Source organism: Ictalurus furcatus, chromosome 6 (genome assembly GCF_023375685.1).
Source record: "Ictalurus furcatus strain D&B chromosome 6, Billie_1.0, whole genome shotgun sequence".
In the NCBI taxonomy this organism is placed as follows: domain Eukaryota; kingdom Metazoa; phylum Chordata; class Actinopteri; order Siluriformes; family Ictaluridae; genus Ictalurus; species Ictalurus furcatus.
The window spans coordinates 33,285,934-33,399,991 of NC_071260.1; the positions used below are offsets into that span (position 1 = coordinate 33,285,934).

At 40.3% G+C, this 114,058-nt stretch overlaps 7 protein-coding genes, 1 long non-coding RNA gene, 3 other non-coding genes and 1 pseudogene across 15 annotated transcripts in view; 8 read left to right on the top strand and 4 right to left on the bottom strand.

Annotated features, from left to right (window-relative positions):
- The window catches only part of me3 (malic enzyme 3, NADP(+)-dependent, mitochondrial), an 8,723-nt gene extending 1,224 nt beyond the window's left edge, over nucleotides 1–7,499 (top strand). Inside the window, exons 3-15 of the mRNA XM_053627757.1 lie at nucleotides 990–1,123; nucleotides 1,764–1,913; nucleotides 1,998–2,073; nucleotides 2,158–2,319; nucleotides 2,509–2,612; nucleotides 2,691–2,800; nucleotides 2,892–2,989; nucleotides 3,144–3,257; nucleotides 3,495–3,600; nucleotides 3,807–3,949; nucleotides 4,126–4,299; nucleotides 4,382–4,480; nucleotides 6,515–7,499. Of these exons, the coding sequence (XP_053483732.1) occupies nucleotides 990–1,123; nucleotides 1,764–1,913; nucleotides 1,998–2,073; nucleotides 2,158–2,319; nucleotides 2,509–2,612; nucleotides 2,691–2,800; nucleotides 2,892–2,989; nucleotides 3,144–3,257; nucleotides 3,495–3,600; nucleotides 3,807–3,949; nucleotides 4,126–4,299; nucleotides 4,382–4,480; nucleotides 6,515–6,676 (1,632 nt within the window). The 3' untranslated portion in view covers nucleotides 6,677–7,499. The remainder of the gene's footprint in view (nucleotides 1–989; nucleotides 1,124–1,763; nucleotides 1,914–1,997; nucleotides 2,074–2,157; nucleotides 2,320–2,508; nucleotides 2,613–2,690; nucleotides 2,801–2,891; nucleotides 2,990–3,143; nucleotides 3,258–3,494; nucleotides 3,601–3,806; nucleotides 3,950–4,125; nucleotides 4,300–4,381; nucleotides 4,481–6,514) is intronic.
- A 7,181-nt stretch (nucleotides 7,500–14,680) lies between these two features.
- LOC128609258 (zinc-binding protein A33) lies at nucleotides 14,681–19,029 on the top strand. The gene is made up of 6 exons (XM_053627764.1): nucleotides 14,681–15,532; nucleotides 15,923–16,018; nucleotides 16,111–16,341; nucleotides 16,470–16,492; nucleotides 16,579–16,697; nucleotides 17,134–19,029. The coding sequence occupies exons 1-6, from the start codon at nucleotides 15,134–15,136 to the stop codon at nucleotides 17,676–17,678; spliced, it is 1,413 nt and encodes a 470-aa protein (XP_053483739.1). The 5' UTR covers nucleotides 14,681–15,133; the 3' UTR covers nucleotides 17,679–19,029.
- A 514-nt stretch (nucleotides 19,030–19,543) lies between these two features.
- On the bottom strand, nucleotides 19,544–19,657 carry trnal-caa (transfer RNA leucine (anticodon CAA)). Its single transcript has 2 exons — nucleotides 19,620–19,657; nucleotides 19,544–19,589 (listed from the first exon to the last, which is right to left on the bottom strand). It is a non-coding gene; the product is annotated as a tRNA-Leu (tRNA).
- A 12,085-nt stretch (nucleotides 19,658–31,742) lies between these two features.
- LOC128609256 (E3 ubiquitin-protein ligase TRIM35-like) lies at nucleotides 31,743–36,649 on the top strand. Its single transcript, XM_053627762.1, has 6 exons — nucleotides 31,743–33,348; nucleotides 33,739–33,834; nucleotides 33,927–34,157; nucleotides 34,286–34,308; nucleotides 34,395–34,513; nucleotides 34,971–36,649. The coding sequence occupies exons 1-6, from the start codon at nucleotides 32,950–32,952 to the stop codon at nucleotides 35,513–35,515; spliced, it is 1,413 nt and encodes a 470-aa protein (XP_053483737.1). The 5' UTR covers nucleotides 31,743–32,949; the 3' UTR covers nucleotides 35,516–36,649.
- Nucleotides 36,650–38,093: 1,444 nt separating this feature from the next.
- trnal-caa (transfer RNA leucine (anticodon CAA)) lies at nucleotides 38,094–38,207 on the bottom strand. The gene is made up of 2 exons: nucleotides 38,170–38,207; nucleotides 38,094–38,139 (listed from the first exon to the last, which is right to left on the bottom strand). It is a non-coding gene; the product is annotated as a tRNA-Leu (tRNA).
- A 2,718-nt stretch (nucleotides 38,208–40,925) lies between these two features.
- LOC128609266 (uncharacterized) lies at nucleotides 40,926–71,580 on the bottom strand. 3 transcript variants are annotated; one of them, XR_008386199.1, is made up of 3 exons: nucleotides 71,506–71,580; nucleotides 70,848–71,419; nucleotides 40,926–43,052 (listed from the first exon to the last, which is right to left on the bottom strand). It is a non-coding gene; the product is annotated as an uncharacterized LOC128609266 (long non-coding RNA). The 3 variants fall into 3 exon arrangements; XR_008386201.1 differs by lacking the exon at nucleotides 40,926–43,052 and adding an exon at nucleotides 68,785–68,802; XR_008386200.1 differs by lacking the exon at nucleotides 40,926–43,052 and adding an exon at nucleotides 70,369–70,645.
- Nucleotides 46,855–50,449, top strand: LOC128609259 (E3 ubiquitin-protein ligase TRIM35-like). Its single transcript, XM_053627766.1, has 6 exons — nucleotides 46,855–47,681; nucleotides 48,071–48,166; nucleotides 48,259–48,489; nucleotides 48,618–48,640; nucleotides 48,727–48,845; nucleotides 49,316–50,449. Exons 1-6 carry the CDS (start codon nucleotides 47,283–47,285, stop codon nucleotides 49,858–49,860), a joined length of 1,413 nt encoding a protein of 470 aa, XP_053483741.1. The 5' UTR covers nucleotides 46,855–47,282; the 3' UTR covers nucleotides 49,861–50,449.
- On the top strand, nucleotides 59,476–66,910 carry LOC128609261 (zinc-binding protein A33). Of its 2 annotated transcripts, none has more exons than XM_053627768.1 (6): nucleotides 59,476–60,282; nucleotides 60,673–60,768; nucleotides 60,861–61,091; nucleotides 61,220–61,242; nucleotides 61,329–61,447; nucleotides 65,434–66,910. In XM_053627768.1, the coding sequence occupies exons 1-6, from the start codon at nucleotides 59,887–59,889 to the stop codon at nucleotides 65,973–65,975; spliced, it is 1,407 nt and encodes a 468-aa protein (XP_053483743.1). In that variant the 5' UTR covers nucleotides 59,476–59,886; the 3' UTR covers nucleotides 65,976–66,910. The 2 variants fall into 2 exon arrangements, with proteins under 2 accessions (XP_053483743.1, XP_053483744.1); XM_053627769.1 differs by having other exon boundaries at nucleotides 59,476–60,201.
- On the bottom strand, nucleotides 68,656–68,769 carry trnal-caa (transfer RNA leucine (anticodon CAA)). The gene is made up of 2 exons: nucleotides 68,732–68,769; nucleotides 68,656–68,701 (listed from the first exon to the last, which is right to left on the bottom strand). It is a non-coding gene; the product is annotated as a tRNA-Leu (tRNA).
- A 178-nt stretch (nucleotides 71,581–71,758) lies between the features above and the next one.
- LOC128609265 (structural maintenance of chromosomes protein 2-like) lies at nucleotides 71,759–75,510 on the top strand. Its single transcript, XM_053627776.1, has 6 exons — nucleotides 71,759–71,927; nucleotides 72,047–72,150; nucleotides 72,639–72,785; nucleotides 74,072–74,164; nucleotides 74,347–74,526; nucleotides 74,687–75,510. Exons 1-6 carry the CDS (start codon nucleotides 71,759–71,761, stop codon nucleotides 74,876–74,878), a joined length of 885 nt encoding a protein of 294 aa, XP_053483751.1. The 3' UTR covers nucleotides 74,879–75,510.
- An 8,983-nt stretch (nucleotides 75,511–84,493) lies between these two features.
- On the top strand, nucleotides 84,494–88,709 carry LOC128609263 (zinc-binding protein A33-like; annotated as a pseudogene). Its single transcript, XR_008386196.1, has 6 exons — nucleotides 84,494–85,285; nucleotides 85,676–85,771; nucleotides 85,864–86,042; nucleotides 86,171–86,193; nucleotides 86,280–86,398; nucleotides 86,839–88,709. The product of XR_008386196.1 is annotated as a zinc-binding protein A33-like (transcript).
- Nucleotides 88,710–104,692: 15,983 nt separating this feature from the next.
- LOC128609260 (E3 ubiquitin-protein ligase TRIM35-like) lies at nucleotides 104,693–108,742 on the top strand. The gene is made up of 6 exons (XM_053627767.1): nucleotides 104,693–105,882; nucleotides 106,273–106,368; nucleotides 106,461–106,691; nucleotides 106,820–106,842; nucleotides 106,929–107,047; nucleotides 107,523–108,742. Exons 1-6 carry the CDS (start codon nucleotides 105,484–105,486, stop codon nucleotides 108,065–108,067), a joined length of 1,413 nt encoding a protein of 470 aa, XP_053483742.1. The 5' UTR covers nucleotides 104,693–105,483; the 3' UTR covers nucleotides 108,068–108,742.
- The last annotated feature ends 5,316 nt before the right edge of the window (nucleotides 108,743–114,058 follow it).

Below are 114,058 nucleotides of genomic sequence, written 5' to 3' on the forward strand. Positions count from 1 at the left end.
GCATACATCATCCGGATTCCCATATTCTGATATACAGTGTTGTGTGGCGTACATATTACGATAATGTTTAGTCATTTGGCAGATGCTCCCCCCCCCCCCCCAACAGAACAACTCACTAAAGGTGCAACTGTGTAAATTCAAATGTACTTGGAGAACCTGTAAGGAATCTTGCTCTGAAATAACACCAACTATCGCGGGTGTTTGTTAGTGTTAGAGTAGTCTAGATAATAACCACCAAGTACAAACTCAAAGCCATAGTTACGTGCTCAAAGAATAAATGGAGAAAAATAAAAAGACACGTTGTCCTAGAGTTTGTCTGAAGTAGGTTTTTAGACCTTATAAGACCATGATTAGATCTCAAAAATGCACATGCCAAAGCACCCTGAAGCACTGATCTAATTCATGAGTTCTGGAGAATTTCCTCCAGTATGGAGAAGTGGGAGTTATGCTGCAGGATATGACTCAGTGTTTTTCACAAGCAGGTCTTGAACTAATCTCTTATAATGCTTTCATTTGTACTATTTTGTTTATGAAGGAGGAAGCAGGATTTTTTATAGAGGCAAAAAGAGTTAAAAACAAGGACAGTCCGATCCACATTAGAGATAGTGAGTGAGAGAGAGAGTGTGAGTGAGAGTGTGAGAGAGGGAGAGAGAGAGTGTGAGTGAGAGTGTGTGTGTGTGAGAGAGAGAGAGAGAGAGAGAGAGAGCAAGAGAGAGAGAGAGAGTGTGTGTGTGTGAGTGAGAGTGTGAGTGAGTAGGCAGCGTAACAGGGTGGGACCATGAGACAGAATTTCCATTGGGCAGAAATAAATAGACTCAACATGTGGTGTGTGTTTCCTTTGCTTATGGAAGCTTGCCTAGACTTCGAGACTGACCCAAAAGCAGTTGGAGTACTTTATATGATGCAGATTATGAGATGATTGGGTTTTTGTCCTGTAGCAGCAACATGCTTTGGTTGTGATTCATGGTGCTGTGGTTTTTGGCTCACAGGGCATGGCGTTTACTCTGGAGGAAAGGCTCCAGCTGGGCATCCATGGCCTTCTGCCTCCATGCTTTCTCTCCCAAGATGTCCAGGTGCTCCGTGTCATGAAGAGCTATGAGACACGTTCCAACCCCCTTGACAAGTAATGTTTGCATAATCCTATAGTTCTGAATGAGCCTTTATCACCATGAAGGCATCTAAACATCTCATAAACAGTATAATGAATAACAGGTTTGTTTCTACTGAAGTTCCCGAATCTTTTGAACTGAATGAGGACCGTGAAGTTTCTGGAGATGTTCCTGGTTTGTGTTTCCTTCACGCTGCAGGAACCATAAATATAACTGTAAAATAACTGAAATGAATCAAATTGTGCACCATTTCAGCAACAAGGTAAAACACTGTGGTTGAGTTGTTCATCATGGTTTTGCTTTTCTGTGTGAAAATGATTAATGATTAAATTAATGTAGCTGTTTGAACCAGCTCACAGCACACGGCATGCAGGTTCACATTTTCATGCTATTTTCCCCATTCAACAAAATACACGTGAATACGAAATACATTCCCTTGTTGTATTTGATTCACTTGTATAAAAATAAAGGAAATGCTGCAAGTAATTACTTTTTAGATTTTTTTAAATGGTGTGTTAAGAGAGTTATTCATTATGCAGATGCCTGTGTTCCACCTGGACACACCTATTTAGTTCTGTTTACTGTACACAAAGGAAATGTTTTTTTCCCTTTGTCTTTTTTATTTAGTTATTTATTTTTAAACTTTTTTCCCAGATACATTTTGCTGATGACCCTGCAGGACAGGAATGAAAAGCTCTTTTATCGTTTGTTGACCTCAGACATTGAGGAGTTCATGCCTATAGTTTACACTCCCACTGTGGGACTGGCCTGCCAGCAGTATGGCCTGGCATTCAGGAGACCACGGTACATAATTCTGTCTGAACTGACACATATAGTACATTTAAACCGAGATTATTCACTAATAATGGTTCTTTCTGTGTCTTCCAGAGGACTTTTTATTACCATTCATGACAAGGGCCACATAGCCACCATGTTGAACTCATGGCCAGAAGAGAACATCAAGGTGTTAGCACAGAAACATCACATGTAGAGGTATGATTCGGCATTTTCAATTATTTTACGTGTGTGTGTGTGTGTGCTTTATTAGGCCATTGTGGTAACTGATGGTGAAAGGATCCTGGGGCTTGGAGATCTGGGTAGCTATGGAATGGGTATTCCAGTGGGAAAGCTGGCTCTCTACACAGCCTGTGGAGGAGTGCACCCTCAGCAGTGCCTGCCTGTGCTGCTGGATGTGGGTACTGACAATGAGGTACACAGTGCTTTTGTGTTCATATCATTCATTCAGCTTTAGCTTCAATGTCATTGCACCGCCTCAGCTGATGAATTTCAAACAAATTCTGAAATTGAATCAAAGAGAAATCGCAGAATAATCTCTGTCACGTCTCAGAACATGCTAGAATGTGTCTGGTTAATGGAATAACTTCTATGATCTGGTCAGACCCTTTTGAATGATCCCTTGTACATTGGACTGAAGCACAAGCGGGTAAGAGGAAAAGAATATGATGACCTTATCGATGAGTTCATGCAGGCTGTTACAGACAAGTAAGTATCAAGCCTATCAGAGTGTCAGTCGTGAAAGCTGATAGCGTAGAAAATGATTAACGCTGGTCTGTGGTGCAGGTATGGGATGAACTGTCTGATTCAGTTTGAGGATTTCGCCAACAGCAATGCTTTCCGCATTCTTAACAAGTACCGCAACCGATACTGCACCTTCAATGATGACATCCAAGGTAGGTTCAAATCTCAGATTTGAACAGCAAAACATTTCAGATATCAGTGTGTAAACAAAAAAAATCACTAAATAAAGTATTACCCTTTCAGGAACAGCATCGGTGGCTGTTGCTGGCATTTTAGCTGCTCTGAAGATCACCAAAAACAAACTGTCTGATCATACTTTTGTGTTTCAAGGAGCAGGAGAGGTACTGTTGTGTTTTCAGAGCTATAGAACACATGTAACTTTGCCCTCTGAATTGAACCACCTCAAAATTGTTATTCACCTATGTTAGAAATAGCTGAATCTAATTACGTTAGATATGTTATATTTTGATTGGTTATTGTTAATCATGTGGTCAGGCTGCCTTGGGCATTGCTCATCTGCTCACTATGGCCATGGCTAAGGAAGGAGTGTCCCATGCTGATGCTGTCAAGAAGATCTGGATGGTGGACTCTAAAGGGCTAATTGTTAAGGTAACTGATAGTGTGGTAACCCTCTGAGTAGTCTGCACACGTGCTTATATTATCATTACGCTAAGATGTGGCTGCCTCCTACACCATGGCTGGAAATGGGTCTTTATGGTGACTAAATTAAGGTGTAGAATTTAATTACATGATTCAAATTATATGTCACTTCTAGGGAAATCAGTCAGTCCTATGTGCACTGTACAGCGCATGTCAAGCACTTCTTTTATGGCTTGTGCCTTTCAGGGCAGAAGTCACCTGAACCATGAGAAGGAAGAGTTTGCCCATGAACATCCTCAAATAAGGACTCTGGAGGAGGTGGTGACGACCATTAAGCCTACAGCTATTATTGGTAATTATGCACTCTGCTGTACAGTAGTGCATTCAGACAAATGAGCATGACTGGTTAATGTTTAGTGAACAGAATACGTAAGGCCTATCACATCTTTTTACATAAAGATAACATTTACAATGCCGTATTTGCAATGCACTCATGGGTTTATGGAGAAGAAAGGGTTTCGGTAACTGAATGAACGTATTTTCATTTCCTTTGTGAAGGTGTTGCGGCCATTAGTGGAGCTTTCACCGAGAAGATTATAAAGGACATGGCATCCTTCAATGAGAGGCCCATCATATTCGCTCTCAGCAATCCCACCAGTAAAGCAGAGTGCACTGCGGAGCAGTGTTACACACTCACAGAGGTAGTGCAGACCCCCCAGGTCTCACACTACCTTAGAGTCAATGTACATGCCTGATTGATTTTCGAGATAAAGAGGTCATTGATCATGTGATATATGCTTTATGGCGGGATTATGATAGCTTGCTCCTTGTAACATTGCACTTCCTGATATAACTTGTGTGAACTGTCTGTTGTCAGGGTCGTGGCATTTTTGCCAGCGGTAGCCCTTTCAAGAAGGTGACTCTCTCAGATGGACGCACTTTCTACCCAGGCCAGGGTAACAATGCGTATGTGTTCCCTGGTGTTGCACTGGGTGTCATTGCCTGCAGGGTGCGTCATATATCTGATGATATTTTCCTCACCACAGCAGAGGTAAATATGCATTTTAAATACAACGATCAGACAGATCACTCTGTAAAGAAAGTAGACTGAATACATTCGATGTGTGTATCAGGCAATAGCTGACATGGTTACAGAGGAACATCTGGCTGAAGGCAGATTGTACCCCCCTCTCAGCACCATCAGAGAAGTGTCCTTCAAGATCGCCATGAAGGTTAGTGACAGGAAGTCATCTTGGAACTTTCATGACAGTTAAACACCACCATTTTTCCTTTTGCTGTTTGTTCATCTGAGTACTTATAAATGATAGTATGCCGTTGGAGAGATTTGAATGCACTCATGTAGTTACAGTGGATATAAAAAGTCTACACGCCCCTGTTTTAAAACTGCATGTTTTATGTGAGGGGATCTCCTGTGTACAGCCCCCTTCAAGTCATTCCACAGGTTGTTGATAGAATTTAGGTCTGGGGTCTGACTGGGCCATTTTAAACATTGATCATCTTCTTCTGAAGCTATATTATTGTTGACTTGGATCATCATGCTGGAAGATGACATTTTTCTTCATCTTCAGCTGTTTAACAGAGGCCTGAAGGTTTCGTGCCAAAATAGTTGGAATGGTATCTTGATTAGAGCCCCAGTGCCAGCTCAAGAGAAGCAGCCCCATAGCACGATACTTCCACCTTGTTTATTGGGCAGTTAAACTATTTGCACCAAACATGTCTTTTAGAATTATGCCCAAAAAGTTCTACCTTGGTCTCATCAGACCAGAACACATTTTGGCAAAATTTAGACAAGCTTCGTTTTTTTTTTCTTCATGAAAGGGTGGCGAGACAGAAGCCCTTTCTCATATCCCAGATATGTGAGGAATATGAGAGATTGTTGTTACATGCAGGGAGTGACCATTACTTTCCAGATATTCCTGCAGCAACTTTAATGGTCTCTTGGAAGCCTCCCTGATAAGTTTTCTTCTTGTCCTTTTATCTATTTTGGAGGGACGTCCTGTCCTGTAATGTCATCTTTTGATGATGGCCTTCAGTGTTACATGGTACAATGAATGTTTTGGAAATTCTTCTGTCCCCCTCTCCTGATCGTTACCGTTCGACAATGAGATCAAGTGCATGCTTTGTAAGCGCTTTGCTTCAGCAATCAGATGAAACCATGAAGAGGCGAAGAAAATCCACAGAAACAGCTGATATTTATTTGGGGGGGGGGTTAATCAGAATCACTTCACTGATGTTCATTATTCAGCGCACTTCATTACATGATGCACATTCATTATTACACGTGTGTAATAGTTACTTTTATATATGAATCTGAATGTTACTGGTAAATTCCAAACACAATCACGTCTCATTATAAAAGGGTGCTAATACTTGTGAAACCAGGTTATGGCTCTTCTTTTACTCTGCCCCCCCACCCCCACAAAAAATGTTGCTATTTGTTTTCACTTGAATTTTGTTGGTTGCTAGATCACATTGAAGGTTGAAATAGATCTGACATGATTTATCTTGGTTTCATATTTCTATAGGTATGTGTACCTTTTATATCCACTGTATCTTATGTGGTTATAACCTGTTGCCCAAGTTTGTTTGTTTTTTTTTTTTGTTTGTTTGTTTTTTTTTTTTTACTGAACCATGAGCGTGCTGGACTGGCACAGTGGTCTAAAGTTTGCTCTTTTACCCGTTGTGACTTATAACTGAGAGAGGAAACAACAGAGCAGTTGAGGGTTAAAGGCCTTGCTCAAGGGCCCAACAGTGGCAGTTTGATGATGCAGGGATTTGAACTCACGATGTTCTAATCAGTGGCGTAACGCCCTGACCAATTCCTGACAAAACCATGGCCAGTAGTGAATGGGAATCCAAAAGAACATAATCGACCCTGCTGTTTGGGTAGGAAAAATGGCCTCCCCCTTTCCCTGCTCCATCTGATTGGAGAAGTCTGCCAGCTCATGTATACAGCATAGAGGATTTAGCCATCTCCTTTAATTTCCCCTTGGGATCAATAAAGTCTTATCTTATCTTATCTTAAGCATGTTCAGTTGCTTATGCAGCATTTTTTAAAAGATGCACTGACTTCACACCTTGGAACGTTAGTCTTTACTCCCCTACATAGGAATTGGCACAACTACACGTAGGCACAACTAATCGGTCAAGTAAGAAAAAAAGTTATTTGAGTAGCAAAGTATATGTCTTGTGATATCAGTGCATTTATTTCCCCTTAATGTCCCACTCTTGTACTTCTCTTTCAGATTGTAGATTATGCTTATAAACACGATATTGCTAACTGGTATCCTGAGCCCAAGGATAAAGAAGCCTTTGTGTTGTCACATGTCTACAACTCTGACTACGACTCCTTTACGCTGGACTCCTACACGTGGCCAAAGGAGGCCATGGCGGTTCAGGATGTGTAGCTTCTCTGGCTGCTAGCTTCTCTCTCCTGCCTCTCAGAGGGAGCCACATGCAGCACCATGCCTCAGCTCATCATCTAGCGTGCTTTTTTTTATTCATAATATATATTTTTCTTCCTTCTCTATATCTAGACTTGGCTAGATGAAATGAAGACCTCCCATTCTTGAAACATTGCCCCTGGTTGCAGGTGCCAAAGGGTCTGCCTGTGTAATTCATTAAATGCTCAGACTCCAAAACACGAGCACATTAAAATAATTTTAAATAGATAAATATTCATTTTACGCCACTCCATGATTAGCGCCGCACTGTTGTGACTGTGCACTCCAGTCTATTTGTATATAAAATCCCTCTTTTTAAAAACACTCCTTTCTTTGTGATATGATTTTCCTCCAGCATCACCTACGGTTACGCTGCTGTTATCTATTTAGGGACGTCATATTCGTTTACAGTAACTGCCTGTAATGAGTTGAAGACTTCCATCAAGAAAACTGTTCCACTTATTTGCTTTTATTGTAAACTCCACTGCCTGCATTGTCATATGGATTACGCCAAAGGATGGCTTGTATCAGATATTTTTAATTACAGTAGCAGTGAATTATGTGTCGACCTCAACAGATTACTATTTATATTATGATGTAGCCCATAAGTCCTGAGTGGAAACTAAGAAATGTGTAGTACTGTGCTGAGTGTGATTCGAAGGATTGTTGCTATCTATTCTCGGTTTATGAACATTTTATGCTTATTAGTAGTACACTACAAAAGAATTCTATTTTCAGATATTCAAGGAAGGGCAAACAACGGTTTTGAATAAATAATTAAATCACACTTGTTTGTGTTGTAGTGATGAAAGGGTATCTGGAGAAAGGTCAAGGATTTTGGACATAAGTATGGTTGCAACTGATGTTTTGGATAATCATAATGAATTATTATAAATATATTATTTAAAAACACTTCCATCTTTTTCAGTCCTTTCCGTGATTAGAAAGGATTAGCAAATTTAATCCAGATTGCTATCTAGCTAGCTACGTAACTAGCTACTAGTTTTTAACATGTCTTTAGAGTGTAATCAGAAACCATCAGAATTGCACCATCTGCTCATAAAAAATGTTTTCAATGCTGTGATCAACAAAAGAGGAGAGTGTGAGATTCTCTCGTGGCCTCATTTGTAAAGTAAGTGGGGTATGTAGTATTGTGACCCCTATGGGGTCTGAAATAACACCCTGTACACCTGTAGCTCCTCTGGAAGCTTCCTCATGGTGCAATAAGAGAACTGATGTCCTTCAAGATGACAGACTTCGATTGATTTCCAGGTCACAGGCTTGAGGGCGGAGGAGCGAGGAAGCATCGATTTGTGTATTGAGAAGCACCAATACTGAAGAATGCAAGTACCGGGACGCATGAGATACATGGATGTGTTCTTGATATTGAGGATGCATCGGATGCACACTCGGGGTGCTTCTCAATACTCCAATGGATGCTTCCTCGCTCTTCGTCCTCCAGCCCGTGACCCAGAACTCGATTGAAGTCAGCCATCTTGAAGGACATAAATTCTCTGATTGTGCCACGAGGAGGCGAGGAAGCTTCCAGAGGAGCTAAAAGTGAGGATACACAGGTGTATCCTATACAGAAGTGTTTCTCGTCCAAAATCCTGACCCACACACATTCCCCTCCTCCTTCACATCTGCCACAATCTCAAACAATAGCAGGAACTCTAACCACTCATACATGTAAGTATGCTGCATGATATTGTAAATGGAGACTGTAGTGATGTAATAACATTTGTTTGACATAACCATGTACATTTTAGAGCATTTAAACATGTTTTGAACTCTTAAGCGCTATTAACTCTTACATCTAAAGTTAAACACATTTGAGTTATGCATTACATAATGTAATGCATCTTTATGTTCAAAATTAAATGCTCCTCGTATTTGACAATAGAGAATGACCTTTATATAGGCCTATAGTTATTTCATTTTAAATTAACGCATTGGTCACGCACAGTTTTTTTTAAAACTGTGTTTCTTTATACGCTTATTATTCTTCTGAGACCCAAAAAATTTAATCGCTCCTCCTCCCAGAGCATTCAAACTACATGTACCAAACTTGGCAGAGACCTTCAGCCAGTTCTGACTCGAGTTGCAATGACTTCAAGTGATCGGAATGACAGAACTCCAGGTACAGAAGTGAAAAATGGCCCAAATTCCCATAGACTTGCATTAAAAATATGACCGTTGTAACTCCTTGAGCTTTCAAGCTACTTCCCCCAAACTCAGCACAGTCCTTAAAGCTGATCACACTGGTCATGATGTATTTTTCCAAACTGGTCGGATTCCCGGTATTCCTGTTGTGGACGATGAATATACCAAAAACTCCCCTTCACTTATGTGGCATTCCCAGGTGGAAGGAAACGTTTGCATGCCACAGTGTTGTTTCAAGTTGTCTTAGTGTCTTTGTTTCTTAGTACGTTTGCGTCAATAAAAGTCATTATCTGCACCTGCTTCTGGCTTGACCACGACTCGTGACAGAACGAAAGACCTACTATCAGAAGCAGCAGATCACCTCCACGATGGAAGCAGCAGGAGAACGGAGGAGACGCAGAACCTGGAAGTCGACGCCAACTGTCCCCGCTATAGACTCCGTCCACTTCCCACAATGGACATCTATGGAGCTTCCGGACCCATTTGACGGATTTTTCGGTGCCCCAGAGTATTTCCTGGTAGACTGTCAATACTATTTCGCCAGCCTGTTAGACCCTAAGCCAGAGGAGAAGCAATGGCTCCGATTTATGTGGTCCCGGTTCTTTGGACCAGCCCGTCAATGGGTGCAGCTAAAACTGGAGAAGCACTGTAGGAACCTGGATGGTGTAGAACAGTTTGTGGGGGATTTCATGTTGCGATTCGGGAGTCCGGAGGCGAAGGAGGAGCTAGAACAACTTCTCAGGGGGGTAAGTCTGGAAGGCGAACCTGCCCTGCCGTTTACCCACTACTACAGGCAACGTTATACAGAGCTCAACCCTGAGATCCAAGCCAAGCCTCCAGTCCCTGAGATCCAAGCCAAGCTTCCAGTCAGGAAAGTCCAAGTCCCAGTCAAGTCTCAGGTCCCTGATATCCAAGTCCCAGTCAAGTCTCAAGTCCCTAAGGTCCAAGTCAAGTCTCACGTCCCTGAGATCCAAGTCAAGCCTCCAGTGCCTGAGATCCAAGTCAAGCCTCCAGTGCCTGAGATCCAGGTCAAGCCTCCAGTCCCTGAGCTCCAGGTCCAGCCTCCAGTCCCTGAGCTCCAGGTCCAGCCTCCAGTCCCTGAGCTCCAGGTCCAGCCTCCAGTCCATGAGCTCCAGGTCCAGCCTCCAGTCAGGAAGGTCCAAGCCAAGCCTCACGTCCCTGAGTTCACGTTCAGGCCTACTGACCCAAATGACCAAATGCCGCTCACGCCCAGCCAAGCTCCGCTCACGCCACAGTCCGCGGACATGCACAGCCAAGCTCCGCTCACGCCACAGTCCACTGACACGCATCGCCAAGCTCCGCTCACGCCACAGTCCGCCTTGCAACACAGCCAGCAGAGTAACCTGAGCATCTGGGGCTTTCCACTGCAGGGGAGGCACACCTTGCTGCGCAGTCCAGAGGTGAAGGCTGGCCCAGAAATTTTTTTGGGGGGGGCAATGAGGACAGCAGGGCTCCAGCCTGAGGCCTACGGGGAGGTCTCAGCTGTGGAGCTCTCACCTGAGGTCAACATGGCGACCTCAGATTGACAGGCTGAGGAGGCTGTCCCGCTGTCATGCACAGCCGAGGAGGCTGTCCCGCTGCCCTGCACAGCCGAGGAGGCTGTCCCGCTGCCCTGTTCAGCTGTGGACGTCGCTCAGCCTCCCCGTTCAGCTGTGGACGTCGCTCAGCCTCCCCGTTCAGCTGTGGACGTCGCTCAGCCTCCCCGTTCAGCTGTGGACGTCGCTCAGCCTCCCCGTTCAGCTGTGGACGTCGCTCAGCCTCCCCGTTCAGCTGTGGACGTCGCTCAGCCTCCCCGTTCAGCTGTGGACGTCGCTCAGCCTCCCCGTTCAGCTGAGGTCGTCGCTCAGCCCGCCTGTTCAGCTGAGGTCGTCGCTCAGCCCGCCTGTTCAGCTGAGGTCGTCGCTCAGCCCGCCTGTTCAGCTGAGGTCGTCGCTCAGTCCCCCTGCTCCTTGGCAACTAGTGTTCCCCCCTTTTGCTTCGAGGAGACCCACGCTCCTCTCCCTGGCCGCACGGGGGACTTCGCCCTGCCTTCCTGCTCGGCTGGGGACGTCGCTCTGCCTTCCTGCTCTGCCGAGGACGTCGCTCTGCCTTCATGCTTCGCCGAGGACGTCGCTCTGCCTTCCTGCTCGGCCGAGGTCGTCGCCCTGCCTTCCTGCTTGGCCGGGGACGTCGCTCTGCCTTCCTGCTCGGCTGAGGTCGTCGCTCTGCCTTCCTGCTCTGCCGAGGACGTCGCTCTGCCTTCATGCTCCGCCGAGGTCGTCGCTCTGCCTTCCTGCTCCGTTGAGGTCGTCGCTCTGCCTCCATGTTCCTCTGAGATCGTTGCTCTGCCATCCTGCTCTGCTGTGGTCGTCGCTCTGCCTTCATGCTCTGCCGAGGAAATATCTCAGCCTCCCTGTGCCATTGTAGAAGCCGCCCGGCCTCCTGATTTTGCGGGGGACATGTTTTCCAGGGGGCCAGGACCACCAGATGGAGGACATATAATTTTGGGCGCTCCGGGAGTAGCGCCCTTGGGGGAGGGTTCTGTCACGTATCAAGAAACTCTGGACTTATTTCATTTTAAATTAACGCATTGGACACGCACAGTTTTTTTTAAAACTGTGTTTCTTTATACGCTTATTATTCTTCTGAGACCCAAAAAATTTAATCGCTACTCCTCCCAGAGCATTCAAACTACATGTACCAAACTTAGCAAAGACCTTCAGCCGGTTCTGACTCGAGTTGCAATGACTTCAAGTGATCGGAATGACAGAACTCCAGGTACAGAAGTGAAAAATGGCCCAAATTCCCATAGACTTGCATTAAAAATATGACCGTTGTAACTCCTTGAGCTTTCAAGCTACTTCCCCCAAACTCAGCACAGTCCTTAAAGCTGATCACACTGGTCATGATGTATTTTTCCAAACTGGTCGGATTCCCGGTATTCCTGTTGTGGACGATGAATATACCAAAAACTCCCCTTCACTTATGTGGCATTCCCAGGTGGAAGGAAACGTTTATCTAAGTTTAGTAAATCCAACTATGCCACCCTGGGGGAGAACCAGGGAAATACTCCCAAATAAAAGGCACACAAGTTTTACCAATCTGGGCAAATGTCACGTATCAAGAAACTCTGGACTCCACTTCCCATCAGCCACTGCACTGCTCTAGTTGTCACATGACCACCTGCACCTGATTCACGTTTTGGTTAATGAGCACTCATGTGTATATATAGTCCTGGTCTGCACTATGTGTTTGTCTTTCGTTGTCTTAGACCGCTGTGTTCCATGTTTCTTGATCTTGTTAGTTTATGTTTAGTTTTGCCACAGTATTATGCCAAGTTGTCTTAGACTCATGTTGTTTATGTCTCAGTGTTTTGTTTCATGCCACAGTGTTGTTTCAAGTTATCTTAGTGTCTTTGTTTCTTAGTACGTTTGCGTCAATAAAAGTCATTATCTGCACCTGCTTCTGGCTCGACCACGACTCGTGACAGCAAAGAACATGAGTGAGACACGAGTATGAATATAAAAATTATGTTTTATTATAACACTTAAGCATCATTAAAACTTAACAAATAAATATAAAATCACTCTCCCATGAAGCGCAATAAGAATTTTAAAACTAAGCACGTCTCCAGGCCCAGGCTTGGCAGGGACAAGGCAGGCCAGCTACAGCTCGGGAGGTCATCCAAACCCACCTCAAATCACACCAAAACCATCAAACACTACCTTCAGCATGAGGAAGGTGTTGTGTCGGTACACTGAGCATGCTGTGAAACACACCACCGAATGAAGGCAGCTGGTCTCCCCTGTCCCACACCAAGACTCACCGGCTCCTGGAGAGAAAGAAAACACCCGTTAACCCAGAATTACACAAACACTAAACAAACAGAAAAAGAATGATAGATTTTATATATATTGCACATACATACAGAAATATTACAGACGGTGTGGTGTGGTGTGTGTAACACTCAGGCCCACTGACACCACATGCAATAGAGGCAGTTAAACAGCACCGAAGCAGAACCAGAATTATGTTTAAAAGTAAATAAAATGAAAAATATAGCCACTATAACATGGAGACAATAAGACATAGCATTCACCCCAGCAATAGTAAAGTGATTGTGTGGGAAAACAAACCTGAAAGAACAGGGTTGAAGCTGGAAAAAATATAATTTAACAATTAGCCTCTCACACTACCTGTGGTTAGAACATAGGCCAAAAATACATCAAAAACTAAAGTCAATAAAAATAACAACAACAATGAACAGACACTAAAACAACGAGAAATAACAGGTAAAGAAAAGACAGCACAACGAGAGAAAAACAAAATAATTACACCAGAAACAAAAGTAAAGCTGATGTGTAACACAGAGGAGGCGAGTCACGTGACCAGACAGCCCAAGTGTGCTGCTAAGCAACACGATCAAAGCAAAGACCGACCGAACCAACCCAGAAAAATGCTCATAAACAAAGCGTTCAAGTAAAACTATACAGCGAAGCAATAAATAAATAAAGCAATAGGATGTCCAACAAGCACATATGGGTGTCACGGTCAGGTGGCCACATACTTTTGGCCATATAGTGTACAGAACTACTGCTATGTGAGTGTCAATGAGAGGCTGAAAATGATCCAATCCACAAACCCAAAGAAGAGCTGCTCAGTGGTATTCCTATGGTGGTGTCTCTGGTGGCAGTGATTAAAGGGATAGAAGAAAGCTGATTTGCACCTGCACTAAAATAGAATATCTCTGTGTTACAAATGTCTATAAAGTGACAGAAATTCAGTAACTCACTCTGAATTGTCCAGTTTACAGTTTCGGTCCCGCAGTAGATCGTTCAGCAGGTTCACTCCTGGGTCTCCTTGTTTATTGCCATACAGATCCAGCTCTTTCAGCTGTGATGAGGTGTGTGTGTGTGTGTGTGTGGCTAAGTGTGTGTAAGACAGACACAGACAGCGAGAGAGCGAGAGAGAGAGAGACAGACAGACAGAGAGAGAGAGAGAGAGAGAGAGAGAGAGAGACAGACAGACAGACAGACAGAGAGAGAGAGAGAGACAGAGAGAGAGAGACAGACAGACAGAGAGAGAGAGAGAGAGAGAGAGAGAGAGAGACAGACAGACAGACAGACAGAGAGAGAGAGAGAGACTCACCGCAGTATCTCCAGGGTACAGTGTGGATTCTGCAGTCCCTCAGAGAGCAGCTTCACTCCTGACTCTGGCAGGTTATTGCCCCTCAGATACAGTTCCCTCAGACTGGAGGATTTAGAACCGAGAACTTTGGACAGAATTGCAGGCCTTTCCTTTTCAAGATTACATGAACGCAGCCTAAGAGAGATGTAATGATAAATCAGAACACTGGCACCTCATCACACACACAGTGCCTTCTGAAACTACCTCACTTCTTCTGGTTTTGCTGCAAAAACCCTAACAAGCAGAAGCTACAAGTACTTAAATACAGTCATTTAGTTGGCTGTCTTAATCAGAAAAGCTCCAGCTGCAGTCTCCTCTCCACCTCCAGCTGGAGAATCATCTTTTGACGTGACCTTTTATGAGAAGTGTAGGTAACTTGGATAAACTAACTCTGAAATACATTTATGTTTAAATAAAAGCAGCAATTTCCATTCAGTCTTTTAATCAGTCTGTGTTTTAGTGAACATTGTAAAGCTCTTGTACTTCACTTAAGTTTAAGATTAGAATTTTTTCACATTCAAACAGAGATAGGTTTCATATACTTAAAAATAACTCATATTGTGTTACACTACATTAAAGTTATTTAAATTAGTATTTTTTTATCACACAAAGGAATAAAAGATGTCTGGGGAGGCAACAATTCACGTCCTGTTATCAAGAATGGGGCCCGATAAACTTTTTATTCTCAGTCCAGAAGACAAGTGCTGTTAATGAACTCGTAGTCAGTATTTAAACAGAAGTGATCTTTATCTGCTGTTTCTGCTGTCAGTGATGAGTGGAACAGGTCATACCTGTCTCTCTAAAACTCCTCCCATTAAGGAAGTACAGAGTCCGAGACGACTGCAGTCCTTTTGCAGTGTTCTGCTCTGGTGAGTTTAGTTTTATTCTCGGTTTATGGAGAATTCTGAGTCTCATTTTCAGCTCTGTGAAAGGAAGTGATTACTAACTGGACCTGCAAAGTCGTATATTAATTTTAAACAAACCTGAAATCAGGGTGTGATTACTTTTGATCAAAGTGAAAGTGAATCTGAACATTCGGACTGGAGAGAACAACAACAGCAGCAAAATAAAATGGCTTCTAAGTTTTCAGAGGAGGATTTCTCTTGTCCTGTGTGCTGTGAAATCTTCACGGATCCTGTTCTCCTGCGCTGCAGTCACAGTGTGTGTAAAGTGTGTTTGCAGAAGTTCTGGGAGACCAAAGGATCCAGAGAATGTCCTGTTTGTAGGAGGAAGTCGTCTATGGAGAATCCTCCCAGAAATCTGGCCTTAAAGAACCTGTGTGAGACTTTCTTACAGGAGAGAAGTCAGAGATCTTCATCAGCGTCTGAAACAGTCTGCAGTCTGCACAGTGAGAAACTCAAACTCTTCTGTCTGGATGATCAACAGCCGGTGTGTGTGGTGTGTCGAGATTCAAAAATACACACCAACCATAAATTCTCTCCCATTGATGAGGCATTAACAGACTGTAAGGTAAATAAAATGTTCCTGTAAAAGGTACATGTAAAAAAGAGTTTATTCTACATATCAATATCTACAGGTTCAATATACACACAGTGTAATAATTAAATAATAAATTGTAATTATCTTGTGATAAATTTAGTAACATAATAACCAATGTGAGTCTGCTATTCCATCATCTTCAGATTTTCAGCATCTGAAGTGTCTCCTGTATAAACAGGAGCAGATCTTCCATGTTAGACTAAAGCACTGTACACCAATAAACCCACATCCTATAAGTCTACACTTTTCATTGTTTCTTCTGTACTTGGTGCATTTGAAAAGCTCTAATGAGTGCTTGTAAGAGAGAATACAGCTATTACTAAACACAGAGTCTCCATGCAGTGTGTTGATTTGTTTCAGGAGGAGCTGAAAACTGCTCTGAAGCCCCTACAGGAGAAACTGAAGATCTTTAAAGACTGTAAACTGAACTGGAGTCAGACTGCAGAACATATAAAGGTTAGAATCAATAAGATGGTTTTGATATTAGAATGATATTTTGCATCACTGCATAATCAGTTCTATTTCATTTGATTTCCTCTTCACTGCAGATTCAGGCCCAACACACAGAGCGGCAGATTAAGGAGGAGTTTGAGAAGCTTCACCAGGTTCTACGAGATGAAGAGGCAGCCAGGATAGCTGCACTGAGAGAGGAAGAGGAGCAGAAGGGTCAGATGATGAAGGAGAAGATTGAGAAGCTGAGCAGAGACATATCATCTCTTTCAGACACAATCAGAGGCGTAGAAGAGGAGATGAGAGCCGAAGACGTCTCGTTCTTACAAGTGAGGATCATTTAGTCAGTATTTATACTGTGAGAAAGTAAAACTTCTTTCCATCATCAGAAACGTCACATTTCAGTGGTGTAAAAATGTCAATCAGATCCACTGATTTTTGCTTTGTTGTTTTACAGAACTACAAGGCCACAGTGAGAAGGTGAGTGATGTGCTTCCTGTCTCTCTCGTTCTCTGTGTTTCTGACTCCAAACCCACAGCAGCACTGACTCCTGAATGTTTTTGCAGAGCTCAGTGCACACTGCAGCATCCAGAGGAGCTTTCAGGACCACTGATCCATGTGGCAAAACATCTGGACAACCTGAAGTTCAGAGTCTGGGAGAAGATGCAGGACGCTGTCCAATACAGTAAGAATCTTTCTTTCTTTCTGTTTCTGTGCCTTTGTTAATAACACTAAAGTGTTTTTTTATAGTGATGTTGTATTTGTTTTGTTTTGTAATTATTATTATTATTATTATTATTATTATTATTATTAGACACCTTTTGAACTGATGTAATGTCAGGGAACTTTTATTTTGAAAGGCTTCTGATGCGTCAGACTGTTCAGTGGTTGAAGCACGAGTGTAAAAATGGATCGTTGCAGCGGCTTACAAAAGTTTTAGATTTACAATTCTTATAAAGATTGTTTACATTTCTAATTTAAATACACCCGGTTATATATGTTTATTCATTAATATTGTAATTACAGTTATCATTTCCTTGGTTTAGGCTAATTTTAGCCACTTCCATGCTAACGCAATGTTTAAGTTCGCTTAACTCCATCGTGTGTGTGTGTGTTTTCAGCACCTGTAACTCTGGACCCCAACACTGCTCATCCTAAACTCATTGTATCTGATGATCTGACCAGTGTGAGATTCAGTGATGAGGAACAGAAGCTTCCTGATAATCCAGAGAGATTTGATGATTGTTGCTGTATCCTGGGCTCTGAGGTCTTTAACTCAGGGACACACTGCTGGGACGTTGAAGTAGGAGACTGTACAGTGTGGTTAGTGGGTGTGATGACAGAATCTGCTCAGAGGAAGGGATATATATACTCCAGAAGTGGTATCTGGTGTGTGTGGTATTCTGATGGTGATTATAGAACATGGTCTACACCACAGCCAGACACTCTCCTCTCAGTAACACAGAAGCTCCAGAGGATCAGAGTGCAGTTGGACTGGAACAGAGGAAAGCTGTCGTTCTCTGACCCTCTCACTAACACACACATACACACTTTCACACACACATTTACTGATAAATTACTGCCACTTATAGCTGTTGCTTGTAATAAATCTCCTGTAAAGATCCTCCCACTTCAGTGCTCTGTAAGAGTGAATCAGATCAGTTAGAGCTGATATTGTTTTATTCCAATTCATTAATGAAATATTGCTGATGAAAAGATTCATGTTCTTTGTGAAAGTCTGTTTTTACTGAAGCACTGAACACTTCATTGTGGAATTTATTTTGAAGTGTGTAACGACACAAGACGGTTAACAGGAAGTAAGCGCAGGAGCAATGTCTTTATTAATAAACCAAGCAAACAAAACACAGGGAACGCGGTCTATACTGAACTAGACTAGCTAGATTAAACATGGGACTAGAGTCTAGGCATTACACGAAAACAGGACATGGAAATAAGACCGCTAGCATACTACACGCATTCGCTGCTACACTCAAACATATAGATCTAATACTGCGCGAAATGCACAGCAACACAAGGGGTTTAAATAACCAACATAATTAAACTAAATCACCGACACCTGGAGTAAATCAACCAACGCTTGCACACAGGGAGAATCAAAACAAACGAACCGCGCGTGACCATATACAAGAGTCTCGTGCACGCGCGCTCAGCAGCAGTCTTTGCGCTTCGACGCCGCAGCGCCCTCTGCCGGCGGTAGCGTAACAAAGTGTTATGTTATTATTTCGACTCACCTTATCAGTTACATCAAAATAATGTGAAAACTCAAAATAATAAGATAATATCTCGGATATTAATATATCTTGAAATTCCAAGATATTCATTTAAATATTTTAAGTGAAAATAACAACCTACTGTGTTGAAATAATGAATTATTAAATAAAAATAATGGGATAAAGTTCAAATAACTCCATAGTACATTTCCCCACAACTTTCAGTTCAGGGCTTCCAGAAACAAATAAACCACAGAATGAATTTAAAAATCATAAAAATATGTTTAAACATAGATCTCTATTCATTTTATTCCTGAATTTAAATCATTGTAAATAAACTGAGGCTTTGAAGACTGGTGTCTTTACTGTATTTGTATTGTTAGCGCTATGCTGTTAATCCTGGGTGAAATGTTTAGCTGGATGTGTGTGTTATGTGTGAAACTGTGCAGTGGAGGAGAATTCAAATTGAGCTCTAAGTTTCCCTCCACCAGCAGTTTGTGGTTGTGTAAAGATCAGATGGATCTGTATGTTAATCCTGCATTAGGTGCTGATTCACAATTTAAAATGCAATTCAGAATGAAATGAAATCACTTTGTTCACAGTGAGAATGTGGGGCGGATGTGGAAGAGAGAGTGATGGGGAGAGAGTCAGACATTAAAGGTGCTAAAAACAACAATTTTATAATAATACTGTTCTCTAGAGTCATTTAACCACAAGTTCTGTTCAAGTATCATGTTATTCATCCATATTTCCACAGAGATCATCCAAGAATTAAATCATCTACGTCCCTCAAAAACACAAACTCCAATTCCCATGATTCTCAGTGAAGTAAAAACACATCACATGACCAGTCACATGACCGATCTTCACATTCACAATCACCAGACTTCCTATTAGACTAAACTGTTTGTGAATTTCAGAAACATAGGATGGCAGGGGAATGCTCATTAATATTAATAAGGAAAGTGTTACCTGATTGGCTGGTGAAACGTTCCGGCTCTGACGTTTCATGCTGCTGCACGCGACCGTTCTATGACTGCTGTCAAATGACATCCTGAGGAGATCCACAACTCCTCTTAAATGTGTGTATTTATCAGCATTTATCTGAACGCTACATTCTGAACTACTACTACACTCAGCACAGAACCTTACATATAAATAAGTTCTCCTCTCATTTAAACTTTTCCAGTGTTGAGTGTCTTCATCTTTAATTTACTGCATACGTACAAAATACATTTTAAAAACCTAAATTCATTTATTTAATATTCACACATGGGGTTTTTTATAGGGAATAAAATCCTGTCAGAAGTGGGACTCGAACCCACGTCTCCATTTAAAGACCAGAATCCTCCTTTAACCAGGGAGAAGGTCTGACCCTTGAGTCTGGCGCCTTAGACCGCTCGGCCATCCTCACAGTACAGCTGTCTTTTTCCTCCCTTTTTTCCACCTGTTTACAAATACAATCATTAGGTTCGCTGACCTGGAACAGAATAAATACAGTCAAACCTTGGATTGCGAGCATAATTCGTTCCGGAAACGTGCTCGTAATCCAAAGCACTCGTATATCAAAGCGAATTTCCCCATAAGAAATAATGCAAACTCAGATGATTCGTTCCAAAAACCCAAAAATATTCATGTACATAATAATAATTAACACAAAATACAATTTTATATTTTTATTATTTAAATTTAATATAAGGTAATCGAATGTATTAATTATTGTGTAGGACGACTTTCACTGTTACTGATGGAATCACTGCTGTCTGTTGGCTCGCCGGAACCTTTTTCTTTTTGTACGACGTTAACAAGGAACCCATCCAGTGACACGTGCTTTTGCCTCCTTTTAAGGATTTCGCGGAAATGTGACATTGCATTGTCGTTAAACAGATTCATCGCTCGCACTGCTACAGTCTTACTCGTGTGGTGCTTTTCTACAACATTTTGCACTGTTTCCCACATTTTACACACCTCCCTAATCTCATTTGAAGTGAGGGATTTCTCCGTCTTTTTCTCCTCCTCCTCCTCCTCAGACGAGACCTCCTTCATAACCTCTTGCTGTTGCTCGTGATGCAGATCCATGAGTTCGTCGGTGGTCAGCTCCTGGCCATGTTCCTCCACCAGCTCTTGATTCTCGGAATGATACACGAGCAGGGGCTTGACTTTGAAATCACTGCTTGCATTAGCACAAAACTAGAGGGCGAGACGGTCTTTCATGGGCTTGTGACCGGGCATTGCATTCTCTTCTGCTGTAATGTAGGTCCTCTTTGGCATCTTTTCCAAAAAAAAGCCCCGTCTCATCACAGTTAAAAACTTGTTGCGGCAGGTAACACTCGAAAACCATGAGCTTCTGGAACTCGGCAACGAACGCCTCAGCTGCCTTAGCGTCCGAACTCGCAGCCTCTCCGTGCCTCACAACACTATGGATGCCACTTCTCCTCTTAAAGTTATCAAACCATCCCCTGCTCGCCTTGAAGTCTTCTTTGTTTTGTGTCGACGTACCTGGCAGTTTACTTACGATGTCGGCGTACAAGGCCTTTGCCTTCTCGCAGATCAAGTTCTCGGTCACAGTATCACCTGCTAGTTGCTTCTCATTTATCCACACCAAAAGCAACTTTTCTATATCTTCCAGAATACGTGGTCTTTGCTTTGATACTCTCGTGACTCCTTTTGCTACCTGTAGCCCCCTTATTTCTTCCTTCTTCTTTAATATTGTGCAAATCGTCGACGTAGACTTCTTATAAAATCTTGCGATGTCGGCTACTCGCATACCTCGTTTGTGCTTCTCGATGATTTCCTTCTTAACTTCCACCGTAATCATCTCCTTTTTCTTATCGCCTTCCTTTTCAGTTTTTTTCTGCATAGGGGCCATTGTCGCAGTACAGTTACTACACAGTCACAACAGTTACAACACTATAGTAAACAGTATACGCTCACACGGATGTTGACTATACAAGTGAGGCACGCTGACTGAGACCGAGCATGTGAGAGAAGAACCATCGGCTCAGTAGTGATCACGTGACGCTCGGCAGACAAAGCAGCGTATATGTACTACTCGTATTGCAAGACCTCGCTCGTATATCAAGTTAAATTTTATTACAAATTTTTGCTCGTCTTGCAAAACACTCGCAAACCAAGTTACTTGCAATCCAAGGTTTGACTGTACATCACAGTGCACAATACTCTGACCTTTGGAGAAAAGGATTCTGTCCCAGTTTACTCGGCCAGATCTTTTTTTAGTGCGTTGTTTAGAGAACAGAGTTATCACTGCATGTTTGTTTTCACACAGATGTCATTAAAGCTACATTAACCCTTGTGCATCAATTAAAAAAGTTACACATACGTCCATAGAGGACAAAAACGTCCATGTCCAGAAACGGTCATGAAAATATTATATAATACAGTTCTAATCATAATTACCCAACATTCATTCATTTTCAGAATTTTAACCCTTTAAACACCGGTTTCTTCAAAGCTCAGTGACCTTCTTTCACTCATATACATGGGGTGGGATTTGTGATTTCCAGTACAATATCATCTCTTTCTCTCAAACTGCTCGCACACACAACATTTTCAGTACACACACACACTACAACTCTGATATCCACACACACACACACACACACACACACATAGAGAGAGAGAGAGATAGAGAGAGAGAGAGAGAGAGAGAGAGAATACTGTTCTGTAGAACTCCTAAGCATTAGATCACTGCAATTACTCTTGCATACTCTTTCAATGCCATCGTGCTCTTTGCCTGACGAAGACATTCACAAAACATATTTGACAGTTGAAGCCTAATTCTAAAATCACCAGATAACAAATGTACAACCGTGTTGTCCTGCTGCCATCACAAATAAAAATGTTTCAACCTTAAGTAATGTAGTCACGGAGGGTGTGTACATTTGTCACTCTACATTAATGATGGGGATCCTCATAGACTGTAAATGTACTCAGTGTGTCTCCTCCGATTTATTTCACATTGGAGTACAACCATTTTTCTTTTTTACCAATATGTACAACACACTGGTTTCTTTTAAAACATCATCTTTAAATGTTGAACACACGGATCTATGTGAAGGACCACCGATATTAATCTTTGACCAACACCTGTTAAGATAATGACGGTTGATGATGACCTTGTGTGTGTGTCTGTGTGCGTCTGTGTGTGTGTGTGTGTGTGTGTGTGAGTGTGTGTGAAAGAACACAGAGAACACAAAGTCTCAGGAAACTCATAGTCAGAAATAATCACAAAGCTTTTCATTTGTGTTACAGGAAAGAAAAGCATGATTACATTTCTGCTTATTCGCATGAAAGTCAACAACATTGTGTAATCTGATTTCATGTATTTATACATTTTTTAAATTTATCTTTTGTCATTCACACATATAGCCTTCTAGCTCCATTGTAGTCAGTTTGCTCTTTGAGCAGAATTAGCAGCCTTTGGACTGTGGATAGTTCTATGAGAGATAAAAGTATAGACGCAGAGTGTTTCTTTTTTGTCTATATTGCTCATTTCATTCAGTGCTTTTATGTCTATAAACCTGCAGAGATGTTAGGTATGAGATTAGTAGTGTAAATTATGCTTGATTTTAGTTACTATTGTTATACAACTTGAAGTTAGTAATTTCTCCTGGTTTAAAAGACTGCATTCTACTGGAGAAAATCTAAATGGAGCAACGGAATTTTAAAAAAGCTTGTCAACTTAACAACTTGTGTTCATAATTATGGTAATAAAGTACATAACACTTAAATTCCTTTTAAATAATGTGAAAAAACTAGTTGGAACTTGATTTTTATGAGTAATCAATTTAAAAACTTGTGTTTATTATACAAATTATTAAATAAGTTTTAATTGAAAATAAATTTGATTGTAGAGGAAAAGGTCATTTCTCTAACTCGGTGTAGTTCATTGGTTGAAATTAAAAAAGTTGTCATAACTCAAAATGACTGATGTTTTGCAAATTGGTGCGTTAATGTTTTGTTGAGCCTAAACATTTGTTTTTAGAGAGTACTGACAACCTGTCTTTTCCTGTCCATATTCTGACTACCACAGATTCATGTTCTTTCCCTTTATTGACTAGGTTATATTTCACATAATTTCTTACAAAAGTTGCTACCCCTCCACCTTTACCCGTTTCCCTATCGTTTCTGATTGTAGTATATCCATAAATCACAAAGTCTAACTGTGGTTTTAACCACGTCTCTTGCACACATATTACATGAGGTTTATCTGAGAGATAAGTAAACAAACTTTTTGAATTCTTGCCCATCAGCTATAAGACTCCTGGCATTCCACTGCAATATAACTAGGATCATGAAGAGCCACCAGCCCATGACTGAGAGTTAGAGATTCCTGCAGTTAACATTTCTTCCACTCCTTCACTGCTGAGTCCTTTAATACCAAGGTATTTTTCAGCTGATTTAATTATTATTTTGATCTTTTCAGTCTTTCTCTCGGCCTGTGCTGAGCAATTTATAACCTCAACCATAAACAACACAAATTCTTTCTTGCTCATAATTAGCATATCTTTCCTTACTGCAATCTTTTCACAGCCCCCGCAAGGTCTATCTTTATTTTCTGGTTTATAGCCCTTCCTTTCACCAGACACTTTCTTTACTGCTTCCGCATACGTTATTCCTTGCGATGTCTTCACTCGTTGCACCTCCACTGCCTTCTTGCTGGCTTCACAGCCACGGTACGCTGAGCTGTGCTCTCCTCCACAGTTGCAGCATTCGAGCTTTACTCCTTCTCCACACTTCCCGTACTCATGTTCACCTGCACACCTGCCACATCTCTGTTTGCCCTTACATATTGCTGCTACATGGCCATATTTTTGCCATTTAAAGCATCTCATTGGTGGACGAATATATGGCCTGACCTCATAGTTCATATATCCTATGTACACCTTACTTGGCAGTCTAGAGTCGTCAATCTTAATCATCACAGCCAAGCTGTCGCATTTCTCCCCATTTCTAGTTGTTTTAAGACGTTTTGCTTCTAGTACTTTTGCCCCTGAGATATTGTCTTTTATTTGTTCCTCTGTAACACCTGTAGGTATCCCTGAGATGACGCCTCGAACCCATTTTTATATCCAATCAACGAACAGTGAACTCTCTTACCATCTATTTTATTCAGTTGCATGGCTTTCCCTTGCTGGGCTTTATTTCTACAAATAATCAGTAGAGATCCAATTCTCAATATTTTAGCACTTTTGACCTCACCCAGTAGTTTGTCTATCGATTTTGTTAGCTGAACCGCACTCCACTCACCAAACGTTGTCCCTTCTTGAGATAATGTTATGATTACTTTGTGTTCCTCTTCCTGTTTTTTTCCTAAGCTAACACTTTGCTCGCTATCTGTTTCCTCTGTGTTAGACATTCTCTTTTCCTTTTTTTTCCCGTTTTCTCGATCTTACTACATTCCATACACTCCTATCTCTCCCGCCATCTTCTTCAAACCCCATCTCACTTCCTGATTCCTCACTTCCTGATTCCTCACGTCCTGATTCCTCACGTCCTGATTCCTCACGTCCTGATTCCTCACTTCCTTCTGCCATCTCCTGCCCAGTCACAGTCCTCCCGCACTCGCCCTCTGGGGACAAGACAGAGAAGCAGTGCAAACAATGGCTATATATAAGTGTGCTCATTACCAGAAACGTGATTCAGGTGCAGGTGGTCATGTGACATGTTGTAGTACAGTGCAGTGGCTGATGGGAACTGAACTCCAGAGTTACCTCCTTGATATATGACAGGGAGCAGTAATTAATTCTAGAAAATGTGACGATGACGGTTTATGTTTCTTTGAACAATGCGGGAACACAGAAACATTACAGTATTTAATTCGGACAGTGGAGGATCTGAATAGATCTGAGTCTACCACTGATACGTTGTTGGAATTATTAAACATGGCGAGATCAATGGCAGACGATCAAGCAGAATCAATTCCAACTTCGTCATTAGACCATGCTTCAAATTCACAACAAGAGGGGATGGGTTCAGACAGAGAATCGTATCCGTATCATACGTTTAATCCTTCGGAGCCAAATTTTGGGTTATCCGCATCCGCTATTGATTCTATTGTAAGAGAGGGTGGGTCTGTTGGTGGTTATATGGTGGTACAGAGACTCAGATTTAATAGTTTGGAGATATGGCGTCGTATAGATATGCGTGTGATAACGCTCCAGACCTGGCTGCGTACACTATATTTCTGCATGATATTATGGATGAAATAGTGTCGTTTTCCAGACTGCTGGCCGGTGATTTAATCAACATAACACTGAGAGGCCCTAGTCTACCCTCTGATGTTAATGCTGTCTTGTCACCTGACAACAATTACAATGTGCGTGTTCACAAATCATATGGAGAACATTATGCAAAGCAACTCTAATGTGCGGGTTGATGACGGTTTGGATGTAAATGTGTCTATAGCTCGTGGTAAACATGGTGGGGCTTATCAAAAGATACGTCCCATAAGATCTAGCCCATAACGAAGTGATTGCCAGAAACAGAATGAATCTGTTTTGTCCCAACAATATATCTAATAATCTGTGTTTTGCGATCTTTCTGGCCCATTTTCTTTATCCACAAACGTTGTGTACTGATCTAGAACTGATAGCCGAGTCTCTGCAGAACACTGCGGGGTATTCAGTACAGCAAAATATAGGGTTTAATGACATCACACAGTTTGAACGTTTGTTATACATTAAAATAGCGGTGTTCCATAGAACGTGTACTGGTATGTTGGAACGGTATACGTCCAATTACGTGCCTCATAACAAGACCGTGTTCTTGTATCTGCACAACGACCATTATTTCATGATTAAGAATCTGAAAGCGTTCATAGGTACACCATACGTGTGCGACTACTGTCACAGTTTTACTAGCCGTAGAGACCATAGGTTTGGTAATGCACCTGATTGTCATAAATACATTGTCAAAATTAGGCAATGTCACGATAGTTTGCAGTACTGCAGATCTGCCTATTGTTATAAAGTACATAAACAAACGCAATTAGGACAATAGTACGCCCAGAGTGATGTCACTAAATACTTTCAGAAATGTAATAGGCGATATCATGTCAACGGAGCCACCCCAAAACAACACGTGTGCAGCAGAACACTGTATCTATTGTGGCATGGAATTGGTTAATGACGGCGTACACCAGTGTTTTATACAGCCAATAAAACTCGAGGCATCTAGCGACAAATACATATACTATGATTTTGAGACACAACACGTAGACAGTAAACACATTGCAAACTTCATATGCGCGATTACATTTAAAGGGGAAGAGTTCACAGCCCCTGGTACAGACTGTATAGATCAACTTGTTCAAAAGTTTAGACAGCCTCATTATCAGAATTTCACATGGGTTGCACACAATGTTTCTGGGTTTGACAACTTTATACTTTTGGAATATTTCACAAAAGCAGGGCTCACACTTCAAATTGCTATGCAAGGCTGTTGGATCATTTTAATGTATGACAAGACATTCAAGCAACGTTTCAGTGATAGCTACTCATTCATCCCTATGCGTCTGGCCATGATGTCCGCTGCATTAAATCTAACCTGTGCTGAGAAAGGTTATTTTCCACACCTGTTCAATACAATAGAAAATGAAGACTACATAGGACCATACCCGAACAAGCATTTCTACGGCTATGAGACAATGTCTGACAAAGAGAGGGCTCCGTTTGATGAGTGGTATGTTACGGTGTCGTGCGAAGTGTTTGATTTTAAAAAAAGAACTTGCTAAGTATGGCAAGAACGACGTTGTTTTGGTCCATGAGGTATACATGAAGTACCGTCACGAATTCATACAGTGTACCAAACTCGACCCATTCAGATACACCACTTTAGCAACATGTTGCATGGCCGTGTATAAAACCCACTTCCTACCAAAAGACACCCTAGCTCTGACCCATAACGACGCATACACAAATCAGAACAAGACATACTGAAACATTTCCATTGAATGGCTTGAATATGTTAAAACAACACACGGCATAAACATTCAACACGCGTTAAACCACGGCGCGATGGTGATTGGAAAATACCATCTCAATGGTTATTATGAAAAGGATGGTGTCAAAAAAGCTTTCGAATTCAATGGTTGTATATTTCACAGGCATGATTGTCGTTATAATCCCAACCATTTACATCCGTTTTCAAAAGTGCCCTACGGCTTGCTCAGAAGACAATTTGATGACAAAGTCGAAATATTAGAAAAAGCGTATGGTCTGGATGTTGAGGTAATGTGGGAGTGTGATTGGAATAACGCTAAACAGACCGATGTCGCTGTAATGGCCTTTATGTCCATTTACACTTATCCTGAAAGACTGAAACCGCGCAACGCTCTATTTGGTGGTCATAGTAACGCATAGAAATTGTATCACAAAACCGACATTAGTGAAAAAATACGATATGTCGACTTTACAAGATTGTAGTCCCTTTGCCAGGCCAAAAAATGTTACCCCATAGCACATCCCCAAATAATTTCAAGGATTTTGGACGTCTTGAAAATTATTATGGATTTGTCAAAGCTACAGTGCTGCCACCACGAAAACTGCTTCACCCCATCCTTCCCTATAGGACTGGTGGTAAGCTTATGTTTCCACTCTGTCGTACATGCGCAGAACAGCAGAATCAGACAGACCCGTGTGGACATACTGATGAGGAAAGAGTAATTTCAGGCTGTCGGGTCAGCATCGAAGTGTTGAAAGGTGTCATTTAGTTGGCTGTCGTAATCAGAAAAGAAAGATCCAAGAGATCTTGGAAGTCAAAGGAATCAAGTCTAGCTTTACCTCCCGAGCCTACATAACAGCTCTAATTAATCACACATGGAGCTGGCTAAGACAGGGGCTTGGGTGCCAGTATTTATGATAGTAGTAATTAACTGGCGTATACAGGGCACCTCACAACGGTGCAGTGGTTGCAGACCTCTCTCCCCCTCCAGCTGCAGACCCCACTCCCCCCTCCAGCTGCAGACCCCACTCTCCCTCCAGCTGCAGACCCCACTCCCCCCTCTAGTTGTTAGACCGCTCTCCCCCTCCAGCTGCAGACTCCTCTCCACCTCCAGCAGGGGAATCATCTTTTGACGTGACCTTTTATGAGAAGTGTACGTAACTTGGATAAACTAACTCTGAAATACATTTATGTTTAAATAAAAGTAGCCGTTTCCATTCAGGATTTTAATCAGTCTGTGTTTTACAGGGACAGGGAAAGCTAACGGCTGGGCCTCAAACTCTGATTGTGGGTGACTTTTCTGTAAATGATGTAAGAAACATGTCGGATAAGAAAACCAAAATACTCTGCTTCTCAAAGGATATGGTCTCTGACCTGGCAAAAAGAATCTTGCATACCATGACTGCACACCCAACTGTAAAAAGCATCATTCTGCACACAGGGACAAATGACATTGTGAAGCAACAGTCTGAAGTATTAAAAAAGGACTTTTGTGATCTGTTGAACACAGTGAGCTCTCTGAAGGTTAAGGTGTTTCTTAGTGGCCCAGTACCACCCGTTCGGAGAGGAAGTAATGGATTCAGCAGATTGGTGGCACTGAACACTGAACACATGGCTCTCAGATGCATGTAGCGTCCATTCAGTGCATTTTATTAACAATTTTTACCTTTTCTGGGAACGCAGACATCTTTTTAAAGGTCAGGCGTAAAACTGTTTAGCTCCAACCTATCCTACTTCTTGTGCCACTCGTCTGTTCCCTCTATCAAGGACAAGAGACAAGAGGAATACACAACACAATGCACCAGGAATGTTGAAGGAGAGCCACCTCACCCCGCGCCTGAAGAAAGTTCTGACCATGGGACAGATCAGGGCCAAGAGGAAGAGTCTCCACACCCCTCATTAACAACCACCATTGAGGATTTACCTTCTTCACCTCCCCGAACCCCATTTAAGTCACCCCTATCTTCAGACACCCTCTCTCTCCCTCCTACCCCCTCCTGGAGTTCACTGACTACATGAAAGAGCTGGGTACTGCTGGGACTAAACTTACCCCCCGCCCTACTCCCATTTTCTTTCCCCTAAACGGCCCTCACTGTCCACCTCCACCATTGACATTTAGTCTTCAGCCAGTTTTGACATTTGTCACACTCCAATACAGCAGGCTCCAACTGATATATGCTGGGCCCTGGCTACAAGTACAAGCCAGGGCCCAGTGTGCCAGTAGCTTTTTCAATTCCTGTGTTGATAGGTAAGAGAAATGGAACAGTGAATCTGCTGAGAAAGAGAAAACGCTTCGTAGATTCTGCAAATTTAGCATTAATTCCTCGTCAGCCACAGCCTGATGCAAAAAATGGGACAGATGGGACAGTTTTTAACACACTAAATTTAACCTTATTAAATATTAGATCTCTGGCAGGAAAAACATTTTTAATGAATGATTTTATAATCAAGCACAATCTTAATTTCATGTTTTTAACTGAAACCAAGATACCAGTGCAGCTGTTCTTATTGAGTCTTCCCCACCAAACTTCAGTTTTTTAAGTGAAAATAGGATACACAAGAAAGGAGGTGGAGTTGCAATTTTGTTTAATGACTCTCTACAATGTAACATGTCTTATGGAAATTTTGATTCTTTTGAATATGTGGATCTTCAGTTGAATTCCTCTTCTCAATCTATATTTCTAAATGTTTACAGGCCACCTAAATACTGTGCAGCCTTTTTTGATGACTTTGCTGAGCTAAAGGCTATAATTTGTATTGACTTTGACTGTGTAGTTATTGTTGGTGATTTTAACATCCATGTTGATAACCCCCAGGACAGAGAGACTAAAGAACTGTGTGGTGTTCTTGATAACTATGGACTGACTCAGCATGTGACTGAGCCCACGCACAATAAGGGGAACACTCTGGATTTAATCATCTCCAATGGTCTGAACATCTCAAAGGTTGTGGTAACTGATGTTGCTCTCTCTGATCACTCCTGTGTTTTCTTTGAGAGCGCCATCTCTGTGCATACTAAAGGTCAAACAGAGGTAATCAAAAAACGACAAATCACTGAGAACACCAGTGAAATATTTGTTCAGGTTTTCCCTTCCACACCCGCCCTCTCATGGGTCTCAGTAAATGAGCTTGTAGATAATTTCAATTCTAAAATTACAAATGTTATCGACACCATTGCACCCATTAAGGTGAAGGTGGTCTCTGGTAAGAAAAGATCTCCATGGAGAAATGCCACTCTGGTAAGAACCGGAAAGAGAGAGTGTCGGAAAGCTGAACGCAGGTGGCAAAAAACAAATCTCCAGATTCACTATGACCTCTATAAAGAGACACTTTGCATGTATAATTTAGAACTGAGAAATGCAAGGCGGTTCTTCTTCTCTAACATCATCTCCAAAAACAATGATTATGCACGCACCTTGTTTGCTACTATTGACAGGCGAACCAACCCTCCTGTGTCAGTAGCCTCTGACTTTTTATCCACCAGGGCCTGTAATGACTTTGCCTCTTTCTTTACTGACAAAATAAAAAAAAATAGACAAGCAATCAGTGTTTCCATGTCAGGTACAGGATTTTCACTGCCTCTGTGTCCATCTACAAACAACTCAATTAGCATGACACAATTTCATCCTATCACTCATGAAAACTTGGGGGACATTATGCAATACCTGAAATCCTCCTCCTGCTGCATTGATATTCTGCCAACAGCCTTTTTCAAAAAGGTTTCTAATTGCATGGCCTCAGAACTATTAGAAATTGTCAACAAATCTCTTCTCTCAGGTTTCTTCCCACAGGCCCTGAAAACTGCTGTCATCAAGCCACTCTTAAAAAAGAATAATCTAGACACGTCACTAATGAGTAATTATAGACCCATATCATACCTCCCGTTCTTAAGTAAAATGATTTTTTTTCAAAAGCTGAACAATTACTTGGCACTAAACAACTGTTTTGATGTCTTCCAGTCAGGCTTCTGACCTAATCACAGCACTGAGACTGCTCTTGTTAAAGTCTTCAATAACATCCATTTAAACATAGACAACGGCAGAATTTTAGTCTTAGTATTATTGGATCTCAGTGCTGCATTCGACACGGTCGACCACAATATATTACTAGACCGACTAAAAAATTGGGTGGGACTTTCTGGCACTGTACTAAACTGGTTTGAATCTTACTTAAGACACAGGGACTACTTCGTGTCTATAGGCAAGTACACATCTGACATTACAAAAATGACCTGCGGAGTTCCCCAAGGCTCCATTTTGGGGCCTCTCTTGTTTAATGTCTACATGCTTCCACTGGCTCAGATTATGAGATACAACAAAATCTGTTAGCACAGTTATGCAGATGACACACAGATTTACATAACCATTTCGCCAGGGAAATATGATCCCATACAGGCTCTGAGGAACTGCATTGAACAAATTAATGATTGGATGTGCCAAAATTTTCTCCAATTAAACAAAGAGAAAACTGAAGTTATTGTTTTTGGAGCTAAGAAGACGCGATTAGAGGTCAGCACATGCTGCTGCTCGGGTCCTCACGAAGACTAAAAAGGTAGATCATATAACTCCAGTCCTGAGGTCGTTGCACTGGCTTCCTGTCTGTAAAGAATTGATTTTAAAATACTGCTGTTGGTTTATAAAGCACTGAATGGTTTGGGTCCAATATATATTTCTGATCTACTGGTACATTACGAACCATCCGACCCCTGAGGTCGTCTGGAACAGGTCTGCTTTCTGTTCCCAGAGTCAAAACTAAATGTGGAGAAGCAGCATTTAGTTTTTATGCTCCACATATCTGGAACAAACTCCCAGAAAACTGCAGATCTGCCAAAACTCTCAGTTCTATTAAATCAAGACTGAAGGCTTTTCTTTTTGCTGCTGCTTTTAATTAAATCATCAAGGTATTTTAATTCATATTTATGCTGCACCGTAACCGTTTTAATCTGTTGTTAATTTTTTTGTTTTTATTTTTATTACTTTTTTATTTATTTTTATATATTTTCTATGAACTCTTTTTAATGTCTTTTCTTTTTAAATGTTGCTTTGTGATGCATTTATGTTTTATGTAAAGCACTTTGAATTACCATGTTGTTGAAAATGTGCTATAGAAATAAATTTGTCTTGCCTTTCAGTGAACATTGTAAAGCTCTTGTATTTCACTTAAGTTTAAGATTAGAATTTTTTTCACATTCAAACAGAGATGGGTTTCATATACTTAAAAATAACTCATATTGTGTTACACTACATTAAAGTTATTTTAATTATTATTTTTGTTACACAAAGGCATAAAAGATGTAGGGGGAGGCAACAATTCACATGTCCTGTTTTGAAGAATGGGGCCCGATAAATTTTTATTCTCAGTCCAGAAGACAAGTGCTGTTAATGAACTCGTAGTCAGAATTTAAACAGAAGTGATCTTTATCTGCTGTTTCTGCTGTCAGTGATGAGTGGAACAGGTCATACCTGTCTCTCTAAAACTCCTCCCATTAAGGAAGTGCAGAGTCCGAGAGGACTGCAGTCCTTTTGCAGTGTTCTGCTCTGGTGAGTTTAGTTTTATTCTCGGTTTATGGAGAATTCTGAGTCTCATTTTCAGCTCTGTGAAAGGAAGTGATTACTAACTGGACCTGCAAAGTCGTATATTAACTTTAAACAAACCTGAAATCAGGGTGTGATTACTTTTGATCAAAGTGAAAGTGAATCTGAACATTCGGACTGGAGAGAACAACAACAGCAGCAAAATAAAATGGCTTCTAAGTTTTCAAAGGAGGATTTCTCTTGTCCTGTGTGCTGTGAAATCTTCACGGATCCTGTTGTTCTGCGCTGCAGTCACAGTGTGTGTAAAGTGTGTTTGCAGAAGTTCTGGGAGACCAAAGGATCCAGAGAATGTCCTGTTTGTAGGAGGAAGTCGTCTATGGAGGAACCTCCCACAAATCTGGCCTTAAAGAACCTGTGTGAGACTTTCTTACAGGAGAGAAGTCAGAGATCTTCATCAGCGTCTGAAACAGTCTGCAGTCTGCACAGTGAGAAACTCAAACTCTTCTGTCTGGATGATCAACAGCCGGTGTGTTTGGTGTGTCGAGATTCAAAAATACACACCAACCATAAATTCTGCCCCATTGATGAGGCATTAACAGACCGTAAGGTAAATAAAATGTTCCTGTAAAAGGTACATGTAAAAAAGAGTTTATTCTACATATCAATATCTACAGGTTCAATATAAACACAGTGTAATAATTAAATAATAAATTATAATTATCTTGTGATAAATTTAGTAACATAATAACAAATGTGAGTCTGCTATTCCATCATCTTCAGATTTTCAGCATCTGAAGTGTCTCCTGTATAAACAGGAGCAGATCTTCCATGTTAGACTAAAGCAGTGTACACCAATAAACCCACATCCTATAAGTCTACACTTTTCATTGTTTCTTCTGTACTTGGTGCATTTGAAAAGCTCTAATGAGTGCTTGTAAGAGAGAATACAGCTATTACTAAACACAGAGTCTCCATGCAGTGTGTTGATTTGTTTCAGGAGGACCTGAAAACTGCTCTGAAGCCCCTACAGGAGAAACTGAAGATCTTTAAAGACTGTAAACTGAACTGGAGTCAGACTGCAGAACATATAAAGGTTAGAATCAATAAGATGGTTTTGATATTAGAATGATATTTTGCATCACTGCATAATCAGTTCTATTTCATTTGATTTCCTCTTCACTGCAGATTCAGGCCCAACACACAGAGCGGCAGATTAAGGAGGAGTTTGAGAAGCTTCACCAGGTTCTACGAGATGAAGAGGCAGCCAGGATAGCTGCACTGAGAGAGGAAGAGGAGCAGAAGGGTCAGATGATGAAGGAGAAGATTGAGAAGCTGAGCAGAGACATATCATCTCTTTCAGACACAATCAGAGGCGTAGAAGAGGAGATGAGAGCTGAAGACGTCTCGTTCTTACAAGTGAGGATCATTTAGTCAGTATTTATACTGTGAGAAAGTAAAACTTCTTTCCATCATCAGAAACGTCACATTTCAGTGGTGTAAAAATGTCAGTCAGATCCACTGATATTTGCTTTGTTGTTTTACAGAACTACAAGGCCACAGTGAAAAGGTGAGTGATGTGCTTCCTGTCTCTCTCGTTCTCTGTGTTTCTGACTCCAAACCCACAGCAGCACTGACTCCTGAATGTTTTTGCAGAGCTCAGTGCACACTGCAGCATCCAGAGGAGCTTTCAGGACCACTGATCCATGTGGCAAAACATCTGGACAACCTGAAGTTCAGAGTCTGGGAGAAGATGCAGGACGCTGTCCAATACAGTAAGAATCTTCCTTTTTTCCTTCTTTCTTTCTGTTTCTGTGCCTTTGTTAATAACACTAAAGTTGTTTTTATAGTGATGTTTCATTTGTGTAATGTTTTGGAATTGTTGTTGTTATTATTATTATTATTATTATTATTATTATTAGACACCTTTTGAACTGATGTAATGTCAGGGAACTTTTATTTTGAAAGGCTTCTGCTGTGTCAGACTGTTCAGTGGTTGAAGTGCGAGTGTAAAAATGGATCGTTGCAGCGGCTTACAAAAGTTCTAGATTTACAATTCTTATAAAGATTGTTTACATTTGTAATTTAAATACACCCGGTTATATATGTTTATTTATTAATATTGTAATTACAGTTATCATTTCTTAAATTAAGAATTAAGAAGATTAAGTTAGTTTAACGCCATTGTGTGTGTGTGTGTGTGTGTGTGTGTGTGTGTGTGTGTGTTTTCAGCACCTGTAACTCTGGACCCCAACACTGCTCATCCTAAACTCATTGTATCTGATGATCTGACCAGTGTGAGATTCAGTGATGAGAAACAGAAGCTTCCTGATAATCCAGAGAGATTTGATGATTATTGCTGTATCCTGGGCTCTGAGGTCTTTAACTCAGGGACACACTGCTGGGACGTTGAAGTAGGAGACTGTACAGGGTGGTTAGTGGGTGTGATGACAGAATCTGCTCAGAGGAAGGGAGAGATATTCTCCAGAAGTGGAATCTGGTGTGTGTGGTATTCTGGTGGTAAATATAGAACATGTTCTACACCACAGCCACACACTCTCCTCTCAGTAACACAGAAGCTCCAGAGGATCAGAGTGCAGCTGGACTGGAACAGAGGAAAGCTGTCGTTCTCTGACCCTCTCACTAACACACACATACACACTTTCACACACACATTTACTGATAAATTACTGCCATTTATATGGGTTGCTTGTGATAAATCTCCTGTAAAGATCCTCCCACTTCAGTGCTCTGTAAGAGTGAATCAGATCAGTTAAAGCTGATATTGTTTTATTCCAATTCATTAATGAAATATTGCTGATGAAAAGATTCACGTTCTTTGTGAAAGTCTGTTTTTACTGAAGCACTGAACACTTCATTGTGGAATTTATTTTGAAGTGTGTAACGACACAAGACGGTTAACAGGAAGTAAGCGCAGGAGCAATGTCTTTATTAATAAACCAAGCAAACAAAACACAGGGAACGCGGTCTATACTGAACTAGACTAGCTAGATTAAACATGGGACTAGAGTCTAGGCATTACACGAAAACAGGACATGGAAATAAGACCGCTAGCATGCTGCACGCATTCGCTACTACATTCAAACATATGGCTCTAATACTGCGCGAAGTGCACAGCAACACAAGGGGTTTAAATAACCAACATAATTAAACTAAATCACCGACACCTGGAGTAAATCAACCAACGCTTGCACACAGGGAGAATCAAAACAAACGAACCGCGCGTGTCCATATACAAGAGTCTCGTGCACGCGCGCTCAGCAGCAGTCTTTGCGCTTCGACGCCGCAGCGCCCTCTGCCGGCGGTAGCGTAACAAAGTGTTCTATTATTATTTCGACTCATCTTATCAGTTACATCAAAATAATGTGTAAACTCAAAATAATAAGATAATATCTCAGATATTAATATATCTTGAAATTCCAAGATATTCATTGAAATATTTTAAGTGAAAATAACGACCTACTGTGTTGAAATAATGAATTATTAAATAAAAAATAATGGGATAAAGTTCAAATAACCACATAGTACATTTCCCCACAACTTTCAGTTCAGGGCTTCCAGAAACAAATAAACCACAGAATGAATTTAAAATCATAAAAATATGTTTAAACATAGATCTCTATCTCTATTCATTTTATTCCTGAATTTAAATCATTGTAAATAAACTGAGGCTTTGAAGACTGGTGTCTTTACTGTATTTGTATTGTTAGCGCTATGCTGTTAATCCTGGGTGAAATGTTTAGCTGGATGTGTGTGTTATGTGTGAAATTGTGCAGTGGAGGAGAATTCAAATTGAGCTCTAAGTTTCCCTCCACCAGCAGTTTGTGGTTTTGTAAAGATCAGATGGATCTGTATGTTAATCCTGCATTAGGTGCTGATTCACAATTTAAAATACAATTCAATATATTAAATAAATAATATATACAAATATAACAACATGAAAGAAGTTTGTTTGAAATCTTTGCAAATTTATTAGAAATAAAAAACTAAAAAGGCACATTTACATAAGCGATCGGGGGAGAAGGGCCTTAGTCGGGGAGGTGACCAAAAACCCGATGGTCACTCTGACAGAGCTCCAGCGTGTCTCTGTGGAGAGAGGAGAACCTTCCAGAAGAACAACCATCTCTGCAGAACTCCATCAATCAGGCCTGAATGGTAGAGTGGCCAGATGGAAGCCACTCCTCAGAAAAAGGCACATGACAGCCCGCCTGGAGTTTGCCAAAAGGCACCTGAAGGACTCTCAGACCATGATGAAACAAAGATTGAACTCTTTGGCCTGAATGGCAAGCGTCATGTCTGGAGGAAACCAGGCACCACTCATCACCTGGCTAATACCATCCCTACAGTGAAGCATGGTGGTGGCAGCATCATGCTGCAGGGATGTTTTTCAGTGGCAGGAACTGGGAGACTAGTCAGGATCCAGGAAAAGATGAATGCAGCAATGTACAGAGACATCCTTGATGAAAACCTGGTCCAGAGCGCTCTGGACCTCAGACTGGGGCGAAGGTTCATCTTCCAACAGGGCAACGACCCCATGCACACAGCCAAGATAACAAAGGAGTGGCTACAGGACAACTCTGTGAATGTCCTTGAGTGGCCCAGCCAGAGCCCAGACTTGAACAATGCAGTGTTGATAAGATTGGGGTGATGTGTGGTCATATCTTCTGGTTCTAGTTAGGACTTTAGGTCTTTAACTGCTGTACATAATGAAACAGAAAGACCATCCAGAGTAACCATGTGATCAGAAAGCTTATTTCTAGCTACACGTGGGCCTAATACAAGTATTTCTGTCTTATCAGAATTAAGTAGAAGGAAGTTAGTTAACATCCAACGTCTAATGTCCTTTACACAATCCTCAACTTTACTAAGCTGCTGTCTGTCCTCTGGCTTCGCTGAGACATACAGCTGTGTATCATCAGCATAACAGTGGAAGATAATTCCATGTTTACGAATAATTTGACCCAGAGGTAGCATATACAAAGTAAAAAGCAGTGGGCCTAAAACAGAACCCTGCCGAACTCCAAAGGTAACCTCGGTATGCGCGGAGACGTCTCCATGTACATCTACGAATTGATAACGATCGGTCACATAAGACCTGAGTCAAGAGAGGACTGTTCCCTTAATGCCAACAACATTTTCTAATCTATCAAGGAGAATAGTGTGATCTATAGTATCAAAAGCTGCACTAAGGTCGAGTAACACAAGCAGCGAGACACACCCCTGATCAGAGGCCAGTAGTAGGTCATTTACTACTTTAACTAACGCTGTCTCTGTGCTATGATGAGGTCTAAATCCTGACTAATACATTTTATGAATGTTATTCCTATAAAATCCTGTCAGAAATGGGATTTGAACCCATGCCTCCATTTAGAGATCAGAATCCTCCTTTAACCACAGTGAAGGTCTGAACCTTGAGTCTGGCACCTTAGACCGCTCGGCCATCCTGACACTACAGCTGTGTGTTTCCTCCCTTTTTTCCACCTGTTTACAAACACAATCATTAGACTTGCTGACCTGAAACACAGTAAATACATCACAGTGCACAATACTCTGACCTTTGGAGAAAAGGATTCTGTCCCAGTTTACTGGGCCAGATCTTTTTTTAGTGCGTTGTTTAGAGAAAAGAGTTATCACTGCATGTTTGTTTTCACACAGATGTCATTAAAGCTACATTAACCCTTGTGCATCAATTAAAAAAGTTACACATACGTCCATAGAGGACAAAAACGTCCATGTCCAAAAACGGTCATGAAAATATTATATAATACAGTTCTAATCATAATTACCCAACATTCATTCATTTTCAGAATTTTAACCCTTTAAACACCAGTTTCTTCAAAGCTCAGTGACCTTCTTTCACTCATATACATGGGGTGGGATTTGTGATTTCCAGTACAATATCATCTCTTTCTCTCAAACTGCTCACACACACAACATTTTCAGTACACACACACACCACAACTCTGATATCCACACACACACACACACACACACACACACCACAACTCTGATATCCACACACACACACACACACACACACACCACAACTCTGATATCCACACACACACACACACACACACACACCACAACTCTGATATCCACACACACACACACACACACCACAACTCTGATATCCACACACACACACACACACACACACCACAACTCTGATATCCACACACACACACACACACACACACACACCACAATTCTGATATCCACACACACACACACACACACACACACACACACCACAATTCTGATATCCACACACACACACACACACCACAATTCTGATATCCACACACACACACAGACACACACACACACACACACACACACACACACCACAACTCTGATACCCCCCCCCCCCCCCCCACACACACAGTTATATCTGCATCATTTATTCAGTTGGTCTGTAGCGCTCTATAATAAATCAGAATCAGAAAAAGGTAAAAGCATGTACAGGTGCAGCTCAAAAGATTAGAATATCGTGGTATGGTTGTTTTTCCCGTAATTTAATTCAAAAAGTGGAACTTTCATATTTTCTAGATTCATTACACATAAAGTGAAATATTTCAAGCTTTTTTTGTTTTAATCTCGATGATTACGGCTTACAGCTCACGGAAGTGAAAAATCCAGTATCTCAAAATATTAGAATAAAGAATTTATAATACAGAAATGTCGACCTGAGATGACTCTAATCAGATAATTAACTGTCTGAACTAGTCTCGCCTCTGATCGGAGTCCAATCTAAACTTTGGAGTCGATTCTAGATTCACAACGACTCAGAATTATTTTTAATCGACTCCCAATCATAGTCACACACCTTCTCTTTGCATCAGACGGTCTGATCTTGGGCTGAATTTGCTGGGACGGACAGTCCTGGACTAATCGACAGTCGTGTGAAATGTGTGCTGTTGGTAGATGATTTTCCGTACAGTGGAACGATGTATTTCAAATAATTTGGAGATCTTTTTAAATCACTTGCCAGACTAATAGGCATCCACAACCTTTAATCTGAAGGCCTTACAGAACTCTTTAGATCTTGACATGATGACACCACACACACACAGTTCTAATCATAATTACCCAACATTCATTCATTTTCAGAATTTTAACCCTTTAAACATCAGTTTCTTCAAAGCTCAGTGACCTTCTTTCACTCATATACATGGGGTGGGATTTGTGATTTCCAGTACAATATCATCTCTTTCTCTCAAACTGCTCACACACACAATATTTTCAGTACACACACACACCACAACTCTGATATCCACACACACACACACACACACCACAACTCTGATATCCACACACACACACACACACACCACAACTCTGATATCCACACACACACACACTCACATAGACACACACACACACACACACACACACACACACACACACACACACACACACACAGAGTGAGAGTGAGAGAATACTGTTCTGTAGAACTCCTAAGCATTAGATCACCGCAATTACTCTTGTATACTCTTTCAATGCCATCGTGCTCTTTGCCTGATGAAGACATTCACAAAACATATTTGACAGTTGAAGCCTAATTCTAAAATCACCAGATAACAAATGTACAACCGTGTTGTCCTGCTGCCGTCACAAATAAAAATGTTTCAACCTTAAGTAATGTAGTCACGGAGGGTGTGTACATTTGTCACTCTACATTAATGATGGGGATCCTCATAGACTGTAAATGTACTCAGTGTGTCTCCACTGATTTATTTCACATTGGAGTACAACCATTTTTCTTTTTTACCAATATGTACAAAAACCCGTTTCTTTTAAAACATCATCTTTAAATGTTGAACACACGGATCTATGTGAAGGACCACCGATATTAATCTCTGACCATCACCTGTTAAGATAATGACGGTTGGTGATGACCTTGTGTGTGCGTGTGTGTGTGTGAGTGTGTGTGTGAGTGTGTGTGAAAGAACACAGAGAACACAGAGTCTCAGGAAACTCATAGTCAGAAATAATCATAAAGCTTTTCATTTGTGTTATAGGAAAGAAAAGCATTATTACATTTCTGCTTATTTGCATGAAAGTCAACAACATTGTGTAATCTGATTTCATGTATTGATACATTTTTTAAATTTATCTTTTGTCATTCACACATATAGCCTTCTAGCTCCATTGTAGTCAGTTTGCTCTTTGAGCAGAATTAGCAGCCTTTGGACTGTGGATAGTTCTATGAGAGATAAAAGTAGTAGACGCAGAGTGTTTCATTTTTGTCTATATTGCTCATTTCTTTCAGTGCTTTTATGTCTATAAACCTGCAGAGATGTTAGGTATGAGATTTGTAGTGTAAATTATGCTTGATTTTAGTTACTATTGTTATACAACTTGAAGTTAGTAATTTCTCCTGGTTTAAAAGACTGCATTCTACTGGAGAAAATCTAAATGGAGCAACGGAATTAAAAAAAAAAAGATTGTCAACTTAACAACTTGTGTTCAGAATTATGGTAATAAAGTACATAACACTTAAATTCCTTTTAAATAATGTGAAAAAAACTAGTTGGAGCAACTTGATTTTTATGAGTAATCAATTAAAAAACTTGTGTTTATTATACAAATTATTAAATAAGTTTTAATTGAAAATAAATTTGATTGTAGAGGAAAAGGTCATTTCTCTAACTCGGTGTAGTTCATTGGTTGAAATTAATTTAAAGTTGTCATAACTCAAAATGATTGATGTATTGCAAACTGTTGTGTTAATGTTTTGTTGAGCCTAAACATTTGTTTTTAGAGAGTACTGACAACCTGTCTTTTCCTGTCCATATTCTGACTACCACAGATTCATGTTCTTTCCCTTTATTGACTAGGTTATATTTCACATCATTTCTTACAAAAGTTGCTACCCCTCCACCTTTACCCGTTTCCCTATCGTTTCTGATTGTAGTATATCCATAAATCACAAAGTCTAACTGTGGTTTTAACCACGTCTCTTGCACACATATTACATGAGGTTTATCTAACAGATCAGTCACAAACTTTTTGAATTCTTGTCCATTAGCTATAAGACTCCTGGCATTCCACTGCAATATAACTAGGATCATGAAGAGCCACCGGCCCATGACTGAGAGTTAGAGATTCCTGCAGTTAACATTTCTTCCACTCCTTCACTGCTGAGTCCTTTAATACCAAGGTATTTATCAGCTGATTTTATTATTATTTTGATCTTTTCAGTCTTTCTCTCGGTCTGTGCTGAGCAATTTATAACCTCAACCATAAACAACGCAAATTCTTTCCTGCTCATAATTAGCATATCTTTCCTTACTGCAATCTTTTCACAGCCCCCGCAAGGTCTATCTTTATTTTCTGGTTTATAGTCCTTCCTTTCACCAGACACTTTCTTTACTGCTTCCGCATACGTTATTCCTTGCGATGTCTTCACTCGTTGCACCTCCACTGCCTTCTTGCTGGCTTCACAGCCACGGTACGCTGAGCTGTGCTCTCCTCCACAGTTGCAGCATTCGAGCTTTACACCTTCTCCACACTTCCCGTACTCATGTTCACCTGCACACCTGCCACATCTCTGTTTGCCCTTACATATTGCTGCTACATGGCCATATTTTTGGCATTTAAAGCATCTCATTGGTGGACGAATATATGGCCTGACCTCATAGCTCATATATCCTATGTACACCTTACTTGGCAGTCTAGAGTCGTCAATCTTAATCATCACAGCCAAGCTGTCGCATTTCTCCCCATTTCTAGTTGTTTTAAGACGTTTTGCTTCTAGTACTTTTGCCCCTGAGATATTGTCTTTTATTTGTTCCTCTGTAACACCTGTAGGTATCCCTGAGATGATGCCTCAAACCCATTTTTATATCCAATCAACGAACAGTGAACTCTCTTACCATCTATTTTATTCAGTTGCATGGCTTTCCCTTGCTGGGCTTTATTTCTACAAATAATCAGTAGAGATCCAATTCTCAATATTTTAGCACTTTTGACCTCACCCAGTAGTTTGTCTATCGATTTTGTTAGCTGAACCGCACTCCACTCACCAAACGTTGTCCCTTCTTGAGATAATGTTATGATTACTTTGTGTTCCTCTTCCTGTTTTTTTCCTAAGCTAACACTTTGCTCGCTATCTGTTTCCTCTGTGTTAGACATTCTCTTTTCCTTTTTTTTCCCGTTTTCTCGATCTTACTACGTTCCATACACTCCTATCTCTCCCGCCATCTTCTTCAAACCCCATCTCACTTCCTGATTCGTCACTTCCTTCTGCCATCTCCTGCCCAGTCACAGTCCTCCCGCACTCGCCCTCTGGGGACAAGACAGAGAAGCAGTGCAAACAATGGCTATATATAAGTTTGCTCGTTACCAGAAACATGATTCAGGTGCAGGTGGTCATGTGACATGTTGTAGTACAGTGCAGTGGCTGATGGGAACCGAACTCCAGAGTTACCTCCTTGATATATGACAGGGAGCAGTAATTAATTCTAGAAAATGTGACGATGACGGTTTGTGTTTCTTTGAACAATGCGGTAACACAGAAACATTACAGTATTTAATTCGGACAATGGAGGATCTGAATAGATCTGAGTCTACCACTGATACGTTGTTGGAATTATTAAACATGGCGAGATCAATGGCAGACGATCAAGCAGAATCAATTCCAACTTCGTCATTAGACCATGCTTCAAATTCACAACAAGAGGGGATGGGTTCAGACAGCGAATCATATCATACGTTTAATCCTTCGGAGCCAAATTTTGGGTTATCCGCATCCGCTATTGATTCTATTGTAAGAGAGGGTGGGTCTGTTGGTGGTTATACGGTGGTACAGAGACTCAGATTTAATAGTTTGGAGATATGGCGTCGTATAGATATGCGTGTGATAACGCTCCAGACCTGGCTGCGTACACTATATTTCTGCATGATATTATGGATGAAATAGTGTCGTTTTCCAGACTGCTGGCCGGTGATTTAATCAACATAACACTGAGAGGCCCTAGTCTACCCTCTGATGTTAATGCTGTCTTGTCACCTGACAACAATTACAATGTGCGTGTTCACAAATCATATGGAGAACATTATGCAAAGCAACTCTAATGTACGGGTTGATGACGGTTTGGATGTAAATGTGTCTATAGCTCGTGGTAAACACAATGGGGCTTATCAAAAGATACGTCCCATAAGATCTAGCCCATAACGAAGTGATTGCCAGAAACAGAATGAATCTGTTTTGTCCCAACAATATATCTAATAATCTGTATTTTGCAATCTTTCTGGCCCATTTTCTACACCCACAAACGTCGTGTACTGATCTAGAACCGATAGCCGAGTCTCTGCAGAACACTGCGGGGTATTCAGTACAGCAAAAGATAGGGTTTAATGACATCACACAGTTTGAACGTTTGTTATACATTAAAATAGCGGTGTTCCATAGAACGTGTACTGGTATGTTGGAACGGTATACGTCCAATTACGTGCCTCATAACAAGACCGTGTTCTTGTATCTGCACAACGACCATTATTTCATGATTAAGAATCTGAAAGCGTTCATAGGTACACCATACGTGTGCGACTACTGTCACAGTTTTACTAGCCATAGAGACCATAGGTTTGGTAATGCACCTGATTGTCATAAAGACATTGTCAAAATTAGGCAATGTCATGATCGTTTGCAGTACTGCAGATCTGCCTATTGTTATAAAGCGCATAAACAAACGCAATTAGGACAATAGTATGCCCAGTGTGATGTCACAAAATACTGTCAGAAATGTAATAGGCGATATCATGTCAACGGAGCCACCCCAAAACAACACGTGTGCAGCAGAACATTGTATCCATTGTGGCATGGAATTGGTTAATGACGGCGTACACCAGTGTTTTATACAGCCAATAAAACTTGTGCCATCTAGCAACAAATACATATACTATGATTTTGAGACACAACATGTAGACGGTAAACACATTGCAAACTACATATGCACAATTACATTTAAAGGGGAAGAGTTCACAGCCACTGGTACAGACTGTATAGATCGACTTGTTCAAAAGTTTAGACAGCCTCATTATCAGAATTTCACATGGGTTGCACACAATGTTTCTGGGTTTGACAACTTTATACTTTTGGAATATTTCACAAAAGCAGGGCTCACACTTCAAATTGCTATGCAAGGCTGTTGGATCATTTTAATGTATGATAAGACATTCAAGCAACGTTTCATTGATAGCTACTCATTCATCCCTATGCGTCTGGCCATGATGTCCGCTGCATTAAATCTAACCTGTGCTGAGAAAGGTTATTTTCCACACCTGTTCAATACAATAGAAAATGAAGACTACATAGGACCATACCCGAACAAGCATTTCTACGGCTATGAAACAATGTCTGAAAAAGAGAGGGCTCTGTTTGATGAGTGGTATGTTACGGTGTCGGGCGAAGTGTTTGATTTGAAAAAAAGAACTTGCTAAGTATGGCAAGAACGACGTTGTTTTGCTCCATGAGGTATACATGAAGTACCGTCACGAATTCATACAGTGCACCAAACTCGACCCATTCAGATACACCACTTTAGCAACATGTTGCATGGCCATGTATAAAACCCACTTCCTACCAAAAGACCCCCTAGCTCTGACCCATAACGACGCATACACAAATCAGAACAAGACATACTGAAACGTTTCCATTGAATGGCTTGAATATGTTAAAACAACACACGGCATAAACATTCAACACGCGTTAAACCACGGCGCGATGCTGATTGGAAAATACCATCTTAATGGTTATTATGAAAAGGATGGTGTCAAAAAAGTTTTCGAATTCAACGGTTGTATGTTTCACGGGCATGATTGTCGTTATAATCCCAACCATTTACATCCGTTATCAAAAGTGCCCTATGGCTTGCTCAGAAGACAATTTGATGACAAAGTCGAAATATTAGAAAAAGCGTATGGTCTGGATGTTGAGGTAATGTGGGAGTGTGATTGGAATAACGCTAAACAGAACGATGTCGCTGTAATGGCCTTTATGTCCATTTACACTTATCCTGAAAGACTGAAACCGCGCAACGCTCTATTTGGTGGTCGTAGTAACGCATAGAAATTGTATCACAAAGCCGACATTAGTGAAAAAATACGATATGTCGACTTTACAAGATTGTAGTCCCTTTGCCAGGCCAAAAAATGTTACCCCATAGGACATCCCCAAATAATTTCAAGGATTTTGAACGTCTTGAAAATTATTATGGATTTGTCAAAGCTACAGTGCTGCAACCACGAAAACTGCTTCACCCCATCCTTCCCTATAGGACTGGTGGTAAGCTTATGTTTCCACTCTGTCGTACATGCGCAGAACAGCAGAATCAGACAGACCCGTGTGGACATACTGATGAGGAAAGAGTAATTTCAGGCTGTCGGGTCAGCATCGAAGTGTTGAAAGGTGTCATTTAGTTGGCTGTCGTAATCAGAAAAGAAAGATCCAAGAGATCTTGGAAGTCAAAGGAATCAAGTCTAGCTTTACCTCCCGAGCCTACATAACAGCTCTAATTAATCACACATGGAGCTGGCTAGGACAGGGGCTTGGGTGCCAATATTTATGATAGTAGTAATTAACTGGCGTATACAGGGAACCTCGTAACTGTGCAGTGGTTGCAGACCTCTCTCCCCCTCCAGCTGCAGACCCCACTCCCCCTCCAGCTGCAGACCTCTCTCCCCCCTCTAGCTGTTAGACTGCTCTCCCCCTCCAGCTGCAGACCCCATTCCCCCTCCAGCTGCAGACCCCACTCCCCCCTCTAGCTGTTAGACCGCGCTCCCCCTACAGCTGCAGACCCCACTCATATCCAGCTGTTAGACCCCACTCCCCCTCCAGCTGCAGTCTCCTCTCCACCTCCAGCAGGGGAATCATCTTTTGACGTGACCTTTTATGAGAAGTGTACGTAACTTGGATAAACTAACTCTGAAATACATTTATGTTTAAATAAAAGTAGCCGTTTCCATTCAGGCTTTTAATCAGTCTGTGTTTTAATGAACATTGTGAAGCTCCTGTGCTTCACTTAAGTTTAAGATTAGAATTTTTGTCACACAAACGCATAAAAGATGTCTGGGGAGGCAAAAATTCACGTCCTGTTATCAAGAATGGGGCCCGATAAACTTTTTATTCTCAGTCCAGAAGACAAGTGCTGATAATGAACTCGTAGTCAGAATTTAAACAGAAGTGATCTTTATCTGCTGTTTCTGCTGTCAGTGATGAGTGGAACAGGTCATACCTGTCTCTCTAAAACTCCTCCCATTAAGGAATTACAGAGTCCGAGACGACGGCAGTCCTTTTGCAGTGTTCTGCTCTGGTGAGTTTAGTTTTATTCTCGGTTTATGGAGAATTCTGAGTCTCATTTTCAGCTCTGTGAAAGGAAGTGATTACTAACTGGACCTGCAAAGTCGTATATTAACTTTAAACAAACCTGAAATCAGGGTGTGATTACTTTTGATCAAAGTGAAAGTGAATCTGAACATTCGGACTGGAGAGAACACCAACAGCAGCAAAATAAAATGGCTTCTAAGTTTTCAGAGGAGAATTTGTCTTGTCCTGTGTGCTGTGAAATCTTCACGGAACCTGTTCTCCTGCGCTGCAGTCACAGTGTGTGTAAAGTCTGTTTGCAGAAGTTCTGGGAGACCAAAGGATCCAGAGAATGTCCTGTTTGTAGGAGGAAGTCGTCTATGGGGGACCCTCCCATAAATCTGGCCTTAAAGAACCTGTGTGAGACTTTCTTACAGGAGAGAAGTCAGAGATCTTCATCAGCGTCTGAAACAGTCTGCAGTCTGCACAGTGAGAAACTCAAACTCTTCTGTCTGGATGATCAACAGCCGGTGTGTGTGGTGTGTCGAGATTCAAAAATACACACCAACCATAAATTCTCTCCCATTGATGAGGCATTAACAGACTGTAAGGTAAATAAAATGTTCCTGTAAAAGGTACATGTAAAAAAGAGTTTATTCTACATATCAATATCTACAGGTTCAATATAAACACAGTGTAATAATTAAATAATAAATTATAATTGCCTTGTGATAAATTTAGTAACATAATAAAAATGTGAGTCTGCTATTCCATCATCTTCAGATTTTCAGCATCTGAAGTGTCTCCTGTATAAACAGGAGCAGATCTTCCATGTTGGACTAAAGCAGTGTACACCAATAAACCCACATCCTATAAGTCTACACTTTTCATTGCTTCTTCTGTACTTGGTGCATTTGAAAAGCTCTAATGAGTGCTTGTAAGAGAGAATACAGCTATTACTAAACACAGAGTCTCCATGCAGTGTGTTGATTTGTTTCAGGAGGAGCTGAAAACTGCTCTGAAGCCCCTACAGGAGAAACTGAAGATCTTTATCGACTGTAAACTGAACTGGAGTCAGACTGCAGAACATATAAAGGTTAGAATCAATAAGATGGCTTTGATATTAGAATGATATTTTGCATCACTGCATAATCAGTTCTCTTTCATTTGATTTCCTCTTCACTGCAGATTCAGGCCCAACACACAGAGCGGCAGATTAAGGAGGAGTTTGAGAAGCTTCACCAGGTTCTACGAGATGAAGAGGCAGCCAGGATAGCTGCACTGAGAGAGGAAGAGGAGCAGAAGAGTCAGATGATGAAGGAGAAGATTGAGAAGCTGAGCAGAGACATATCATCTCTTTCAGACACAATCAGAGGCGTAGAAGAGGAGATGAGAGCTGAAGACGTCTCGTTCTTACAAGTGAGGATCATTTAGTCAGTATTTATACTGTGAGAAAGTAAAACTTCTTTCCATCATCAGAAACGTCACATTTCAGTGGTGTAAAAATGTCAATCAGATCCACTGATATTTGCTTTGTTGTTTTACAGAACTACAAGGCCACAGTGAGAAGGTGAGTGATGTGCTTCCTGTCTCTCTCGGTCTCTGGGTTTCTGACTCCAAACCCACAGCAGCACTGACTCCTGAATGTTTTTGCAGAGCTCAGTGCACACTGCAGCATCCAGAGGAGCTTTCAGGACCACTGATCCATGTGGCAAAACATCTGGACAACCTGAAGTTCAGAGTCTGGGAGAAGATTCAGGATGCTGTCCAATACAGTAAGAATCTCTGTCTTTCTCTTTCTCTCTCTGTGCTTTTGTTAGTAACACTAAAGTGGTTTTTATAGTGATGTTGTATTTTTGTATTTGTTTTGGAATTATTATTATTATTATTATTATTATTATTATTATTATTATTACAACACACATATTTGGTCACCTTTTGAACTGATGTAAGGGAACTTTTATTTTGAAAGGCTTCTGATGCGTCAGACTATTCAGTGGTTGAAGCGCGAGTGTAAAAATGGATCATTGCAGCGGCTTACAAAAGTTTTAGATTTACAATTCTTATAAAGATTGTTTACATTTGTAATTTAAATACACCCGGTTATATATGTTTATTCATTAATATTGTAATTACAGTTATCATTTCTTTGGTTTAGGCTAATGTTAGCTAGTTCCATGCTAAAGTAATGTTTAAGTTAGTTTAGCTCCATCGTGTGTGTGTGTGTGTGTGTGTGTGTTTTCAGCACCTGTAACGCTGGACCCCAACACTGCTCATCCTAACCTCATTGTATCTGATGATCTGACCAGTGTGAGACTCAGTGATGAGGAACAGGAGCTTCCTGATAATCCAGAGAGATTTGATGATTATTTGTGTATCCTGGGCTCTGAGGTCTTTAACTCAGGGACACACTGCTGGGATGTTGAAGTAGGAGACTGTACATGGTGGGATGTGGGTGTGATGACAGAATCTGCTCAGAGGAAGGGAAACATATTCTCCAGAAGTGGAATCTGGTGTGTGGGGTATACTGATGGTAAATATGGAACACGTTCTACACCACAGCCACACACTCTCCTCTCAGTAACACAGAAGTTCCAGAGGATCAGAGTGCAGCTGGACTGGAACAGAAGAAAACTGTCGTTCTCTGAACCTCTCACTAACACACACATACACACTTTCACACACACATTTACTGATGAATTACTGCCATTTATATGGTTTGCTTGTAATAAATCTCCTGTAAAGATCCTCCCCCTTCAGTGCTCTGTAAGAGTAAATCAGATCAGTTAGAGCTGATATTGTTTTATTCCAATTCATTAATGAAATATTGCTGATGAAAAGATTCACGTTCTTCGTGAAAGTCTGTTTTTACTGAAACACTGAACACTTAATTGTGGAATTTATTTTGAAGTGTGTAACGACACAAGACGATTAACAGGAAGTAAGCGCAGAAACAATGTCTTTATTAATAAACCAAGCAAACAAAACACAGGGAACGCGGTCTATACTGAACTAGACTAGCTAGATTAAACATGGGACTAGAGTCTAAGCATTACACGAAAACAGGACATGGAAATAAGACCGCTAGCATGCTGCGCGCATTCGCTACTACATTCAAACATAGAGATCCAATACTGCGCGAAGTGGACCGCAACACAAGGGGTTTAAATAACCAACATAATTAAACTCAATCACCGACACCTGGAGTAAATCAACCAACGCTTGCACACAGGGAGAATCAAAACAAACGAACCGCGCGTGTCCATATACAAGAGTCTCGTGCACGCGCGCCCTCTGCCGGCGGTAGCGTAACAAAGTGTTCTATTATTATTTCGACTCACCTTATCAGTTACATCAAAATAATGTGAAAAAAAAAAATAAGATAATATCTCGGATATTAATATAGTTTGAAATTCCAAGTTATTAATTGAAATATTTTAAGTGAAAATAACGACCTACTGTGTTGAAATAATAAATTATTAAATAAAAATAACGTGATAAATTTCAAATAACTCCATAGTACATGATACTTATGTAAATGTGCTTTTTTTTGTTTTTTTATTTTTAATAAATTTGCAAAGATTTCAAACAAACTTCTTTCATGTTGTCATTATGGGGTATTGTTTGTAGAATTTTGAGGAAAATAATTAATTTAAGCGCTGTGAATATTTTCCGGATGCACTGTACTCACAGGTACCATGGATCGACATACATACACATATCATTCAGCCACCGACTAAATGTTGCGATCACATCACGTGATCTCCGGCGCCAATTCGCCTCAATGCACGTGCCACCAGTGCCACTCTAACAAATTAGCCTTGAGGTGTTCACCTCATTATGCCATAACAAAGCCTGAATGTACCTGAACGGAAGTGGGAACCAGAAATGCCAGGGACGCGAGGGACTCGGAATCACCAAGACACCTATCTGCTTGCCAAAATAGGGGTCCTTAATTAATCGGGTAGCTCTCATCCTATTGGTCTGCCAAAACCATATCCCAAGCAGAGCCAATAGGATAGCCAAATCACTTAGCCTGCCACACACATAAATAAGTTCTCCTCTCATTTAAACTTTTCCAGTGTTGAGTGTCTTCATCTTTAATTTACTGCATACGTACAAAATACATTTTAAAATCCTAACTTCATTTATTTAATATTCACACATGGGGTTTTTATAGGGAATAAAATGGGAAGTGGGATTCTAACCCACGCCTCCATTTAGAGACCAGAATCCTCCTTTAACCAGGGAGGGCCAGTCGCACGTAGGTGTAGAGCGCTGACTAGCCAATAGAAGGCGAGGAAAATCCGGAAGGCGGGTCGGACGAACCTAACGTAGAAACATCGGTTCGAATCCCACCTTGGATAAAATGTGATTTAAAAAAAAAAAACTTGTTTTAATGTCGAATCCATAGAAATATGATATATGAAATTAACAGTTTGACAAAATTAAAATAACTTTCTAAATAATATATGCAGAGTGAGTTATAGTAAGTTATTGAAAATGTATTGCAAATAAGGACTAAGAGTTTAAAAACTTTTACAAATACAAGCTAGATAAAACATATTTACAAATACACAGAACAATTGTTTTTTAAATACAAAGTTGTCTATACACAATTCCACAATGGCAGAGAGAGAGAGAGAGAGAGAGAGAGAGAGAGAGAGCACAGAACAAATAGAATGAGATTCATGGACAACAGTATTACACAGGATTTGTAACTATTTACCAAAATCCAAGCTTGTGCTTGGCTTGCAATCAGACATGCCATGCACAGACCTTAGATACTGTGTTTCACAACAGAGTTATTTTCTCTTTTCAACAATCCACCTCTGCCTCTCAGCCTCATAGAATGAGGACCGCTGAAACTCTGCCCATGTCGTCTATAGCTCTAGCGACATCTTGGCTCTGATGATTTTTTTTCCAACCACTGCAGTGCCAATAGGACTCCTAAAATTCTACAGTGTACACTGATAAATAATCGGTCACCCTTTTTTTGACTGCTACTTCATACAGAGGAATGAAAAAAGCTGCACCAGTGCGGCCAGTCTCAGGCTGTTTTGACCCGTCTGTATATATGAGTAATTTATCCTGATATTGGTCCATATAGTTTTGAGTTATTATCCCTTATGGTGCAATTTTCAAATTCTCTTTTAATATTTGTTGTAATCTTGTATCTACAGATGTTTTTATTAATCTCCAGGGTGGTACAGTTGGTATCGCCACAATGGGGATTACTTGTAGCTGACTGAGACCTGCATTTTGTGCCTTTGCATTTCCTAACCATCCAAAGCAATTAAAGTTAGTCCTATAAAACTCTGAGCATTCTTGTAAGACGGCTTTCGTGGGGTGAACCCTGCTATGCCCTTGTAGATTTACCCAATATGCCAGCATGATCTTAACCCTCCTGATACACAACGGCATCTCTCCTGTCTCCACCTGTAATGCAGTCACTGGTGATGATCTAAATGCTCTAGTACATATCCGGAGTGCTTGCGCCTGTTCCACATCGAGCTTTTTAAAATTTGATTGTGATGCCGACATATATGCTAGGCAGCCATAATCAAAGGCGGCCCTCATAAGAGCGTGATATATATTTATGAGCGATGCCCTACTTGCTCCCCAGTCTCGCCCTGACAGACATCTCAGAACATTACTAATCTTTTTACATTTGTTTTTCATTTTATCAATATGCAGACCCCAGGTCAGATACTCATCAAAAAACATTCCTAAAAATCTCACAGCCTTGACCTGTTCAAGATCTAGCCCATATAATTTAAGTGGTACTGTTTTATGACGTTTAGAGAAACATATACCTTGTGATTTTGAAATTGATAGTTTAAATCCCCATTCATTTGCCCACTGTTCAACTTTCCCGATTGCATGTTGAATTTTATTTCTTAAATATTCTATATTCCGACCCCTAACCCGGAGTGCCCCATCATCCGTATAAAGTGACTTTGATATATATCCTCCGACATGATCAAATATGTCATTAATCATAATATTAAACAGTATTGGGCTACATACACTGCCTTGTGGGGTATCATTTTCCACTGCATACCTATTTGAGTACTCTGCACCTACTCTAACTTCTATTGCTCTTCTGTTCAGGAAGTCTAATACCCAATTATACATCTTACCATTTATTCCTAATTTGTCAAGTTTAAATAGAAGTCCATCCTTCCAAAGCATATCATACGCTTTTTCAACATCAAAAAATACAGCAATTACTCTTTTTTTTAGTTTGAGCTTTCCTAATTTCTGACTCTAGGCATAATATAGAATCCATTGTCCCCCTCCCTTTATGAAATCCTGACTGATACGGTGAAAGAAGCCCTTTACTTTCTAAATAGTGATCTAGTCTATCTGTTACCATCCTCTCCATAGTTTTGCCTAGCTGTGACGTTAATGCTATGGGTCTGTAGCTTGCTGGATCTGACGGGTCTTTGCCAGGTTTGAGTATTGGAACTATAACTGCCTGTTTCCATGTTAGTGGGATTTGTCCTGTATTCCATACCATATTGAACAGTCTTAATACTATATCAGGTGTGGTGTCTCTCATGTGATCCAACATGCTATAGCATATACCATCTTTCCCTGGTGTCGTTTGCCGTGCATTTGATGTGGCCCTTTTTAATTCAAATAGAGTAAATGGTAAGTCCAACTCTCCCCCTGATGTAGTCCTTCTTTCCACTATCCCTGGGTTTTGGGCAAGTGTCTGATCTCTACACTGCTTAGCTGTTGAGGATAGGTTTTCAGTACTGTGGATCTTCACAAAAGATTTTACCAAGAGTTCTGCTTTTTCTGCATTGCTGATCGCATTTATATTATTGCTACTCAACACTGTATTTCTACACTGTTTCTAATTCTGCTCATTTTCCTAATTGTTCTCCATATGTCTGATAGCTGGCTTTCTCTTCCAATTTTTATTGCAGAATTGTCTCCAATACCCACGTTTGGCTGATCTAATTGTTTTCCTAACTACTGCTTGTGCCCTTTTATAGTTGATCAAGGTTACCAGTGTATGGTGAGCTTTGAGTTACCTAAAAGCTTTATTTCTCTTTTTAATTACTATAGTACAGCTCTCATTCCACCATGGCATGCTCTTTCTTTGTTCAATTTTTGTCTTTTTAGGAATTGTTTCTTCAGCTGTTTGTATAATTGCCCTAGTCACTTTCCTGTTCATTTCTTCTACATCTGTAATATCCTTACTCACTAATTCCACACATTTTATTTCACTTAGCATTTGGAACATCTGCCAATCAGCTTTATCTAACCTCCACCTTGGTGTTTTCACTTCGCTATCCTGGTGTATCTCTACTCCTATCCTGGTTATTATTGGATAGTGATCACTACCTACTGTCGACTGGTCTAAAACCTCCCATAAGCTGATTCCTGCCATTTCAGTTGACGTTATCGTCAGATCAATAGCACTTTCTGTGTTATGTGAACTACTATACCGTGTGCCCTTCCCATCATTAACACATACCAGGTTTTTATCATCTATAAATTCCTCTATTACTGACCCATTTATATCTGTGTTCTTACTCCCCCATATCGTGCTGTGTGCATTAAAATCCCCACACCATACTGTTTTCCCTTGTGTCACCCCACATACTGCATTCAGTGTATCAGTGCTCAGTCTATTACAGGGATTATAAAAGTTGACTATCATTATACTGTCTTTTCCTGTCCATATTCTGACTACCACAGATTCATGTTCTTTCCCTTTATTGACTAGGTTGTATTTCACATCATTTCTTACAAAAGTTGCTACCCCTCCACCTTTACCCGTTTCCCTATCGTTTCTGATTGTAGTATATCCATAAATCACAAAGTCTAACTGTGGTTTTAACCACGTCTCTTGCACACATATTACCTGAGGATTATCTAACAGATCAGTCACAAACTTTTTGAATTCTTGTCCATTAGCTATAAGACTCCTGGCATTCCACTCCAATATAACTAGGATCATGAAGAGCCACCAGCCCATGACTGAGAATTAGAGATTCCTGCAGTTACTATTACATTTCTGACAGTATTTAGTGACATCACACTGGGCGTACTATTGTCCTAATTGCGTTTGTTTATGTGCTTTATAACAATTGGCAGATCTGCAGTAACGCAAACGATCGTGACATTGCCTCGTTTTGACAACGTATTTATGACAATCAGGTGCATTACAAACATCACAAACATATTTACACCTATGGTCTCTACGGCTAGTAAAACTGTGACAGTAGTCGCACACGTATGGTGTACCTATGAACGCTTTCAGATTCTTAATCATGAAATAATGGTCGTTGTGCAGATACAAGAACAAGGTCTTGTTATGAGGCACGTAATTGGACGTATACCGTTCCAACATACCAGTACACGTTCTATGGAACACCACTATTTTAATATTAACATTTTTAAACCAGTTTACCAGAAAATTTAAACAAAACATTTTGAAACAACTATGGTTATAAAAAACTAGTAAAAATAACACAAACAGTATACAGTATCGAATCAAGAATTAATACAAGCAAACACACAAATGTATGAAAACGTATTGTACAACTCACCTGAGTTTGTTTTTTTTAAGTATGTGTACAACCTGCTTTAACAAATCCATCATCAGGTTTTGGTTATGACCAACGTGGCGATTCTCTCCAGCATGGAGTCTCTGTGTAGCTATAATATGTTTATGCGAGATGGTGTGTCGTTGTAAAGTATCCATCACAGATTGATTATAAACACTCTGCTTCTTCTCAGTGCCGTCCAGACGCTCCTCGATGACATCAAAATGCTTTTCAAGGTCCGCAATATGTCCCTTGATTGTCTCGAAACCGGTTTGTATTAGCTCAAATAACGCTCTGTTGTCTTTAACAGCCGGTGACTCACGACTGTAAACTTCTTGGTCTGAAGGTAGAGTCTCAGAGTCGTTGTCTTCCGCAGTCAGACATTCACTGACACGTGTTTCTCCATGAGCCTGGGAAAATGCACAAGCGTCCCACGATTCAAACAACTCGTGATCCCAGCTCAAAACGGAGTCTATATCGAACTATTCAGAGGGAGCTCGTTCATTCACAACTGACTCTGAAAAAGTAAACATGAGTTAGGAAACCAGTACGAATTAGGAAGATAAAACTCTCTTTTTTTAAAGACATACTACATACCGTCTGCCGGGGAACAACTTGACCACTTACGTTCAGGCGTTGTAGGTGTCACTACGTCTGTGTCTCTCAAACAATCATCAGTCGGAGCATGTACCTGAGCGATCGTAACTGTTTTACGTTTATTCCTTCTAGGCTTTGTCGATATACTCCGGTCGCTAGCACCCACCACACAATTTTACAGGCACGAATACTTATAAATAATAACACATGTATGTACCGCTTGCCTTGTGCAGAAATTTTATTTCCTCAACGATGTCCAGAACAGACACAACGTCAGCATCACCTGCAGCGCTAGAGACCTGTTTAACCATTACAACAGTCCCATGATTCATTTATTAATAAATAAACATTCTTAATAATGTGTAATAATAACAATAAAACAACACTTACTGTTACGATAGACAGACATCTCCTATTCCTACAAAATAAAAAGCCAAAGTTTCCTAAAGCCATTAACACCCCAGACGCTAACTCATTAACATAAACAAAGTGATAGGACTATACCCCACCCCTGGTCATAAATTAAGTGTACCTACAGAACCGTCGGTCAGGAAAACACAAAGAGTCATAAATTAGGTTCACATACAGAACAGTCTGCTAGAGTCATAAATTTACGCGATCTACAGAAACTGTCTGCCGGTGAAACACGTGTGGATGGGCGGAGTGTATTGAGAGAGAGAGCTGAATTGTTTTTTAACCTCATTCCTGCTTTATCCAGCGATCGGAAGACATCTAGCGAAAAACTTGTCTTCTAGTTTAAACAATACGTGCGATTCTTTTAGACAATACTTTAACATTTACCTCCTAAAGGTTTATATTTAGAAGGTATGTAATACGCGCAATTCTTTTAAACAGCTATTTTAAAAAAATTTAAAAAAAACCTTTTACCTCCTAAATTTTTATTCAAAGTCAACCCATTCTCCCACAAAATTTAATCAACAATTGTTTTCATTTATTTCACAAACAAATTTTCTGCTCATATATGTTCACATTCAACCATCATGCTTTTTCTAACAATGTAGTTACACAAAACGAAATCCCCCACATAGCAACACACACATATACCCAATATTAACCATTTGATACTCTTTTTCTTACATCAGACATATTTCACCTAAACCATCCTTAAGCTTCAAATAAAACAATACCACAACAAAGTAATTTCAGAAAACAAACATTCTCTTATACCACAAAAAGGTATACATTTGTGTGTGATTAATACTGGGAGAAACACATTTCACAACAATCTCATTAACATAAACACATTTGTTGGGGGAGATCCCCCCCCACACCCCCTGGAAAGGAAGGACACAACGCAGACATACAGGTGCCAGAATGACCCACTGACACAGTTGATAGGGTTACCCCCCACCCCTGGTCATAAATTAGGTGTACCTACAGACCTGTCGATCAGGCGAGCACAAAGAGTTATAAATCAGCACACAACTTTGATTGACAGTTTGACACAAAGTGTATGATATAACTACCGAACAGCCTGAGCTAATGTTAGAAAATATTAGAGTTCAATAGGTGGGTTTGAATTATATGTTTTAATCTAAATGCCTTAAGTTTATTTTGTATTACAAAATGCTATTTTATTTTTATTTAATTTTGTATTGTTTATATAAGAAAGTACATTGTGTTAAAGCCAGATAAAATTGTACAAGGTGTCAAATTGTTTAACAATTTTGGCCATGTTACTTTAAGTAACTTTAATGTTACTATACTGTAAGTTTGCAGTATATACATCGTTTACATCAATAGAGAACTGTGAATGACTGAGCATCATCTCTTTAACTAGGAACAATAATTATAAAAGATAAAATTGTGTGGTTGATAAGTGCATAAGATCACACAATCCTGTACTATACCTTTATTTACAGACTTGATTAATAAGAACCGAATCACTCATACAGGAATGTAAAATCACGTCTTTGCAGTGTAAGAGTTCATCATAATCCTGTGCATGAGCTTCATTCCACATCAGGATGGTTATTGTCAGGATTCTGGACTATATAGACTTTGGTCACTAGATGGAGACATTCTGCATTTATTTTTTTCCACTTGCCTGTTAACCCACGTTATTGTTTTCACCTGACCCCGATTTACTAGATTATTTATACTCTCCATTTTCTTTGTTCATTGCTTAGTCTTCATGATTTTCATGTGAGTACCTTGCTGCACTGCCGCCCCTGTCGCTGCATCTGCCCCACTACATCTTCCCCTGTCCCATTGCTGTTGCGTTTTGCTTATTACGCGTTTTTGGACTGTACAATAAACTGTACACCGTTGGATTCAGGGGCGTCACTAGGGCTAATCATTTAGGGATCGAATGCATGTTTACACCATACGCTTACTTTTACCCCAGGGCTGGGTGAGACAGACACAGAGCGAGAGAGAGCAAAAGAGAGACAGACAGAGTGAGAGACAAAGACAGAGATAGAGGCAGACAGAGAGAGATAAACAGAGAGAGACAGAAGGACAGACAGACAGACAGAGAGAGAGAGACAGACAGACAGAGAGAGAGAGAGAGAGAACTCACCGCAGTATCTCCAGGGTACAGTGTGGATTCTGCAGTCCCTCAGAGAGCAGCTTCACTCCTGAATCTGGCAGGTTATTGCCCCTCAGATACAGTTCCCTCAGACTGGAGGATTTAGAACTGAGAAATTTGGACAGAATTGCACGGCTTTCCTTTTCAAGATTACATGAACGCAGCCTAAGAGAGATGTAATGATAAATCAGAACACTGGCATCTCATCACACACACAGTGCCTTCTGAAACTACCTCACTTCTTCTGGTTTTGCTGCAAAAACCCTAACAAGCAGAAACTACAAGTACTTAAATACAGTAATTTAGTTGGCTGTCTTAATCAGAAAAGCTCCAGCTGCAGTCTCCTCTCCACCTCCAGCAGGGGAATCATCTTTTGACGTGACCTTTTATGAGAAGTGTACGTAACTTGGATAAACTAACTCTGAAATACATTTATGTTTAAATAAAAGTATCCGTTTCCATTCAGGATTTTAATCAGTCTGTGTTTTAGTGAACATTGTAAAGCTCTTGTACTTCACTTAAGTTTAAGATTAGAATTTTTTTCACATTCAAACAGAGATAGGTTTCATATACTTAAAAATAACTCATATTGTGTTACACTACATTAAAGTTATTTTAATTATTATTTTTTATCACACAAAGGCATAAAAGATGTCTGGGGAGGCAAAAATTCACGTCCTGTTATGAAGAATGGGGCCCGATAAACTTTTTATTCTCAGTCCAGAAGACAAGTGCTGTTAATGAACTCGTATTCAGAATTTAAACAGAAGTGATCTTTATCTGCTGTTTCTGCTGTCAGTGATGAGTGGAACAGGTCATACCTGTCTCTCTAAAACTCCTCCCATTAAGGAAGTACAGAGTCCGAGACGACTGCAGTCCTTTTGCAGTGTTCTGCTCTGGTGAGTTTAGTTTTATTCTCGGTTTATGGAGAATTCTGAGTCTCATTTTCAGCTCTGTGAAAGGAAGTGATTACTAACTGGACCTGCAAAGTCGTATATTAACTTTAAACAAACCTGAAATCAGGGTGTGATTACTTTTGATCAAAGTGAAAGTGAATCTGAATATTCGGACTGGAGAGAACAACAACAGCAGCAAAATAAAATGGCTTCTAAGTTTTCAGAGGAGGATTTGTCTTGTCCTGTGTGCGGTGAAATCTTCATGGATCCTGTTGTTCTGCGCTGCAGTCACAGTGTGTGTAAAGTGTGTTGGCAGAAGTTCTGGGAGACCAAAGGATCCAGAGAATGTCCTGTTTGTAGGAGGAAGTCGTTTATGGATCCTCCCATAAGTCTGGCCTTAAAGAACCTCTGTGAGACTTTCTTACAGGAGAGAAGTCAGAGATCTTCATCAGCGTCTGAAACAGTCTGCAGTCTGCACAGTGAGAAACTCAAACTCTTCTGTCTGGATGATCAACAGCCGGTGTGTTTGGTGTGTCGAGATTCAAAAATACACACCAACCATAAATTCTGCCCCATTGATGAGGCTTTAACAGACCGTAAGGTAAATAAAATGTTCCTGTAAAAGGTACATGTAAAAAAGAGTTTATTCTACATATCAATATCTACAGGTTCAATATAAACACAGTGTAATAATTAAATAATAAATTATAATTGCCTTGTGATAAATTTAGTAACATCATAACAAATGTGAGTCTGCTATTCCATCATCTTCAGATTTTCAGCATCTGAAGTGTCTCCTGTATAAACAGGAGCAGATCTTCCATGTTAGACTAAAGCAGTGTACACCAATAAACCCACATCCTATAAGTCTACACTTTTCATTGTTTCTTCTGTACTTGGTGCATTTGAAAAGCTCTAATGAGTGCTTGTAAGAGAGAATACAGCTATTACTAAACACAGAGTCTCCATGCAGTGCGTTGATTTGTTTCAGGAGGAGCTGAAAACTGCTCTGAAGCCCCTACAGGAGAAACTGAAGATCTTTAAAGACTGTAAACTGAACTGGAGTCAGACTGCAGAACATATAAAGGTTCGAATCAATAAGATGGGTTTGATATTAGAATGATATTTTGCATCACTGCATAATCAGTTCTATTTCATTTGATTTCCTCTTCACTGCAGATTCAGGCCCAACACACAGAGCGGCAGATTAAGGAGGAGTTTGAGAAGCTTCACCAGGTTCTACGAGATGAAGAGGCAGCCAGGATAGCTGCACTGAGAGAGGAAGAGGAGCAGAAGAGTCAGATGATGAAGGAGAAGATTGAGAAGCTGAGCAGAGACATATCATCTCTTTCAGACACAATCAGAGGCGTAGAAGAGGAGATGAGAGCTGAAGACGTCTCGTTCTTACAAGTGAGGATCATTTAGTCAGTATTTATACTGTGAGAAAGTAAAACTTCTTTCCATCATCAGAAACGTCACATTTCAGTGGTGTAAAAATGTCAATCAGATCCACTGATATTTGCTTTGTTGTTTTACAGAACTACAAGGCCACAGTGAGAAGGTGAGTGATGTGCTTCCTGTCTCTCTCGTTCTCTGTGTTTCTGACTCCAAACCCACAGCAGCACTGACTCCTGAATGTTTTTGCAGAGCTCAGTGCACACTGCAGCATCCAGAGGAGCTTTCAGGACCACTGATCCATGTGGCAAAACATCTGGACAACCTGAAGTTCAGAGTCTGGGAGAAGATGCAGGACGCTGTCCAATACAGTAAGAATCTTCCTTCCTTTCTTTCTTTCTGTTTCTGTGCCTTTGTTAATAACACTAAAGTGATTTTTATAGTGATGTTTCATTTGTGTAATGTTTTGGAATTATTATTATTATTATTATTATTATTATTATTGTTACACACATATGTGGTCACCTTTTGAACTGATGTAATGTAAGGGAACTTTTATTTTGAAAGGCTTCTGATGCGTCAGACTGTTCAGTGGTTGAAGCGCGAGTGTAAAAATGGATCGTTGCAGCGGCTTACAAAAGTTTTAGATTTACAATTCTTATAAAGATTGTTTACATTTGTAATTTAAATACACCCGGTTATATATGTTTATTCATTAATATTGTAATTACAGTTATCATTTCTTTGGTTCATGCTAATGTTAGCTAGTTCCATGCTAACGCAATGTTTAAGTTAGCTTAGCTCCATCGACACAAAATGTAAAAAGGGAATCTAATGAAATGGAAAAGCCACAATGTACAGTCATAATGGGTTTTCTTTTGTAGCTTTTATTTATTATTCCTGTGTGTGTGTGTGTGTGTGTGTGTGTGTATGTGTTGCTACAAAGATTATAGATCACAAGTGTCTTGACCTTTGAAATCAAAGGTCACTTGTTGTGGTCTGTGCACCATGTTTATCAAAACCTGAATAATATGTCTCTGTCTCTCTGTCTCCCTCTCTCTTTCTTTCTGTCTCTCTGTCTCTCTCTCTCTCTCTGTTCTGTCTTTCCCTCTGTATTTATTTGTCCTTCTCACTGTCTCTCTCAATGTCTCTCTATTTCTCAGTCTGTCTCTCTTTCTCTCTGCCACTTTTTGATCCTGAAAGGCCGCCACCCCCCATGCCCCCCCATGCCCCCCCATGCCCCCCCCACACACACTTTACCGTGTGCACTGGTGTGTGTGTGTGTGCTTTTAAGTCCTCTCTTTTGTTTCTTTTGCCCTCTTAGTTACTCTATACACTGTGCTGTTTGTTCAGAAGTATGACAAGGGCATTATATTCACATTCACTCACAGACACACACACACACACACACACACACACACACACCGTGAGAGAAAAACACATTTGACATGTTAGTAATGAATGGAAAAAGTTCTACACCCACACACATTGCTTACACACACACACACACACACACACACGCACATACACCAAACACACATAAGCACACACCACACACACACACACACACACACACCACACGCACATACACACACACCACACGCACATACGCACACACCACACACACACACACACACACACACCACACGCACATACACACACACACCACACGCACATACGCACACACCACACGCACATACGCACACTCACCACACGCACAGCAAATGCATATACGCACACACACACACCACATGCACGCACATACGCACGCACACACACCAAATGCACATACGCACACACACCACACACATCACATGCACACACACCACATGCACAAACACACCACACACCCATACGCACACTCTGATTAATTTTCTAATCTGCAGAGCAGGTGTGTGTGTGTGTGTTTAATACGTCAGTAATTCAATAGTGAGAATAAGGTTAAGTAATAAGTGATATAACACTATTATCGTGATCAGTGTGAATAATAAGTTACCATGTCCTCCATTAATATTGGCACCCTTGGTAAATTTGAGCAAAGAAGGCTGTGAAAAATTGTCTTTATTGTTTAAACTTTTGATCTTCTGTTAAAATATTTAGCAGAAATACTCTGCTCTCATGGATATCAAACAATAATGAACACAACACAGGTTTATTACAAAAAATCATTTGTTAAATATACGTGTGCAACAATTATTGGCACCCTTTTCGGCAATACATTGTGTAACCTCCTTTAGCCAAGATAACAGCTCTGAGTCTTCTCCTATAATGCCTGATGAGGTTGGAGAATACATGGCAAGGGATCTGAGAGCGTTCCTCCATACAGAATCTCTCCAGATCCTTCCAATTTCGAGGTCTACACAGGTGGAATCTCCTCTTCAGTTCACCCCACAGGTTTTCTATGGGTTTCAGGTCAGGGGACTGGGATGGTCATGGCAGGACCTTGATTTTTTCAGTAAACCATTTTTGTGTTGATTTTGATGTATATTTTTGATCCTTGTCCTGCTGGAAGATCCAACCACGGCCCATTTGAAGCTTTCTGGCAGAGGCAGTCAGGTTTTCATTTCATATCTGTTGATATTTGATAGAGTCCATGATGCCATGTATCCTAACAAAATGTCCAGGTCCTCTGGCAGAAAAACAGTCCCAAAACATTAAAGTGCCTCCACCATATTTAACCGTGGGCATGAGGTACTTTTCCATACGGCTACCTCTCTGTGTGCTCCAAATCCACCTCTGGTGTTTATTACCAAAAAGCTCTATTCTGGTTTCATCTGACCATAGAACCCGATCCCATTTGAAGTTTCAGTAGTGTCTGGCACACTGAAGATACTCGAGTTTGTTTTTGGATGAGAGTAGAGGCTTTTTTCTTGAAACCCTTCCAAACAACTTATGGTGATGTAGGTGACTTCAGATTGTAGTTTTGGAGAATTTCTGACCCCAAGACGCTTAACTAACTACTGCAGTTCTTCAGTTGTGATCCTTGGAGATTTTTTGGCCACTCGAACCGTCCTCTTCACAGTGCGCTGAGACGATATAGACACACGTCCAGTTCAACAATAAAGATAATAATTTTTCACAGCTTTATTTGCGCATATTTACCAAGGATGCCAATATTAGTAGAGGGCATATGTATATGACAGTGTTATTGGAATTAGTGTGAATAATAAGTGATATGAGAGTGTTGTTGTGATTAGCATGACCCTGAGTGTCTCAGCATTAGCGACTGCAGTGTCTGACAGAGTGTTTGCTTCTGTTGCTTCAAAATTCCTTGCTTACAAAAGCCTGAAGAAGCGACTAACGTGACTGAGCTGTGACAACAATGAATTTTTACTGCTTAACCATTTCTGATTGGTTCATGGCTACTGACTCTCCAGATTATCACTACTGAATCTGGCACAGAGAACACACACTGTCCAGTGTCTCTAATGCTGTAGCTAGAATCTGGCCCAACGAGCTGCTTTTCTGCAAAATCATTTTTTACAAATTCATGTGATGGGATAAACCGTGTGTAGAAAACTACGACGAGTCACTGAATTATGGCCAATTGTTTTTCTCATGCATTGTCCTAGCTTTTTTTTTCCACAAGTATTCACTTTGCTCCTCAATCAGACCATTCTCAACCAATCTAGACCAAGCTAATATTTACAAGGTGTATTTATCATATTTTTCATCTGCAGGAAGTCAAAGATCAGGTCCATGTCTCAGTCAGTGCTAATAAACTCATGAGCTCGTCACACGCTGCAGTGTGTATCACTCATTGTAAAGTTGATTACTCTTTAAAGGCATAGCAGTAAATCAATAACAAGTACTACGCAATATGATGTTACTTTTTGACTCTCTTTGTGTGTATGTTTTTTATATCTTGGTAGGGACTAAATGTTCCCACAAGGTCAAAGCTGTCAGATATTCCTGTCCCTGTGGGGACATTCGGTTAATCCCTATCAGACGAACTGCTTTTTTAAAAAAAATAATGATAATAATTATGTTGAACGTCTGAAAGACAAGTTAGTTCCTGTTAGAAATTTTCAGTTTTGACCTTGTGGGTACATTTGGTTGGTCCCCATAAGGCAAATTCTTTTCTTTCTTGTTTTTTTTTCAGTGTGTTTTGTTTTTACAAAAACTACAGCTTTTATTTAAAAAGTTTTTTTGTTGTTGTTGTTTTTTGTTTTTTTAAAGTCCCAAAATGTTTGCTTTGTTTACTGAGGTCCTGAGTTTAGAGTTAGGTTTAGACGTAGGTGTAGATTACATTAATTAGTTACGTTCATAATTATATCAGTTGAAGGTCCTCACAAATGTAGTATGACAAATACATGTGTGTGTGTGTGTGTGTGTGTGTGTGTGTGTGTGTTTTCAGCACCTGTAACTCTGGACCCCAACACTGCTCATCCTAATCTCATTGTATCTGATGATCTGACCAGCGTGAGACGCAGTGAAGAGGAACAGAAGCTTCCTGATAATCCAGAGAGAATTGATGGTTTGTGTATCCTGGGCTCTGAGGTCTTTAACTCAGGGACACACTGCTGGGACGTTGAAGTAGGAGACTGTACACTGTGGTTTGTGGGTGTGATGACAGAATCTGCTCATAGGAAGGGAAATATATTCTCCAGAAGTGGAATCTGGTGTGTATGGTATTCTGGTGGTAAATATAGAACATGGTCTACACCACAGCCAGACACTCTCCTCTCAGTAACACAGAAGCTCCAGAGGATCAGAGTGCAGCTGGACTGGAACAGAGGAAAGCTGTTGTTCTCTGACCCTCTCACTAACACACACATACACACTATCACACACACATTTACTGACAAATTACTGCCACTTATAGCTGTTGGTTGTAATAAATCTCCTGTAAAGATCCTCCCACTTCAGTGCTCTGTAAGAGTGAATCAGATCAGTTAGAGCTGATATTGTTTTATTCCAATTCATTAATGAAATATTGCTGATGAAAAGATTCATGTTCTTTGTGAAAGTCTGTTTTTACTGAAGCTCTGAACACTTCTTTGTGGAATTTATTTTGAAGTGTGTAACGACACAAGACGGTTAACAGGAAGTAAGCGCAGGAGCAATGTCTTTATTAATAAACCAAGCAAACAAAACACAGGGAACGCGGTCTATACTGAACTAGACTAGCTAGATTAAACATGGGACTAGAGTCTAGGCATTACACGAAAACAGGACATGGAAATAAGACCGCTAGCATGCTGCACGCATTCGCTACTACATTCAAACATATAGATCTAATACTGCGCAAAGTGCACAGCAACACAAGGGGTTTAAATAACCAACATAATTAAACTAAATCACCGACACCTGGAGTAAATCAACCAATGCTTGCACACAGGGAGAATCAAAACAAACGAACCGCGCGTGTCCATATACAAGAGTCTCGTGCACGCGCGCTCTGCAGCAGTCTTTGCGCTTCGACGCCGCAGCGCCCTCTGCCGGCGGTAGCGTAACAAAGTGTTCTATTATTATTTCGACTCACCTTATCAATTACATCAAAATAATGTGAAAACTCAAAATAATAAGATAATATCTCGGATATTAATATATCTTGAAATTCCAAGATATTCATTGAAATATTTTAAGTGAAAATAACGACCTACTGCGTTGAAATAATGAATTATTAAATAAAAAATAATGGGATAAAGTTCAAATAACTCCATAGTACATTTCCCCACAACTTTCAGTTCAGGGCTTCCAGAAACAAATAAACTACAGAATGAATTTTAAATCATAAAAATATGTTTAAACATAGATCTCTATCTCTATTCATTTTATTCCTGAATTTAAATCATTGTAAATAAACTGAGGCTTTGAAGACTGGTGTCTTTACTGTATTTGTATTGTTAGTGCTATGCTGTTAATCCTGGGTGAAATGTTTAGCTGGATGTGTGTGTGTTATGTGTGAAACTTTCCAGTGGAGGAGATTTCAAATTGAGCTCTAAGTTTCCCTCCACCAGCAGTTTGTGGTTGTGTAAAGATCAGATGGATCTGTATGTTAATCCTGCATTAGGTGCTGATTCACAATTTAAAATACAATTCAACATATTAAATAAATAATATATACAAATATAACAACATGAAAGAAGTTTGTTTGAAATCTTTGCAATTTTATTAAAAATAAAAAACTAAAAAAGCACATGTACATAACTATTCACAGCCTTTGCCATGACACTCAAAATTGAGCTCAGGTGCATCCTGTTTCCACTGATCATCCTTGAGATGTTTCTACAACTTTACTGGGGTCCACCTGTGGTAAATTCAGTTGATTGGACATGATTTGGAAAGGCACACACCTGACCAAAGATTGAACACTTTGGCCTGAATGGCAAGCATCATGTCTGGAGGAAACCAGGCAGCACTCATCACCTGGCTAATACCATCCCTACAGTGAAGCATGGTGGTGGCAGCATCATGCTGCGGGAATGTTTTTCAGCGGCAGGAACTGGGAGACTAGTCAGGATCGAGGGAAAGATGAATGCAGCAATGTACAGAGACATCCATGATGAAAACCTGCTCCAGAGCGCTCTGGACCTCAGACTGGGGTGAAGGTTCATCTTCCAACAGGACAGCGAGCCTAAGCACACAGTCAAGATAACAAAGGAGTGGCTACAGGACAACTCTGTGAATGTCCTTGAGTGGCCCAGCCAGAGTCCGGACTTGAACCCCATTGAACATCTCTGGAGAGATCTGAAAATGGCTGTGCACCGACGCTCCCCATCCAACCTGATGGAGCTTGAGAGGTTCTGCAAAGAAGAATGGGAGAAACTGCCCAAAAATAGGTGTGCCAAGCTTGTAGCATCATTCTTAAAAAGACTTGAGGCTGTAATTGGTGCCAAAGGTGCTTCAACAAAGTACTGAGCAAAGGCTGTGAATACTTACTGTATGTACATGTGCTTTTTTGGTTTTTTATTTTTAATAAATTTGCAAAGATTTCAAACAAACTTCTTTCATGTTGTCATTATGGGGTATTGTTTGTAGAATTTTGAGGAAAATAATGAATTTAATCCATTTTGGAATAAGGCTGTAACATAACAGAATGTGGGAAAAGTGAAGCGCTGTGAATATTTTCCGGATACACTGTACTCACAGGTACCGTGGATCCACATACATACACATATCATTCGTCCACCGGCTAAATGTTGCGATCACTTTACAGTGCCGCTCTAAGATTATAAAAACAACAAATTAGCCTTGACGTGTTCACCTCATTATGCCATAACAAAGCCTGAATGTACCTGAACGGAAGTGGGAACCAGAAATGCCAGGGACGCGAGGGACTCGGAATCACCAAGACACCTATCTGCTTGCTGAAATAGGGGTCCTTAAATAATCGGGTAGCTCTCATCCTATTGGTCTGCCGAAACCATATCCCAAGCAGAGCCAATAGGATAGCCAAATCACTTACCCTGCCACACATATAAATAAGTTCTCCTCTCATTTAAACTTTTCCAGTGTTGAGTGTCTTCATCTTTAATTTACTGAATACGTACAAAATACATTTTAAAATCCTAACTTCATTTATTTAATATTCACACACGGGTTTTTTACAGGGAATAAAATATAAAAAAAATCCTGTCAGAAATGGGATTTGAACCCACACCTCCATTTAGAGACCAGAATCCTCCTTTAACCAGGGAAAAGGTCTGAATTTTGAATCTGGCGCCTTAGACCGCTCAGCCATCCTGACACTACAGCTGTGTTTTTCCTCCCTTTTTTCCACCTGTTTACAAACACAATCATTAGACCGCTGACCTGAAACAGAGTAAATACAACACAGTGCACAATACTCTGAGCTTTGGAGAAAAGGATTCTGTCCCAGTTTACTTGGCCAGATCTTTTTTTCGTGCGTTGTTTAGAGAACAGAGTTATCACTGCATGTTTGTTTTCACACAGATGTCATTAAAGCTACATTAACCCTTGTGCATCAATTAAAAAAAGTTACACATACGTCCATAGAGGACAAAAATGTCCATGTCCAAAAACGGTCATGAAAATATTATATAATACAGTTCTAATCATAATTACCCAACATTCATTCATTTTCAGAATTTTAACCCTTTAAACACCGGTTTCTTCAAAGCTCAGTGACCTTCTTTCACTCATATACATGGGGTGGGATTTGTGATTTCCAGTACATCATCTGTTTCTCTCAAACTGTTCACACACACAACATTTTCAGTACACACACACACACACACACACCACATCTCTGATCCTCCCCCCCACCCCCACCACACACACACAATTATATCTGCATCATTTATTCAGTTGGTCTGTAGCGCTCTATAATAAATCAGAATCAGAAAAATGTAAAAGCATGTACAGGTGCATCTTAAAAGATTAGAATATCGTGGTATGGTTGTTTTTCCCGTAATTTAATTCAAAAAGTGGAACTTATTTTCTAGATTCATTACACATAAAGTGAAATATTTCAAGCTTTTTTTGTTTTAATCTCGATGATTACGGCTTACAGCTCACGGAAGTGAAAAATCCAGTATCTCAAAATATTAGAATAAAGAATTTATAATACAGAAATGTCGACCTGAGATGACTCTAATCAGCTAATTAACTGTCTGAACTAGTCTCGCCTCTGATCAGAGTCCAATCTAAACTTTGCACTCGATTCTAGATTCACAACAACTCAGAATTATTTTTAATCGACTCCCAATCAGACTAACACACCTTCTCTTTGCATCAGACGGTCTGATCTTGGGCTGAATTTGCTGGGACTGACAGTCCTGGACTAATCGACAGTCGTGTGAAATCTGTGCTGTTGGTAGATGATTTTCCGTACGGTGGAACGATGTATTTCAAATAATTTGGAGATATTTTTAAATTACTTGCCAGACTAATAGGCATCCACAACCTTTAATCTGAAGTCCTTACAGAACTCTTTAGATCTTGGCATCATGACACCACACACCTCAATAACAAAGGGAACTCCAGACACTAGATATGAGAGGGGTATAAATAAGACCAATTCCACCTGCACTCTCTAATCAGGTTCTAATCACTGGAACCTGATCTTCAACACCTGATTCTAATGTTATGGATTAGAACATTGATAAATGTAGAACTGTGATATGTAGAACTGTAGAAATGTAGAACTGTGATAAATGTAGGGGTGTACTTACTTTTTACATGCGACTGATGTTTTTTGTTCATTTAAATTGTGAAAATTATATAAAACGTAAATGTTATGTATCATGTGATAGAGTATCAGCTTTATTAATATCACTGTTTCACAGAGGATCACATGTTTGCTTCTCCAAATATGTTTAAAAAAAAATCATTTCCATGGGGTGTACTTATTTTTTCACATGACTCTAGATAGATAGATCACTTTATTAATCCCAGAGGGAAATCCACATATTACAGCAGCACAGAGAGTTAGAAGTATACTAAAGTAATTTAACATTATAAATGAAACAAATAAGAATAAATATACGTGTGTATCGACGCGCTCGCTTCGTCGGTCATTATCTTCCAGGACTGAGCCGTTCTAAAAGTGAGGGTTGTTGCGTTCGCATTCAGACACTGCAGCGTATGGCGAGAACCGCGACCTCAATATACGAGATATAAACTAATTATCAAAACTACATATATTCATTACTATTTAACAATAACGCAGGAACGCCACCGAGTGTAGAGAAGTAAAGGTACATTTTTGTAATTAAAAATGAACTTGAGTAAGAGTATAAGTACGGCCAGTTAAACCTACTCTTAAAATCACATTGTTTTTGTATATAGAGTGTTACTTCCCACCTCTGGAAATACTGCAGCTGGAAAATATAATCATTTCTTTTCTCTTTTTGTTTGTCCGGAACATCCAGAGCACATCACATTCATGCAGCACTACAGCTCTGTCCTTTGGATCAGTTTCACCTCGCAGGTCAGTTTAGCAGCTCAGTTTAGCAGCTCAGTACAGCATTTATCTTCACAACACGCCTCTCGCAGTCAAGTTCAACACCGACTCTCTATCAACATGAGACTAACTCAAAACATGTTAATAAAATACAAAAGATATAAATAACAAATGTTATCACTTTGTATTCTATTACATTCAATTATATTGTTAATAACAGTTCATTTTAAACTTAATACATATTAAAATGAAATATAAATCATATGGAAGCACATTTATCATTAACTGTCACACAACAGCAAAAAAAAAAAACATATTCCATGAAAGAAAGGAAAACAAGCGCCCACAGCCATCATGAAAAATGTCCTGTACCACAACAACCTAATACAATGAACTTGATTAAAATAATACATTTACTGAACATGCACCACCAGCAGCAGACCACAACAAACTCTCCACATCAGCGTAAACTCTAAAAGGGTAAATAAAACATTAGCTCAGCCTACTCACTTGGAGTACTGATGCAATAATTAGGAAGAAAAGGTCACACACACATACATATATAATTGTGTCTTGCTGTCGGTCCTGTTTGTGTACACACTGGAAGCTTCACTAATCAAGTCCCTGTGTGTGAGCACTTGGTAATGACGCTGATTCTGATTCTAAAACCTGGGTGATGATGGAACTTGAGAATATTCTGGAATGACGCGACAGAAGAAGCCGCTGTAAAAAGATGAGCAGAAAGGCGGAGTCTCAGTGTTTAACTTGAATTTTCTAACTAACATGCTGTTTAATCGAGTTCAGTGCTACAATGCGGAATTTAATGAGTTCAGCTCGCTCTCTGGCAGCAGAGCTTCCAGTGCGCCCCCTGCTGTATGCGGCTGGAGCTGCAGTCACGGCCGCAGGGGTTTATTATTATTTTAAGAAGCGTGAAGATGGAGAGAGAACAGCGGAGCTCGCGGACACACCTCTCACCGAGGGTACACCATCTCTCTCTCTCTCTCTCTCTCTCTGTATTTCTTTCTTTCTCAGTCACAGTTCTCTCTGTTTTTATACAAACGATGAGTGCAGGTTAATGTGGTGTTGTGTTTGTATTTAGACCCAGTGCAGATGGTGTGTGCAGAGTCTGCTTTGGTGGAGTCAGACTTGATGTCTGATGTGGATGGAGTCAGAGTCACAGAGACTGACAGCGCTGTCCCTGAGGTACTCCCCAAACCACAATCACTTCCATCTCTACTTCTACATTATGGACACACTGCTGACTTTTTGTTTTAGTCCTGGATGAGACCTGTGGGAAAATGTTCCTGATCTGTTTTAAAAACTCCCTTCAGGCTCTACTTCCCGCACATCCTCTGGGGCAACCCCAAACACTCTTAAATAAGAGTTAAATCATCTAACACGAGATTAAATGGAATGTTCTTCACTAGATAACTCCGATAACTAAGTATTAAAATGTTGTCAGCAGGAGCTAGGTATTGTCATGTGGCAGCACCGTAATGAGCTAGTCTGTTCAGACACTCACCGTCCACTTTATTAGGAACACCTGCACATTCATGCAGTTATCTAATCAGCCAATCATGTGGCAGCACCGTAATGCATAAAACCATGGATTCTTTGTCAGTCCTCAGAAATGTCTGAATGTGTGTGTAAACGAAAACAACAATTACAACATTTGCATGGTGCACTTTCAGGTTTCTCTGAGGGAGGCTGAGGAGAAGAATCAGAAGGACGAGGTGCCCAGTGCTCCGGTGGACAGCGAGAGGTCCAAACTGGAGGACAGAGTGAGGGAGTTGGAGGAACTGTGTGAGATACTCAGAGAGTGTGATATAAAAACCAAAGTGAGCTACAAAAGCCTCATATAAATAGTACTTTTCAAAATAATAAGAGAACCAAACAATATGGCAAATACTGACAAAATAATATCTGCACACTATGCAGTGCAAAGTGAAAGTGATGCTCACCTGTTTGGAGCCTGAGGGGCGTGAGCAGTGACAGCTGGACGTGCTGTCTGATAGAATTAGGGCTGCAACTAACAGTTATTTTGATAATCGTTTAATATGTCGATTATTTCTTCGATTAATCGATTAGTTGGATTAAAAGTTCAGTTTTAATTTCTGTATTTTTTCGAAAAAAACATGTTATTTCACATTCTGCCCAATGTTGTCCTTCAAACACTGTGGAAATTGAAGGCTGTGATAAAGGTATTAAATGTATCTATGTGGACTATGCTATACATTGTGCAAAGGATTTAAAAAAAAATAACATTATATTTTGAAAACAAAAAAACAATTGATTGTCCACAAGTTTTAAAGCATTAAAGCAAGTTAAATCACTATATTTAAACACAAACAGTAACACACACATTCACTCATTTGTATACAGTAGCATGTTACTTTATTCTGTAAATGTACACACTTTTTATATTTAAATACAATTACATGTTATGAACTAATTGATAATGAAATTCATTCTCGATTATTTTCATTGTCGATTCTATCGACATATGCAAATCCTTATTCTCTTTAAGGCTAGAATTATACAAATGCGGGTACTTTCTAACCTGCACTCGTTTCCGTCTCTTCCGTCTATTCAGTTTTTTTCTTCAACTGCCTTGAGAGTCAACGGCACTGTTTCCACCTTGTGGAACAACTAAATAGTGCAAAAGAATTCAATCCGCGTGTGCGACCTGCGCGTACAAAGTACACGTGATTAGAAAAATCGGGCGGAGTGCGTACAGTACGCGCGTACTCTGCTGATCACATTTGCGTCACGCGTTCTGTACGCTGTTCCTAGCGTACGCATAAAAAGTGAAGCATATTTTCTACTTAAGGACTGAAAGGCAGAAACGGAAGTCATTTTGACTCACTCCTATCCCAGTAAAAATATTTAATTCTATATAATATTATTAGTAATACGTGACAGAATATTCCATATATAAACCTGCAGTAATTCATGCAAGTTATATAATTTGAAGCTGATGAATTCGAGGAATACATTAGTTAGTCTTCTTATGAGTAGATTTACACACACTCTGGAACAAGTTTGAAAAAGTTTCAAAAAGTTTGAAAAGGTGAAAAGTAAGCACTAAATTTTAAACCTCTTCTGCTCCATGGCTGTGTTTTAGGAGTATGAGCAGGAGCGAGAGGCTCACAGTTTCCTGAAGTCTCAGTACGATCAGATGAAGGAAACTTTAACACACAACGAGGAGTCATTGAAGGTAAGATTTATTCCGTGTGTGTGTGTGTGTGTGTGTTTCCATTCTCATGTCAGGTTTTTTGGGACATTTTATCTCTTATCCCGAAACCACTTCAAGCTGTTCTAATGAGTGATGAGATGAATCCTCAGAAGTGTCTGAATGTGTGTGTAGAAGTAAATTAAGCCAACATGTTTTGGTTGTAGAACTTGCAGGTCTCTCTGGCTGAAGCTGAGAGGAAGTACAAGCAGGTGCTGGAGTCCAGTGCTCAGCTAGAGAAAGAGAACTTCCACCTGACATCTGACTCGGACAAGCTGCAAGACTCCGTGCAGGATTATGTGGAAGCGCTCTGTGAGGCACACAAGAAGTGTCACATGATAACAATGGTGAGGAAATGCTTGCATTAACAGTTCCTTTAGCAATAATGTGAGTACTCACAGTGAGCCTCATTTATCATTCTTTTAGTAAAGTTGTGTATAATTGTTTGTGTATGTCAACAACAATTACTAAAGTTTAAACCTCTTCTGCTCCATGGCTGTGTTTTAGGAGTGTGAGCAAGAGCAAGAGGCTCATCGTATCCTGAAATCCGAGTATGAAGAGATGAGGGAATATTTAACACACGCCAAGGAGTCACTAAATGTCATTTTTCTGTGTTTGTGTGTGTGTGTGTGTGTGTGTGTGTGTGTGTGTGTGTGTACCACATCAGGATGGTTATTGTTAGGATTCAGGAATATATAGACTTTGGTCACTAGATGGAGACATTCTGCATTTGTGTTTTCCCTTTTTCCACTTGCCTGTTAATCTGTGTTATTGTTTTCACCTGACTCCGATTTACTAGATTATTTATACTCTCCATTTTCTTTATTCATTACTTAATCTTAGTGTTTTTCATATGAGTACCTTACTGCACTACTGCCCCAGCCCCACTGCATCTGCCCCTTCCACCACTGCTGTTGTGTTTTGCTTGTTAGGGTCATTCTACAGAACTGTGAAGCTGAGGAGCCTGTAGATCCATGAACCCCAAATACCTGCCAGGGGTGGTGTCTAACACCTGACTTACTACTTACTGTAACCCAATGGTTTCTGTAAACTGTGTTTTCATTCATGGCATTTGGCAGACGCCCTTATCCTTACATGAATCTCATTTATACATCTGAACAGTTGAGTGTTAAGGGCCTTGATCTAGGACCCAACAGTGGCAGCTTGGTGTTGCTGGGGTTTGAACTCATGACGTTCGTCTGACTTGTTCGATAAGCGAATATTCAGAGTGATATCGGTCGATACCGATAGTTCTGCCTTTTATGCCTGCTTTATGCCTACTACTCTACAAATATATTTTTCTGTGCAATATATATATATATATATATATATACTACTTTTTGTCGACTCATCTTCATTTAAATCTTTAAACGGTGTACTGATGCTTTAATTCAGTGCGAGCAGCGCGATAAAAAAAAAAATAGACTCGACGCTGAAACTCCCGCTTCACTGCTGCAGCGTCCGGTGTAAAACTTTATCAGTGCAGAGATTACAGAGATTACACACTGCAGTTTTGTCGTCATTCCACACAAGAGACATCATCTTTACACACAGCACGCAATCCATGTGTTTTCCCGCCCTCTTTTGATTGACAGGATATAATTGGCCCTGACCATCGGATGTTTTTAAAGTTTCACCCGATGGCACATAGCGTGAAAAATAGCCTTTATCGGCCGATAATCAGTATCGGAACATCAGTGCATCTCTACTTCTGACCTATTAGTGCTATTAGCTGTGGTTGTGTGAGGGGAAAATGGAGGAGAAGTGCTCCTTAGAAGCCACGCGGCCGGATCAATGCATGATATTTGTTGGGAGGGCAGGAGAAAGTGATGTTTATGTTGGGCACTAACAGTAAGCACTACATCACTGTTATTGTACGACTTCCAGAATATCCAGGTGTTAATGATACTGCCTCTGGTGGTTAGGAGGGGTGAAATGGAACTACTCACGATGAAGGATGGACGCAATAAACACTCTGACAAAAATAAAGGTTTAAATATCAAATCTGTACTAGTTTTATATTTTGATTTTATTGACATTATTATGTAAATAAACTTTATTTATATAGCACTTTTCATGCATAAAAATGCAGCTCAAGCTACTTCACCTTAATAAATAAAATGAATAAACATATAGCCCATGTATGTAAAACAAACAACCAATAAAACCATAATAAAAACATAATAGGTTCACAGACCATAAATTCTTCTAGTACAACATTTAATATTATTGAGTTAAATATCTTGGTTCACAAGACAGCTACAAATGACTTGATTTCAGGCAAAAATAGAAAATTACACATTATCTTAGAGCTTTTTCTGAAGTTTCACTGCATCATACGTGCAGTGCAGAGAGAGATCCATGATATTGTCCACAATTCCACACCATCGAAGAGTTTAACTTCATTTTTAAACCTTCCCCTGAAGCGTGCACTGTGTCCTGCTCTTTTACACCGTTCCTATGGCACTGCGCGCTGAGATGATGGTGCAGTGTGTGTTCCAGCACGGGAGAACGGATCTGATCAGAGTTCTGCTGCTGACATCTGCAGTGTGTGTGAGACAATTCAACTGTACATGCAAAAACATTTACACTGCAGTTTCAACACCCTCTTGACCATACACTCCTAAACATTACACATCCATTAAAGGTTCTTTAGAGCACAGGTTCTCAAACTTTTTGCAGTCCCTGCACATTTAGCTGTATCATAAATTCTGCTGGACAGATTTATTTTTGAAGCATAGGGTCATAACAGTTGGGTCCATAAGTATTTGGACAATGACAATTGTTATGATTTTGCGTCTGTACACCACCACAATGGATTTGAAAGAAGGCAGTCAAGATGTGATTGAAGTATAGATTTTCAGCTTTAATTCAAGGGGTTTAACAAAAATATTACATTAACTGTTTAGAAATTACAGCATTATTACTATAATTATTATTATTGTTATTAATAATAATAATAATAATAATAATAATAATAATAATAATAATTCTATATACCAGGTTGACAACCGTATATCTGTCTTTATTGGTTTTGAATTAGTCTCATTAAAAGTCCAATTTCTTTGTTTTCAGCATTCAGTAACTCACATTTTAAAATCCAGATTTCGATCAAGTATCTACACTCAAAGAGCCCTTTATTAGGAACACATGTACACCTATTAATTCATGCAATTATCTAATCAGCCAACCATGTGGCAGCAGTGCAATGCACAAAATCATGCACATACGGGCCAGAAGCTTCAGGTAACGTTCCCATACACCATCAGCATGGGGAAAACATGTGATCTCAGTGATTTTGTTCGTGACATGATTGTTGGTGCTAAATGAGCTGGTTTAAGTATTTCTATAACTGCTGAGCTCCTGGGATTTTCATGCACAACAATATTCAGAATGTTGAAATAAAGAAAAAAATCCAGTGAGGGCAGTTCTGCAGATGGAAACTTCTTTGTTGATGAGAGAGGTCAACAGCGAATGACCTGACAGGTTCAAGCTGACACAAAGGCTACAGTAATTAGGTTAACCACTGTGTTCAATTGTGGTGAGCAGAAAAGCATCTCAGAATACACAACACGTCGAACCTTGAGGTGTATGGGCTACAACAGCAGAAGACCACGTCCAGTTCCACTCCTGTCACCCAAGAACAGAAAGCTGAGGCTGCAGAGAGCACAGGCTCACCAGAACTGGACAGGTGAAGACTGGAAATCGTAGCCTGGTCTGAATCTTGATTTCTGCTGAGGCACACAGATGGGGGTCAGAATATGATACAAACAGCATGAAAAATGTCATAACACACTGCTTTCATGAACATGACAATGAGTTCTATGTTCTTCAGTGTTCTTCCCAGTCACCAGATCTAAATCCAGTAGAACACCTTTGGGATGTGGAAGAATGTGAGATTCACAGCATTAAAGTGCACCTGAAAAATGTGCAGGAATTGTGTGATGAAATCATGTCAACATTGGCCGGATTTTCAAAGGAATGGTTCCCACCCATATTGATCCTTAGACATCATTATACGCAAACAGCCCTGGGGTAAAATAAGCGTACGGTGTAAAATGCACTCGAGCCCCAAATGATTAGCCCTAGTGACACCCCTGCATCCAACTGTGTACAGATTAATGTAAAGTCCAAAAAAGGTAATAAGCAAAACACAACAGCGGTAGCGGTGGCGGTGGCAGTGGTGGCTGTGGTGGAAGCGGCAAGGGCAGTAGTGCGGCAATGTATTCACATAAAAAACATGAAGACTAAGCATTGAACAAAGAAAATGGAGAGTATAAATAATCTAGTAAATCGGGGTCAGGTGAAAACAATAACGTGGGTTAACGTGGGAAAAAAGGAGAAAAAAAATGTCTCCATCTAGTGACCAAAGTCTATATAGTCCAGAATCCTAACAATAACCATCCTGATGTGGAATGAAGCTCATGCAGAGGATTATGATGAACACTTACACTGCAAAGACATGATGTGATTTTACATTCCTGTATGTGTGATTTGGTTCTTATTAATCAAGTCTGTAAATAAAGGTATAGTACAGAATTGTGTGATCTTGTGCACTTAAAAACCACACAATTTTATCTTTTATAATTATTGTTCCTAGTTAAAGAGATGATGCTCAGTAATTCACAGTTCTCTATTGATGTAAACACTGTATATACTGCAAACTTACAGTATAGGAACATTAAAGTTACTTAAAGTAACATGTTTAACATAATTGTTAAACAATTTGACACCTTGTACAATTTTATCTGGCTTTAACACAATGTACTTTCTTATATAAACAATACAAAATAAAATAAAAATAAAATAACATTTTGTAATACAAAATAAACTTAAGGCATTTAGATTAAAACATATAATTCAAACCCACCAATTGAACTCTAATATTTTCTAATATTAGCTCAGGCTGTTCGGTAGTTATATCATACACTTTCTGTCAAACTGTCAATCAAAGTTGTGTGCTGATTTATAACTCTTTGTGCTCCCCTGATCGACAGGTCTGTAGGTACACCTAATCTATGACCAGGGTTGAGGGGTAACCCTATCGACTGTATCAATGGGTCATTCTGGCACCTGTATGTTTGTGACGTGTCCTTCCTTTCCAGGGGGTGTGGGGGGATCTCCCACAACAAATGTATTTATGTTAACGAGACTGTTGTGAAATGTGTTTCTCCCAGTATTAATCACACACAAATGTATACCTTTTTGTGGTATAAGAGAATGTTTGTTTTTTGAAATTACTTTGTTGTGGTATTGTTTTATTTGAAGCTTAAGGATGGTTTAGGTGAAATATGTCTTATGTAAGAAAAAGAGTATCAAATGGTTAATATTGGGTATATGTGTGTGTTGCTGTGTGGGGGATTTCATTTTGTGTAACTACATTGTTAGAAAAAGCATGATGGTTGAATGTGAACATATATGAGCAGAATGTTTGTTTGTGAAATAAATGAAAACAATTGTTGATTAAATTTTGTGGGAGAATGGGTTGACTTTGAATAAAAATTTTAGGAGGTAAAAGGTTTTTTTTTTTTTAAAAAAAACTGTTTAAAAGAATCGAGCGTATTACATACCTTCTAAATATAACCCTAGGAGTTAAAATGTTAAAGTTTTGACTAAAAGAATCGCACGTATTGTTTAAACTAGAAGACAAATTTTCGCTAGATGTCTTCCGATCGCTGGATAAAGCAGGAATGAGGTTAAAAAACAATTCAGCTCTCTCTCTCAATACACTCCGCCCATCTACACGTGTTTCACCGGCAGACAGTTTCTGTAGATCGCGTAAATTTATGACTCTAGCAGACTGTTCTGTATGTGAACCTAATTTATGATTCTTTGTGTTTTCCTGATCGACGGTTCTGTAGGTACACTTAATTTATGACCAGGGGTGGGGTATAGTCCTATCACTTTGTTTATGTTAATGAGTTAGCGTCTGGGGTGTTAATGGCTTTAGGAAACTTTGGCTTTTTATTTTGAGGAATAGGAGATGTCTGTCTATCGTAACAGTAAGTGTTGTTTTATTATTATTATTATGCATTATTAAGAATGTTTATTTATTAATAAACGAATCATGGGACTGTTGTAATGGTTAAACAGGTCTCTAGCGCTGCAGGTGATGCTGACGTTGTGTCTATTCTGGACATCGTTGAGGAAATAAAATTTCTGCACAAGGCAAGCGGTACATACATGTGTTATTATTTATAAGTATTCGTGCCTGTGTATGATGTGTTGTGTATGTTTAGAATGATTATGCTTTTATTTTACATAAAGGGTCGAACTCAGGCGGAGCGGCTCCGCGAGTCAGGTCGAATAACCCGTGCTCAGTAAGTGTTGTAATACTTAGTTATTTGACGGTTATTTTTAAATGCGATCTTATGTTGTTTCTTACGTTTTTGTATGTTTGTTTGTTTATTGCTCAAGGATTGTCAAATCTTGTAAACAAGATCGACGCTCCAGAATTCTAAAATTGTGTGGTGGGTGCTAGCGACCGGAGTATATCGACAAAGCCTAGAAGGAATAAACGTAAAACAGTTACGATCGCTCAGGTACATGCTCCGACTGATGATTGTTTGAGAGACACAGACGTAGTGACACCTACAACGCCTGAACATAAGTGGTCAAGTTGTTCCCCCGGGCCGGAAGACGGTATGTAGTATGTCTTGAAAAAAAGAGAGTTTTATCTTCCTAATTCGTACTGGTTTCCTAACTCATGTTTACTTTTTCAGAGTCAGTTGTGAATGAACAAGCTCCCTCTGAATAGTTCGATATAGACTCCGTTTTGAGCTGGGATCACGAGTTGTTTGAATCGTGGGACGCTTGTGCATTTTCCCAGGCTCATGGAGAAACACGTGTCAGCGAATGTCTGACTGCGGAAGACAACGACTCTGAGGCTCTACCTTCAGACCAAGAAGTTTACAGTCGTGAGTCACCGGCTGTTAAAGACAACAGAGCGTTATTTGAGCTAATACAAACCGGTTTCATGACAATCAAGGGGCATATTGTGGACCTTGAAAAGCGTTTTGCTGTCATCGAGGAGTGTCAGGACGGCATTGAGAAGAAGCAGAGTGTTTATAATCAATCTGTGATGGATACTTTACAACGACACACCATCTCGCATAAACATATTATAGCTACACAGAGACTCCATGCTGGAGAGAATGGTCACATTGGTCATAACCAAAACCTGATGATGGATTTGTTAAAGCAGGTTGTACACATACTTAAAAAAAACAAACTCAGGTGAGTTGTACAATACGTTTTCATACATCTGTGTGTTTGCTTGTATTAATTGTTGATTCAATACTGTTTACTGTTTGTGTTATTTTTACTAGTTTTTTTTATAACCATAGTTGTTTCAAAATGTTTTGTTTAAATTTTCAAAACTGGTTTAAAAATGTCAAAGTGTTGTGGGGAATCAGTTTGTAATCAGGGAGCAGTAATTAAATCTAGAAAATGTGACAACGACGGTTTGTGTTTCTTTGAACAACGCGGTAACACAGAAACATTACAGTATTTAATTCGGACAGTGGAGGATCTGAATAGATCTGAGTCTACCACTGATACGTTGTTGGAATTATTAAACAGGTCCAGGTTTTGCGGTCCGGCCCGTGACTGGGTGGAGCAGCTGGTGAGCACTGGGTCCTCTGCCCTCCAGGATGTCACTCAATTTGCAGAACTTTTTATGGAGGAGTTCACGCAGCCAGGGCAGCTTCATGGTCTGGAATTACTGGGGTGGAGAGTCAATGGACAGCCCCAGCCTGACCTGCCATTTAACCTCTATTATGAGGGGACTGACAGGTCAGCCTCCACCGATCCGCTTCAGGTTCCAGCCAACGTGGTGGAGGTGGCACCAACATGCATGTCTGAGGGCTACAGGAGGGAGACCAAGCTACAATGCCCTACCTGCAAAAAACTGGGTCTCCAGGAAGCATTCTACTGCTCTCATGAATGCTTCAAGAGCAGCTTTTGGGAGCATAAGAAACTCCACCGGAGAGCCCGTGCAGAGATCCAGCCCGGGGTCAACGGGGTGACCTCGGAGCTCCCGTCAGAGGTCTCAGCACCCGAGCCCCAGCCGGAGGTGAACCTGGCGACCTCAGAGCTCGAACCTGAGACCCACGAGGAGGTCTCACCCGCCGAGCTCCAGCCAGAGGTCCACATGGCAGCCTCAGAGCTCCAGCACGAGACCTACGGGGAGGTCTCAGCTCCGGAGCTCCAGCCTGAGGTTAACCTGGCGACCTCAGAGCTCGAACCTGAGACTCACGAGGTGGGCTCACCTGCCGAGCTCCAGCCAGTCAACAGGGAGGCCCCAGCCCCAGAGCTCCAGCCTAAGGTTCAGGAGGGGGTCTCAGCTCCACAGATCCACTGTAAAGCCCAGTTACTGTCCCAAGTGTCTGTTAACCCGGACAACCAAGCCCTGCTCAAGCCCAAGTCTACTGACACGGCCGACCAAGTTCTGCTCACGCCCAAGTCGACTGACATGGCCGACCACGTTCTGCTCAAGCCAGAGTCTACTGATATGGCCGACCATGTTCTGCTCAAGCCCGAGTCTACCGACACAGCCGACCGCGTTCTGCTCAAGCCCGAGTCTACTAACACGTACAGCCAAGCCCTGCTCACATCCAAGTTAGCCGACATGACCGACCAAGCCTTGCTCACGTCCAAGTCTACTAACACGACCAACCAAGCCCTGCTCATGTCCAAGTTAGCCGACATGACCGACCAAGCCCTGCTCACGTCCAAGTCAGCCGACATGACTGACCAAGCCCTGCTCACGTCCAAGTCCACTGACATGGCCGACCACGTTCACCTCAAGCCCGAGTCCACTGACACGGCTGACCACGTTCACCTCAAGCCCGAGTCCACTGACACGGCCGACCACGTTCTGCTCAAACCCGAGTCCACTGACACGGCCGACCAAGTTCTGCTCACACCCGAGTCCGCCGACACTGACAGCCAAGTTCTGCTCACGCCCGAGTCCACCGACAAGGACAGCCAAGTTCTGCTCACGCCCGAGTCCGCCGACAAGGACAGCCAAGTTATGTTCACACCTGAGTCAGCCGACAGGGACAACCAAGTTCTGCACATGCTTAAGTTTGCTGAAACAGACAACCAAGCTCTGCTCACGTCCATGTCTGCTGACATGCACAACCAAGTGTCTGTTGACACGGACAACCAAGCTCTGCTCACGTCCCAGTCTGCTGACATGACCAGCCAAGTTCAGCCTGCAGGCTCTGCGGAGTACGTCGCTCTGCTTTCCTCTTCAGCCGAGGACGTCTCTCTGCTTTCCTGTTCTGCCGAGGACGTCGCTCTGCTTTCCTGTTCCGCCGAGGACGTCGCTCTGCTTTCCTGTTCCGCCAAGGACGTCTCTCTGCTTTCCTGCTCTGCCGTGAACGTCGCTCTGCTTTCCTGCTCTGCAGTGAACGTCACTCTGCTTCCCTGCTCCGCCGAGGACATCGTTCTGCTTTCCTGCTCTGCCATGTACGTCGCTCTGCTTTTTTGTTTTGCCAAGAACGCCGTGCGGTCTCCTCCTGGGCTCTGCTTGGGACATTCTGCCCAGGGGGCCGGTAATGTGGGAGTGTGATTGGAAAAATGCTAAACAGACCGATGTCTCTGTAATGGTTTTTATGTCCACTTACACACATCTTGAAAGACTGAAACCGCGCAATGCTCTGTTTGGTGGTTGTAATAACGCATTCAAATTGTATGACAAAGCCGACATTAGTGAAAAAAATATATATATTTTTTACAAGATTGTAGTCCCTTGCCAGGCCAAAAAATGTTACCCCATAGGACATCCCCAAATAATTTTCAAGGATTTTGAGCGTCTTGAAAATTATTATGGATTTGTCAAAGCTACAGTGCTGCCACCACAAAAACTGCTTCGCTCCGTGCTTCCCTATAGGACTGGTGGTAAGCTTATGTTTCCACTCTGCCGTACATGCGCAGAACGGCAGAATCAGACAGACCCGTGTGGACATACTGATGAGGAAAGAGTAATTTCGGGCTGTCGGGTCAGCATCGAACTGTTCAAAGGTGTCATTTAGTTGGCTGTCGTAATCAGAAAAGAAAGATCCAAGAGATCTTGGAAGTCAAAGGAATCAAGTCTAGCTTTACCTCCCGAGCCTACATAACAGCTCTAATTAATCACACATGGAACTGGCTAGGACAGGGGCTTGGGTGCCAATATTTATGATAGTAGTAATTAACTGGCGTATACAGGGCACCTCGTAACTGTGCAGTGGTTGCAGACCCCACTCCCCCTCCAGCTGCAGACCCCACTCCCCCTCCAGCTGCAGACCCCACTCCCCCTCCAAACTTTTTATTCTCAGTCCAGAAGACAAGTGCTGTTAATGAACTCGTAGTCAGTATTTAAACAGAAGTGATCTTTATCTGCTGTTTCTGCTGTCAGTGATGAGTGGAACAGGTCATACCTGTCTCTCTAAAACTCCTCCCATTAAGGAAGTACAGAGTCCGAGACGACTGCAGTCCTTTTGCAGTGTTCTGCTCTGGTGAGTTTAGTTTTATTCTTGGTTTATGGAGAATTCTGAGTCTCATTTTCAGCTCTGTGAAAGGAAGTGATTACTAACTGGACCTGCAAAGTCGTATATTAACTTTAAACAAACCTGAAATCAGGGTGTGATTACTTTTGATCAAAGTGAAAGTGAATCTGAACATTCGGACTGGAGAGAACAACAACAGCAGCAAAATAAAATGGCTTCTAAGTTTTCAGAGGAGGATTTCTCTTGTCCTGTGTGCTGTGAAATCTTCACGGATCCTGTTGTTCTGCTCTGCAGTCACAGTGTGTGTAAAGTGTGTTTGCAGAAGTTCTGGGAGACCAAAGGATCCAGAGAATGTCCTGTTTGTAGGAGGAAGTCGTCTACGGAGGAACCTCCCATAAATCTGGCCTTAAAGAACCTGTGTGAGACTTTCCTACAGGAGAGAAGTCAGAGATCTTCATCAGCGTCTGAAACAGTCTGCAGTCTGCACAGTGAGAAACTCAAACTCTTCTGTCTGGATGATCAACAGCCGGTGTGTGTGGTGTGTCGAGATTCAAAAATACACACCAACCATAAATTCTGCCCCATTGATGAGGCATTAACAGACTGTAAGGTAAATAAAATGTTCCTGTAAAAGGTACTTGTAAAAAAAAGTTTATTCTACATATCAATATCTACAGGTTCAATATAAACACAGTGTAATAATTAAATAATAAATGATAATTGCCTTGTGATAAATTTAGTAACATAATAACAAATGTGAGTCTGCTATTCCATCATCTTCAGATTTTCAGCATTTGAAGTGTCTCCTGTATAAACAGGAGCAGATCTTCCATGTTGGACTAAAGCAGTGTACACCAATAAACCCACATCCTATAAGTCTACACTTTTCATTGTTTCTTCTGTACTTGGTGCATTTGAAAAGCTCTAATGAGTGCTTGTAAGAGAGAATACAGCTATTGCTAAACACAGAGTCTCCATGCAGTGTGTTGATTTGTTTCAGGAGGAGCTGAAAACTGCTCTGAAGCCCCTACAGGAGAAACTGAAGATCTTTAAAGACTGTAAACTGAACTGGAGTCAGACTGCAGAACATATAAAGGTTCGAATCAATAAGATGGTTTTGATATTAGAATGATATTTTGCATCACTGCATAATCAGTTCTATTTCATTTGATTTCCTCTTCACTGCAGATTCAGGCCCAACACACAGAGCGGCAGATTAAGGAGGAGTTTGAGAAGCTTCACCAGCTTCTACGAGATGAAGAGGCAGCCAGGATAGCTACACTGAGAGAGGAAGAGGAGCAGAAGAGTCAGACACAATCAGAGGCGTAAAAGAGGAGATGAGAGCTGAAGACGTCTCGTTCTTACAAGTGAGGATCATTTAGTCAGTATTTATACTGTGAGAAAGTAAAACTTCTTTCCATCATCAGAAACGTCACATTTCAGTGGTGTAAAAATGTCCATCAGATCCACTGATATTTGCTTTGTTGTTTTACAGAACTACAAGGCCACAGTGAAAAGGTGAGTGATGTGCTTCCTGTCTCTCTCGTTCTCTGTGTTTCTGACTCCAAACCCACAGCAGCACTGACTCCTGAATGTTTTTGCAGAGCTCAGTGTACACTGCAGCATCCAGAGGAGCTTTCAGGACCACTGATCCATGTGGCAAAACATCTGGACAACCTGAAGTTCAGAGTCTGGGAGAAGATGCAGGGCGCTGTCCAATACAGTAAGAATCTTCCTTTCTTTCTTTCTTTCTGTTTCTGTGCCTTTGCTAATAACACTAAAGTGGTTTTTATAGTGATGTTGTATTTTTGTATTTGTTTTGTTTTGTAATTATTATTATTATTATTTATACCTTTTGAACTGATGTAATGTAAGGGAACTTTTATTTTGAAAGGCTTCTGATGCATCAGACTGTTCAATGGTTGAAGCGCGAGTGTAAAAGTGGATCGTTGCAGCGGCTTACAAAAGTTTTAGATTTACAATTCTTATAAAGATTGTTTACATTTGTAATTTAAATACACCCGGTTATATATGTTTATTCATTAATATTGTAATTACAGTTATCATCTCTTTGGTTTAGGCTAATGTTAGCTACTTCCATGCTAACGCAGTGTTTAAGTTAGCTTAGCTCCATTGTGTGTGTGTGTGTGTGTGTGTTTTCAGCAACTGTAACTCTGGACCCCAACACTGCTCATCCTAAACTCATTGTATCTGATGATCTGACCAGTGTGAGACTCAATGATGAGAAACAGAAGCTTCCTGATAATCCAGAGAGATTTGATTATAATTGCTGTATCCTGGGCTCTGAGGTCTTTAACTCAGGAACACACTGCTGGGACGTTGAAGTAGGAGACTGCACACGGTGGTTAGTGGGTGTGATGACAGAATCTGCTCAGAGGAAGGGATATATATTCTCCAGAAGTGGAATCTGGTGTGTGGGGTATTCTGATGGTAAATATGGAACATGTTCTACACCACAGTCACACACTCTCCTCTCAGTAACACAGAAGCTCCAGAGGATCAGGGTGCAGCTGGACTGGAACAGAGGAAAGCTGTCGTTCTCTGACCCTCTCACTAACACACACATACACACTTTCACACACAGTTTTACTGATAAATTACTGCCATTTATAACTGTTGCTTGTAATAAATCTCCTGTAAAGATCCTCCCACTTCAGTGCTCTGTAAGAGTGAATCAGATCAGTTAGAGCTGATATTGTTTTATTCCAATTCATTAATGAAATATTGCTGATGAAAATATTCATGTTCTTTGTGAAAGTTTGTTTTTACTGAAGCACTGAACACTTCATTGTGGAATTTATTTTGAAGTGTGTAACGACACAAGACGGTTAACAGGAAGTAAGCGCAGGAGCAACGTCTTTATCAATAATCCAAGCAAACAAAACACAGGGAACGCGGTCTATACTGAACTAGACTAGCTAGATTACACATGGGACTAGAGTCTAGGCCTTACACGAAAACAAGACATGGAAATACGACCGCTAGCATGCTACACGCATTCGCTACTACATTCAAACATATAGCTCTAATACTGCGCGAAGTGCACAACAACACAAGGGGTTTAAATAACCAACAGAATTAAACTAAATCACCGACACCTGGAGTAAATCAACCAACGCTTGCACACAGGGAGAATCAAAACAAACGAACCGCGCATGTCCATATACAAGAGTCTCGTGCACGCGCGCTCAGCAGCAGTCTTTGCGCTTCGACGCCGCAGCGCCCTCTGCCGGCGGTAGCGTAACAAAGTGTTCTATTATTATTTCGACTCACCTTATCAGTTACATCAAAATAATGTGAAAACTCAAAATAATAAGATAATATCTCGGATATTAATATATCTTGAAATTCCAAGATATTCATTGAAATATTTTAAGTGAAAATAACGACCTACTGTGTTGAAATAATGAATTATTAAATAAAAATAATGTGATAAAGTTCAAATAACTCCATAGTACATTTCCCCACAACTTTCAGTTCAGGGCTTCCAGAAACAAATAAACCACAGAATGAATTTTAAATCATAAAAATATGTTTAAACATAGATCTCTATCTCTGTTCATTTTATTCCTGAATTTAAATCATTGTAAATTAACTGAGGCTTTGAAGACTGGTGTCTTTACTGTATTTGTATTTGAGCTTGAGAGGTTCTGCAAAGAAGAATGGGAGAAACTGCTCAAAAATAGGTGTGCCAAGCTTCTAGCATCATACTCAAAAAGACTTGAGGCTGTAATTGGTGCCAAAGGTGCTTCAACAAAGTATTGAGCAAAGGCTGTGAATACTTATGTACATGTGCTTTTTTTTGTTTTTTATTTTTAATAAATTTGCAAAGATTTCAAACAAACTTCTTTCATGTTGTCATTATGAGGTATTGTTTGTATAATTTTGAGGAAAATAATTAATTTAATCCATTTTGGAATAAGGCTGTAACATAACAAAATGTGGGAAAAGTGAAGCGCTGTGAATATTTTCCAGATGCACTGTACTCACAGGTACCGTGGATCCACATACATACACATATAATTTTTGTGTTTCTTTTTTGTCTATATTGCTCATTTATTTATTCCTTCATTTATTTGTCTATATTGCTCATTTATTATTTAATACCCTCCATCCTCAGAAAAGGATGAAGGGACATGCCCAATTATTCTAGCATTATTACAGCAAGCTATGATAATAACTGTGATAAATTCTGCTACACAACACACCCAGTAACCGATGTTTAAGGCTGGAAGAAGATGGCATTTTACACAAAATTTGCAAAATCAATGAACTAGTAATCCCAGTAACTCCATTAGTGCCTGATGTCCCTAATGTAACCTATTCCGTTCCACATGATATTATTATTTTTCTGTTGTTGACCTGTGCTCAGCTCTTTTTCCAGTGTGCCTGCATGTGAGAGCTCAAGGCCGTTACTCCCCTTAACATTCCAAGATTAGTAATACACCTGGGTGCGTCTCCCTCGGGGGCTGCGGACTCCCCTGCTGCTTCCACTCCTCTGTGGTCAGAGACTCCCTCGCACGCTCCCAAGGCCGACATGATAGATTGGGGTCATCCTCCACCCCATACCACACAACAAACGTTAAGCTTCCTGGACGTTATCAAGTATGGTCTTCAGTGGATCACTGATTGCTCCCTTCATGGCAAATTCCTGAGATCTGGGTGTTCTAAGGAAAAACCTGACATTGAATAGACTTATGCTCTGCACCTGCATTATGGCTGGCAAACAAACTTATGTGTGACTGAGAAAGGGGGGGCGCCGCTGCGGGGGTCCCGGCTCAGGAGTATGGGGAGCTTGCAGGTCATTAGTTTATTTATCGAAAACATTGGATTTGGTGGCACAAGGATTGCCAGCACGTTTGCGTGCCATGGCTGGAGCTGCTCTTAGTGCAGATCACTGGGAAAATTGCTCTCTCACACATTGATCTTACACTCATCACACCAGGTCACTTCTATTTTTAAACATATCCACATGTATCACATGACAGCTCAACAAAGACCAGGATATGAGGTTATTCTTTGTGCCACCCAAAATGTAACTATTAAACCTAGTAGTGTGCCTAATATACCAACTGTAGTGTTGTATTGCCTAATTAATTCTGTGGAGCCAGTCACTGAGAACACTCACGATTGCCGAGCTGAAATTCATATTTCCTCGAGCTTAAATTTGAACTTTTTAGACGTTCCATCTGAAAGATTTTGTGTCTGAAATTTCACAAACATTATGAGCACCCTGCTCTGCCCAATTGGCCGAATTAAAAGCTATCACTACAGAGTGTGAACTGGTTAAGGGTAGAATTGCTAATATGTACATAAATGCTGACTCTGTGTATGCCCATGGATTGTGTCATCTGTTTGGAGCTGTTTGAATGCAATGAGGTTTTAGAAAAAGCAGATTAGCTCTGACAATGGCGCAGCGTTTGTTTAAAAAAAACAGTGTTACAGTACCTGTGAATAAATTAAAATTTTGATGTGTTTATCACCCTCAGTCACAGGGAATAGTAGAAAAAAGTAAGTGCTTAACGCAATTTGTGCTGACACTAAATTCGTTTCGGTAGATGCTCTACCTCTTGCACTAATGACCTATCGCATGCAGACTAACAGAAATATGCAACTAACCCTGCACGAAATGCCTACGGATCGACCCACGTCTGTGTTATATCTGAGAGATCCTTATGAAGGACTGCTGCTGGAGTAATTGCAGATGGAACTAAGAGCGTATATGAGATAACTAACTGCTATGTATGAAGCTATCTATTCACAGGACCAGAGCTGGGGACCGAAAGAGGAGACAGAAGTTCCTTGTCCAGTGAGTCTTGGAGAACAGGTGTACCTAGGGGTGTTCCAGCCCAGAAGAGAAAGGCCATACAAAGTGAGCACCTAGATTAAGACCTAGGAGAAAGGAGGATCAGCTGATCAAAGGGGATGATCCAGTGGTTGACATTGCAGAAGAAAGAACAAGACAAGACGTGAGAGAGGGTCTAAATGAAGATAAGGGAGAATGGCAGTCTCAGGCGATGGCAAAGGAGAAGGTCAGTCAGGGGTCGTACCAACAGAGCAGGAGGAAAGAAGGGCTCCTGCTGCTGAGAGCGGCTCTGACAAGCCTGATACACCTGCTGAAGGACAAAGAGGCCCAAGCAGATGTCCCTTCCAAGACAACATTTCCACAATTGACTCTTCAGCCCTTGACTAGTCTCCAAAACAGTACTGAGCTAGAACTGAATGAGACCATCCGTGAGCCAGATTGGATCTCTGATCGGCTTCAACAGGAGGGAACAGATTGCAGTTCCTCAAGTGAGGACGAAGAAGAAGTTTGATGAGCCATGCCCTGGGTGTAAGTACTAGCTTGACTTCTCCCCAAGGGTGGCCCCCTGCGATATGCAAAGTATCTGGGTCGAAGACAATCACTGCTAACACATCCCCTGAAAAAGGATGTGATGGATTTTTTATTTTATTTATTTTTGCTTTTCCATTTTTCTATTTTTGAATTTTTACATTTTCTATTACAATATAATCAAGTGTGATTAAGAGACAGGGTGATCACTGTCTGATTTATCATTGTAATCAAACTGAGAAAATTGTTTTGTATTCATGTTTATTAGTCTATACTTGTATCAGCTATATGTGCTTAATCAACTGTGTACTCTACATAACTGTGACAACCACAGTCAAGTGCAGAACCAAACACATGCTCACGCTTACAAACACTGTCTTGATTTTTGTGGTTAGGGAAAGGGAGACAGAATCTTTTACTCCTTTCTAGTCAATGGGTGAGAAGATGTTAGTTTCTGATCTCCAGAGAGAGTGGTTTCAGGATTTGGTCATTGGATGTCTAGGATTTGAAAACACCAGGAGCAAATTTTGTACATTTATATATGAAAATTAATTAATTCTTTCTTTCTTTCTTTCTTTCTTTCTTTCTTATTTATTTATTTATTTATTTATTTATTTATTTATTCATTCATTCATTTATTTGGGGGGGGGGGGTATTCTCCCCAAGAATAATGTCATGCAAGAACCATTTTCATGCAATAGCTTATAAATCATCATAATCATCATCATCTAAATAGATTGTAGTAATTCTTTATAATATTATATATACATAAATATACACACTATATACACATTTTGGTTATATGTATATACAACCCCAATTCCAAAAAAGTTGGAATGCTGTGTAAAATGGAAACAGAATGCAGTGATTTGCAAATCTCAGAAACCTATAAGTTATTCACAATAGAACATATCAAATGTTTAAACAAAAGGTAATTTTGAATTTAATGGCTACAACTCATCTCACAAATGTTGGGACGGGGCAACAAAAGGCTGGATGAGTAAGTGTTAGTAAAAAGTAAAGGTGAGAAGAGGTTCACCAGTCTGTGAAAAACTACATCTACAGGTTTTTGCTTGTATTTCCTCATTTGTAAGTCGCTTTGGATAAAAGCGTCTGTTAAATGAATAAATGTAATGTAAATGTAATCTACAGTTTGTGGAAGAATTTCAGAAGAGAGTAGAACCGGTACATACCAGTAAGCACTGAGTACACTTCAATCCCACTTCAAGCACTTTTATTAATTTTCCCTGACTGCTTCAGTGGGACGGTATCACCTGACGTCTTCAGTCAATGACTGCATTGACGACTGTTGTCAGGGGTGGATTTCCAATAAAATACACCAATTACAATAAAGAATCGCGTGTTACAACCGACTAGGTCGGGCTGCAACATACAAAAAAAAAAAAATAATAATAATAATAATAAAGAAAAGGGTTGGCGAGACCAAGAGTGTGTGTGTGTTGATTTTATTCTCGTTTATACACAGTGGTTCTTCAGAATCCAGCCAGGCCAAAATAATAAACAAAAAATACCCTCTAACTTACCAAGAAACTAACTAAGCTACAAGGAAAGAAAACAAAAATACACCATCTTCCCTCACTCCCTAGCTAACCCAAAAACAGGAGAAAAGATCAACTGGCACCGACTTCCTACTAACACAAATGGCACCGACTTCCTACTAACCACTCCTAACCGTGCGCTATTTACAAAGGTGACTATCAGTGTGTTAGTTAACAAAATACTATACACACACACACACACACACACACACACACACACACACACACACACACATACATACATGTACACACACACACACACACACACACACATACATACATGTACACACACACACACACACACACACACACATACATACATGTACACACACACACATATATATACATATATATCACACAACTCGTAATGGGGCACAGCATAAACAAAATCAAAACAGGCATAAGGTCATACACAGGCGAAATAGTCACACAGGCGAAAAGCACTTGCCTCTATACACACAACACAATGGCAATGGTCTGCCCGGGGATCTTCTTCTTTTTGTTTTTAATGGCAGTTGGCAAAACACTAAAGGTGCATTACCGCCACCTACTGGACTGGAGTATGGGCAGTAGCTTGGCAGGGAAAAAAATTTAAATAAATAAATACATAAATAAATAAATAAATAAATAAATAAATAAATAATAAAATTAAATAGAAAAAAAAACACTAATAATAATATTACCAAAACAATACTGCATACATAAAATAAAATAAAGAGATAAATAGCTATATACTAGTTATTCGTACTATAGATTACTAAATTCTCTCACTTATACCAGTGTTTTTTAAATAGTTTATTAGGGGGCAGTGCATTTCCCCAGATGTTTTCCCCAGCAAGTTCTCTAGTGTCATGTTTTGTTTTCCAATCTGCATCTCTAGCTCAGTTCTTTCCTCCTCATACCTTTTGTAGTCTAACAGAATGTGTTTCACTGTCTCTTGTGTACTGCAGTGTGTGCAGAGTCCAGTGGGGTGTTTTCCTATTCTGTTTAATGCTAGATTTAAGCCAGCATGACCTATTCTAAGACGCATAACTGTCATCTCTTCCTTTAGGTTTCTGCCCTGCCTCACACTCATTCCTACTTGTTTTTGTATGGTATATAAGTGTCGTCCGGTGTCAGCTGTGTCCCAGTGTTCCTGCCGTATTTTAAGCGTGTGTCCCTTTATAATGGTTTTGATCTCTGCTCTACTTAATGGTACTTGTATATCAATTGTTTCATGTTTTATAGATCTTTTTGCCAGTACATCCACAATTTCATTTCCTTCTATCCCTACATGTGCAGGAACCCAGAAGAAGGAAACACTCAGCCCCTTAGCATGAAGTATGAGAAGCAGATAAAGTATTTGGTAGACAATGTCTTGTCTGCATGATGTTTTCCAAGACTGTATGCTTGATAGTGGTGATAGACTGTCAGAAGCTCTAGCGACATCTTGGCTCTGATGATTTTTTTCCAACCACTGCAGTGCCAATAGGACTCCTAACAATTCTACAGTGTACACTGATGAATAATCGGTCACCCTTTTTTTGACTGCTACTTCATACAGAGGAATGAATAAAGCTGCACCAGTGCAGCCAGTCTCAGGCTGTTTTGACCTATCTGTATATATGAGTAATTTATCCTGATATTGGTCCATATAGTTTTGAATTATTGTCTCTTGTGGTGCTATTTTCGAATTCTCTTTTAATATTTGTTGTAATCTTGTATCTACAGATGGTTTTATGAATCTCCAGGGTGGTACAGTTGGTATCGCCACAATGGGGCTTACTTGTAGCTGACTGAGACCTGCATTTTGTGCCTTTGCATTTCCTAACCATCCAAAGCAATTAAAGTTAGTCCTATAAAACTCTGAGCATTCTTGTAAGACGGCTTTCGTGGGGTGCACCCTGCTATGCCCTTGTAGATTTACCCAATATGCCAGCATGATCTTAACCCTCTTGATACACAACGGCATCTCTCCTGTCTCCACCTGTAATGCAGTCACTGGTGATGATCTAAATGTTCTAGTACATATCCGGAGTGCTTGCGCCTGTTCCACATCGAGCTTTTTAAGATTTGATTGTGATGCCGACATATATGCTAGGCAGCCATAATCAAAGGCGGCCCTCATAAGAGCGTGATATATATTTATGAGCGATGCCCTACTTGCTCCCCAGTCTCGCCCTGACAGACATCTCAGAACATTACTAATCTTTTTACATTTGTTTTTAATTGTATCAATATGCAGACCCCAGGTGAGCTACTCATCAAAAAACATTCCTAAAAATCTCACAGCCTTGACCTGTTCAAGATCTAGCCCATATAATTTAAGTGGTACTGTTTTATGATGTTTAGAGAAACATATACCTTGTGATTTTGAAATTGATAGTTTAAATCCCCATTCATTTGCCCACTGTTCTACTTTCCCTACTGCATGTTGCATTTTCTTTCTTAAATATTCTATATTCCGACCCCTAACCCAGAGTGCCCCATCATACGTATAAAGTGACTTTGATATATATCCTCCGACCTGATGAAATATGTCATTAATCATAATATTAAACAGTATTGGGCTACATACACTGCCTTGTGGGGTACCATTTTCCACTGCATACCTATTTGAGTACTCTGCACCTACTCTAACTTCTATTGCTCTTCTGTTCAGGAAGTCTAATACCCAATTATACATCTTACCATTTATTCCTAATTTGTCAAGTTTAAATAGAAGTCCATCCTTCCAAAGCATATCATACGCTTTTTCAACATCAAAAAATACAGCAATTACACTTTTTTTTTAGTTTGAGCTTTCCTAATTTCTGACTCTAGGCATAATATAGAATCCATTGTCCCCCACCCTTTATGAAATCCTGACTGATATGGTGAAAGAAGCCCTTTACTTTCTATATAGTGATCTAGTCTATCTGTTACCATCCTCTCCATAGTTTTGCCTAGCTGTGACGTTAATGCTATGGGTCTGTAGCTTGCTGGATCTGACGGGTCTTTGCCAGGTTTGAGTATTGGAACTATAACTGCCTGTTTCCATGTTAGTGGGATTTTTCCTGTATTCCATACCATATTGAACAGTCTTAATACTATATCAAGTGTGGTGTCTCTCATGTGATCTAACATGCTATAGCATATACCATCTTTCCCTGGTGTCGTTTGCCGTGCATTTGATGTGGCCCTTTTTAATTCAAATAGAGTAAATGGCAAGTCCAACTCTCCCCCTGATGTAGTCCTTCTTTCCACTATCCCTGGGTTTTGGGCAAGTGTCTGATCTCTGCACTGCTTAGCTGTTGAGGATAGGTTTTCAGTACTGGGGATCTTCACAAAAGATTTTACCAAGAGTTCTGCTTTTTCTGCATTGCTGATCGCATTTATATTATTGCTACTCAACACTGGTATTTCGACACTGTTTCTTAATCCGCTCATTTTCCTAATTGTTCTCCATATGTCTGATGGGTTTCTCTTCCAATTTTATTGCAGAATTGTCTCCAATACCCACGTTTGGCTGATCTAATTGTTTTCCTAACTACTGCTTGTGACCTTTTATAGTTGATCAAAGTTACCAGTGTATGGTGAGCTTTGAGTTGCCTAAAAGCTTTATTTCTCTTTTTAATTACTATAGTACAGCTCTCATTCCACCATGGCACGTTCTTTCTTTGTTCACTTCTTGTCTTTTTAGGAATTGTTTCTTCAGCTGTTTGTATAATTGCCCTAGTCACTTTCCTGTTCATTTCTTCTACATCGCTAATATCCTTATTCACTAATTCCACACATTTTATTTCACTTAGCATTTGGAACATCTGCCAATCAGCTTTATCTAACCTCCACCTTGGTGTTTTCACTTCGCTATCCTGGTGTATCTCTACTCCTATCCTGGTTATTATTGGATAGTGATCACTACCTACTGTCGACTGGTCTAAAACCTCCCATAAGCTGATTCCTGCCATTGCAGTTGACATTATCGTCAGATCAATAGCACTTTCTGTGTTATGTGAATTACTACACCGTGTGCCCTTCCCGTCATTAACACATACCAGGTTTTTATCATCTATAAATTCCTCTATTACTGACCCATTTATATCTGTGTTCTTACTCCCCCATATCGTGCTGTGTGCATTAAAATCCCCACACCATACTGTTTTCCCTTGTGTCACCCCACATACTGCATTTAGTGTATAAGTGCTCAGTCTATTACAGGGATTATAAAAGTTGACTATCATTATACTGTCTTTTCCTGTCCATATTCTGACTACCACAGATTCACGTTCTTTCCCTTTATTGACTAGGTTATATGTCACGATTTCCCCCTTGAAGCAGCGTGCTCTAAGCGCGAATGCGCGAGCACCTGCTTTTCCGTTGTTGACCGTAGTGACATCTGGACACTTGTGTTTTGTTTATGTTTCTGTCATGTCTCCTCCCTGTTCTGTCATTGGCTGGGATTTCACGTGGGTCTGTATTGCTCTCAGCTGCTAGCAGTTTAGACGCTGATTATGTCCGCATATATACCGCGCGCCTCCCAGCACACAAGGTGGAAGATTAAATGTTGGAGTTGGTTTAGCGCGTATCATAGTCATAGTTACGGGCCATGTTTAGAGTTAGTTCGCGCTGGATTATCCGCTTCCAGTCCCTCGTCATAGTTCGTTTCTTGTTTTGTTTATCGACCTAGATTCCTGCCTTGCCCCGTGTATGCCTGTTTGCCAATCGCCTGACCTCTTGCATGTTTGTGGATTACGTTTTGGATCACGTTTTGGATTTGTCTGCCTGTCTCTCTTTCTAATAAACAACTGTTCGTCCTGCACTTGCATCCGTCCTATCTCTGCTCCGTCACGATTCGTGACATTATATTTCACATCATTTCTTACAAAAGTTGCTACCCCTCCACCTTTACCCGTTTCCCTATCGTTTCTGATTGTAGTATATCCATAAATCACAAAGTCTAACTGTGGTTTTAACCACGTCTCTTGCACACATATTACATGAGGTTTATCTAACAGATCAGTCACAAACTTTTTGAATTCTTGTCCATTAGCTATAAGACTCCTGGCATTCCACTGCAATATAACTAGGATCATGAAGAGCCACCAGCCCATGACTGAGAATTAGAGATTCCTGCAGTTAACATTTCTTCCACTCCTTCACTGCTGAGTCCTTTAATACCAAGGTATTTATCAGCTGATTTTATTATTATTTTGATCTTTTCAGTCTTTCTCTTGGTCTGTGCTGAACAATTTATAACCTCAACCATAAACAACACAAATTCTTTCTTGCTCATAATTAGCATATCTTTCCTTACTGCGATCTTTTCACAGCCCCCGCAAGGTCTATCTTTATTTTCTGGTTTATAGTCCTTCCTTTCACCAGACACTTTCTTTACTGCTTCCGCATACGTTATTCCTTGCGATGTCTTCACTCGTTGCATCTCCACTGCCTTCTTGCTGGCTTCACAGCCACGGTACGCTGAGCTGTGCTCTCCTCCACAGTTGCAGCATTCGAGCTTTACTCCTTCTCCACACTTCCCGTACTCATGTTCACCTGCACACCTGCCACATCTCTGTTTGCCCTTACATACTGCTGCTACATGGCCATATTTTTGGCATTTAAAGCATCTCATTGGTGGATGAATATATTGCCTGACCTCATAGCTCATATATCCTATGTACACCTTACTTGGCAGTCTAGAGTCGTCAATCTTAATCATCACAGCCAAGCTGTCGCATTTCTCCCCATTTGTAGTTGTTTTAAGACGTTTTGCTTCTAGTACTTTTGCCCCTGAGATATTGTCTTTTATTTGTTCCTCTGTAACACCTGTAGGTATCCCTGAGATGACTCCTCGAACCCATTTTTTATATCCAATCAACGAACAGTGAACTCTCTTACCATCTATTTTATTCAGTTGCATGGCTTTCCCTTGCTGGGCTTTATTTCTACAAATAATCAGTAGAGATCCAATTCTCAATATTTTAGCACTTTTGACCTCACCCAGTAGTTTGTCTATCGATTTTGTTAGCTGAACCGGACTCCACTCACCAAACGTTGTCCCTTCTTGAGATAATTTTATGATTACTTTGTGTTCCTCTTCCTGTTTTTTTCCTAAGCTAACACTTTGCTCGCTATCTGTTTCCTCTGTGTTAGACATTCTCTTTTCCTTTTTTTTCCCGTTTTCTTGATCTTACTACGTTCCATACACTCCTATCTCTCCCGCCATCTTCTTCAAACCCCATCTCACTTCCTGATTCGTCACTTCCTGATTCGTCACTTCCTTCTGCCATCTCCTGCCCGGTCACAGTCCTCCCGCACTCGCCCTCTGGGGACAAGACGGAGAAGCAGTGCAAACAATGGCTATATATAAGTTTGCTCGTTACCAGAAACGTGATTCAGGTGCAGGTGGTCATGTGACATGTTGTAGTACAGTGTAGTGGCTGATGGGAACTGAAGTCCAGAGTTACCTCCTTGATATATGACAGGGAGCAGTAATTAAATCTAGAAAATGTGACGATGACGGTTTATGTTTCTTTGAACAATGCGGGAACACAGAAACATTACAGTATTTAATTCGGACAGTGGAGGATCTGAATAGATCTGAGTCTACCACTGATACGTTGTTGGAATTATTAAACATGGCGAGATCAATGGCAGACGATCAAGCAGAATCAATTCCAACTTCGTCATTAGACCATGCTTCAAATTCACAACAAGAGGGGATGGGTTCAGACAGCGAATCGTATCATGCGTTTAATCCTTCGGAGCCAAATTTTGGGTTATCCGCATCCACTATTGATTCTATTGTAAGAGAGGGTGGGTCTGTTGGTGGTTATACGGTGGTACAGAGACTCAGATTTAATAGTTTGGAGATATGGCGTCGTATAAATATGCGTGTGATAACGCTCCAGACCTGGCTGCGTACACTATATTTCTGCATGATATTATGGATGAAATAGTGTCGTTTTCCAGACTGCTGGCCGGTGATTTAATCAACATAACACAGAGGCCCTAGTCTACCCTCTGATGTTAATGCTGTCTTGTCACCTGACAACAATTACAATGTGCGTGTTCACAAATCATATGGAGAACATTATGCAAAGCAATTCTAATGTGCGGGTTGATGACGGTTTGGATGTAAATGTGTCTATAGCTCGTGGTAAACACGGTGGGGCTTATCAAAAGATACATCCCATAAGATCTAGCCCATAACGAAGTGATTGCCAGAAACAGAATTAATCAGTTTTGTCCCAACAATATATCTAATAATCTGTGTTTTGCAATCTTTCTGGCCCATTTTCTACACCCACAAACGTCGTGTACTGATCTAGAACCGATAGCCGAGTCTCTGCAGAACACTGCAGAGTATTCAGTACAGCAAAAGATAGGGTTTAATGACATCACACAGTTTGAACGTTCGTTATACATTAAAATAGTGGTGTTCCATAGAACGTGTACTGGTATGTTGGAACGGTATACGTCCAATTACGTGCCTCATAACAAGACCGTGTTCTTGTATCTGCACAACGACCATTATTTCATGATTAAGAATCTGAAAGCGTTCATAGATACACCATACGTGTACGACTACTGTCACAGATTGACTAGCCGTAGAGACCATAGGTTTGGTAATGCACCTGATTGTCATAAATACATTGTCAAAATTAGGCAATGCCACGATTGTTTGCAGTACTGCAGATCTGCCTATGGTTATAAAGCGCATAAACAAACGCAATTAGGACAACAGTACACCCAGAGTGATGTCACAAAATACTGTCAGAAATGTAATTAATCACACATGGAGCTGGCTAGGACAGGGGCTTGGGTGCCAATATTTATGATAGTAGTAATTAACTGGCGTATACAGGGCACCTCGTAACTGTGCAGTGGTTGCAGACCTCTCTCCCCCTCCAGCTGCAGACCCCACTCTCCCTCCAGCTGCAGACCCCACTCCCCCCTCTAGCTGTTAGACCGCTCTCCCCCTCCAGCTGCAGACCCCACTCATATCCAGCTGTTAGAACCCACTCCCCCTCCAGCTGCAGACCCCCCTCCCGCTACACCTGTTATACCCCACTCCCCCTCCAGCTGCAGTCTCCTCTCCACCTCCAGCAGGGGAATCATGTTTTGACGTGACCTTTTATGAGAAGTGTACGTAACTTGGATAAGCTAACTCTGAAATACATTTATGTTCAAATAAAAGTAGCCGTTTCCATTCAGGATTTTAATCAGTCTGTGTTTTACAGGGACAGGGAAAGCTAACGGCTGGGCCTCAAACTCTGATTGTGGGTGACTTTTCTGTAAATGATGTAAGAAACATGTGGGATAAGAAAACCAAAATACTCTGCTTCTCGAAGGATATGGTCTCTGACCTGGCAAAAAGAATCTTGCATACCGTGACTGTACACCCAACTGTAAAAAGCATCATTCTGCACATAGGGACAAATGACATTGTGAAGCAACAGTCTGAAGTATTAAAAAAGGACTTTTGTGATCTGTTGAACACAGTGAGCTCTCTGAAGGTTAAGGTGTTTCTTAGTGGCCCAGTACCACCCGTTCGGGAGGAAGTAATAGATTCAGCAGATTGGTGGCACTGAACACTGAATACTGAACACATGGCTCTCAGATGCATGTAGCGTCCATTCAGTGCATTTTATTAACAATTTTTACCTTTTCTGGGAACGCAGACGTCTTTTTACAGGTCAGGCATAAAACTGTTTAGCTCCAACCTATCCTACTTCTTGTGCCACTCGTCTGTTCCCTCTATCAAGGACAAGAGACAAGAGGAATACACAACACAATGCACCAGGAATGTTGAAGGAGAGCCACCTCACCCCCCACCTGAAGAAAGTTCTGACCATGGGACAGATCAGGGCCAAGAGGAAGAGTCTCCACACCCCTCATTAACAACCACCATTGAGGATTTACCTTCTTCACCTCCCCGAACCCCATTTAAGTCACCCCTATCTTCAGACACCCTCTCTCTCCCTCCTACCCCCTCCTGGAGTTCACTGACTACATGAAAGAGCTGGGTACTGCTGGGACTAAACTTACCCCCCGCCCTATTCCCATTTTCTTTCCCCTAAACGGCCCTCACTGTCCACCTCCACCATTGACATTTAGTCTTCAGCCAGTTTTGACATTTGTCACACTCCAATACAGCAGGCTCCAACTGATATATGCTGGGCCCTGGCTACAAGTACAAGCCAGGGCCCAGTGTGCCAGTAGCTTTTTCAATTCCTGTGTTGATAGGTAAGAGAAATGGAACAGTGAATCTGCTGAGAAAGAGAAAACGCTTTGCAGATTCTGCAAATTTAGCATTAATTCCTCGTCAGCCACAGCCTGATGCAAAAAATGGGACAGATGGGACAGTTTTTAACACACTAAATTTAACCTTATTAAATATTAGATCTCTGGCAGGAAAAACATTTTTAATGAATGATTTTATAATCAAGCACAATCTTAATTTCATGTTTTTAACTGAAACCAAGATACCAGTGCAGCTGTTCTTATTGAGTCTTCCCCACCAAACTTCAGTTTTTTAAGTGAAAATAGGATACACAAGAAAGGAGGTGGAGTTGCAATTTTGTTTAATGACTCTCTACAATGTAACATGTCTTATGGAAATTTTGATTCTTTTTAATATGTGGATCTTCAGTTGAATTCCTCTTCTCAATCTATATTTCTAAATGTTTACAGGCCACCTAAATACTGTGCAGCCTTTTTTGATGACTTTGCTGAGCTAAAGGCTATAATTTGTATTGACTTTGACTGTGTAGTTATTGTTGGTGATTTTAACATCCATGTTGATAACCCCCAGGACAGAGAGACTAAAGAACTGTGTGGTGTTCTTGATAACTATGGACTGACTCAGCATGTGACTGAGCCCACGCACAATAAGGGGAACACTCTGGATTTAATCATCTCCAATGGTCTGAACATCTCAAAGGTTGTGGTAACTGATGTTGCTCTCTCTGATCACTCCTGTGTTTTCTTTGAGAGCGCCATCTCCGTGCATACTAAAGGTCAAACAGAGGTAATCAAAAAACGACAAATCACTGAGAACACCAGTGAAATATTTGTTCAGGTTTTCCCTTCCACACCCGCCCTCTCATGGGTCTCAGTAAATGAGCTTGTAGATAATTTCAATTCTAAAATTACAAATGTTATCGACACCATTGCACCCATTAAGGTGAAGGTGGTCTCTGGTAAGAAAAGATCTCCATGGAGAAATTCCACTCTGGTAAGAACCGGAAAGAGAGAGTGTCGGAAAGCTGAACGCAGGTGGCAAAAAACAAATCTCCAGATTCACTATGACCTCTATAAAGAGACACTTTGCATGTATAATTTAGAACTGAGAAATGCAAGGCGGTTCTTCTTCTCTAACATCATCTCCAAAAACAATGATTATGCACGCACCTTGTTTGCTACTATTGACAGGCGAACCAACCCTCCTGTGTCAGTAGCCTCTGACTTTTTATCCACCAGGGCCTGTAATGACTTTGCCTCTTTCTTTACTGACAAAATAAAAAAAAAATAGACAAGCAATCAGTGTTTCCATGTCAGGTACAGGATTTTCACTGCCTCTGTGTCCATCTATAAACAACTCAATTAGCATGACACAATTTCATCCTATCACTCATGAAAACTTGGGGGACATTATGCAACACCTGAAATCCTCCTCCTGCTGCCTTGATATTCTGCCAACAGCCTTTTTCAAAAAGGTTTCTAATTGCATGGCCTCAGAACTATTAGAAATTGTCAACAAATCTCTTCTCTCAGGTTTCTTCCCACAGGCCCTGAAAACTGCTGTCATCAAGCCACTCTTAAAAAAGAATAATCTAGACACGTCACTAATGAGTAATTATAGACCCATATCAAACCTCCCGTTCTTAAGTAAAATGATTTTTTTTCAAAAGCTGAACAATTACTTGGCACTAAACAACTGTTTTGATGTCTTCCAGTCATTCTTCCAACCTAATCACAGCACTGAGACTGCTCTTGTTAAAGTCTTCAATAACATCCATTTAAACATAGACAACGGCAGAATTTTAGTCTTAGTATTATTGGATCTCAGTGCTGCATTCGACACGGTCGACCACAATATATTACTAGACCGACTAAAAAATTGGGTGGGACTTTCTGGCACTGTACTAAACTGGTTTGAATCTTACTTAAGACACAGGGACTACTTCGTGTCTATAGGCAAGTACACATCTGACATTACAAAAATGACCTGCGGAGTTCCCCAAGGCTCCATTTTGGGGCCTCTCTTGTTTAATGTCTACATGCTTCCACTGGCTCAGATTATGAGATACAACAAAATCTGTTAGCACAGTTATGCAGATGACACACAGATTTACATAACCATTTCGCCAGGGAAATATGATCCCATACAGGCTCTGAGGAACTGCATTGAACAAATTAATGATTGGATGTGCCAAAATTTTCTCCAATTAAACAAAGAGAAAACTGAAGTTATTGTTTTTGGAGCTAAGAAGAAGCGATTAGAGGTCAGCACATGCTGCTGCTCGGGTCCTCACGAAGACTAAAAAGGTAGATCATATAACTCCAGTCCTGAGGTCGTTGCACTGGCTTCCTGTCTGTCAAAGAATTGATTTTAAAATACTGCTGTTGGTTTATAAAGCACTGAATGGTTTGGGTCCAATATATATTTCTGATCTACTGGTACATTATGAACCATCCAGACCTCTGAGGTCGTCTGGAACAGGTCTGCTTTCTGTTCCCAGAGTCAAAACTAAACGTGGAGAAGCAGCATTTAGTTTTTATGCTCCACATATCTGGAACAAACTCCCAGAAAACTGCAGATCTGCCAAAACTCTCAGTTCTATTAAATCAAGACTGAAGGCTTTTCTTATTGCTGCTGCTTTTAATTAAATCATCAAGGTATTTTAATTCATATCTTATGCTGCACTGTAACCTTTTTAATCTGTTTTAACCTGTTTTAATCTGTTTTTAATTTTTTGTTTTTATTTCTATTTTTATTACTTTTTTTATTTTTTTTTTTTTCTCAGTTCTATTAAATCAAGACTGAAGGCTTTTCTTTTTGCTGCTGCTTTTAATTAAATCAAGGTATTTTAATTCATATTTATGCTGCACTGTAACCGTTTTAATCTGTTGTTAATTTTTTTGTTTTTATTTTTATTACTTTTTTATTTATTTTTATATATTTTCTATGAACTCTTTTTAATGTCTTTTCTTTTTAAATGTTGCTTTGTGATGCATTTATGTTTTATGTAAAGCACTTTGAATTACCATGTTGTTGAAAATGTGCTATAGAAATAAATTTGTCTTGCCTTTCAGTGAACATTGTAAAGCTCTTGTATTTCACTTAAGTTTAAGATTAGAATTTTTTTCACATTCAAACAGAGATGGGTTTCATATACTTAAAAATAACTCATATTGTGTTACACTACATTAAAGTTATTTTAATTATTATTTTTGTTACACAAAGGCATAAAAGATGTAGGGGGAGGCAACAATTCACATGTCCTGTTTTGAAGAATGGGGCCCGATAAATTTTTATTCTCAGTCCAGAAGACAAGTGCTGTTAATGAACTCGTAGTCAGAATTTAAACAGAAGTGATCTTTATCTGCTGTTTCTGCTGTCAGTGATGAGTAGAACAGGTCATATCCTGTCTCTCTAAAACTCCTCCCATTAAGGAAGTGCAGAGTCCGAGAGGACTGCAGTCCTTTTGCAGTGTTCTGCTCTGGTGAGTTTAGTTTTATTCTCGGTTTATGGAGAATTCTGAGTCTCATTTTCAGCTCTGTGAAAGGAAGTGATTACTAACTGGACCTGCAAAGTCGTATATTAACTTTAAACAAACCTGAAATCAGGGTGTGATTACTTTTGATCAAAGTGAAAGTGAATCTGGACATTCGGACTGGAGAGAACAACAACAGCAGCAGAATAAAATGGCTTCTAAGTTTTCAGAGGAGGATTTCTCTTGTCCTGTGTGCTGTGAAATCTTCATGGATCCTGTTCTCCTGCGCTGCAGTCACAGTGTGTGTAAAGTGTGTTTGCAGAAGTTCTGGGAGACCAAAGGATCCAGAGAATGTCCTGTTTGTAGGAGGAAGTCGTCTATGGGAGAACCTCCCACATGTTTGGCCTTAAAGAACCTGTGTGAGACTTTCTTACAGGAGAGAAGTCAGAGATCTTCATCAGCGTCTGAAACAGTCTGCAGTCTGCACAGTGAGAAACTCAAACTCTTCTGTCTGGATGATCAACAGCCGGTGTGTGTGGTGTGTCGGGATTCAAAAATACACACCAACCATAAATTCTCTCCCATTGATGAGGCATTAACAGACTGTAAGGTAAATAAAATGTTCCTGTAAAAGGTACATGTAAAAAAGAGTTTATTCTACATATCAATATCTACAGGTTCAATATAAACACAGTGTAATAATTAAATAATAAATCATAATTGCCTTGTGATAAATTTAGTAACATAATAACAAATGTGAGTCTGCTATTCCATCATCTTCAGATTTTCAGCATCTGAAGTGTCTCCTGTATAAACAGGAGCAGATCTTCCATGTTAGACTAAAGCAGTGTACACCAATAAACCCACATCCTATAAGTCTACACTTTTCATTGCTTCTTCTGTACTTGGTGCATTTGAAAAGCTCTAATGAGTGCTTGTAAGAGAGAATACAGCTATTACTAAACACAGAGTCTCCATGCAGTGTGTTGATTTGTTTCAGGAGGAGCTGAAAACTGCTCTGAAGCCCCTACAGGACAAACTGAAGATCTTTAAAGACTGTAAACTGAACTGGAGTCAGACTGCAGAACATATAAAGGTTAGAATCAATAAGATGGTTTTGATATTAGAATGATATTTTGCATCACTGCATAATCAGTTCTATTTCATTTGATTTCCTCTTCACTGCAGATTCAGGCCCAACACACAGAGCGGCAGATTAAGGAGGAGTTTGAGAAGCTTCACCAGCTTCTACGAGATGAAGAGGCAGCCAGGATAGCTGCACTGAGAGAGGAAGAGGAGCAGAAGAGTCAGATGATGAAGGAGAAGATTGAGAAGCTGAGCAGAGACATATCATCTCTTTCAGACACAATCAGAGGCGTAGAAGAGGAGATGAGAGCTGAAGACGTCTCGTTCTTACAAGTGAGGATCATTTAGTCAGTATTTATACTGTGAGAAAGTAAAACTTCTTTCCATCATCAGAAACGTCACATTTCAGTGGTGTAAAAATGTCAATCAGATCCACTGATATTTGCTTTGTTGTTTTACAGAACTACAAGGCCACAGTGAGAAGGTGAGTGATGTGCTTCCTGTCTCTCTCGGTCTCTGGGTTTCTGACTCCAAACCCACAGCAGCACTGACTCCTGAATGTTTTTGCAGAGCTCAGTGCACACTGCAGCATCCAGAGGAGCTTTCAGGACCACTGATCCATGTGGCAAAACATCTGGACAACCTGAAGTTCAGAGTCTGGGAGAAGATTCAGGATGCTGTCCAATACAGTAAGAATCTCTGTCTTTCTCTTTCTCTCTCTGTGCTTTTGTTAGTAACACTAAAGTGGTTTTTATAGTGATGTTGTATTTTTGTATTTGTTTTGGAATTATTATTATTATTATTATTATTATTATTATTATTATTATTATTATTATTACAACACACATATTTGGTCACCTTTTGAACTGATGTAAGGGAACTTTTATTTTGAAAGGCTTCTGATGCGTCAGACTATTCAGTGGTTGAAGCGCGAGTGTAAAAATGGATCATTGCAGCGGCTTACAAAAGTTTTAGATTTACAATTCTTATAAAGATTGTTTACATTTGTAATTTAAATACACCCGGTTATATATGTTTATTCATTAATATTGTAATTACAGTTATCATTTCTTTGGTTTAGGCTAATGTTAGCTAGTTCCATGCTAAAGTAATGTTTAAGTTAGTTTAGCTCCATCGTGTGTGTGTGTGTGTGTGTGTTTTCAGCACCTGTAACGCTGGACCCCAACACTGCTCATCCTAACCTCATTGTATCTGATGATCTGACCAGTGTGAGACTCAGTGAGCAGGAACAGGAGCTTCCTGATAATCCAGAGAGATTTGATGATTATTTGTGTATCCTGGGCTCTGAGGTCTTTAACTCAGGGACACACTGCTGGGATGTTGAAGTAGGAGACTGTACATGGTGGGATGTGGGTGTGATGACAGAATCTGCTCAGAGGAAGGGAAACATATTCTCCAGAAGTGGAATCTGGTGTGTGGGGTATACTGATGGTAAATATGGAACACGTTCTACACCACAGCCAGACACTCTCCTCTCAGTAACACAGAAGTTCCAGAGGATCAGAGTGCAGCTGGACTGGAACAGAGGAAAGCTGTCGTTCTCTGAACCTCTCACTAACACACACATACACACTTTCACACACACATTTACTGATAAATTACTGCCATTTATATGGTTTGCTTGTAATAAATCTCCTGTAAAGATCCTCCCCCTTCAGTGCTCTGTAAGAGTAAATCAGATCAGTTAGAGCTGATATTGTTTTATTCCAATTCATTAATGAAATATTGCTGATGAAAAGATTCATGTTCTTCGTGAAAGTCTGTTTTTACTGAAGCACTGAACACTTAATTGTGGAATTTATTTTGAAGTGTGGAACGACACAAGACGATTAACAGGAAGTAAGCGCAGAAACAATGTCTTTATTAATAAACCAAGCAAACAAAACACAGGGAACGCGGTCTATACTGAACTAGACTAGCTAGATTAAACATGGGACTAGAGTCTAGGCATTACACGAAAACAGGACATGGAAATAAGACCGCTAGCATGCTACACGCATTCGCTACTACATTCAAACATAGAGATCCAATACTGCGCGATGTGCACCGCAACACAAGGGGTTTAAATAACCAACATAATTAAACTAAATCACCGACACCTGGAGTAAATCAACCAACGCTTGCACACAGGGAGAATCAAAACAAACGAACCGCGCGTGTCCATATACAAGAGTCTCGTGCACGCGCGCCCTCTGCCGGCGGTAGCGTAACAAAGTGTTCTATTATTATTTCGACTCACCTTATCAGTTACATCAAAATAATGTGAAAAAAAATAATAAGATAATATCTCGGATATTAATATAGTTTGAAATTCCAAGTTATTAATTGAAATATTTTAAGTGAAAATAACGACCTACTGTGTTGAAATAATAAATTATTAAATAAAAATAACGTGATAAATTTCAAATAACTCCATAGTACATGATACTTATGTAAATGTGCTTTTTTTTGTTTTTTTATTTTTAATAAATTTGCAAAGATTTCAAACAAACTTCTTTCATGTTGTCATTATGGGGTATTGTTTGTAGAATTTTGAGGAAAATAATTAATTTAAGCGCTGTGAATATTTTCCGGATGCACTGTACTCACAGGTACCATGGATCGACATACATACACATATCATTCAGCCACCGACTAAATGTTGCGATCACATCACGTGATCTCCGGCGCCAATTCGCCTCAATGCACGTGCCACCAGTGCCACTCTAACAAATTAGCCTTGAGGTGTTCACCTCATTATGCCATAACAAAGCCTGAATGTACCTGAACGGAAGTGGGAACCAGAAATGCCAGGGACGCGAGGGACTCGGATTCACCAAGACACCTATCTGCTTGCCAAAATAGGGGTCCTTAATTAATCGGGTAGCTCTCATCCTATTGGTCTGCCAAAACCATATCCCAAGCAGAGCCAATAGGATAGCCAAATCACTTAGCCTGCCACACACATAAATAAGTTCTCCTCTCATTTAAACTTTTCCAGTGTTGAGTGTCTTCATCTTTAATTTACTGCATACGTACAAAATACATTTTAAAATCCTAACTTCATTTATTTAATATTCACACATGGGGTTTTTATAGGGAATAAAATGGGAAGTGGGATTCTAACCCACGCCTCCATTTAGAGACCAGAATCCTCCTTTAACCAGGGAGGGCCAGTCGCACGTAGGTGTAGAGCGCTGACTAGCCAATAGAAGGCGAGGAAAATCCGGAAGGCAGGTCGGATGAACCTAACGTAGAAACATCGGTTCGAATCCCACCTTGGATAAAATGTGATTTAAAAAAAAAAAAACTTGTTTTAATGTCGAATCCATAAAAATATGATATATGAAATTAACAGTTTGCCAAAATTAAAATAACTTTCTAAATAATATATGCAGAGTGAGTTATAGTAAGTTATTGAAAATGTATTGCAAATAAGGACTAAGAGTTTAAAAACTTTTACAAATACAAGCTAGATAAAACATATTTACAAATACACAGAACAATTTTTTTTTAAATACAAAGTTGTCTATACACAATTCCACAATGGCAGAGAGAGAGAGAGAGAGAGAGAGAGAGAGAGAGAGAGAGAGAGAGCGCACAGAACAAATAGAATGAGATTCATGGACAACAGTATTACACAGGATTTCTAACTATTTACCAAAATCCAAGCTTGTGCTTGGCTTGCAATCAGACATGCCATGCACAGACCTTAGATACTGTGTTTCACAACAGAGTTATTTTCTCTTTTCAACAATCCACCTCTGCCTCTCAGCCTCATAGAATGAGGACCGCTGAAACTCTGCCCATGTCGTCTATAGCTATAGCGACATCTTGGCTCTGATGATTTTTTTTCCAACCACTGCAGTGCCAATAGGACTCCTAAAATTCTACAGTGTACACTGATAAATAATCGGTCACCCTTTTTTTGACTGCTACTTCATACAGAGGAATGAAAAAAGCTGCACCAGTGCGGCCAGTCTCAGGCTGTTTTGACCCATCTGTATATATGAGTAATTTATCCTGATATTGGTCCATATAGTTTTGAGTTATTATCCCTTATGGTGCAATTTTCAAATTCTCTTTTAATATTTGTTGTAATCTTGTATCTACAGATGTTTTTATTAATCTCCAGGGTGGTACAGTTGGTATCGCCACAATGGGGATTACTTGTAGCTGACTGAGACCTGCATTTTGTGCCTTTGCATTTCCTAACCATCCAAAGCAATTAAAGTTAGTCCTATAAAACTCTGAGCATTCTTGTAAGACGGCTTTCGTGGGGTGAACCCTGCTATGCCCTTGTAGATTTACCCAATATGCCAGCATGATCTTAACCCTCCTGATACACAACGGCATCTCTCCTGTCTCCACCTGTAATGCAGTCACTGGTGATGATCTAAATGCTCTAGTACAGATCCGGAGTGCTTGCGCCTGTTCCACATCGAGCTTTTTAAAATTTGATTGTGATGCCGACATATATGCTAGGCAGCCATAATCAAAGGCGGCCCTCATAAGAGCGTGATATATATTTATGAGCGATGCCCTACTTGCTCCCCAGTCTCGCCCTGACAGACATCTCAGAACATTACTAATCTTTTTACATTTGTTTTTCATTTTATCAATATGCAGACCCCAGGTCAGCTACTCATCAAAAAACATTCCTAAAAATCTCACAGCCTTGACCTGTTCAAGATCTAGCCCATATAATTTAAGTGGTACTGTTTTATGACGTTTAGAGAAACATATACCTTGTGATTTTGAAATTGATAGTTTAAATCCCCATTCATTTGCCCACTGTTCAACTTTCCCGATTGCATGTTGAATTTTATTTCTTAAATATTCTATATTCCGACCCCTAACCCGGAGTGCCCCATCATCCGTATAAAGTGACTTTGATATATATCCTCCGACATGATCAAATATGTCATTAATCATAATATTAAACAGTATTGGGCTACATACACTGCCTTGTGGGGTATCATTTTCCACTGCATACCTATTTGAGTACTCTGCACCTACTCTAACTTCTATTGCTCTTCTGTTCAGGAAGTCTAATACCCAATTATACATCTTACCATTTATTCCTAATTTGTCAAGTTTAAATAGAAGTCCATCCTTCCAAAGCATATCATACGCTTTTTCAACATCAAAAAATACAGCAATTACTCTTTTTTTTAGTTTGAGCTTTCCTAATTTCTGACTCTAGGCATAATATAGAATCCATTGTCCCCCTCCCTTTATGAAATCCTGACTGATATGGTGAAAGAAGCCCTTTACTTTCTAAATAGTGATCTAGTCTATCTGTTACCATCCTCTCCATAGTTTTGCCTAGCTGTGACGTTAATGCTATGGGTCTGTAGCTTGCTGGATCTGACGGGTCTTTGCCAGGTTTGAGTATTGGAACTATAACTGCCTGTTTCCATGTTAGTGGGATTTGTCCTGTATTCCATACCATATTGAACAGTCTTAATACTATATCAGGTGTGGTGTCTCTCATGTGATCCAACATGCTATAGCATATACCATCTTTCCCTGGTGTCGTTTGCCGTGCATTTGATGTGGCCCTTTTTAATTCAAATAGAGTAAATGGTAAGTCCAACTCTCCCCCTGATGTAGTCCTTCTTTCCACTATCCCTGGGTTTTGGGCAAGTGTCTGATCTCTACACTGCTTAGCTGTTGAGGATAGGTTTTCAGTACTGTGGATCTTCACAAAAGATTTTACCAAGAGTTCTGCTTTTTCTGCATTGCTGATCGCATTTATATTATTGCTACTCAACACTGTATTTCTACACTGTTTCTAATTCTGCTCATTTTCCTAATTGTTCTCCATATGTCTGATAGCTGGGTTTCTCTTCCAATTTTTATTGCAGAATTGTCTCCAATACCCACGTTTGGCTGATCTAATTGTTTTCCTAACTACTGCTTGTGCCCTTTTATAGTTGATCAAAGTTACCAGTGTATGGTGAGCTTTGAGTTACCTAAAAGCTTTATTTCTCTTTTTAATTACTATAGTACAGCTCTCATTCCACCATGGCATGCTCTTTCTTTGTTCAATTTTTGTCTTTTTAGGAATTGTTTCTTCAGCTGTTTGTATAATTGCCCTAGTCACTTTCCTGTTCATTTCTTCTACATCTGTAATATCCTTACTCACTAATTCCACACATTTTATTTCACTTAGCATTTGGAACATCTGCCAATCAGCTTTATCTAACCTCCACCTTGGTGTTTTCACTTCGCTATCCTGGTGTATCTCTACTCCTATCCTGGTTATTATTGGATAGTGATCACTACCTACTGTCGACTGGTCTAAAACCTCCCATAAGCTGATTCCTGCCATTTCAGTTGACGTTATCGTCAGATCAATAGCACTTTCTGTGTTATGTGAACTACTATACCGTGTGCCCTTCCCATCATTAACACATACCAGGTTTTTATCATCTATAAATTCCTCTATTACTGACCCATTTATATCTGTGTTCTTACTCCCCCATATCGTGCTGTGTGCATTAAAATCCCCACACCATACTGTTTTCCCTTGTGTCACCCCACATACTGCATTCAGTGTATCAGTGCTCAGTCTATTACAGGGATTATAAAAGTTGACTATCATTATACTGTCTTTTCCTGTCCATATTCTGACTACCACAGATTCATGTTCTTTCCCTTTATTGACTAGGTTGTATTTCACATCATTTCTTACAAAAGTTGCTACCCCTCCACCTTTACCCGTTTCCCTATCGTTTCTGATTGTAGTATATCCATAAATCACAAAGTCTAACTGTGGTTTTAACCACGTCTCTTGCACACATATTACCTGAGGATTATCTAACAGATCAGTCACAAACTTTTTGAATTCTTGTCCATTAGCTATAAGACTCCTGGCATTCCACTCCAATATAACTAGGATCATGAAGAGCCACCAGCCCATGACTGAGAATTAGAGATTCCTGCAGTTACTATTACATTTCTGACAGTATTTAGTGACATCACACTGGGCGTACTATTGTCCTAATTGCGTTTGTTTATGTGCTTTATAACAATTGGCAGATCTGCAGTAACGCAAACGATCGTGACATTGCCTCGTTTTGACAACGTATTTATGACAATCAGGTGCATTACAAACATCACAAACATATTTACACCTATGGTCTCTACGGCTAGTAAAACTGTGACAGTAGTCGCACACGTATGGTGTACCTATGAACGCTTTCAGATTCTTAATCATGAAATAATGGTCGTTGTGCAGATACAAGAACAAGGTCTTGTTATGAGGCACGTAATTGGACGTATACCGTTCCAACATACCAGCACACGTTCTATGGAACACCACTATTTTAATATTAACATTTTTAAACCAGTTTTGAAAATTTAAACAAAATATTTTGAAACAACTATGGTTATAAAAAACTTGTAAAAATAACACAAACAGTAAACAGTATCGAATCAACAATTAATACAAGCAAACACACAGATGTATGAAAACGTATTGTACAACTCACCTGAGTTTGTTTTTTTTTTAAGTATGTGTACAACCTGCTTTAACAAATCCATCTTCAGGTTTTGGTTATGACCAACGTGGCGATTCTCTCCAGCATGGAGTCTCTGTGTAGCTATAATATGTTTGTGCGAGATGGTGTGTCGTTGTAAAGTATCCATGACAGATTGATTATAAACACTCTGCTTCTTCTCAATGCCGTCCT

What these genes read in the sequence shown, in the direction of transcription:
- LOC128609260 (XM_053627767.1), top strand. Translation starts at nt 105,484, where the DNA reads ATGGCTTCTAAGTTTTCAGAGGAGGATTTCTCTTGTCCTGTGTGCTGT. An exon ending in AGACTGCAGAACATATAAAG is followed by an intron (nt 106,369 to 106,460) that starts GTTAGAATCAAT and finishes TCTTCACTGCAG; the next exon opens with ATTCAGGCCCAACACACAGA. An exon ending in TACAAGGCCACAGTGAGAAG is followed by an intron (nt 106,843 to 106,928) that starts GTGAGTGATGTG and finishes ATGTTTTTGCAG; the next exon opens with AGCTCAGTGCACACTGCAGC.
- LOC128609258 (XM_053627764.1), top strand. Translation starts at nt 15,134, where the DNA reads ATGGCTTCTAAGTTTTCAGAGGAGGATTTCTCTTGTCCTGTGTGCTGT. An exon ending in AAGACGTCTCGTTCTTACAA is followed by an intron (nt 16,342 to 16,469) that starts GTGAGGATCATT and finishes GTTGTTTTACAG; the next exon opens with AACTACAAGGCCACAGTGAG. An exon ending in GCAGGACGCTGTCCAATACA is followed by an intron (nt 16,698 to 17,133) that starts GTAAGAATCTTT and finishes GTGTGTTTTCAG; the next exon opens with CACCTGTAACTCTGGACCCC.
- LOC128609265 (XM_053627776.1), top strand. Translation starts at nt 71,759, where the DNA reads ATGCGGAATTTAATGAGTTCAGCTCGCTCTCTGGCAGCAGAGCTTCCA. An exon ending in AGTGTGATATAAAAACCAAA is followed by an intron (nt 72,786 to 74,071) that starts GTGAGCTACAAA and finishes GCTGTGTTTTAG; the next exon opens with GAGTATGAGCAGGAGCGAGA. An exon ending in ACAACGAGGAGTCATTGAAG is followed by an intron (nt 74,165 to 74,346) that starts GTAAGATTTATT and finishes TTTTGGTTGTAG; the next exon opens with AACTTGCAGGTCTCTCTGGC.
- LOC128609259 (XM_053627766.1), top strand. Translation starts at nt 47,283, where the DNA reads ATGGCTTCTAAGTTTTCAGAGGAGAATTTGTCTTGTCCTGTGTGCTGT. An exon ending in AGACTGCAGAACATATAAAG is followed by an intron (nt 48,167 to 48,258) that starts GTTAGAATCAAT and finishes TCTTCACTGCAG; the next exon opens with ATTCAGGCCCAACACACAGA. An exon ending in TACAAGGCCACAGTGAGAAG is followed by an intron (nt 48,641 to 48,726) that starts GTGAGTGATGTG and finishes ATGTTTTTGCAG; the next exon opens with AGCTCAGTGCACACTGCAGC.
- LOC128609256 (XM_053627762.1), top strand. Translation starts at nt 32,950, where the DNA reads ATGGCTTCTAAGTTTTCAAAGGAGGATTTCTCTTGTCCTGTGTGCTGT. An exon ending in AGGCATTAACAGACCGTAAG is followed by an intron (nt 33,349 to 33,738) that starts GTAAATAAAATG and finishes GATTTGTTTCAG; the next exon opens with GAGGACCTGAAAACTGCTCT. An exon ending in TACAAGGCCACAGTGAAAAG is followed by an intron (nt 34,309 to 34,394) that starts GTGAGTGATGTG and finishes ATGTTTTTGCAG; the next exon opens with AGCTCAGTGCACACTGCAGC.
- LOC128609261 (XM_053627768.1), top strand. Translation starts at nt 59,887, where the DNA reads ATGGCTTCTAAGTTTTCAGAGGAGGATTTGTCTTGTCCTGTGTGCGGT. An exon ending in TACAAGGCCACAGTGAGAAG is followed by an intron (nt 61,243 to 61,328) that starts GTGAGTGATGTG and finishes ATGTTTTTGCAG; the next exon opens with AGCTCAGTGCACACTGCAGC. An exon ending in GCAGGACGCTGTCCAATACA is followed by an intron (nt 61,448 to 65,433) that starts GTAAGAATCTTC and finishes GTGTGTTTTCAG; the next exon opens with CACCTGTAACTCTGGACCCC.